At 40.2% G+C, this 127496-nt stretch overlaps 2 protein-coding genes across 14 annotated transcripts; one reads left to right on the top strand and one right to left on the bottom strand.

The window, feature by feature from the left end:
• Positions 1-984: 984 nt before the first annotated feature.
• Positions 985-34037, top strand: RALBP1 (ralA binding protein 1). 4 transcript variants are annotated; one of them, XM_065629380.1, is made up of 12 exons: positions 985-1160; positions 4433-4526; positions 5029-5267; positions 18211-18504; positions 25839-26297; positions 28341-28690; positions 30107-30268; positions 30746-30877; positions 31400-31507; positions 32271-32392; positions 32808-32931; positions 33196-34037. In XM_065629380.1, the coding sequence occupies exons 4-12, from the start codon at positions 18261-18263 to the stop codon at positions 33457-33459; spliced, it is 1965 nt and encodes a 654-aa protein (XP_065485452.1). In that variant the 5' UTR covers positions 985-1160; positions 4433-4526; positions 5029-5267; positions 18211-18260; the 3' UTR covers positions 33460-34037. The 4 variants fall into 4 exon arrangements, with proteins under 4 accessions (XP_065485452.1, XP_065485451.1, XP_065485454.1 ...); XM_065629379.1 differs by lacking the exons at positions 4433-4526; positions 5029-5267; XM_065629382.1 differs by lacking the exons at positions 985-1160; positions 4433-4526; positions 5029-5267; positions 18211-18504 and adding exons at positions 25153-25207; positions 25466-25560.
• A 7970-nt stretch (positions 34038-42007) lies between these two features.
• PPP4R1 (protein phosphatase 4 regulatory subunit 1) lies at positions 42008-110182 on the bottom strand. 10 transcript variants are annotated; one of them, XM_065629029.1, is made up of 20 exons: positions 110028-110182; positions 109681-109725; positions 94124-94259; positions 85457-85563; positions 74687-74829; positions 73030-73176; positions 71386-71493; positions 70629-70694; positions 68208-68366; positions 67154-67284; positions 65097-65614; positions 57479-57654; positions 53143-53238; positions 51693-51878; positions 49660-49821; positions 48966-49066; positions 46217-46337; positions 45987-46121; positions 44834-44975; positions 42008-43050 (listed from the first exon to the last, which is right to left on the bottom strand). In XM_065629029.1, the coding sequence occupies exons 1-20, from the start codon at positions 110032-110034 to the stop codon at positions 42887-42889; spliced, it is 2850 nt and encodes a 949-aa protein (XP_065485101.1). In that variant the 5' UTR covers positions 110035-110182; the 3' UTR covers positions 42008-42886. The 10 variants fall into 10 exon arrangements, with proteins under 10 accessions (XP_065485101.1, XP_065485100.1, XP_065485102.1 ...); XM_065629031.1 differs by having other exon boundaries at positions 42009-43050; positions 94124-94208; XM_065629028.1 differs by lacking the exons at positions 109681-109725; positions 110028-110182 and adding an exon at positions 109457-109549.
• Positions 110183-127496: the final 17314 nt, after the last annotated feature.

Genomic DNA, 127496 nt, shown 5'->3' with positions numbered 1-127496 from the left:
CAAATTATGCAGGTGCTTAACAGAACAGAAACTTGCATTGTAAGAGACAAAGAACATAAAATTCCTTTTAACATCACTGTAAACAGGATGCATGTTGAGATAGAGATGTGTTTCTTGGCACGGGTGCCTGAAGTCACATCCAGAGCATTTCTCCGTTTTCTGGTATTCCAGAGAGTGGCAAACGGGTAACGGATTCAAGGTCAAATTCGCTATGCAAGATGAAGCCAAAGTCGATGGCTGCTCCTTTGTGAGCTGTAAACGTAGAAGTCAGTAGCAACACGTCATTGGGAAAGCAGGCCAGATGCAAAGGCCTAGAGAGCTGCCTCAGCTCTTGTATTAAGGGCTTTTGATGTTTGCTGACTTCCCACTGCTACAAATTGTATCTCACAACAGGCTTAGTCGTTCACTGCTTTAATTAATCCTAACGCTTACATTTCCTTGTAGATCTGCCCAGAAGAGCAATCGGGTCGCTGCCCGTCAGCAGCTTCGGGAAACTTTACGAAGTTATTTTACCAGTTTGTCCCCGCCGGGAGGTCACTCACTGGAGCAGGGGGGACGCGGGGCGCCCTACGCCGGGGTCCCCCCAGGCAACCCCTCGCTGCCCGCAGCCGGGCCCAGCTCTCCTCACTCCCGGCCTCCGGCTACGGGAGCCCGCCACCCCTACCCCGGGCCCTGGGGGCTTCAGCATCGCGGGGTGAAGGAACAAGCGACCAACGGCTGCGACCAACGACTCCGGCCACCCCCGCTCCCCCTTGCGGCGCGCCCGTCGCTGGGAGTTGTAGTCCGGCGGCGGAGGCCGGCCAGCTGCGGCTACCGTGGGGCGTTCCCAAGGGAACTACAGTGCCCGTCATGCCCTGCGAGCGGGAACCGTCTCCCCCCCACCGTCACGGTACTGCGCTTGCGCAGAGCGCATCTTATGGGGGGGGGGTGGGATGTCTGTTGGCGCACGCGCCTCCCGCCCTACCAGGCCGCTACCCACCCCCCCCCCCACCGGCCGCCTCGAGCCGCGGAGCGAGGCGGCGGCGCGTGCGCGGTGGGCAGCTCGCGCCGCTCCCCGGCCGTCCCTCCTCGCGAAGCCGGGCGGCGGAATGGGGCGCGAGGCGGGGCCCCGCGCGTGAGGCCGAGGCGGGGCCGCTGCGACGGCGAGCGCGGCGCCGGCGGTGAGTGCCCGCGGGCCGGGGTGCCCGGGCCGGCCCCGCCGGGGGGCGCGGGAGCCGCTTCCGGGCTGGCGCGGGGGGAGGGGTGGGGTGGGTTAACGGTCGAGTGGAGAGTCACCCCCGCTCCCCCGCCCCCCCCCCCCCCATGCGCGGCTGCCGGGGGGGGGGGCGCGGCCCGGGCTGCCCGGAGGCTGGGGGAGGGGCCTGGGGGACCCTGCCCTCTTTCCCCCTCCCCCGGCCCGGAGCTGCTGGCGGTGCCGGCTCGGCGGGCCCGGAGCGCTGCCCTTCCCCTCGGGGGTCGGCCCTCTTCGGCGGCGGGGCGGCCCGGCCTGCTCGCTTCGGCGGGGGTACCGGGCTGTGCGTCCCAGCGGTGGCTTCTTCGGGGACTGCTCAGGAGGGGACCCGGCCCGTGTGCTTCACTTACTGGCCTGGTTGTCCCTCCTGTCCTCAGGGGGATGCGCTGCTTGTGCACCCTCTTTGCTTAAGCGTTTATGCGCTTTGAGCCGTGTAGGGTTCACCGTAGCTCAGGCTCCCATTAGAGGTGTGCTGGGCTATGGGCTTTTTGTGGCTCTTTTTTTTTTTTGTGAATGAGAGATCAGGTTTTTTTAATTCATTTACCTTCGCCTAGAGGTCACATCTTAACAACCAGAAAACTACCATTATTGTCATTTTTCTGCGTCTAGTATGTTTAACAAGTTCTAAGGGTGCGGTGTTTTCCACCTAATAATGTTGTTAGCATGTTGCCATACATCATATGTCAGTCTGTGATATATGAGTAAATAAGCAGATCTTACTTTTAAGTGCTTATATATGTTAAAACAAACCACAAAGAAAATGCAACCCACACAGAGAATTTTAAAGTATCTGTTGGTGAGAATGGTATGGTTTGGATTTCCACCCCTCCTGTCCTGGTGTCACTGATGTTAATGATCATCCTTGATGAGGAATAATAATAAAACCTAATAGACTAAGGCCTTTTTACCAGTTGCATAAACCAGATGGATTTGTGTGAGTTGTTTTTTCCAGCACAGCAAAACAGCCATAATTGCATTCTTATACCTATTTCTCACCTGGAAAGCACTTGAAGCACTTGTCATGTGTGTTTGCATTGCTATAATGCACCCATTCATGGATGATGTTAAGGCTCTGTTGGATGTGATGCACGATTGTCATGCATGTGAATTTATTAGCAAGCTTAAAGAGAAATGGGAGAGAGATCCCTTAGATTTGGGGTTTGATGTCATTTGAGGTGTTGCATACGGCTGCTGATGAATGATGCTGTACAGCTTCTTCCATTCGTTTTAGTACAGTCCCTAGCTATTACAGTACAGTTGTGCAGTCAGTGTGACACATACCCTTGAGGGGCTCTTTTCAATGGAGAAATAAAGTAGAATTTAAAAAAAGCTCACAAGCGGTTGTGGTTTTGACTTTTTACTACTTTTTACTACTTCTAAGTGTTTTGACTAAACTCCCTGCTGTAATGTTCTAGGTAGCGAGGTCAAAAATAGGGTGTTTATTATGGAGGAGCAGGGAAGTTTATGTTCCCTGTTCTAGGGTTCTCATTTCTAACATTGAGAAAATAAGTTGTGTTCTTTAGTCTTCTCACATCTGAAATAAAAGATAGGAATAGCTGCCTGAAAATTTTAATATTTTAGGTGCATCTCTGTCATTACTTTGTCTTTGTTAAAGTGTATTCAGGGGTGGGAGGGCAATTTTGTGGTTTGTTTCCCAAAAGTAAGAATTTCACTGAAAGACCCCTGGTGTGATTGTAGTTATACAGGGAAAAAGTTTTTTCTGTAGGGTAGCTTATTTCCATTTCTATATGTGCATGTCTATACTGGACTGTGTTGCCTTGGTATTGCAATAACTGCATTCTTGCTTCAGAGATGCATGGCTTAATTTTGTACATATAGTTACAGCAAAACTGATGTGCACATGCACTAGATCCAACACTTTGGGGTTCGGATCTCAGTTGTGCCCTTTAGGCACTTCCCTGATACGTTTTAGCTGTATTTTTTACAGAAAATATGCAAATAACACTGCTGTTTCTTACAGCAGGTTTTGGATTAATATGGAAGATGCTGCTGCTTAGCAATAAATACCAGCAAATGCAAATCTGCTTTCCTTCTGTAAAGCTTGGTGTCATGTAGCTGGCCTCAAAATGCCAAAATATAGTATGACAATTCTCTTCAGTTTATTGTATGTCTAGTATAATCCAAGCTTTCCTCCGAACTAATGCATCTTACTATTTTGAATTAGTGAATGATTCATTACCCTTAAAACTAGTCACGGCTTGCCATGTGCCTGCTTCAGATTTCCACCTAAAGAATTAATCAGCTCTTTCTACTTTTCACCTGAGCCTCATGACCATAGTTTTCAACATGTTTCTCAAAAAGAATACATATATATATATATATATATATATATATATATAAATAAAATGAGCCCATAGCTGGGCTGGAAGTAGCTCATGGGAGGCTTGCGCTTAGGCTGCATCTACAGACGTGGTGGTGTTGAGAAGTGATTGCTGTCCAAATAACAATTACGTCTTTTGCCTGCCACTGCCAAAACCAGAAAGGCAAGGATGCAGGTTGATTTTAGGAAACGGAAGGGTACGACTCCTTTCCTGTCTGTACTTATCCTTCCCATCCCAGCCATCCCTCAGCCTTTTGGGCTTTACATCAGCGAATACAAACTTGGTTGAAGCTGTGAAGGTACAGTAGGGTGAAAGAGTCTTTGATGTTGGTGGCAGCCACAGCCAGCCTTCCTCTCTGAAGCTGAGTAACAGCAGGGATGCTGTGTTCCCTCTTCCCATTTCTCTGCAGGCTGCAGGAGGAAACGGGGCTGATTGTTTACTGGGGCAGCTGCTGGGAGGTGCCATGGAGAGGGATGTATGGAATTGCATGAGTAAGGAGTGGTGATCCAGCCAGGATCACCCAGCTCAAATATCTCCAAAGAGATTATAGGTTATTTGGCCCTGTTACTAGAAGATAGTGCACTAGGAAAAATTATTATATTTAGGTTTCGTCGATAAAGTGCTGTGATAGTTTTGAACTAGTAGGGAAGAATTTGTGCAAAAGATAAATACAGTTGCTTCGGTGGATAAGGTAATTTATTAAGAAGGTAAAAAGTAAAGCTAATGCCTAAACAAAGTGTGTCTGACTGAAAAGATTTGGGAAATTTAACTGGGGTTCTTAGTGTCATTTATTACTATTATTAGTGTATTGAAAATGCAGAAGGCATCTTTTTTTCTTGTCTAATCTGTGAATTCCAAGTATGCATAGGAAACTGAGATCTACCAATTTGAAAACATGAGATCACAATGTTTAAGAGCAATCAATTCACTGCCTACAAGCAGTATTTCCTTTGGTAAGTAAATAAGATGTATTTAAATAGAGAACATAGTTTGTTTTTTTTTTTCCTTGTATAGCTTCTGTAATACTAAGTAAACAAAAGTGCAGATAATTAACATTTCCCGGTTTCTTCCAGTAGCAGTGTGGCATAACATCCTGACTAAAAAATAACAACTGATTGTTTAATAAACACAGAATTTTATAATAATAAATAAATATATATATTTTTTAAAGTGCTCACCAGTTGCTAAAACAATAATAATGTAAATCTGAATAAGTATAGTGAGATGTTTAATAGCATGAATTAATGTGGTATGTAGCCCAGATTAAAAAAATGAGTAGAAAAAAATGTTGTGTTTAGTTTTACATAATCAAATTTAGTATTGTTTCTATGTGCAGAATTAAATTACCTGGTTGTTCTGATGTAATAGTAATAGAAGGGTGTGATGCAAGTTGCCTCATCCTTATTGGTCTGGCCTTAATTGTTAATAGTTTTTTCTCTCTCCATTTGTTTTGAGTGCTGGGAAGATTCGTAGAAATGTAAACCTTAAGCAATCAATGCAACTATAAAATTTCTTCAAAAGAAGGTTTCCAATCCTCGATGCTACAGAGTAATTTATGGCATGACCTTGTAGACAATCCCTGTCTTGCTTCCATCTGGGCTATTGTCTTTCCTGGAGGAAGCAGGGAAAGGCTAAATGATTCTTGCCAGCTACAGCCCAACACGAAGCACAGTGCTGGGGAGCACCTTGCACAGGTGTGCAGAAATGCACTATTTTGTCTTCCGGGGGATATACACTTTTCATAGGAGTAAGTGCTGCCCTCTACTTCAGAGCAATGGAAGGAGTAGCTTTGCAACTGACAGGAACAGATTTCTCTTTTGCACACTGCCGCCTTTATTCTTTTTCTTGCTCAGAAGGAACTGAGCTTTTTTTAGACTGGCTATTTTGTTCTCTGGAGGCACACAAGGAAAGCAAGGGATGGGTGATGGCTGCTGGTGACAGGTGGGAAGGGGCCAGATGGCTGCTGTAGAGGAAGAGTGAGGAGCAAGCGCTTGGTTGTAAGGTTTGACATTCCAAATCGGAGTGCAAGTTTGGACCAAACAGAAAATGATTTCAAGGAAAATAAATTTAGTTTCAGATTGGTTGTTTTGTACATTTGCTAGTAGTGAATTAACTCTTCACTGGAGTCAACTCATATGGTTATGTATAGATAAAATGTATTTTTATTTCATTTTTGTCCTCTCTAGGATGAAAACTTCACATGCTGCTATGATCTAACTTAAGTTAGGACATGAAGTTTAGTTCCTGTTTTACAGTTTCAGTAGGATACCTGGGCTTCTATATTACAAGTAACTGAGCTTTGTGCTAGAAGACAGACATCTGGCAGGAAGGAACTCTTGGGACTGAACATCGATCTCTGGTACCACCAGAGCTTGAGCTGGATACGTGGTTTTTGAAAACACAGTGTATCGTGATAACACCATTAATCTGACACTTGTGGGAAGAGAGCTATCAGTGATAAAAATTGCAACTTCTCTCTTTCACAAAAAAATAGTAAGAATTCTGCAGGGATATCACTTCTCTTTAAAACTATATCTAACTTCTAAAAATAAAGTTACACTTAAGAGTGCAAAGCTATAATTTTAATGGTTTTTTTCTATAATAACTTTTGTGAAATTTAACATTTAACTTACCCTGGCAGTTAGGCTTATTGCTACTTTAAGATTTCTAGCCTGTCCAGGTGTGTGTTTTAAATATGAATGTCACCAGTCAAGGTGCAGAATTTTTTTGGATGTTATAATTAAATTTTCACTGATTTTTGTTAGCATGAGTTACATTGAATGCTATATCTAAATTGTAATGCTAAACATGCCAACAATGAAACTCTCTCATTTCATTGTATTAGTAGTGCTTTTCCATCGTGTTACTATGTAAGTCCATAATTCTTGGTTATTGCTTTTCCCTGTCCAATACACTGCTTTCACATACTTACTATTGAGTGTATAAATTTAATATTGCCTGCTGTAAGATAATTAAATTTGCAGATATTTTACTATATTTTTAATAATCTAACTCCAGTAGATTTTAATATTGTGAGCTAAATGCTACATAAAAGCATAACACTAAATCTGTAGAAGAACTAAAATACTTTTTTTAAAAAAAATTGAATTAGAAGAAAAGTATCATCTGACACTCTCCTCTTTTAATTTTTCAATTGTGGTGGCTTCAAAGGAGATGCTGTTCTTTTAAGATAGCCTGAAGAGCTTTTCATATTTGATGGGATTTTTTTAAATTGATTGAATGGACTAAAAATGAAAGAGCTTGGGAGAAGACCAAAAAAGAAAAAACAAACAAACAAAACCCCAACCAAGTAAAAAAACCCCAAATAAACAAAAAAACCCCCACAAAAACAACAACAACAAAAACCCACACCAAAACACCTGATTGAATAGATTTACCCAGAAGATCCTTGGATTATTTCAGTCCAGTGGTTTTAGCTTTTCTTGTTCTTTAGATGTTTTAATCTTTACAAATTCTGTAAGCTTTCTTTGTGCTGGCCACTTGCAAGCTAATCTTAAATGCAGAGTTCTTTCACAGGGCATGCTTCTGAAGTTTGAATCCTGAAATTTGGGGTTGCAGTTCTCCAAAATGTATACAAATCGTAGCACTGGTGATCAGGTGTGTTTTCATCAGTCATGTTTTGAAAAGGATTTTAAAAGTTGTTGGAGGAAATGAAATGCAACTTTCCAGCTGAAAGAGGGAATGATTAATATATGGAGTTCTGACTTTGTTGTCTAGATGGTTCAGTAAATTAATGTGACTGACATACTAAGATGTAGATTCAACTCTGAGTTCTTTGACATAGACGATTAAGAGGAACTAATTTTCTGGCAATGACTGTCACAGATGTATCTCACAATATGCATAAACCTGTATAGTCTATCAAAAAAACAATGGACAAGTTACCCTGCTTGTTACCTGCAGCACTCTTTTTGTGTGCTACAATTCTATGGTATTTTATTTATTTTATGATAAAACCGCCTTAGAGTTTTCTATTGTGGTTTGGCTTAGTTTGGTTGCTAGTTCTTTATAAATCCTTCTTTTGTAAGCAAGTTTTTAATATGCTATTTCAGTCAGACTTTGAAGACATCTAGAAGATACCCAAACATCTGTCGTGGAAGTTTGCAGTTAATGTGTATCATTAGAACAGTCAGTTACAGACGCATATTTTTGACGGGTAATTATATTTGGTGGTTTTTACTACTTAAGAGCAAGGATTTCACCACTCTTAAAAATGCCTTATACCAATAGAGGCAGTTTATTTTCTTTTTGGGGTTGGGGTGAGGACAATGGCACTATTTTGTCTTATGTATAGTAGGGCTTCCATTAAACTATCTCCACTAATTTTAGTTAAAGCAGCATGATTTTTCTTTTGTAGACAAGGCTACACAAGAGATTTGGGAATGGCAACCAGAACTTGTTTGGTCCTGTGCTCCCAAATACTGAACTTTTTTTGCCAGCTGTAAAGCAAGCATATTTTTAATGTCTATTTGTGTTACTATTCAGTTCATTTTTATTATATTTAGCAAGTAAATTGAAACCAGCAATCATGCTTTATTTCTTCAGGTATGTTTTTTATGATACTCTGAAGCCATAGGATTGCTGAAAAGTACTGCATCAAGTGCTACAGACTGAACTGGAGCTTGTTTTAGAAAATATATGTCAATTTAATTTTAAATTCTAAGGATGCTTATACATTTTTCTGGAAAGCTGGTGTTTCATGTAAGTTTTCTTGTGAGGCTGTTTGAATGTGTAAATTGGCACAGAAAACAAGTGTTGTGAACTTGTGGGTCCTGCTGCTGTTTCAGTAATCGGTCATTTAACTGATCAGCCTTCCCCATAGCTGCCTCTGAAGAAGCCTTTGCTGGCTGTGGAGGCAGATTCCTCCCGCCCAGCTGTTCCCTGCTGGGAGGAACCGTGGAGACCAGTTGCTGCCCCAAGCTGGCTGGTGCCGCACCTTGCCTTGAACGTGTTTGTGAATGTTTGCGGTGTTCACGTGCATGACATTTTGCAACATCTCAGCCCTGGAGGTGGTGATGTTAATCGTAATTAATAATCTACTGAGCTTATAAATATTTAAGTTGGCTTTCCCCTTGGGTGTTGAGTGAATCTGGGGCAGAGGTGGAAAACAGAAATTGTTAATACCAACTCTACAAATGGTACTAAAAAAATAACTAAAAATTTAGAAATTTACAGAAAAGTTAAATACTTCATGTGGTCTTGATGAAGAGTTGTCATTTGCATTGATGGGAATATGTCTGAAAAAAGGATATGATATAGTCCTCTTCTTCTGTAGAAATTTACATACCATGGGTAAAAAAAAAAAACAAAACCAACATAATTTTCTTTTACATATTACTGGAGTTTGACAAATATCACACAGAATCACAGAATCAGTATCTATTCCAGCAGTTTGCTATAGACATAACATGGATCAATAAAACTATTATTTTGTTGGCATGGCTCAAAACATCTACAAATAAAATGAGCTACACCAGAAAAAAAATATTTTGGTGGGTAAAATTGCATCTACAAGACTGCTAAAAACTGCTGTGCTGGGAGCATGGAAACATTATGCTCTTATCCATTATAGTTAAGTTGGGAAAATGTCTGCGTGTAACTCAGTGTCCAGTTGATTTTACTCAATATGGTCCTAATAACACAAGCAGTGAAGACAGAAAGGGAGACTTTCCTTTTACTTTGGTTTCCAGGTCAATAATCACTGATGTTAGCTTGATAATATACAGGACTCTTTATGCCAAAAACAAAGGTGCTCCAGATAGACATATTTATCAAATAATCACTAAAATAATCAGCAGATAGATATAGTTATTAAATAATCCCTAAAAATAATCAGAGCAGCTGTCATATAAACAGTTTTTCTAGATCAAAGTCTTCTTTTTTTTCTGCTGTTACAGTGGAATGGGTTTTATCTCAAACACCGTAGTTCTGTTTTAGTATTCGCTAAAAGTTGGATATGATTCACCTGAGTTACATTTGAATATGCAGAGTTTTAAACAAGAAAAAAAAGTCATATATGGAAACTGATCATCTGTGTCGTGTATCACACTATGAAAAGATCCAAGCAAAGCTGTTCTTAGTTTCTCCTTATGTTATAGAGTTGTCAGTTCAAGTGACAGCCTGTAATTTATGGATCTCTTCATCTGTATTCAATACACGGTAGCAAAAACTCAATGTAAAGCGCAAGAAACCTAATTTTCCTAGTTTTAACCCTGAAGGTTTGTGTGTCAATATTCTTTCAGAAAATGCTTATTTCTGGGAATGATAAGGCCTTAGATTTGAATAATCTTTGTATTTGGTAAAGTAAACTAGCCTATTCATACTGATCTCTCAGTTAAAGGATTATGAAGTGACTTCTGTAAAATTAACTTAATGCTCTTTCAAAATTTTATTAATAAAATAATGATCACAGTTCATGCAATTCAGTAAAGAAGAATGGTACTTCTAATTGATTTTTCTACATCCAGTCTACAAAATAATGTCTCAATAATGGATTAAAAAGCTACACTGTCTGGATTCAGCATGCAGGACTTCATGCAGTATGTGCGCTTGTTGTCGTTTCCTCTACGTATTAAGCTTACACAGTTGACAAAGTGTAGCTGGGCTTCGTCTGTGCTAAACTTGGTGTGTTAGTGGGTGGTAGCAAGTGGCTTTTCAAGGACAAACCAGCAGGTACGAGTTAGGCAAAGGTGTTTGCAGGGGGACATACCCCTTCTGGTTTGGTCGTAATTGGCTTGGATAAGAAAGATGGTGATAATGCAGCGGCGTTGGCATCTGCCTGTACCTGTCAGCAGATTATATTCCCAAAATTTCCACAGAGCTTGAACTCTACCTGCTGGCAGGAGCCTCACGATGTGTTACTGTGCCTCTGCTGCTGCTGTTGCTTTTGCCAGGTGAATTATTGCTGTTATAGAAATGCTAGTGTGTTACGTTATGCATTTCTGGTGTCTAGGCATGTCCCAACTTTGTTACCAGTGTTAAATCCAAAGCAAAGTGTCTCTAACGTTTGTTTTTTACCCTTGTCGTTTCTAGAATTTCAGCATGCCTTAGCTAATGCACTCTTAAAACAAAAACAAACCCAAAACTACGCTATGTATAGCCTTAGATTTTTTTTTTTTTTTTTTTTTAAATTTGGCAGTAGAACTGATTGTGCAGAGCTCTGGCCTCTCTCAAAAACTAGATTCTGTTCTCTGTTGTGTGATCTGTCATGGTCAATCTGTAAATGCTCTTGAAAGAATAGCAGAAATGCTTAAAACTCCAGTTAAATATTTGATGCCAAATCCATGGACTTCTTGTCTGCCTTTTTTTTTTTTTTCCCCCCCTCACTCTGGTGATTAGCACTTGCTTTTTAAACAGCATTTATGGTACATTCAGCTCAACTGGTCAGACTTTTGTGGTCTTTTTTATTTTTAACTGACTCCACTAAATGGACAGCTGTTCTCAAATGTCTGAATTCAGATACTGAAGTGTGACTGAATGGTGCTGTAGCTGAAATCTCCGATAAGGGGAATTTCTCATTAAGTAAACTCAGCCCAGGAACTGACAGAAGTATAAAAATTAGTCTTAATTCTCTAGATCGATTGAGGTACGACTTGCTGCAGACCTTTGGTGACTAGGGATTAGACAACTCCTCAAAAGACTTGTCAGAAAACATGGAACTTGTACATAGTCCTGAGGGCAAACAAAACCTGAAGTGATACTATGTTTGTAGCGATTGTTAGTGAACTGCACACCTTTTATTACATTTTCCTCCATTTTTTTTTTTAAGTGGTAAAAGTAAAACTTTCTGTTCTGTTTTACAGGCATTAGTGGTGGCACTAGTGGGAATTTGGAGAGGTGGACAGGAGAAAAAGGACAGGGTTGTCACACTAGGAATAATTTTAGGGCCAATCTAAGCAATAATGGCTATTATAAATGTGGTACAATGTTGGTTTTTTCAGAAGTATAGGAGGGTTTGATGCATTTGCAGGGCAGTGTGTACTATTTAATTTAGCTCTGTCATGGTTTAACCCGAACCAGCCACAAGCACCACACTCACTCACTTTCCCCGGCTCCCAGCAGGACAGGAGGAAGAGAATTGGAAGGGTAAAAGTGAGAAAACTCACGGTTTGAGATAAGAGCAGTTTAATAATTGCAATAAAATAATAATAATAATTGTAATGAAAAGGAATATAACAAAGAAAGAGAAATAAAACCCAAGAATGACAAGTGATGCAAATGAAAGCAATTGCTTACCACGACCTGACCATGCCCAGCCATTAGCTCAACCCCAGCCAAAACCAACACAAGGTCTCAATAGTTTAGCCCTTATTGAAAGTTACCGCCTTTTTATTTGGGCTGAAAATTGCTTGGTTGGGTTTCTTAGGCTGGTATTTTAAAAATTTTTTAAAAATGCTCCAGCCAAATTCTTTCAAACTATTTCTTAGAAGTAAACTAGCAGGAGAGAAAATCTCTTTAATGTAATTAAAAGTATTTTGGTAATCAGGCAAACCTTCTTAATGCTATTTGTATTTTAGAGGGGAAACCTAAATTTGACTGGAGATGGCCTCCCAACTTTCCTTGCTTATGTGTGGACTGTGATTTTCAGAAGCCTTAATTAGAACTGAATGTGAGAGAAATGGAAGGTGGCAAGCGAAAACCTGGGAAATGGTGAGCAGCCAAAGGGAGAGCTTAGATGAGGCACTGGGTGTGGAGAAGTGGTGAAACTGAAATTGCATGGGTCTAGGTGCTGAACACCTGCGTGGTGAGGAGGAGGTTGTGAGAGAGAAGAGGTACAGTCCTGACGGTGGAGGAACTGCAGGGGAAAGGAATGAAGAACCTAATGGAGAGGGACTGAGCCTAGGAAGCAGAGGGACTAGACCACAGAATGGGAAACTAGTCTGCTGAGCTTGAGGATGATTGGGGGAGGAACTGGTACTGGGCTGCTTTGTGGTGATAAGACCATGGGGGCCAGGAGCTGGATTCACAGTGGCTAAGACTAGAGAATCCTGAACAGTGGACCAGCACTTTCCCGAGGAGAATGAAGAATGAGAAGCGATTCTCTGGGTGGGCAGTAGCAGTTGTAATGCAGGTCACTCATATAGTCAAGATGCTTCTGCAAAAGTCTGGTCTGGTTACAGTGTTCAACTGCCTCACAGCGCAGCGTCCAGACCTTCTGCTTCTTACTTCAGAAATATGCAATGTAAAGCATTTAAACAGCAGTCTTTCCAGTTGTTAGCTGGCCGTTTATTTCCAAGAATGCCTTATGCATATGTGGTTGTGATCATAATATAATGCACCACTTTGAAGCTGCTTCCATGGCAGTTGATTCAACTGGGGAACAACATGTGGCAGGGCTTGCTGAGAGATGGGAACAAACAAGGGAGCCACACGTGACACAGTTTGTGTAACCTCTGTATACGGCTTTGGTTGTTACCCTGTAAAGATCTGTTCCTAGGCTTTTCTCCTAGACTGTCTGCTTTAGGTTGCTCTGGAGCAGACAGTTGGATGTGAACCATCACAGTGTGCCTCACCGGGGAAGTGGGACGTTACAGGAAAACAGGCAGTGTGAGGTGGGGAGGCAGAGTTATTGAACAGGGGCTTTTCATATGCGGTTATGGTTGGTCTCTTTTCAGGTGCACTCCCTCTAGAGCAAAGAGCACTTAACTCTCTCCAGGGAGTTCAAGGTTTTTTTCCCCCAAGATGTCTGATGGAAACAGCCTGTGAATTGCATCCTGATGGAGCTCTAGAGAATTTGTAGGCTAGAGGCTGTTTTTTCTGAAGTGAACCAAACCAGAAAGTTACCTGGAGAATTTATCATCATGTGATTGTGAGCCTTTATCATAATGTGATCAGAAGCCTGGTTTCTGATATTTTAAAAATATATGGGATATTATTAAATTATTTTTTAAGGGTCTCTCTACTGAACAGATTAATGAAGAGCTGGAATACCCTCGATAAAAGGGAATAACCTGGCTAGTACAAGATATTCTGAATGTGAGCTGGCTCCTGCAACAGTCTGCTCAAATATGGATGTGGTCTGTAGCTCTCTGATTGTGAGAGCTAAGTAGTTTTGTGTATTTGTATATCACTACAGCTGAGCTGGTATGGACTCTCAGAACAAAACTTGAAATACTTTGGATAGTACCGTAATTCCAACAGACTTTATCCACCTACAGGTAAATAAGAGAACATGCAGACCTCTTTATGTTACTTTTAGAGCTGATCTGATGATGGCATTTTTTTCGAAAAATGTACAGCTTGCTCCTATGTGACTTGTGTGATTACACACTCTCCTTTCAAGTAAATTTTCTAACATTCTCATAGCATCACATATCATGTAAAGCAGGGGTGTCAAGCTCCTTTTCACCAGGCACCACATCAGCCTCGCAATTGCCTTCAAAGGGCCAAATGAAATTTCAGGACTGTATAAAAGTAGGATTAGTTACATTTTATTCAGTCCTAAAATTACATTCGGCCCTTTGAAGGCAACTGCGAGGCTGATGTGGCCCCTGGTGAAAAGGAATTTGACACCCCTGCTGTGAAGTAAACTTTGGTTTAGGAGCTAAATGCTGATGTGCAGTTTGTATTTTATTCTCTTTATCCAAAAAAATCTTGTGAAGGCCCTTCTTGAGGCTTTAATTATTGCCAGTTGTGAAGACTGCATGACTCACAAGGGAGTTACTTAATGCTCTGTTTATGTGATTCCTGGTGACTTGTGAAATTTTAAACCTGCTTTACCTGCCTACATGAAGCGCTCCCCTTTTCTTTCTCCTTTTCATGGCCATGTTGCCTTATTAAAGAAAGGAAAAGACGGTGTTTGTGTACCTGGGTGCTGCTTGTTAAATAAAATAGGTGGCCTCTGATGTCATTTTGCTATTTGGCTGCATGGCAACATTTCAGTCTAAGAAATATTTGAGTGAAAGCTGCGTTTTCTTTCAAGTTTTTCAGTATGTTGTAAAATTTGCATGTTTTTATGTCCAAGTGCAGCTTAAACTGTAGTGGTTTATTGCAGTAATAAAAACTCGGAACAATTTGAGTAAAACTTAAATGATTTATCAGCTTTAAGGTAGTAAAAGCTTTCCTCTTTGCCTAAGCTGTTGTGGTAGCTGACATCCATTGGTAATTACAAGATGATTAATTTGAGGCATACTTAACAATGTCCTCTACTCTTGGAAGGACCATGGTTTTAATGTCCTCACACACTTTGAGCTAGTCTGTTGAAGATGCAGAACTTAGATGTGTCTCTGACATTGTATAGTCTTGGTAAATAACTTACTTCTGTTTTCTCATCTCCAAGTCAACTTTTTCAGCCATCTCAGCAATTGTATGAGTACCACTCATAAACTTCTGAAGTGCTTTGACCACCAGTGATAGATTTTATTCTTTTCTCTGTGGTTCGTTACTTTCCAAAATGGAGCTATGCTTATTACTAGAATAATTTTTGTCCAAAAGCAGTGTGCCTCGTTCTTTGAGTAATGTAAGTTTCTTTGCATATGTGCAGATCTTTTGGACTGAAGACCTGTGATGATGAGGCACTGCTGTGTTCTGGGTCTTGCTTTTGGAAACTTACAATAGAGCAGGTTCTGGTAGCTGAGGGAGTGTTCGCACTCTGCCTCCATCCTTTGATTACCGACTTCTTGGGACTGTTCTCAATGTAACACCCATGGCGTTCGTGGCAAAATGGGGATGACCTGGGGACACCCACCGTGCTTCAGATGTGGTCTTGCATAATGCTTGCTGCAGAAAAATTTCCCATGTCCTTCATTCCGCCCAACAGCTTTACAAAATAACATCTGTGCATGCAATCACCTGCTCTAATTTGCTTCTGCTGTTGCAAGTGCTTACAAGGCACAAAGTCACGACACAGACTCAGCGCAAAACAGAATTAATGGAGCCTTCTGTACTGAATGAGAGCTGGGAGTCTGGTCTTTCAAACTGTGCCTCTTTTTAATGTGTTCATGCCAACTTAGACAACACACTGTAGTAAGTGTAATAAGAGATGTATTAAAGTTTGCTGTCCTGTCTCTGTCAGCCTGTTCCACTGCTTCACAACCCTTTCCATGAAGAAATTTTTCCTAATATCCAGTCTGAACCTTCCCCTGGCGCAACTTGAGGCCATTTCCTCTTGTCCTATCACTTGCTACTTGGGAGAAGAGACCAACACCCTCCACGCTACAACCTCCTTTCAGGTAGCTGTAGACAGCGATAAGGTCTCCCCTCAGCCTCCTTTTCTCCAGGCTGAACAGCCCCAGTTCCCTCAGCTGCTCCTCATCAGACTTGTGCTCCAGGCCCCTCACCAGCTTTGTTGTCCTTCTCTGAACGCTCTGCAGCACCTCAATGTCTTTCTTGTAGTGAGGGGCCCAAAACTGAACACAGGATTCGAGGTGGGGTCTCACCAGTGCTGAGTACAGGGGGTCAATCACTTCCTTAGTCCTGCTGGCCACACTATTCCTGATATAAGCCAGGATGCTGTTGGCCTTTTGGCCACCTGGGCACACTGCTGGCTCATGTTCAGCTGCCTGTCAACCAACACCCCCAGATCCCTCTCTCCCAGGCAGCTTTCCAGCCACTCTTCCCCAAGCCTGAAGCGCTGCCTGGGGTTGTTGTGACCCAGGTGCAGGACCCAGCACTTGGCCTTGTTAAACCTTATACAATCGGCCTCAGCCCGACAATCCAGCTGGTCCAGATCTCTCTGTATGGCCTTCCTACCCTCCAGCAGATCAACACTCCCACACAACTTGGTGTCATCTGCAAACTTACTGAGGGTGCACTCAATCCCCTCATCCAAATCATTGATAAAGAGATTAAACAGAACTGGCCCCAATGCTGAGCCCTGGGGAACACCACTCATGACTGGCCTCCAACTGGATCTGGCTCCGTTCACCACAACTCTTTGGGCCCGGCCATCCAAGCCAGTTCTTTATCCATTGCAGAGTACACGCATCCAGGCCATGAGCTGCCAGCTTCTCCAGGAGAATGCTGTGGGATATGGTGTCAAAGGCCTTACTGAAATCTAAGTACACAACATCCACAGGCTTTCCCTCATCTACTAGGTGGGTCATGTTGTCGTAGAAGGAGACCAGGTTGGTCAAGCAGGACCTGCCTTTCATAAACCCATGTCGACTGGGCCTGATCGCTTGGTTGTCTTGTATGTGCCAGGTGATGTGACTCAGGGTGATCTGCTCCATGACCTTCCCCGGCACTGAGGTCAGACTGACAGGCCTGTAATTCCCCAGATCTTCATTCCGGCCCTTCTTGCAGATGGGCGTCGCATTAGCCAACTTCCAGTCGGCTGGGACCTCCCGGGTTAGCCAGGAGTGCTGATAGATAATGGAAAGTAGCCTGGTGAGCGCCTCCACAAGCTCCCTCAGAGCCCATGGGTGGATCCCATCTGGCCCCATAGCCTTGTGAGTGTCCAGGCGGTGTAGCAGTTCACTAACCATTTCCCCCTGGATTATTTGGGCTTCATTCTGCTCCCCATCCCTGTTTTCTTGCTCAGGGGTCTGGGTACCTGGAGCACAACTGGTCTTACTGTGAAAGACTGAGGTGAAGAAGGCATTTAGTACCTCAGCCTTGCCCTCATTCTCTGTCACTGTGTTTCCCCTTGCATTCACCAGAGGGTGAAGATTCTCCTTAGCCCTTCTTTCGTTCTTGCCCTGACACTTGGGGCAATGGGGGTAGCAAATAACTTTTACTTTTTCTGGGCTTTGCTCTAGTTCTGTTTTCCTTTCATCCCTTGAAAGAAGGGCTCATATCTGAGAGTGATGATTTAGACACAGAGGGCCAAATTCAGCAAAGCAGCCTCCAGAGGTATGATGTCCCATACGGCTTATCTGTTCTGTGGAATTTCTCAAATTTTGTTCTCGGAATAATTTTTTTGCTTACAGTTTCCATTGCTGAGAATTTATGTATTGGCTTCCTTCAGCAATTTTCATCTTGTCTTTTATTTGGCCATAACTCTCAAGCAAACAATGTATCAGCATCTGGGTGCAGATGACCTGATATAGCCTCTTCAAATGTGAAGTTGTTGTATACCAGAAAAACTTAATCATTCTTTTTCTACATTATTTAATTTGCATTAGCATAATTAGAAGATGGATTTGACTTTAGGATTTTTTTTCCTTATTGCAACAGACCAGGCAAGCTCTTATTTGCATCTGTAAAATATGCTTGGGAAAGATGAAAATGATCTTTGCCTTAAGTGCAGTGCTCACAAACACTCTGATGTTCCAGACGAATCTGTTTTATGTACAGAATTTAAAGTTAGGTAACTATTAATGAATGTTACCAGTTGGTATGCAAGCTGCCTATACATTTTGTAAGAATTATTTCAAGCGTTAAAATAGTCCAGTAGTTAATATATAATGTTTTATACAGGGTAAAGTAGAGATGGCTAAAATAGCAACTTAGCAACTCTTTTATTATGTTAATATGGTTTAGGAGTTAATGGAGAGATTCTGCAAACACTGAACTTAGGACCTGATGTTGTGTTACTGTGTCTTGACATAAGTTGAAGCATTCATTGCAGAAGGTATTGCTGTTTGTTGTGTTTTCAGGATAAAGCTCTAAGTAAGGTATTCTGACACCCGGTGCTTAAAATTGTGTGGGGTTTCTTTTTGCTTTCCCCTGCTGCAGGTGTGATGGACAGGTAGCAGAAGATTTCGCTTGGATATCAGGGAATCAGAATGACTGAGTGCTTCCTGCCTCCCACTAGCAGCCCCAGTGAACACCGTCGGGTAGAACACAGCGGGGGTCTTGCTCGTACTCCCAGCTCTGAAGAAATCAGTCCTACAAAATTCCCTGGGTTGTACCGCACCAGTGAGCCTTCACCACCTCATGACAGCTTGCACGAGCCTCCAGATATAGTATCTGATGATGAAAAGGAGCATGGGAAGAAGAAAGGAAAATTTAAGAAGAAAGAAAAAAGAAGTGAGTAGGCAACTTCTCTTATTTCGTGCTTATAATTTATCTTTCTTCCTTCCTCTCAAAATTGCTTAATATTCCCAATGGAACTTGTGTAGGTGTGCAGGAAATTAACTTGTACGAACAGGATTTGTGCAATACTTGCTTCTCTTCCAAAAAACCACAAACTTTAACCAAAAATAGGATTTTTTTTTTCTCTGATACAGGTGCCAAGCATGTGCCCAGAATTACTAATAAACGTGTTTATCTAAAACCTTTAACAATGCATTGGTAATTGCCTGGCATGGGGTTCTTCTAATCTCATTATCTATTCACATTCTAAGTGGAAGTTTCCAAGTGTATTTCTAAATAGATGCTTTTCGAAATTGTAGCTGAGGTGGTAGCTATTATAAAATAAAACTGTGTGTTTTTCCTGAATTTTGGAAGAGTCAGTTTCAACAACTTTGACCCTTTTCCCTTAGGTCTCCTGTATCAGGTTTGCTGCTGTGTACCATCTCAAGTTTTCATGTGCACACTGCACCATTATTTGAAGTGTAATAATAGCTGTGTCCTTTTTTTCTCTGGCTTCTCATTTTAGTCTGATCATGCAGTTTCCTCCAGCGGTGCCTAAGTATTATTGCAGAGTTCAAAAATGTGCATGCCAGCTTTGGGATCTGAGTTTACTAGAGCTGACAGAGTAGAAATTATAAGAAAGTAAAGCTTTGACTATAGAATCGATTCTTTGTCAGTGTATCAGTGTCCAGAATGGAAGTTTTTATTTAAAAAACGGGCTCCTGCAAAATAACAGAGATCTTATTTCCCACCTTTAGAGTTGTGCAGAAAATTTTGGAAACATGAAATAGTTTTTATTCAGTAGCATTTTTCTATGTATTCTGAAAGAACAAAGAACTTGGAAATTTTAAGCCAATACTGAGCACTCTCATTACCAGAAAAATCCTTACTGTCGAAGTCTCTGAAACCTAAATTATCACAGCCCAGATGTTAGTACTTTTTAAATTGGCATTCATTTTAGCAAGATTTCAAAATAGTGTTCTTCTTGTACGATGCCTGTATCTCTGAGGCCTGGCAGTTCTGGGTGCCAGTGTACCTTGACACTTCTCATTTGTGAAATTCGGAAGATCAAAGATAATGAAACAGCACACAGTATTCTGGCATGTTAGGGTGAATATGGTGACTATTTTTAATATGCATGCGCACATTTAAATAATTACTCTTTAAAAATTTGCTGCCACTGCCCTGCTTTTAATCAAACCAGTTTCCAAGAATGCAGGATTTGTTTCTGGCAGAGTTTAGGAGGACTGTTGTTATTAACTAAAGACTGTGTGCATAAAGGATACTGTAACTCAAGAATATATTATCCTCCAGTTAAAACCAACAGTTTAAATTCCTGCAGGTTTTAAGAAAACTGATTCTTTAGTTTTTTTCGCAATATAAACGTATTAACCTAATACAGGATATTGGATTGGTGATGAAAATTCAGTATTGATTGGATGGGTTTAAATTCAAGCTATTAGAAGCTGGTTTTTTCTTCTTTGCAAATCAGCTTTCTGTTATAACTCCGGATTAGACACCTCCAAATTTAGAATTGTTAGGGGTCAGCATTATACATAGTGTGGATTTCTTTGTGGTGTAATTCTGCATGTCTCATGGTGATGGTCTAACTGAAGGCCGAAGAGGAAAAAGGCTTCTTCAGCAAATACGTGCGGGTCTGTGCACATTAGCACTGTAACGGCTTTATTCCACAAGTGATTACAGCACGCTTTAGAGCTGATGGAGGGCAATTTTTGTTGCTTAAAAGAAGCTTTAAGGGTATGAAAAATTCTCAAAAACACAAAAATGCAAAATGTAGGAGGAATCAAATTCCGTCTTGCAGCTACAATGTGAAAGGCATTCAGCATTTCTTAGCCCTAATGTAAGTATGTCATATAATTGCCAGTCAGGTATAAGAGTAAGTCACATACAAAGCTTTCAGTATCTCTCGTACAGTCCAAAAAATGGTCATTATTGTAAATATACCCTGAACAGACATTTCACGTATGTAAATGACAAAGGCTTTTTACAGCTGCTTAACATGGCTGATTTCAAGAGTTCCCCTTCCAGCCTTGCCTGTTGTTATTCCTTCCATACTTTTGATTCTTCAGGTTCTTCCACCTTTTAAATTCTATTGCATGTGTTCAGATTGTTTCTTTTCACTTCTCTGGACACCTGTTTTGATTTTTGGGTAGCGCACAATCTGTTACGATCATGTCATTTGGGGCTTAAACAAGTATAATTGAACATTTCAATGAGAAAAAGAAAAGTGTTGATATTAAATTATGACAGAGTTCTGTTGAACTTAAAATACTAGTGAATTAATGACAAAGTCATCCAAACTCCTGAAACTGTATGTAACTTTAATCCTACAAAGATTTGGGATATTTTAATAATACTCTGAATGTAAACTTCAGGAATGCTTGAAGAGCAAGAGCTTATATGGAAAGGGAAGGATAAATACCCCGTTTTAGTTTTTCAGGTAAATCCTTTTTGCTGGAGAAATATACTCTTATCTTCAGTATTTTATATAATAGTAAGGGATCTTCTTTCCTATGTAGATAATAAAATAATTTTATATTTTTCATGTTAATGGCAATAATCTAATAATACACAGCGATTATCCTAGGGGAAAAGTTATAATTTTTTTTTGGCGGTGATAGAAAATTAAATGGAATATTGGGTTTTTTTGTGTGGAATGACGACTGCTGGAAAAAGGTTTCAGCCACTGATTTCTTACTCTGCTTCTCCCTTACATCCTGTTGGTTAGCTGTAGAGTGAGTTAGATTAGGGGACTTCTTAAGGGTTGAAATGATTTTTTTTACTGGGATAGTTTTAACACCAATCTGTTTCCTGACTCAGAACAGCCTTTGCCTGTGGAAGAACTTGTGCTGTGGCAGCGTGCGAGCAAAAACCGATGGTTGTTTTGCAGCAGTGGTGGTTTATATGAGACAGGGATCAGCGTAATTGATTTTTTTTTTTTTTTAATGGTTAACTTTCTGTCAGTAATCACACCATAAAATATGCAGTTCCTTGCAAACGAAAAAGTTTATAAGTAATACTTAAAAAGAAAAAGCTATTCTACCCATTATAATTTCTGCAGATAGTCTGTATGTAGTACATCTTACTCTGCTTATTCGTTTTACTTCTGAGATTGATACCATTGGACAGGATAGGTTCAATATGTAGCTAGGATTTTTTGTTTAGAATAATTTTCATTTTCTTTATATCATTTGTGGGGAAATGGAGAATTTGTTGAATTGTAAACTAAACTATCTTGTGAAAAGACAGTAGTATCATTGATATGAACTCTTCTGAAATTTTCAGGAAATATTTTTGAAGACCAAATCTCTAATGTGTTGGGCAAGAGGTCATATATGGGTTTTTTTGAGATGTAGAGGAGGGCTGAAATATTCCTACTGTTAACTTGGGGACCCGCTCTGAACAATCCTGTCTCCAATTGGTGTCAACCTTTATCTTCTTCCCCTGAGTTGCTCGCTGAGTTGAGATTCTAGCGATCTGCCACTCTGTGCTGGGTACCACCAGCTGGAAGATGCCAGCCTAGTCTCGTCTGTCATCGTAAGGGATTTTTCTCCAAAGTAATTTCTGCTGGACATCCAGCAACCATACAAAAGCTCCAGTAGCATTCCCAGCTGTTCCAGGTAAAGCAATGACTTGATAAGTTGCATCCGTGCTCATGATCCTTCATTTCTGTGGAGAAATATCACATGTCTATAGGGGGAGGCCTGTTAAACATTTTAAGGAAGCCGTTGTCATCCTACAAAATAACCAAATAGCTCCCATTACAAACAAAACATTGTTTTTACTGATGAGGTGTGTGGAAAAGCTCTGAGTACAGTTTCCAGATCTACAGAATAAGAAGTTACTAGAATTTTCTACCCATGATAAACATTAGAGACTCTTCATATCAAAGTTTATCTTTGCGTTGCTATATCCCATCTACTGACAAATTACTATGTGTATCTGTATAGCACTGTGTGTTTATTTAGCAAGTACTACATGCAAATAGTTTAAAATCTTGCCTTTTAGTGCCAGTAATTATTTATATCAAAATAAGGCAAATTTAGTATTTCAAGTTAATTTGCTCTCCTTGCATAGCACTGCACAATAACCCGAATGCAGAATTTGTTTGAGAGTGCTGTGCTCAGGTCAGTGAGTTGAATGTGTATTACAAGCAAACAGATCTAATTGAAAGTTGGATAGTAAGTGTTGGTAATGGCTGTAAGTTTTAAGTTTCTATTAATAATAACAACACATCTTGTGGGTTAGGAGAGGAAATAGAAGCCATCTATGCCAGCTCATTCTGTATCCATGGATGTCTTACTCTTTTATTTAGAAGTGGCATACAAGTTGATGGCAATCCCTCTGATAAATTGAAATTAGATGATAACTAATGCTAGTGTTGCACATGGGTCTGCATAGTCATAGCTGACCTACTAAGTCTTCCATATGTAAAAGCAATCCATGTTTTCTCTTAGTGAGTTAATTACAGGTGCATGCAAATTTCCCCGGGGAGCCAACATCAGATGTAGAGGTATAAATGACTTAAAAACTCATCAGAAACCTGATGGCGCAAAATGTATCATGTGGTAGGCTTGATAAGTGGCCGTTCTACACAATGCAACCCTTTGTGTCAACCGTAAATGCTATAGCAGGAATTTATAGCTGCATTGTAAGAGTGCAGGACAAGTATTCCCAAGTAAGGAGACTGATAGAAACAGTGGGCTCGCTGCGTGACAAAGGTTTTAAGCCTGTAAATTAGATTTTTCCAAAGTAACACTGGAATATTTTTTATTATTATTTTTCAAAGTGGTTTTCATAATATTCACTAAGGTAAGAGCTGTACTTGCAGCATCACGTTTAAAATAACTGCAGTGAAGGCATGATTGTGGCAAAGCACGAGGAAGGAAGTGGCAGAGTCCAGTCGTTATGCTGGTGAAATTTGAGAATTCATTAAATTAATACTGGCTTCATACAGGTGGAAGAAAATTGGTGCACATTAGAGTGATGGGAAAATGCAGACTAGAAGTCTTGAGAAAACAGTGAACAGATATACCAGTTTACTAACAGTGGGTAATACTTCTTTCCACATTTAAAATTACCTGATTTGTCAAGTGCTTTCGATGATTTTTCTTCTGTGTAAATTTAAGTTGTTTATATTTCAATATATTGTATCACTGGTGAAAGGTAAACAGCAATTTTATTACCAGAAGTACGGTAAAAACATTGGGTTACCTGAGAGACATACAAAATCCCCTCTTGGTATGGGTTGGAGATTCTCTGTGAATCTGTCATTAGCATGTATTTCTAAACTTTGACTTATGTTACTGAGACAAATTAAAATAGGCTGGTTTTGTATTTAACTTGTTCTTTCATGTCTTCTCACGAAGTCAAGAATTACCAGTTCCAGTCATGTGCTGTTGCTGGTGTTGCGTTACCACAGCTCTAGAAAAGCACCAAGGTCTGTGTTGCAACACGGAGTGTTGAGACATGCAAGGCAAGGGCTGTGTTTGGTGGTGAAAACACCCTCGGGTCCCCTGTCCTGGCCCAGGGGATGCGCTGGTGCTGTTCCCAGTGCGCGTGGGGGGACTGGGGGCTGTCACAGCCACCCAGCAGGAAGGGTTGAGGGTGGATTGTTCTGAGCTCTGCGGAAGATCTGGCTGAATCCTTTGTTTATGCACTGCAGGTTTCCTTACCCATTTCTGGGTTTAGTTTACCAAAAGAGGGAATGATGGATTAGCCACTAAACGGGAAGAGTAAGACCTGGTTGCCAGTTGTCCTCCAGTTAACATTTGCATTTTTATATTAAAATTCCCTTGGACGGGAGCAGTGCTGCAGCCTTTCTACATCTATGACAGTGCATGTTTGGGATGAGTCCAGGATGGGACGGGTGAGCTGGTCAAACAGCTGTAATTATTTTATGGCAGTTCCATGCTTTAAGAGATTTCTTATATTTATTTGACTATTAAAAGATACCTTCTACAGAGCAGCCAAAGAGGCTTCAAAATACAGACAGCTGCTTGGATGTGCTGAAAAACTCTGAGCTTTAATATAGTTTAGAATTTGAAGAATAAAAGACTGAATGCCCCCTGGTTCTTTTGCACAATATCTTTCACCTGTAAAAATTACAGGCTATGATCTTGTCTGTGATGCTCGCTCTTATAATCGAAGGGGGTAATTTTCCACCACCCAAAACTAGTGTTGATGTGGTCCCTCACTTGGGCAGAGGCGCTGCCTGTGGGTAGTGGAAGAGCCTCAGAGGGTCTGTGTGGTGGGGGCTTCACCTTGAAGGCAGTGCTGGCTGCCCGCTGCCCCGGGGACCCGGCTGCTGCAGGTGCCATGTGAAATGTCCTCTTTGTTGGCCAGGCTTTAGGCTTACTTTTCTTTTAATGGGGTACAATCACAATCAGTTGACTTGGAAGTTGTGTTGGTTTGATTGTGGGTTGGTTTGGTTGGTTTTGGTTTTGTTTTGTAATCTGCCTTTAAAGCTCTCCTTGCTCTTGCCTGCAGGATGGGCAGGGCTAGCTGCAGAGGCGTAGTTAGTAAAAGCACAGGTGTACCTTTTAGAGGGCAATTGGTGTTTTGCTGCTGAAACAGCATATGCCACCCAGGGACTTGTTTGATGCTTTTTAAGGCAAATACGCAGCTTCACTGACAGGTATTGTGCTAGTGTTACTGGAGTTGCTTTATTCGTCTAATAGAAAAGTAAGTGTGCTTGGGCTTTTTTGTTTGTTTGGTATTTTATTGGAGGCTGAAACTATGTTAACATCATACTTATCTTAAAATTCGTAATATTCTGGAAATGAATTGGGGAGTTAAGTGGCTGAAATTTAGTTTGTTCATAGCAGAAGTTTGTTAGAATTACATGTATGTAGTAGATGATCCTTAACAGTGACTCTTATACTGTTGATTACAGGAACATAGAGAAGGTGCCAGACAGTTGTTTTTATTTTGCATTTCCTTGACTGTTAGATGGGAAACTAGCCCATAAGATGGACATTGCCATTATGAGTAAGTACATGAAGTATTAATTGTTTAGATCGTTCAGGAGCTGTGTGGCTTATCTTTGATGTGATTATGCAACCTTGATTTAATCCTTGTCCACTTAATGTGTAAAAACTCAAGAAAACCTTCTGAAGAGTCAGGCAGGGGCTGCATTTTAATTCATGCATCTTCTTCTCTCTCCTCCTTACATATTTGCTTCTTGTTCTCTCCCTGTTATAATGTGCTATCTAGAAACTAAACAGACTCACAGCTGTCCTCTTGCCTTCTCCTCCTTTGCCTAATAGCGGAAGGTTATGCTGCATTTCAAGAGGACAGTTCTGGTGATGAAGCTGAAAGTCCTTCAAAGTTGAAGCGGTCCAAGGGAATACATGTCTTCAAGAAACCCAGCTTTTCAAAAAAAAAGGAAAAGGATTTTAAAATAAAAGAGAAGCCCAAAGATGAGAAACACAAGGAAGACAAGCATAAGGAAGACAAGCATAAAGAGAAGAAGTCAAAAGACTTAACTGCAGCAGATGTTGTAAAACAGTGGAAAGAGAAGAAGAAAAAGAAAAAGCCAATTCAGGAGACAGAGATACCTCAAGTGGATGTTCCGAGTCACAGGCCCGTGTTTGGCATTCCTTTGTCTGACGCGGTAGACAGGACCATGCTGTATGATGGCATCCGCCTGCCAGCGGTTTTCCGTGAATGTATAGATTACGTAGAGAAGTACGGCATGAAATGTGAAGGCATCTACAGAGTTTCAGGTACTCTGGGCACACTGACGTGCAGGTTCCTAAGGCCTTTACATGCAATTTTCTTATTATTTTACCATCTTCAACACCTAGAGACTCCGTTTATAGCTGAATTAATTTTAATTATCCAAAAGATAATCAGGTAGCTAAAGTTAAGCATAGCTGTAGGTCTGAAGTACCAGAAAAGTTGCTAGTATGGTGAGGCTGCATAATGGCAGTAAAAATACGCTTGTTTTGGCCTTTTGTGATAGGATATTAACAATGCATAAAATGTGTTAGTATAGCCAGCTTGTATTTTTTTCACTTCTGCATTAGAAATACAATGCTAGTTGATTGCAGAAGCAAAGATGAGATATAACTGTTTTATTACTTAAGCTTCCCACTAAGTTGCTTTTTCCAGTTACTTCCATTGTGTTATTTTTTTTCTTAAAACTTCTTTGCTTTGGGCAAATATGCTAATAAGCAGAAAATGCAAGTTTCACTACTTAAACTTAGCAACAGCAGGCCAATTAACCATGGTAGTTAAGTAACACCAGCTTGCATAAATGAAACATCAGTTTTAGTCACATTCAGCAAAACAATCCCTTTGTTTGTGAACTGCGTTTGCATATAACTTTTGTAAGTACTTCTGTGGGTATGGTTAAGGGAGCAAGAACAAGTGAGAAAAGGAATTTGAGGAAAAGTATTTGGAACAAGTTGCCTAGCACTGTAAAACAGTAAGCAAACGATTGGAAAGGCTTCGTTAAGCTGTCTTCACGCTGTTGATCTGCATGGTATTTGGTAGGCATGCATGAATACCGCAGCAGCTTCAGCAGTTTCTTCGTCTTGCCCATTGGAACATTCGGTTTGTGTGGGTTTTTTTCAACACATGATGTGTTGGGAATTTTCACACAAGGTGTGTTTTCTGTAAAACATTTGTGATATGTGTACTTTCTAGGTGTAAACCAGTGCAACAGCACCCTCTTGTGTGTGTAAGGTTGTTTAAATGGAGAGCTCAGGGAGAGGATTGCAGTGATTTAACAACCTACCAGCTGTTGCGATGACTAAACTCCTTGGACATGAAACTGGGCCTATTTTACCTGGCATTGACCATGGGCTGAGTGCACCCAGTTTTGCTTGCTGTGTATGAGCCAAGCCATGGCAGCACATTGAGTTGATGTAACTCAAGTGGGTGTTAGAGCTTTAAGAATGAAATTTCCCCGAGTTTGAGGAGATTGGAATGCCACTGAGTTATAAAAACACTTTAGAGAAAGTCTTGGCTGGGTTGAATAATTGTGTAAGCACACTTTTATTCATGCAGTGCCTCAAATCAAGAATCCTGTGTGAGATTCCTCCACTGAGAAGGGCCAGCTGGAAATCTGGAAACGAAAAAGTGTGGGGTTTGTTTTGACAGAGGAAAGCTGTTATAGGTAGAACTTGTTGCACAATATTTGAGTTGATAACATATTTGCTGCTTGGCTTAAGGCCGTGTAATTGAACAGCCAGAAAGATGCTGAATGCAAATACACAATTGATCTTATGTTTCCCTACCCTTCATCACCCTATTTTGTGTTCCTTGATGCGAGGGAATGCTGGCACCAGTTCTAATTCAGAACTTTGGCACCATTGTGTTTTGCTTCATAGTAGTAGTCAGTCTTTTAAAAGCAGCAAACACATAATTTTGAGTAATGATTTTAACTTTTTTATATATTAGGAAAAAGTTCTTCACGGAGAGGGTGGTGAAGCACTGGAACAGGCTGCCCAGGGAAGTGGTGGAGTCACCATCCCTGGAGGGGTTTAAAAGGCGTTTAGATGAGGTTCTTGGGGACATGGTTTAGTGCTAGAGTTAGATTATGGTCGGACTTGATGATCTTGAGGGTCTCTTCCAACTGATACGATTCTATGGTTCTATGAATTTTGTTACATGTGGATAACCTTTAAAAGGCCTTCCTCAATTAGCGTAAATCATAAGGAGAGGTGAAACAATTTCATCCCCCCCCCTAAAAAAGTTTAAATATAACTATTATACATTTACAGTTGAAGATTTCTCTTAATTCTTGCTCTAAATGTTTTAAGGAATAAAATCAAAAGTTGATGAGCTAAAAGCAGCCTATGATCGAGAAGAATCTCCCAACCTGGAAGAATACGAGCCCAATACAGTAGCCAGCTTGCTGAAACAGTACCTACGAGAACTGCCTGAAAATTTGCTTACCAAAGAGCTAATGCCTCGCTTTGAAGATGCTTGTGGGAAGAGCACAGAAGCTGAGAAAGTTCAGGAGTGCCAGAGGTTACTGAAGGAGTTGCCAGAGTGTAACCATCTCCTGATTTCTTGGCTGATTGTGCACATGGACCATGTTATCGCAAAGGAACTGGAAACAAAAATGAACATCCAGAATATTTCTATAGTGCTCAGCCCTACTGTCCAGGTATGTGTACCACACAGCAAGTGTTAGAGCAGAACTTCAGCCCAAGGCAGACTTTGTAGGAATTCTCTTGCGGGTGGGAATTGGGTATTGTCTGATACAGTAAAGCTAAATTACAGCTTCTCTTTATACCTCAGGAACCTAAAATGCTGGGAAAGGGGAACAAAAGCCGTTCTCAATGTGAGCTTGCATACTGTGGGTCTGATACTTGTGTTCTTAGGAGAGTGTTACAAAGATGCTGTCAGGGTTTTAGTTCTGTCATAAACAGAAGTAATTTAATGTTGAATTTGCCTGATAATTCATGCAGATACACAAGTTCTGTGAGCTTTATATTCAGTGATAACTTAGTAAAGACTATATTGTTGCTTAATTTTAACATCAAGCCAATGAACCCCGTCCTGCAAATAGATCTTCCAGGTGCAGCAGTGGCTTTGGTACAACGGCTTTGGTGGCTGCAGTCAAATGGCTGGGGAAAAACAACTGACTTAGTTTTCCAGTAAGATTTTATGGTTTCTGGATTGATTAATTCCTTAATAAACATCTTGGAAATATTTAAATACAGCTCAGAACTAGTCCTGTGCATAATGGAAACGTGGTGTTACTGGTTGCGGGTCTTCTAGAAGAAAACACACGCTTTAGAAAAGCTTGGCTTTATAATTAAAGAGTCTAGGTGGAGACTTAGTAGCAAAAGGGCTGCATATTCCTGGCTATTTTGCTGTGCCAGGCACTTCCTAGCTAACGAAAGAAGGAACAATTACCATAAAACAATGCAGGCCCCATCATGTTTTGTTGTCAAGTAGATTTTAGCAATTAAAATGCAGGTAGTAACAAAATTCTCATCTTTCAGAGTAAATTTTTGAATTTTAATGGAAGATGTATCAAAATAAATACTTGCTTCTGTCTCGTATTAAAACAAGAAGTACAGTAACAGCTTCTTTCCAACTACTTTTTCTACTATGTTAAATCATCTGAGAGTTGCAGAAAATAGTTACAGGTTGGGGGAGGAGAGAGAACGTACCAGCAAGCAGCCGTAGGACAGTATGGTTGGTGTTCCCTCTTACCTGTTGATGTCACTAACAACCTTTACATGCGTAAAGATGTAATACATTTCTGTATCTATCGGTGATGAAAATAATTGTGGTAGGTTAAGATGTGTGAAAATTCTGAGTTTAGCATAAAAATGCCTCAGATACACAGGTAAGAGAGATAGTGAAGTCATTCCTTGAGGTCAGCACTGGGTCATTTAAAGTACCAGTTTTAATTCGGATTTTCATCTCTTGGGGCAAACTAACAGGACTACGACTCATCAAAAGCCATACTAAACGCTGCCTGTTTCTGGAGAAAGATACTGTGCATCGCAGATAAAGATGATATGAATGAATCAGCTTAACCAATATTTTGTCTGCCCTTTCTTTGCAGATCAGCAACCGTGTCCTGTATGTATTTTTTACACATGTTCAGGAGTTCTTTGGGAATGTGACCCTGAAGCAGGTGACAAAACCCCTTCGCTGGTCAAATATGGCAACAATGCCAGCGCTTCCAGAAACACAAGAAAGCATCAAAGAAGAAATCAGGCGGCAGGTTGGCATTTACTTTACTGTTTTCCTGTTTATCTTTGCCCTGACTTCTGTACATTCAGTAGCAAATTCTCATAAGCTTGTGACATACTCTTTAATTCCATCGCAATCATCCTGTCAGTGGACACCACGGGACAGAGACTGGGGATATTCCTGCCCATTTCATGTGTGGAAAGTTTTTATGGTCTTGTGATGATTATAACTGCGCCTTTCATGGATTGCTTTGCTATGATCTTCGATACTTTCATCATGGGAGAAAGGTTAGGAGAACATGTTAAAAAGTGTGGATTCTTTAGTATTGCTCTTCAGCTAGTTCTAGGTCACGCACTCAATGTAAGTTAACACTTGATGTTTGTTGACATGTCAGGCATTGAAAACCAAAACACCAAGCCAGTTGCCACAAAACCAAAAAGTTTTTTCTTTTTCAGTCTGCCCTGCTATGATATGTTAAAGACACTAATTTCTTTGGCAATATTTCTAGGAGTTCCTGCTGAACTGTTTACACAGGGACTTGCAGGCAGGGATAAAAGACTTATCCAAAGAAGAGAGACTCTGGGAGGTGCAAAGAATTTTAACGGCTCTTAAGAGGAAACTAAGAGAAGCTAAGAGACAGGTGGGTAACTTTGCTATTTATTGGCCGAACATCTAAATCACACATCCCTAATTTCTGACAGTGCAGAGACACACAGATCAAACCATGTTTTGTTCTTTTTACTGCAGATTTTTTTGTCTTAACTTTAAACGGCTGCCAAGCAATTACATTTTCTGGTTAGCTGGCTCTCCCTAGGGACAGCAAGATCTTTGCACTCCTTTGCACTCACTTTACAAAAAAAAAAAAGTATTATTAAAAACATAAGTGTTTGATAGAGCATGTATTCATTATATGCTTAAAACAATGTGTCCTGGAGTACCAAGAGGAATTACTGGAAGACTCAAGGTTAACAAACTTCAGAAGCGTGTTTTTTAAAGTGTTGTGTGTCCCAGAGAAGAGACAGACCTTGCTGAAAACTTTCAAGACAACTGAGATGGTGATTCTAAATTTGGAAAATAACATGTTCCAAAAAGTCTTTTTTTTACAGTAAATAGAATGACTGGAAAAGCTGTCCTTTTAAAAGTTGTTCTCTTTCTCTGGCAGGAGTGTGAAACAAAGATTGCACAAGAAATTGCCAGCCTTTCCAAGGAGGATGTCTCCAAAGAAGAAATGAATGAGAATGAAGAAGTTATAAATATTCTGCTTGCACAGGTGGGTGGCAGGCACTTACCTGGTTGTCTGCTGCTATTTTCTTGTTCCATATCTTTCAGAAATATTAAACACACTTTGGTTCTTTCTAATGCAGTGGGAGGTTGAAGGCTTAAAGGGGTCTCTCAGTCCATTAAAATACAGGGCTTTGTTTTAATTGTAAATAAAGTAGGGAAACAACACTGACTGCAGGAGTGAACCCAACACTGAGTAGGCCCTTGTTAACAGCAGAAAGGAGACACCATTTAACAATAAAGGCTACTTTTTTTTTTAAATGTACTTGGAAAGCACTTCCAAATCTAACCAGTTCTAATGCCTTTAACTACTCTGCTGCTGATCAAAGGAAGTAAAGCAACTATTTTGGTTTTTTTGCCCTCTTTTGCTTCCCTCGGTAACTTTGATCTTCTCTCCACTGTACTTTGCTCCTTGAACATTCTTCTTCAAAGACATATTTTATAGTTCAGTTTTTCTAGTTATTTTACTGGTCAGCCAGAGCTTTTCCCTGTGATTTAAGGAAACAGGCAGCCAAATGTGCCAGAATTTGGTGCATCATCTCCACAGCTATTCAGTACAGTGATTGTCTTGAGGATTCAAGAACAGACATTGGTTTTGAACTTAGATTTGCTTTGAGGTCTTGATGAATCAAGGCAGGCATGTTAACCACTTCTTCTGAAAGTATTTCAGAGAACAGCATCATCTGATACTGCTCATGTGTTCCTGTAGAACATAAAGTCAAAGCTTTAAGTGAGCTCATTGATCATTGCAGGAGAACGAGATTTTAACAGAACAAGAAGAACTACTGGCCATGGAGCAGTTTCTGCGGAGACAGATTGCCTCGGAAAAGGAAGAAATAGATCGCCTCCGGGCAGAAATAGCTGAAATACAAAGGTAAAAGCAACACCGCTCACATCAGAGCCCCCGCCAGGCGAGCACTCTTTGCTTAAAAGTACATATATGCTCTTCTGAAACAATACTCTAAATTACACTTAAAAGCTCACCCGACGAACAGCACATTTGAAATCTGCCTTTTTTATTTGAAATCTTAGCAACTTTGGACCTCTTGGGATAAATTCTAAGTATAACAATGGAATTATCATCTAAAGGAAACTAGATCCTGTGCACTAAAAAAAATCCCCCCTAGGAAATCACTGGTTTACTAAATTAAGCTTTGAAAAGAAATTCTGATTTTGTTTTTAAAACCACTACAGATTATTCAGTGGCAGTAAGGTGACTCTTTTATACTGCTATAGTTCTGGCAGACACGAGGAAGCGTTTAAATCAGAGTTTGTCATTGGTCTTTCAGTCGCCAGCAGCACGGCCGAAGTGAAACCGAGGAATATTCTTCCGAGAGTGAAAGTGAGAGTGAAGATGAGGAGGAACTGCAGGTCATCCTGGAAGATTTGCAGAGGCAGAACGAGGAACTGGAGGTAAGATTTGCATCTTCACATTAATTGGTGCTCTTCTCCTTAGTGGTTCCTTGATTTAGTCAGTGCAGAGACATTTGCACATGTGCAGACTGGTAGTTTCACATCCATTTCACGTAGGCATAAAACCCACGTGCTCTGTTTTAAAATCACTGTCGTGTGCTGCCTGGGTTAACAGCAAAGCTTCACTGTGCAGGGCTAAGTGGCCGCCCTCGCTACAGCAGTTTGTCAGAAGGAGCCCTGACATTTGTTTTCCTTACTTAAAAGATAAAGAACAACCACCTGAACCAAGCGATTCACGAGGAGCGAGAGGCCATCATCGAACTGCGGGTACAGCTTCGGCTGCTGCAGCGAGCAAAATCGGAGCAGCAGGTGCAGGAAGAAGAGGAGCCAGAAAAACGCGGGGGTGTTCCTCAGCAGCAAAGAGACACTGTCCTGGAGACAAAAGCAGCCAAAGAGCAGCCAAAAGCAAGCAAGGAGCAGCAAGTCAAGCCATCGCCAAGTAAAGACAGGAAAGAAACTCCAATTTGATCAGGCTCCTTGGATATGCATAAAATCAACTGAACGGTGCGAATTACTGTAATTTGAGTCAAACTGCACAAATTTTTGCTGGCTGTGTACATTCTGTAAAGAAACTTTTCTTTTAAGGCCTGGAGACTTTTGTCTCTAATACTTGTGGCTTCTACTCATCAGACTCAGGTTTGTTTGGAGAGGCCAGAAGAGTTTTCCAGTTAGTATCAGATTATTTCAAGACTGGTTACCTTCAGGTGATTTAAAATAATTCAGTAACAGTTTTATTTTAAACCAAAATCATTATTTGCATTCATTGGAGCAGAATTTTCAGTAAATAAACAAAAACTCACCCACACTTACTAATTATTTGCCTTGTGAATCTATTCATCCTCATTCACCATTATTTCTGCTTATTAACCTAGTCACTTCTTGCTTGTGCCTTTGATACCTTTCTGATGCAGAATATATACAAGGGAGCTTTAAATTTATTCTGGGTTCGCTGAAAAGTTGGGAGACTGTGGGGTATTGCGTTTACCTAACATGCCCTTAAGCTTCATTTTTGTTCTGAGATGTACTGAATAAATGTAAAAACTTGAGAGATGTTATTTATGTCCCTGTATGATGGACACGTTCATCAAGAGCTGTTCATGTCTTTTAGTGACACAGGTAACCCATTTGCTAGTTCATAAACCACCATCATCATACCTGTTTATGAAAGGCTGCGTTCACACTGCTGCCAGATAAGCCACCAGCTTTTTCTTCAGCCGTTTTAAATGTTTCGGTCCCTCGGAGAAAGCCACTGACAGATGCTTTAGGCAGGGATGGGGATGGGTTACGTCGCTTAAGATCGAGCTGCCTGACCAAGCAATACAGCATTTCCCTCTGCAGAAATGCAAGTCACTTGTGCTTTCCAAATAAGCCTGAAGAACAATGCCAATGGGAGGCACCTAATCTAACGAACAGCAATAGCCTCTTTTTTGTTGTTGTTTAAAAAGAAACAACCACCACCTGGGATTTGCTTTTGGTTTGGCTGGTTTACTGCTTCTACCCATCAAAAGCATTTAAGGGCCATTTAATGTTTCAGATGCTCACCCGTGGATTCATACATAGGCAGCAAACTCCACAGCGTGCAGATAGGCTATCTTATTTTTTAATCTGGATATTTATTTTCAGCACCTGTTGGATGTGGTTATATTCTTTAATCTATTGCACTGTTGTGAATCATTGGCCATGATTTGATTTTTGTACAAATAATGCTTTGATATGTTATAGAAAACAGCATAGTATTTTTTTAAAATTTGGGAAAAAAAAGTTTATAAACACAGAAAAATGTGGTCAGATGACAAATGTAAACTAAAGCATTCTCCCTTGCCTTCATTACATACATTTTATATTTGCTGGCAATATTTAAACTTTTTTGTTGTTGTTGTTTGATTCACACTAATTCCTATTGAATTGTCGTGGATTTTTCTAATGTTCTTCAGACAAATCTCTTAATATTGGTTAACTTTTATTTTGTTAGGATCATATTTATCAAGCAAATAAATTCAACAGCCATTTGAAAGCAGTTTCTAATTTATCTACTTCATAATGTATAGTATCTTTTTCTAATGCAAACAATAGTTATTCTTCTTGGACAGCTACTTGCAGTTTGAGAAGTTTATATGAAAAATAAATTTAAGCTTTCTAAACAGCTCTCCTCTGAAAGAACACTCTCTGCAATTGAGTGTCATAGAAAGCTTCCGTAACTCAGCTGAAGATCAAGTTTAGCTTGATCAAATTAAAGATTTTGAGACTTTTCTTCTCTGTTACTACTAGAGATTTCAGCTGCAAAGGTAAAAAACATCTTATTTATTCACATCATTACTTCTAACACATGATCACTTCTTTCTCCTGCAACCTGACAATGCAGTTGAAGTGTGGCACCACTGATGTCTGAAATGGAGGTGTGATTGCTGCTTCTGCAGTAGTCCAGCAACTGTAACCAGAAATCGATTTCAAAACACCTGAAAGATGTTTCTTTGAAATTTTCTTTCACAGTCTTTCAAATGATACGTCCAATGATAAACACAGTTATTGATAAGACTCCTGCAGTTTAAATTGTATGAGTCAATGCTGGTCAAATCAGACCCATGCCGAGGACGGCCCCTTGTCAGAGAATGGGGGAGGCCAAGCCTCAGCCCCCTGCCCTGTCCAGGGGCCGGGGCACAGCCGCTGCTCTTCCTGCCCCCCTAACCTCTGCCAAGGGGTTTGGCTGCCCCCAAGTTCCCCAGCACCAGCATTACCCCAACTTTAGGGGTGCTCCTGGTGAAAAAGCCTCGCTAGCAGCAGTGATTTCAAAGGCTGCATGCAGCAGTTGCAAATAATTAGCTGGAAAAGCCAGAGCTAATCTCAAAGTTGTGAATAATTGCAAGACAATAATCTGAGCATGTTGTTCAGATCACTTCATAAACTGCCTTATGCAGCCCAAGTGCCCTACAGTGAAATCTGTGAGATGCAGCGCTCACGCCATTGCCCCCCATGGCACCAACAATGCCCGCACAGCAGGCCGCCTTTGTGGAGTCCATACACATCCTGAATAACCAAGTTATCTAAATTAAAGTGTCATTTAAATTAACTTAAAATAAGACTTTTTCCAACAACCTGCAGCTTTTATGTGCAGAGTGCAGCACCGGACCCTCCAACAGACTCTTTGGACAAAACACCAGACTGACTTACCTTTACTGAAATGAAGAAACAGGCCTGCAGTGTTCATTCTAGTGTGCTGGACTTCACAAAACTTTTGTGACAGTTTGATGTGGCCCATCTGGCTTCCTCTTGTAAATACTGCAGAGCATTACTCCAGAGAAAGGAGGGGGAATGGTGGGACAGGGGACAACTACATTCCTCACTTGTTCTTATAGTCCTTTTCAACACAAGCCTGGAACAGATTTTGTCAGATCAGTCAGTCAGAAACCCAAAGGAGTAAGCAGCACCATATAAACAAGTCACCGGACTCTAGAGCCAATCTAAATCAGGACACAAAAGTGGTTTTCACCAGCAACAGGTTACTTTCATCTAACTGGAAACATGACAGCTTTTATATGCATAGCTTGCTCAAATACAACAGTACAATGAGCCAACTTCAGCCATCTGGCATACCAAGCAGTTTGGTTTTTTTTCTTCCCAACAAAGTCTTTTTACTCTGAAAAAAAGCAGCCTGAAGCAAACTGTTACTGCCTGAACAGGGTGGAGGTCTTTTTATTTCATTTATTGCAAGATAAGAAAAAAACCAAAACAATGAGCAGTACTCCTCTCAGATCACATCCCTGCTACAAGTCTAAAAACATCGGCTTGTGTCCCAACACCTTGCAGGATTCCAGGCAGCCTTCCAGGTTTCCTGGGCTCTGCGTTGCCCACACCAGGTTTCAAAGGCTGGCTCAGCTTCGTTCTCACGGCAGCAGAAGGTGCCTGTTCTGATTCTGACAGGTTTCCTCTCCAGTGCAGTGAGGTACTTTGAAAGCTCTATCATGGAGCAGGGTCCTACAGGGAACCATCGGGGGTTCCAGAAATTCACCATCCTTTATGATGAAGATAAAAGACTACTGCACAGGAAGCTTCCATCTCCATTCACTGATTCCAATACTAGCACTGGAGGGATTAATTTTTACCTCTGTGTCCCATAAGATTAATGAGCTAAACCTAATTTTTAAAGTTGATGCACTGACGCCAATAATTTTACAACTGACCATGTAAGGCTATTCTCTTTCAATTAAAAAAAAAAAAAAAAAGCCCATCAACCTCAATCTCTGCCAAAAAGAGGTTTCACCAGGCTTAATCTGTCAAGGTTTTAATTTTTCAGTATGCACCTCTGACTCATAGTGCTTCATCTGCAGAGGGGAAAATGCCTCATCCAGACCAAATATGGCTTATATTAAAACAGCACAAGTTCTCTATGGTGTTCTTTACAACACACTCTGAGAGCAGAAGCCAGCGGCACCACACACAGTACCAGAGAATGGGTGTCAGTCCTTCCTGCCCCAGGGAAACGAGGCGCAGCCTCACTCTGAGAGCCGCGGGCCAAGCCCCTGGCTGCTCCTCCATCCCGTCACAGATGTGGATACCCAAAGTGACGCCCGTCAGACCTAACCCGGGGCTGCTCCGTGCCCTCAGCCCAGTGCTGGCACTTACACTTGGACTGATACGGGTTTACAACTGGAGTTTCTTGTGCTGCTGACTATCTTAACAACCCAACAAGGAGGTCTGCCAGCGTTCAAAGGATTATGTTGCAAAGCATATGATTTTAACCGGATAACCCCAACTCCCACGCACTGGAAAAATTCCCCCATCTGAACTGCAAAAACACAACAGTTCTCAGTACAGTGACGGCTCAGGGCAGTGAGAGCAGCCCTTGTTGCCCGAGACCAGCCCTTGGCCGTACCTTCCGACTGCTGAGCCATAACAGTAGCTGACAGCCCTTCTGCAACTTCTACTAACTGTATCTAAAAGGGAGGCCTGTGGGGAATAGGGGAGGACAGATATCAGGAAAAAGGCCAAGACCAAAGGTCGCTGCATCCTAAAACCTGTAAGGCTGTTCCTTACGTCGTTTTGACTTCTCAGCTGATTCCTCCCTGCATACTCCTCAATGCTCCTGCACAGTCTCCCCTGTCAGGGCTGCTCCATCCTCCAAAGCAGGAACACACAGAGCCCACTGGAGAAAGACCAAGCCACTGTGAACCGGGGCTCACCAGTGTGGGCCTTCCCCTCCCTGTATTGGGTTTGCATGGCAAGGTTTTGGTAGCAGGGGGGCTACATGGGTGGCTTCTGTGAGAAGCTGCTAGAAGCTTCCCCAGTGTCCAACAGAGCCAATGCCAGCCGGCTCCAAGACTGACCTTCCTTACACAGGAAACCTGGATTGACTGAAAAAAAGAACCAAAATTTCTTTTGAAGTTCAAACAGTGCATCTCTCCTCCTCTCACTATCCTTGTTAAATCCACGCAGAGAAGTGCACTCAGTACCTTCACTTTTCAGAGTCATGATTCAAAACCCCCTGCAGGTAACCCTTTTGAAACATTCCCCATGCAGAAACATGACTACATCTCTGCAGAAATGGGTCACAGTATTTCAAGCAGACCATGATCGGAGGGCTGGAAGATGTTTAAAAATCTGTTTACTTATCTTTGGTAAGTCACAGTGTATTTTAATCACCTAGATGTAGTCCAGCCTCAACAGCAATTGACCCCTAAAGCATTCCCATTATCTTGAGCTCTTTATTTGTTTTTCTGATTTAAGTAGAAAGTAAAGTAAAATTAAAAGGCAGAGTCTGAAAGCATTCGGGTGGGGAGGGGGGAGATAATGCATATTTTAAATGAGCTTTCCTGTCATAGTCTTACCTTTTTAAGGCAGTCTGTCAGTATGTCCTAACTCTGCATATAAAGACAAGTTTAATCACTTTATCACTAAATCACTAAATCACTTTCCCTGTTGTGCAAATGCCCACCTTTCCTCTGACATGGCAGGGAAAAGGGGGAAAGCATCAACAAGCCTGTAACAACAAACTCAGGGGGCACAAGCCATCAATAGAACATGAAAACCACCACAGCCAGAGCTACACCTGCATGAGGTGGTTGTCTCTCTGGTTGCCGAGGTTGCCAAGCCAGGCAAACATTTATTTCAGTTGGGCTGAAGTGAGCTTGCTCTTCTGCAATCCTAATGAATGCAGGATCCTGTCCACAGGGCCTAGGATTTGTGCAGCCGCCATCTGGGATGCTCAAAAACAGCAAAAAAACCCCAATTTCCAAGTGTCAGTCGTGTCTGGGTGAAAAACAGACCGCCCTCTACAGGGTTCCATGCATTTGCCAGTTTTATTGGCGTGAAATCAGCAACATAGCATGGTGAGGAAATGGCCCTGCCAAATCCAGACACTCTCTGGGGAGGAACAACTGAAGACAGAGAACCTGCTGTGAAAAACAGCAAGCAGGAGAAAGGCAGACAGTGCTATAACAAGGATGTGGGGAAAAAAGGGAGGTTCCCATGAAGAAACTCCAAGATGAGCGAGCCAAGAGATTAAATGGACAACAAGGAAAACTGCTTGTGAAGGAATGATTTGGTATTCTACCAAGAAGGTGGGGTAGAGCTATGATAGTGCTTTTCGGAAACCATGGACCAAGAGATGATGATTCAGGAGCCACCTTACCTGTTGCTCAAGAAATCTTGACCAATAGAGAAATGAATCGAGGTTGTTATACAAAGCTCAAATCTTTCTTCAGGGGAGACACACGGGAATTCACCAAGATCTTTGGGAGCACTCCCAGACACTGTCCCACAGAAAAAAACAGCTCCTTTTTTCACCACTCAGAACCGAGATGCACATTTTGCCAAACCCCATGTCCTTAGGGACAAGCTGAAGCTTGAATTACTGACATTGCTAATGCTGCCAGCACGACAAAATTCCCTATCAGAGCTCAGCAACAGAAACTACATCCCTCAGGCTGCAGATCAAATGCTTTTGGGCAATGCTGAGAATAAAGCAAGTCTTTACTTTCATTTCTTGGGAATCACCAAATGAAGCAAAAAAAGAGGCAGACAGATCCATGACATGTTGTGTGAAGAAAAAAAAAAAAAAAGAGAAAGACAGCTATTTGTCCTCTTCCCTGAGAACGACTTTTGTTTGTTACATGTCAGGGGAATTCAGACACTCTGCAATGGAAAACCCTCAGCCTTCCTTAGGAAAAGTCCCAAATTACCCCCCAAATTCACAGGCCTGCACCAGTACTGAAGAAATACAGAACAGATGAGAAATAAAGCACCTGGAAGATCTGTCTCATTTTTCAACTTAAAGGTGTCTTACCCTTAAATAACTAGAAAATACCCAAAGGGGTCAGATAAAATGCTTTATTTTACTGGACTAGTGGAACAGCACCCCAGAGAGGTTGTGGAGTCTCCTTCCCTGGAGACATTCAAAACCCGCCTGGACACATTCCTGTGCGATCTGCTCTGGGTGAACCTGCTTCAGCAGGTGGGTTGGACTAGATGATCTACAGACATCCTTTAAAACCCCAACCATTCTGTGATTCTGTGAATACTACATTAGTACAATCATGGAATTAAGTTGGGACATGTTCATTTGGGACTCCAAACACCACGATTTCTTTTAAGTCCCAATACTTCTCCAGTGAATCTTCTAACTTAATTCACAGTTAGAAGCTGACCTGAGACACACTCTGGTCTGAACAAAGAACTGATCTCATTCAGCTCAGAAATCACACACGTGGCCTAACAACAATTCAACTGTCATTACACTGAGGCAAAAAAAAAAAGACAAAGGGATTTATGTACCCTGAACAAAATGTAGAAATCAACCAGACCTCAATGCGCATTTCAAGACTGGGAGAGGACAAGTTACTTTTAGTTTTCTCCATATGGCAGCAGGGAGAGCTCAGAAATCCTCTTACATGAAGAGCTTGCTGCTTTCTGACAATCTGCTGTCACCCAGATGCACTGCTGTCACACTGCCTAGTCCTCTAGGGATTTTCCTGTGACTTCTGAACAATTATCAGAGAACACGAGGAACAGAAAACCTGGTGAGAATATTGCCTATACCACAAGAACTTCTGACCTGGGCATATAGTTGCCTTTTCAAATTTTAAGCCAGTTTTGAAAAGAGATAAGCAAAGAAAAAAACCTAAGAAAAACCCCAACAAAAACCAAACAAACAAAAATTCAAACATAAAAAAACCACCCACACGAACAACCAAAACAATTTAAAAAACCCCAAAACAAAACCAAAACCCAACAACACACAAAACAAACAAACCAACCCAACAACATCACACAAACCTACAAAGCTTCAAGGCAGACAGAGATGACTGTATCTTAACCACCTCCATAGCCATGCTCAGGAGCAGAAACACAGGCCTTTGGGGAATAAATAGCAACTTTCTGTTCTCTAGAGAAGAAACTGCAAAAGAATCTGTTTTCCCAAGAAAATTGGGGAGTGGGGAGAAGAGACACCTGCCTGAGGCTGAACTGCCAGAGTATCAGGCACCTAACTGACAAATGAAAACGTTCTGCTAAAACATAGCAGAGATAAGATTCCATAGCCATTTCTACCTCCTCAGGAAAATAAGCTTCACAAACATCAGGTTCAGCAAGCTGGAAGAAAGGTGATTTAAGCAAGCTGCCCCTGGAAGACACAGAAGGAGATATGGTATCAGTCATCTTAAACAAGAGGAAACGAAAGCAGTCAATGAATTGAAGGTAGATTAAGAGCAGTCTGAGCTCACGGTTTCTTGTAAATCTGGACTGAGCTGGATATTCAGACTCACTTCAAAGATGCCATTTCATGCTGGAGTGACAAGTTCCCAAGCACAAGAGGGATGCTTGAAAGAGAATCTAGCAAAACCTCAATTACATGGCCAAGTACACCTGTGCTGTTGCACATCCCATCTCAAAACGAAAAATTCTTCACAATCCTCAGGCAAGCCACATCCCCCTGCAATAGCCATCAAAGTGTAAAGAAGCAGAAGAAAAAAGGCCACTTAAATTTCAAACTTATTCTTTTAATGTCTTAAAAAGGTCACAAGATTGCTTTCAATCTTATTAATAAATTTTATTTGGACAAGTAGAGAACAACTTGTATCACAACAGCTTTAAACAACATGATTAAAGACTGCAGCACTCCAAGAAGGCTGACAGATATGTACAGTATACGAAGAAAAAAGTTGCACCTCAGAGCCGATCATGATCAAGTTAAAAATACCTGACTTAAAGTACATGTGCTAATAAATTTCCTTTAGGTCATGACCAGCATGAAAATAATTAGGACACAGGTACTCAGGAAAATTTTCTGCTAATGGGTACAGCAATATGCTGCATTTAAGGATTAAAATCAAATTCTACTTTAGTGTTAGCACTGAGCCCTTAAGAGAAATCCAAATTTCTACTTTTCCCCATTTACAAACATCGAAGTTATTCCCACTTAAGGATGTGCCCAGCTGCACACAAATCAAGTCTTTCAATGATAAAAACTTTTAGCACTAATACTGGAGGTCTTATATCCCGGTATAAATTTGCCTTTCTGGCCATTTTATCTATCAGTTGCTACAGAAAATACTTGCTAAGTTAACTCCTCAGGAGAAACAATGCAGGTCTCTGGAAATCACATCCTTTCTACAATGAAAATGATCTGCCAATTCAAGTTTCATTTGTTCAGGAAGACAGAAGATTTAAGGCTTCGGTGGCAAAAATAATCCTCTGAGCAGTGTTTTTCTAAAGTCAAGCTGACACAAGTATGTTCACTTTTTCTTGACTTAAAATTCCTGGTATCAGTTTTAGATAACATCCACCTGTTAAGTCTGGCAAGAAATCTCTCCTTCCAAAGAGGTTGTCTTAGATCAACCATTTTAGAAGCATTTGAGGATAGTTCGTTTAAAATTTTTTTAATTATAGCAACATTCAGAACTTTTTAATAAGTTGATGAAGCAGTACTCATGGCATCATCTGCAATTTTGGTACTGGCAGGGTGTATGCTTGCAAAATATTTGACATCACTGTCATCATCCATTTGAAGCGCCATAATTGTTTGCTCCACGGCTTCTTGATGAGAGTTGGCAGAATTTAGAAAATATTCTGTAAGAGAAAATGCACAAGACTTATAGGAGTAAAGGACAGCAGATACTTCAATGCAAACCTCAGCACACTATCATGAGGTTCAAAATGTCAGGAGACAGTGCACATGTATAGTCAAATTGGAATATCTGAGCAGGCACACAATAGACTTCTAAATACACATTCCTCTTAAAAAAAACCACAAACAAACAAAACAAACAAAAACCAAAAGAAAACACAAAACCAGGAAAAACAAACAAAAAAACAACCACAAAACCAAACGAACACCCACACCACAACATTCCATATTTTGGAGGACAGTTGCTCTAACAGTGCTATTAGAGTACAGGATTTCTGTGGTCCTTCAGTATAAATATATGTGTGACAGAATCCATGACGAAAGAGGAAGAAAAAACCTGCAAGAGACTCAAGAGGAGTGTGCTCGCATTTGTGATGGAGGGAGGGTATCACAAATCCATGGCCCATGGCCACGTCACTCCATTTCACTGGCAAGCTTGCCAAATAATCACCAAACAATAAAACTAAGATAATAGGAGTGGAAGTAGTACCAACATCTTGACAGTTTTCACAAACTACACAACACAAGTTGCATAAAAGCAGCATTAACTACAAACAGTTCACAGGAAGAACAATTTACATCTGAGGTTTAAAAACTTCCGAACTTCTCCTTCAGATCTGCCTTTCACAATCTATCCACCGCTCCTAATCATACACACATCTTTGAGACAGGGGCTGCCTGTATTATAAGCTTATATAGCAGCAATGGAGAATAGAGATGTGCCATCGAGGTGGGGAACACAAAAAATAACGAAGACAACAACAAAAATAGCAATACTATATGATGACAGGAAGAACAGTGACAGCCTTGGCACAGTTAACAGTAAATCACTGCCCATCATCTGATCCATCTTCCCTGTCTCCATATGCTTACTCAGAGTCTCCAGCATGCACAAGACAGCCAGCAATAGCCTGGTTCTCCCTGTGTTGGCATCTTTTGTATTGTCCAGCATTTTGAACATTTTACATTTTTCTTCACACTGTCTACACTAGAAACAGCGGTCCTCAAGCCAGTGTATGGTTTTGAGAAAGAAAGCAACCAGAACTGGATGAAGTATTCCAAGTGTGGACACTCCGCCGTTTTACAAAATGGCATGATATTTCTAATGCTATTTTCCTTTACAGTGCTTTGGACTCTGAGCACGGCTGACTTTTCTGGCATCCACCATGTACTGGGGATGCTTTCCTAAGCAAAGTCTCCAATTTGAAAGTTGCATGTCTAATTTACTTAAAGAGACTCCAGAGAAACTTTCTTCCCACTGCTACCATAAAATATAAAAAAAAGAAACAGCAGTCTCCTCTTCTCCCCCAGTGAGGAAACAGGTGGTGGATTTGTATGGATGGATTTTTTGTTTTTATCCTCATTACACAGAACATCAACAGGTTTTTTTTAACCAAGTAAGAGGCTCTGCTCAACAACTCCACAGTTGCTAGTTGTTCGTTCATGCTTTCTGTGCCCTGGTGACACCTCTACAAATATTCAGGGAAAATGGTATAGAAAGAAGAGGCTGGCAGATGAGCAAGAACCCTAATTTTCCCAGCGTTACACAACAGTGGCTCTCATGCCACAATGAGGTTCATGGTTTTATCTCAGCCAAGGTAACATTCTATACCAAGGAGACTCTAAAAGCAAGATCTGATGTTGTTTCTTCCTTCCCAGCTAATCAAAGGAAAGTAGAGGGACAAAAAGATACACAGCCCATTGCAACTCCCTCTCACCACTAACCTTTCTCTAAAAGAGTTTGCTTTAACGTTTTTGCAAGCAGGACTCGAACATTTGGAACCCTGTCAGATGCCAAGTGTAACAAGTGTGGCAACAGATGCACAGCAAACTGGTCCATGGGCAGGCAGTCATCTTCGCTGATAGTCTGGCAAGAAGACAGAAGCAATTTCATTAGATTTCAGCACAGTGAGAATAAAATCCCAACACATAATCAGAGCTGACAGATTTTATTACCTTCATAGTATGAATACACTAGGTAGTATCCACAAAATTTTAAAATGTGGTACAATACTTTCTAGCACAAAGCTGTACACAATAAAGCAAGTTAGGCCTGAGGAAATTCAGGCTCAGCTGGAAGCTCACTTTATTTTGTATGGAGTCTGGCAACTTCCTTCATCTTTTTTTTTTTTTTTTTTTTTTTTAAATCACAGTATCATTTGAAAACAAGGAAGAAAAGTAAAATATCTTCCCAATTCTTTTTAAGATTGATTTAGTCTTTGTTTTAACTACGCACTATATTAAGACAAGAACGGTCCATCTAAATAAACATCTGTTGTACTCAAACATGTTTCTCTAAATAAGCTCAAGTTCACATTTCTCCAAATACTTTTAAACTGTCCCACTTCGGCAGGAGTCACGCGGGCTCCCAGCCTGCACCTCTGCTACAGCCTCCAAATGTGACCGTTTCCTTGGGACCCTAGCTAGGTGCAACTCTTCTACTTATTTTGCTGAGAATACATTGGTTTTGACCAAGCTGCACTAGTTGGGTAAGGAGGTACAGGCAACTCCTAGCACTTGATTTCTAAAGGGTAACCCAAAAAAGCGGTGGGCTGCTGCAGCATATTATAAAAATCATGCTGAGTAACAAAGCAGCTTCCCAATTCAGGGATTACTTTGCTATGTGTTTGTTTCACATTCAACATAAGATTTCACAACCTGATGTTAACATGCTAAGCTGAAGATGCATTCACACTCATCTATGGAGCAACCTGTAAGAAAGCGGCTATGAAACCTATTTCCTTGAAAACAAAGTTCTCACATATTCATTAAAATAGTGTCAACAGATAACTAAAGAGTTCCGGCTGCTTATCCTCACCTTTATTCTTACCACCCCCACCCCAACAAAACCAAAAAGATGAACAAAAAGGCATTTTACCTGGCAAATAAAGACAAAAGTTTGCCGACCAGACCATTTGCGGCATTTACAGAACTTTTCAACAAGTTCATTCATGAGGTTTACCACAAAGGTTGATGTTGAAGCCATGTACAGCTTTTTAACCATTTCACTAACCTTGAAGAAATGAGAAGAAAAAAAATAATACCAAATTACTTCTGAGCACCAACCCTCAGAAATTTGAAATCTGCAATTTACTTAGATTGCTTTACCAGCTTGTAAGAAATCCAACGGACAGAAGACACTTTGTCTGCACAGAGGCTGAAAGCTATAGGTCGCAAGTAGTCATAAATGTCTCTGGCACTGTACAGATCTAGAAGCAAGATCAGTTGCCTACAAGACAGAAGAAGACCCAAACAGAGCACATTATAATAAGAAGAAAGATAGCTTTAACTGTGAACATGATAATTTCTATGACAACACCTGCCAAATATGCAATATAGCCATAAAGTTCTTGAAAAGTGAAATCTTCTATTTTTCAACGACATCTGTTTGAGTACAAGTCACTTGCAAATTTTAAATTGCCACTTATTCACAATAGTGGCAAAGTGCTGCATGAGCTGCACGAATGCAAAGCTAGGGGAGAGGCGAGGGAACCAAGGTTGCATTCACAAGGCAGGAATCCTGATACCGGCTACAGTGTACATGCAGCACAGTGATCCAGATATGGATGACACTGCAGTGTGCACATATATTTGAATACCTGATAAAGACATCTCACAAATATAACATATGTACAGCTACAAAGCAACTACTCCAACTTAATTTGATAAGTATCCTTGGTCACTTAAGTACACTGATTTAGCAAATCATTAAACAACTCTAGTTCAGAGTATACTGACAACTAGAGAAATTATCAGTCATCTTCGATTTGTAATGAGTTGATTGAGATTTCAGCAGGTTGCAGACACAAGTATATGTCATGAATGGTAGAAAGCATACCAAAAGAAGTGGCATGACATGTTACAAGCAGCTGATTGAACATCTCCACACCAGGAGTAATAGGTAAATGACTTGTAGTTACTAAATCAAAACAATACTTAAATGTAGCAAAAACATTATATCCTGATCAGATGTTAAACTAGATCTCTTAAATTTAATTCAAAAGATGCACTGTAGTTAGTCATTACAACATGCTCATTTCATCATTCCGCTAAAGGAGCCCTGGTCCCACCATCTCTCCTCACATGGCACATGCTGCAGCCTTGATCATCCTGGTGGCCCTCTGCTGAATCTGTTCAGGTTTATCAGCATCTTTCCTGTATTGGTACAGATGCATTACTCCAGATGAGATCTAATCAGTGCTGATTAGAGGAGGGTAATTGATTCCCTCGACGCTCTGACTTTGCTCCTCTTGATACAGCCCAGGGTTCTGCTGCCAGGACACACTGCTGGCTCATGTTCAGCTCGCTGTCTTCCATAATACCCTGGGCCTTTTCAGCAGAGCTGTTCCCAGGGCAGGCAGTCCTCAGTCTGTCTCACCATCAGAGGCTTTTCCCTCCCAGGCACAGGACTTGGCATCTGTCCCCTGTTGAATTTCCTGAGGCTCCTGTTAGCCCCTTCCTTCAGCCTGTCTAGGCCCATCTGCATGGCAGCCCTCCCTTCAAGCACATCGACTGATCATCCCATTCTGGTGTCACCAGCAACCCTGATGAGACTACCCTTTGTCACCCCCTCCAGATCATTGACAAAGACATTAAAGAGGAAAGGTCCCAGAATGCACTCCTGCAACAACTATAGCTACACTCCAGGTAGAGTATAATTTATTTCCCACAACCTCCTAAATCCAATCAACCTATAACTTCTACTCATTCAGCCTCCGCCCATCCAGATCATTATGTCCTAACCTGGCTACAAGAATATTGTGAGACTTGGCATTAACAGCCTTGCTAAAGCAGAGGTAAATGACATTTACCACCCTCTCCTCATCCACAGATTCAGTTATTTAATCACAGAAAGCAGGTTCTTCAGACATGATTTACTCTTGGAAATTCATGGTGACTGTTTTCATGAAGGATTCCTCCTTCACATGCCCCGAAATGGTTTCCAAGAGGACCTGCTCCATGATTCCCAGAGGCTGATGTGAGGCTGACAAAATTTTAACTCCCCTGATACTATCTTCTAGAAGGCCAAAAGCACATCATCTGCCTTTCTCTAGTTCCTGGTGACCTGCTTTTATCTTCACAGCCTTTCAAAGGTGATGACTAATAGCCTCACTATGACATGGGCCAGCTCTGTTAGCACCCTCAGTTGCAGCCTGTCTGTCTGATGGATATACAGGAGTTGAGTTCTCAAGTAATCCCCCAGTTGATCTTCAACCACCACTGAAATCTACTCTAAGCATGGAGGCCTAGGAAATCTTGTCAGTGAGTATCTTGTCAGTACCTCAGCTTTTCTTCTCTAAATCATCCACCCTATTTAGCAATGGTCTCCTATTATTCAGGTGTTCGTGAACAAACAGGAAAAGTTATGGGACCATTGCTGCCTCCCATAGGAGCCCAAGTACCAGTTTCACGAAAAAGCCAAAGTCTGCTCACATGAAGTCCAAGGTCACTACTCTGCTACTTGCTTTCTTTACTCCCTTCAAGATCTTGATCTCTTCCCTTTCATGGTCACAAATTCAATCAACTCACCAGACACAGCAACTTGAAGACAAATTGCTAGAACACTTCTATTAACTTTGATAGCAAGTAGATGTGATCTTCTCTTTTGGCAGCTTCTTTTTCATGCAACGGTAATGTTTTCAACATACAGTGATGAGAAAGTCATTCAAGTTCCAACTTGAACACTTAAAAACGATGAAGAACTACTTGGAATTTTCAAGCAAGGGGAACAAGTGGAGGAGGATAAGGACTATCCACTAATTAAAAATTAAATTAAGAATGTCACTGTAAGACATTTATGATTTAACATTTTTAAATATCCACAACAATAAAAACAAGCATCCAGAAAACTACGTACTCAGCCAGCTCTGCACGGAAACGCCAGTTCCTGCTGTTATCAGTCACTAGGAATTCCTGGAGCTGATAAAGATACTCTCGTCTTTTGTCAAGATGAAGAAGCTGTAACAGTAAATATACATCAAGAAATGTAGGCTACCATCAGCAGATAGAAGAAGAACTTTAAAATACAACCAATGAAACACTTCTATTAAAAATAATATTTAGCAGTAGTGTTGCTTTTGTAGGCTAAACCCTACCATGCTTAAGTCTACAGAATCGCATGGAGCATTACTAAAAGCAAAATCTGACCTAGTATCTGCTTTTACCCTAGCAAACAAAAAGGGCAAGCAAGAAATACAGTATTGATTTACAAGGTTTTATAATTTGTGTCTTTCAGCTCCAAAAACGAGGCAGTTACAGAAAAACTCCTAAAGAAATTTGAGAAGTTGTGCAGAGAGGTTAGAGACATCAAAAATTGTAATACCATCCACTGGTACCTGTTTATTGAATGAACATGCACAAACCAGGCTCTTCAGAGAAAATAAAGTATCAGCAACACAGATGTCCTGCGAAATATACTCCAGTATTCAGACAGACATCTGGATTCTGTCCACATTTGTATGGATTCCCACAGAGTGGGAATTGCCACCAGTGTTATGTTAAAAACAAAGAAACAAAGCAAAATACATTATGTCACTTGAACACAGACATACCTTCAGAAAATCATGCAAGTGTTTAAGCACACCTATCCTGACTTCATCTAGATCTTTTAAAAAGCCATTGAAGACAGGAACTAAATCTCCAGCTGTAAGCTGGTCTCCAAGGATGACAGCAAGTTCATGTATAGAAAACGCTAGTGTCCGCCGAACCTTCCACTGTAAAATAAATGGATTTTATTGATATGTCATCTGAAGAATTCTATTTTAACTTGAGGGTCAGTATCCAAGCTGGACTCCCAGCAAGCTACAGTACTTACAAAAGCATTCAACATTGTCTCATGTAACAATTGAGGAGGAAATTGGAAATTTAAAAGAAAAAAAAAAGGGGGGGAAAAGGAAAGAGGACAAATGATGAGGTTTCATTTCTTTCACCTGAATATGAAGGAACTAGGCAAATGGAAATAATGAAAATATTTTCATTTTCCAGGTGTTGGGAAGGAATATAGTATTCCTGACATGAGTACTCTTCCACACATTACTCTTTGCTTTAAATTCTTTTGGGTAAATTAGTTCCATACTACTACTCTCTCACCCATTTAATTTATAAACCAGAACAAGATACATATCCTACAATATTTGAGCTGGCATATTTTAGCTTCCATTATTATTAGGTCCCATTAACTTCCATTATTAGGTCTCATCCTCTGTGAGATCTCAAGGATGGATGTCAAGAAGATGGGATCAGACTCTTTTCAGTGGTGCCCAATGATAGGATGAGGATCAACAGGCACAGATTGAAGCACAGGAGGTTCCATCTGAATATGGGGAAAAACTTTTTTACTTTGAGGGTGCCAGAGCCCTGGAACAGGCTGCCCAGAGAGGTTATGGAGTCTCCTTCTCTGGAGACATTCAAAACCCGCCTGGACACATTCGTGTGCGATCTGCTCCAGGTGACCCTGCTTCAGCAGGTGGGTTGGACTAGATGATCTCCAGAGGTCCCTTCCGACCCCAACCATTCTGTGATTGTAAGTAAATTTTCACCCAAACTGAGTGTCCAGTAGTCCAAGGACCAGCAGAGCTTTTTTACTCACCCTAAAGCAAGGGGGCACTGTTTTATTGGAGTAATTATTTCAAGTGAGTATTTTCAAAAGTAAAATAGCATATATTCTTTAACCAGCACTTTGCAACCAGCAAGGGTACTGCTCTTTTGCCCTGATCTGGCAGTTCAGTCTTTACTCATATTAGAGTGGCGATAAACTCCAGACAGTTTTTGAACACAGGGTAATTTGTTTTTACTTGTGTTTTAAATTTATTAGCGGATTGTTTTTAATGGCTGCAAAAGAGTTTGGAAATTATGAGCAATAGCCACGTATAAAATTACTCACTATATATCACTGACATCGCAAGCAGCAAGTTCAAGAGAGGTGAAGTAGTCTGAGAATGTTAAAAAAAATAAAAAGAGCATCTCCAAAAAAGGAAAAAAGGGAGGACTGAGAAACAACTGTAAACCAGCAGTAAAATGCACAAAGCCACCTCCTTACCACCTGACAAGAAGGAAAATGCTGCTATTTACAGTATTTGTTTTTAAAAGAGCAATGCTGCATGGTAATAATGGATGTTATTCCCTTATGACTAACTGGATGCAGCACCTAAAGGCCACCAAAAGGCCTGGGCATGAGGCTGACTCACTGAGCTCCAGACATGCCTGCAGGGGCACGTGTCTGCTCATGCACAGCAGCACAGCCTGAATTCTCATACCCATGAGAATCCTGAGCACTGCCATAAGATCTCAAGAAAGCAAAGGAAATCAGAGACCTCTCTTTACATTCCCACCATGGATCCACCTCCCACTCAACCCGCCCCATTTCCTTACTACCTGAGCACCACACATACCCACCCTCCTCAGAGACAGCAGTTACGCTTTCATTACTCATATGAATAACCAGTATCAGCAATGGAAAGCTCCACATAAGAAGTAGAGCAACCGAACACCCAGTGAACAAGAGAAATCATCACACAAGTTCAGATTATTCACTGTCACATCATAAAAGTTCAGATCATTCACTGTCAGAGCTTCTTGAGCTTACCTGCATGTCAGATGCCAGCGTCTCATAGGTGTCTTTCAAACAGTGCCAATTCTGTCTGCCTAATGTAAGTGCCACACCTGGCAGGCTGTAGGCACAGTGTTTGGCAATCTCAGTATCAACCGTTTGTGCACGAGATGGATCAGTCATTGATAAATACTGATCCAGCAAGGCTTGAGGTACAACATCCTACAGCAAGAAAAGAGTAGAGTGTTTACACCATTTTCAATAAATGCTCATAAGGCTTACTAAAATTCAAGGGCACACTGTCAGAAGAACATTTTTCCCCTCACAACTATAGATTATTATTTAATTACGATCTCTTTAAAAGAATGCAAAGGTTTTGTATTTCATAAGTACCAAAGAAATGATGACATGACTGGGGGCTATTTGAAAATGTACAGACCAATGTAATAAATGAGTAGGTGGATCGCTGTCTACTTAGACCAGGAAATTAAGAGACTACATTCTACCTTTCTACAAACATTCAGGCTCACAGCCTGTGCAAATTGGCCATTTTAACTCAGCCATAAAACCAGGAACAGCAGAAAATGACAAGACTTGCTCAAAAGTAATTTTCCTATTCCTCAAAATCTTGGGGAGGTAGGGAGAAGAAAAGTAAGTTAAAACGCTTTGAGGACAGAGAGAAGGTGGTAGAGTGTACTCAATATCACTACCAAACTCCCTAAATAGTCAGCAGGAAGGAAAAGGCTTCTCCAGAGACAAAGAGATCCTTCTCTCCACTGAGAAGTTAAGGTATCTGAAGTAAAACTTTGCAAAAACCTCTTTGTGTTGACTTGAACACTTGTCTTTGCTTCAGCTGTTGTCAGTTTACCCCAGGCACTGACTCAACCCAAGGGGGTACGCGAGAGGATTTCCCCAACACAGCTGCCAAATAGCTCAGCTCACATAAGCAACAAGAGAGTTTGAGGTTCCCACTCAAGGAACCACACTGGTGCAGGGTGACACGCTTAATACTGAACTATGTAACAAACAAACATTTGATTCCTTTTGGGAAAAAATAACAAAGAGACAGTTCAAGCTAAATAAAACACTTTCACAATTTTTCTGCAAAAAGCTGCCATGGATTGGAGTGGTTCCACTCACAACATTTAACAAAAAATCTTGTTTCCTCAGTAACTTAATTTCCATTACAGGATAGTTTCCATAGAAAATGAAACCAAATGAAACCAGAGCCGGGAAGTCTATGACAACCATCACCTCATGTCAAAAAATACCGTCATCTCCTATACATAACTAAAACAGAAGCAACTGCTGAATTAAGCCATTCTCCTGGAAAAAAGGAATATTTTAAAACCACTTATTTAAAAGGTTTGCCATATTTAATAAGAACTATGTTATTGAATGAAATGCATAAAAGAAAACCCCATATATGTAAAAAAACTTCACTTATCTGATACACGTAGAAAAAACAGAAGTCACTGTATTTTACCTGTACTTTGGATTTTCTTTCTTCTTCAGGGCTGAAACTACTGTTGGTGCTTAAATCTGAATCATTATGAATATAGTGAAGTGTAGAATCCATATTCTACAAAAAAAGGAAAAGGAAAAAAAAAAAGAGAAGAGAGGTCACACAAAATACGCTCAAGGATTAAACAGAAGACAAATGTCAACACTAAGAAGTGCTGTCCTCACGTCAGGGTCTTTTTCTTAGATTAAAGGAATACAAATTTTAATATCAAATGCAATTTTGCTACAGCTCGAAATCAAAAGGTCTGTAAGATAAATCTTTCTGCTTTCAATTTCAAACACAGGCTCCTCTTAATTCTGCTTCATTTTGATTCTTAGCGAGTGAAAAATCACAGGAGATGAGTACCTTTGAGACTGCATTAAGGAAAACCTAACTAACATATAGGTCACATTGCTTCTCCCCTGAAGGGAAAATGAGAAAACACCTGTAGTGGATTTTGCTGGATTTGTTGCTTTGGATTTGTTCTAGAAAAAGGTCAAAATAAAGCCACCCTCCTACTTAAGAGTAGAAACTGTTAAGACTTATGCTGTTGCTCTTTTCCTAGAGGTGATTATTCTGTAATCTTCTCTACAGACAAGCTTCACCTTATAATATAGAGTCCTAGTGGACCATAGCTGCTGACCTTAGTCATTGCTCCTCTCAGTAGTTCTATTAAAATAATTTCTAGCAGTGATTCAAGTATCCTGGCTACACATCTGGGCCTTGAAGATAAAGACTGAGACTATGTTTTAGAATTCTATGGAGCAGCAGAGGCTTGATATGCTATGATAAACTCTGCTGCTGAGGGGATGCACTGTCACTTTCTATACCAATGCAGTTCCCTAAATGCAATGGACTTTGCATAATCAGACATGAATTCCAAGTAGTATAATACATGATGAATATTTGAAAAGTAGATCAGGCTGCTGTCTGGTAGAATAGGACAAAGACATTTTTGCTAGTTATGAGCCAAGGTATCTATTCACAGATGCCACAGGGTGAGCTCTCAGGGTCAACACAAGCACCAAGAATATGCATACTCTACCAGTTGTTCAGATCAGTTTGACAATAATAATTTTCAAGCAAGCTATAAACTTCTTCAAAAAAGCCTCCAGGACACCACCTGTCTTCCTTGGTTTGACTTCAGACAGTTCCTTTTTTCCTCTTCCATGATTTGCTTTCATCTAAGCATTGGGTTGTGATTTTAGTCATTGAGGTATAATTACAGGTAATAAAGAACAGGCAGAGCTGTGAGGCAGTTGTGTATCACTTGCACAGCAGCCCAAGTCACCTGTCAGGCTTATCAAGCAGCAGCAAGAAGGTGTCAAAGAGCCAAGGAAAGAACAGATTTACAAGTGATGCCATAACTGTGTCCAGCAGCATACAACTCCAATTATAAAACCTCCAGAGGTTCTGAAAATCATCTGTGCAGGGTTTTAGTTTGCCAGTCAATCTCCACTTTTTTTTTTCTTCTCCCAGAAAAAAAAGATAATTTCCAGCATTGTCAGAAAGTCATTGGCTTTGACCTCTTTCAAATCAAGAAATTATGAGGCAGCCAGTACAACCTAGCCACAGTGTTTCCCATGAGTTGCCCGGGCGCACAGGACCAGAGGCTAGGCATCCATTCTGCTACAATAAAAATGAAAATATCTCAGTCTCTGTTACCCCAGCTCTAAAAAGCTAAGTTTAAAAAAATATATATATACACGTACATATATATATATATACACACACACACATATATATATGCATACACATACACTGAAGGGTGTCACAGATGGGAAAATTTTTACCCAGCCACTTTTAACATCAAATATCAAATATGCATTCCAGAAAGGAAAAGCTTCAGTAGAGAAGAACCACAGTATTAGTTGGTATTTAAGTCAACACAGTATCTCTATTCCTGCAGATGAAGTTCTATCTGTACTTTTCCCATGTAACATGCACACACTGAATTGAGCATTGCAGAGAGCCAGGACACAAAAATTCAGCAGGGTTTAGCCTGAAAGCTTCTTGCATACCGAAGTGGTGAACCACCACTTCCTAGATGCAAAATCTTTGCCATGGCCTTACAAACCTCTTACATGAGGTTTCCTTTAGCTGCAGCATAACAAGAGCTCCATGGTGGTGCTCCACAGACCCCCGCTCGGTGCCATGGCTTGCACACAAAGCCCACAGCACCAGGACACGTGGTGCTGGTGTTTGCTGACAGGGCAGCTGGCCCAAACACAGAGAGACGAGGCCAGTCTCAGGGTTCCACTCTCTTCCTGCCATGCTCCCTCTCCTTAAAAACAGTTACTTGTGCCAAAAAGGACTCCCACACTCATCCACTGGAAGTACAACTTGGGAGCTTTCTTGAGGCTCACATTTATTTATCGAACCTTATAAAGAACATACGGCCTAGAGAAAATAAAATTGCTGGCTCTTGAGGAAAATTAAGCAGCTACCCTCATCCTCAACAAACAAGATTCATTTATGTCCCAAAAACTTATCTGTTCATTCTGTTACAACATCCATTTTCATTTGAATACAGTCTCTCTTTAACACATAGCATTAACTCTTACAGAAGCCAATACACCTGCAGAAGGACAAGCAAAGCGTGATTTTGCTTTGTGATATGTGTACAGAACTGTGAAGGCTGTTTTCAAATATAAAATTATGTAGCTTGATTTTTCTAAAGTGCCCAGTATCCTCTGTTGACACACTGCTATGCTGAGACTTAAAAAAAAAAAACCCAAACAATACACACAAAAAACCCCAAACAAACGAACAAACAACCACACACAAAAATCCCCCCGAAAAACAGGAAAAAAACCACACTGCAAGAAAAACACCTGTGAAAAATCAGAGCTCTCTTCACTGCTGGGGGCAGAAGTCCACTTGCTCAACAGATCACAGCTTGATTCCCAAATTCTAGGTGACCTCTATAATATCCTTTCACTTGTAAAATGAGGACTTGATTCAGTGCCAGTTACAAACAAGGAACTGACAGATTAAGAGCATCTTGTTAAAGAGTAAAACTGAAACATGCAAAACCAATACATATCAGCAATGTGACAAGTTCTTAAGGTACTGTCAGCATCATACTCTGTAAAGAAATCAAATGCAGGACAAGTCCCTTTGAACAAACACCACCCTTATCATCCCCAAAAATTGGAAGGACGGAGGATACATTTACGCTGACATTTTACAGGTTAGCTTTAGAAATACATTACTATACCAGATCCTATGATAAAAAAAACCATATTGAGTCTGACATCAGGAACAGGGGGCAGGTTGTTTTTTTGAGATAAACAAACCCAGCAACCACATTTTTAGTGTTAAATTACGATTGTGTATAAACAGCAGTATCCAACTAATTGTCACATTCCTCCACTCTCCAAATGTTTTCGGGCTACACGGTAGTCCAACAGCTTAGGTGAAAAGTTAAATTAAATGTCATTTAGAAGCACTGCTCTAATTAAAGAAGGTTGAAAATGTTTGCACTGGACTGATGTCTACTCCTAGACTTTTCAAAGACATTTATCAAAATTTCATCTGAAAATCCCATTTAGGCAATATAATTCAACAAATCACTTGCTGTGCTTTTATGGAGCATATTTTGGAACCATTGCTTTCTACATAGCTACAGCTTTTCATACCAGCAGAGCTTGTGGCACTATATGCAGTGAACACGATGGGTTTGGTCTAATACACAGTACAGAACATAAAATAGTATGAAATGCCACAGACTTCAATTGGGCAGGGGGCAGCAGTGGGATGCTGAAGAAGTGCAAAAAACTTTAAAATGTTACTGACTGCTAGAATCCACTTTCTCTTTCAGCAGTCCACACAATATCGTAGATTGCAGGTCCTGAACTTCTCTTATGCAGGCCAGTAAACTACTACAAAACACTCTGATAGGGAAGTCAGGGAACAAGGTACCTCTTTCTCCAGACTGGGGGGCGTGTACTGGAGAAGGGGATTCATGTATTATCAGTAGGGCTCTGTTTTAAGGAAGGCAATTTCACAGTAATAAACTGCAGTAGCATTAAAACATCTTAAAAGGTAACAGTCACCACAGAGATATTAATGGAAACAATTTCAATAATTTACTTGGACAAACACAGAACTGGCAAAAACAAAGGCACCCAACACAATTCATTTTATTTTACTAGCTAGTGCTTCAATACCAGCCAACGAAACTGAATGCCACACCAGCCAAAAGTAGGAGGCATCTGGCTGCAATTACGGCACAAACACAAAATACAGCTCTATTACTGGAGTCCTGGAAATCCTAATAAGAAAAAATAAACAGAGTACAAAACTTGCTTCTTACCTCCACAGTGTCACCAATTAAAGGCACAATATCACCCAGTATAGGTTTAAAATTTTGTTGGTCACTGATGGTTAGTTCAGTCTGTGAGTCTGTTCCCTTGCCAACACTGGCCATTGTCTCTTCTTGAGGATCCAAACTGGATGCTCTGAGTGCAGCAGACAACACTTCCACTTGTGCTGCAGCATGTAAAAGAGAAATACATGAGAGACCGAACTGCAATACACTTTTAGCAAGTCCACATATCAACTAATTGACTGAAGGGATGACAGAAGAACTACAGGAGAGGTACAAATTTGAGATTACTGACTTTTAGTAAACCCCAAACTGGAGACAATTAGTGTAAAATGCAAGGCAGATTAACACTCCACTCTTTTCCTAGGGTGCTCAATCACATTGCAGTTCAGTGAAATTTGTGTTCAAAGAAAAGAAAAACAAAACCCAAAAACCACAATGCACAAACAAAAAAACCCCACAAACAACTAAAAAATCCAATCAAAACACCACAGGATTAAGAGACTACTATTAGGGCAGGATCAGTTCCTTAAGGATCTTGATATGTATCAATGGTACAAATAGTCTTTGAGTCTTTGGGGCAGAACAGCACATGAATACTAACTCACTGACTGGATCTTTTGTGGGAGATGGGAATAAGAGAAAGAAGGGAAAGGTAACTCACATGAAGGTTAAGAACAGGCTTATTCCTACAGAAAAGACTGCAGTTTTGAGAGGCTGTGTCTCTCTTTACATATGGCTATTAAATTCTTATGTTTTTTATAGAAACTCTAAAGCAAGAACTATACACGAAGATGCTAAACCCCAGTAACTCTTTTCTGGACAGGATACTTTAGCCTCCTTGCATCCTCCAAACAAATAATGAAAGTTGCACTGTTTGATGTCCTCTTACTCATCAAAAGAAAGCATTAGCACTTCACACTCTGCCATCCACTCTTTTGAAAAAGATCCAGCAGTTGTGAGACTGCCCTGCTTACTGCTAATTTAAAAAAGCTTTGTTGAGCAATGTTCCTTGGATACGGCCTGACCTAAGCAGATCGGGTATCAGAGGCAATCAACCAAAACTGACACAGAATTCAGTGTAGACTGATCTACCCTTCCTCTCTCCTCTGCTTCTTTCCAACAAGGTAGGAAGGAATAATCTCCCGACTCATTAAATTTACCCAGAAGCTCTGTTCCTCACAGACTCTGGCTTTTTCAAGGTTTCTTAAATGCTTGTTGTGAAATTAAATGACAAACTACATGCTTGTTTTTAATCTCATGTTGCCCTACTAAGTTACAGAATGTAAATTTCTCCCTCTAGCTTTTTCATAGGGTTATTAACAAGAATTGAACAAAGAAAGTTGGGCTCATTTGTGGACAGAAGAAACATATGCAATACATCTGTTACAAGAAGCAAAATTACAGCTCAGCACAGTATTAGCTACCAGGAATTGGAAAACGCACTACAGGTTCACTGGTTTCTAGGTGCGGTCTGATGAGCAAGAGAAAAAAAATAATTTTTTACAATATGCAATGCTAACTCCATAACTCTGTCAAATTTCTGATAGAATAACCAAAATATATTCTTACTGTATCACTGCAGTTCGCCTCAACAGGAAAAACCACAACAAGCTAGAAACTTAAAAACTAAAACCAAAATATCATACTAATACTATAAAACTATAAAACACATTATATTATAAAATACACTTTGAATATATATCTATAATACATACTATAATTTATATATAAATATATAAAAAATAGGAATTTTACCATTTGTAAGATTAACAAAAGCTTGCTATGACTTCACTCTTCAAGTGTTAGTTCACTGACAATAAACCTCAATTTTAAAGTCCCATGAGAATAAACAAGATCAAGGTTCGTAAATTCCCCCAAAACTTAAAACTTATATAAATCACCCCAAACCCATGCAAAATAGGCAGTCATTCAGAGCACCTGCTAGGGCAAGAAATGCCTGTCTCATTACCAGTTTATTCTCATTTAGATAAATCAGACAAGAAAATTAAAAATAATTATATTCTGCTGCACATCAAGGACACATTTTTTCATGAAGACTTTTTTCATGAAGGACAACTTCATGAGAAATGTAAACTCCTCTCATTTTCACTTAAAAGTCAAGAAAGCATACCCTAACCAGGTAACACATACTGCTTCAACACTGAAAATGTATTTAATGAAAAATCCTGAGAGTTCCACAGATTATTTCTAGTAACAAGAGTGAAGGTGTTTACAGCAGTATTTGGAAATTTTCCCATATTCCCCACCAATGCCCCACTGTCAGCCTGCATGCCTGGACCACCCTTGCTTAAGGGCTTAAGAGGACAGAGACCACACATATCCCGATTTCCTCTGCCTGCCCTAGAGGAGATATGACACAAACATGCATCTCCTCAGCTTCATGTCAATTCTACAATCCCAAGACATGGGGCTGAAGGACAGGAGAGGCCAAACTCCCAAGGATTTTATTGACTGGCATGTGCCTTCTTTGAGTGCTTCTCCATAGGTCCTGTCACCAAGGGTGACTCCAGTGCTGTCATTCACTGAAGGGTGAATGACCTGAAATCCATGAACACCTTAAGGTCCTAGCCAAAAAAAAAGACCCAAGCACAGTCACTATGGAAGATTCCAGAATGGTGGGCCACTTAGTAAAGGAGGAAGAGAAAAAAGAATGCATGTGTGAGTATGCATGTATATATGCAGAGCTCTAGGTGGTTGCCTTAAGATAATGAAACTTGAGACAACACCCTACTGAGTTGTCTTCACCACTCCAGGCTCAAGTGCCAGGGTATATATACCCTTGTAATCCTGTCACACACAGTCCAAGATCGGTGCTGACACCCTCCTGACTGAGGTGGCTACTGCTCCTCTGCATTTCTCACAAAGATCTTTCCTACAGCCATAACACATGCAATGTTTTCCAGAAAACCATCAAAAGTACAAGCAAAGGATAAGGCACCCCCCTCATGCATGACACGGAGAAATGTCTCAGAGCTCTAGGAAAGCAAGGCTCTGGGAGAAAGACTGGAAGGGAATGTGCTGGCTAACTAGCTTTCAGAACTACCTTCAGTAAAAATTGTAGTGTAAAGGTCAGTTTCGTGCATAACGCAGAACTCACGTATTGCATTGGTATGATAAAGCCAGTGTTCACTGAATCTTAAACCATCTGCTAATTAACTCTTTCTTCCTTTGACTTTTGCTTCAGGTGAGAAGTATTTTTTAGCAGGGAATTATTTACTCCTGGCTACTGTACCTGCATCCAAAAATAACCGGCACAACCTTTGAATTCAAAACCACATTTTACCTGGCCTTATTAAATTTCTTTGTCCTCAGGAATTTCTGTCCTTTCAATATGCTTTATTGTTGTTTTCTGTTTCTCTTGATGTTTCACTAGAAGACATTGATATTTTTAAGTGACACGCTCCCTTCTTTTTTCTGAAGGATCTGCATTCCTTACCCTCACTTCTTATTCAGAGGGAAAAGCTATGGGCTGCATTAATGGGTACAGAGATAAAAGTAAGGAGTTTCTTCTCCACTTCCTCCTCACCTATTGTTACATTAACAATATATATTTTAGACTTTGACTGCAGGCAGCACTAGTAGCTTAACTTATAAACACAATTTTTACATGGGAATGGCATCAACTGACCCCACAGCTGGGCTGGTTTATCCATATTGTATCTCCATCTGGTAAAGCGGCCTGTAACCAGCATAAGCCAGAGTTAGCCCCAGTAACCAGCAAGTCAGGCTTTTTCTCTTCCTCCAAGTAATATTAAGAAAAGCCGACATTACGTGATTTAGCACTTTCTATGCAGAACGTAAGGAGATAAATAAAACTGAAGAAAGTGTCCCTGGAAAGAAAAATAAAGAAGTAAAAACATCTGGGGAAAGAAAAGCAACCTCTGAAGTAAGTGAAGACAGCAGCAGCCTCAGGGAGCTGGAAAAAGGTGACCTGAATAAAGACTGTGATAATTTTAAAGGAGCTGGCATACTTCAGAGAAATGTGCAGGTTTCCATCTCACAGTTTGAGACCCTCAGGATGTCTGGCCAGGGGATTAGAGAGGTTTTATTAACAGGGATTACACACCACTGCTTAACTCCGCATAGATTGCGTAGCTCTGCTAGGCAGTAGAGCTTGTCTGTGAGCAGACAGACTGTCTTTATCTTGGTTGCCGACTGCTCAACTACCTACTAGTCAAATTTATCACTTTGGTAACAAGCTAATTCTGGAAAGAAAGCCTCAGGGTAAAGATTTTTGGGAGAGTCAGTTAAAGCAGTTCACTCCCTTCTGAAAATGAGATTATGGGGAAAAAAAAAAAAGTTCTATGATGGTTGCTGGTCAATGTTAAAAAGTTGTATTTGCTAGAGACCTCAGTCTCCATGCCTTGGAGCAAGGATTTGAAGTTTGCAATGGAAACTGCTGTGATGATAGGGAAGTGCACCACTGAAACACAGAAAACAGTGTCAAGTTACAAACCTAAAACCTCCACAAACAAACAAACAAAGCCACCTAAAAACCCCACACAACCACATACAGCTTGTGCTGTATGTATGTAAACAGTAACCTACCAGTGCTTGGCAGCCAAGACATCTGGAAGATTGGGGTATGCACTAAACATACTGCACTCTGGGCTGCACAAGCTGGATGCATATACAGTGGAAAGAAAAAGAAAAAAAAAGCTGTACTCCTCTGACTCAGAAAGAATCATTGCTGGTTGAACTTCAGTACCAAATCTCCACACCTGCTTCAGCTGTCAGGGACTGGCCTCTGCTCATTGTACCATGAAGAACATCACCTTATTACCATCACCAGTTATTATGCAGAGTCGAATAATAAAAATGCAGCGTGATCACAAGAACCTTCAAAAACTCTGTGCCAGTGATCCTGGCCAATACAGTTCCACACAACAGGTATTAATTTTCTTCTTTAAGTTTAGAAAATATTCTCCAAAATAAAACATGTTAAGAGCAGGATGCTGAAGTTGCACAGTCAAGCTCTGAGATGCTAGGTACAGCCAGAGTTAAGGTCATCTGAACAACTTAACCTTATAGACACATGTGCATCGTCATACACTACAGTCTCATTCCCAAACTACACTTTTGCTAACTCATCTCCACTTCATCTCATGGTGTCTCTAGGATGCTTGTCTTATTTGCTGCAGAAACCAGAAGATGTGTACCAAGGGGAGCTCTCCAGTATGGCAGGCCTGCGCTTACCCACCACAGAGAACACAGCATCTTCCGCTTCCATCCCTTGGCAGGGAATGCAGTGATAAAGACGAGAGCACAGCGTGGAAGCAGGAATCCAGGACTTGGGTGACAGCAAACCAATGAAGAAAATACGTGCAAGAAAAAGGGCACAGAGATTTAAAAAGAAAGAGAGAGAGGAAAAAAAAAATCCTAGCTTGCTCAGTCTGTCAAGAACCAGCTCATTCACAGTACAAGACTCATAAAAATGTAACGGCTAGTCTTGTGGGGATGGCGGGGCAGGGAAAGACCCTGAGGACCACTTGGGACCAGGGCTGTTTGATAAACACTTGTAAGCCATGTATAACTAGAGACAAAATTATCTGTGAAATTAAGATTAAGAAGTTACATAAAATTTCTATAAAAATAACCAGACAACCTCTGGGCTGAATATTTATACCATCAGTTTGTAATAACAGTTTTAGATGATAAAGATGGAAGGATTATTCCTGGTATTGCCATGAGCAAAGAGGCAGTCAGGGCTCTGATCTTCTGGATTACCCCCAAAGGGAGTCTACCTCCCTCTTGTCACAATTTATGGAGTGTAAGGTTGAAAGCATAGGCATTAAATCAGCTACTCAGAGACTAAAGTCTGGATACCTACAACTTTATGTGTGCTTTAGTGTTCGAGACAAGCGTGCAAAATGAATACTATTCTATCAGTTTTTGGCTCAATTTCCTTATACCGCAAGGCATTTATGTAAAATTAAAATAACATTACCAAATCAAAACAGGCATGTTGTTAAATTCCAATATCTGAAGTATTTAGACCGAATAATGAGAGTACAGGCAAGAGGAAAAAAATAGTACAAGGTTTAGAAGCTGTTTCATAGGGCTTAACTACACAGCCTTGACCAAGTCACAGGTACTGAACAAAATACAACCACCCACCCGAAATTAGAATAAACGGTACTGGTAACCCTAATTCAAATCTTTCCTAACTTGTGGGCACTGGGAACCTATGTTGTGGACAACCTAGTGAGAGTTTTCTCCTCCTGAAATGCACAAGTGTTAGTGAACAGAAAACCTCTCGATATCCACTCAATTGAGTTAGAAAAAAAAATCCTGCTCTGAAACAAGACATGAACAAGATACATAACAGAAACAACCCTGTAACCCAGGACAATTCTGGATGTATGAATATATACCTACATAAATCTTCATTAAAAGTGCTTAAGATATATTCTGTAACTGGACAGAACAAGGTTTTATAAAACAAATCTAAACAGCTAGGCAAGTTTTAACAGTGGGCTTCAAAGATGGGTTATGTGACGACTGAGATCACTAGCAAGGATGAAATTTTTTTCTTATCTCTCTCCTTAGAGAGAGAGTGCCCAAAGCACCCTTAAAGCAACAAAGTCTCAGCTGCTGACTTCACAATAGATTAAATAGAAGCAGTTCAAAATGGATTTAAGTAGTTATTAGTATGTCATCCTACTAACAACAAAAAGAAGCTGAAAGCAGTATCAGTTTATTCTAAAGTGTTTTTTCTACTCCCAACTTGACCTTCTTTTTCCCTCCTACTTTTTCTGGTATAAAAGCATGCTTTCCCCTAGAGATTCTTCAGCTCCAGAATAACATGGCTTCTTCTTTAGTGGTACCTCTAGACTTTCTGACTGAAACGCTCAAGGTTGATGTGCCTTGGAATTTATTCAGTATACGAATACCAAAAGAAACATATTTCCAGTAGGTGTGAAATAGCCAAGTCATTTTAGCCCAGAAGGTATTTCTGAGGTGCTACTCCATCAGCTGGTCACAGTTAGGAAACCCTTCTGCCCTCTTCAAGAGCCTTTAAAATGGAAGATGTGCATTCACATCAAGAATTCAGTTTGGATCAATTCTCAGTTTGACCTAACAAACTTGGCACACTTATGTCAACAACATGAGACCGCAATAATAAAGACCTTGCACAAAAATGGAGAAGACTAAGTCATTAAAAACCAAATAGATAATGCATAAAATGAAAACCATTATCACACTTCAATATCTAAAAAACAAAATAAAAAAATCTTAATCTGCCTTCTTATTTTGCATGTATGCTAATTACAAATTAATTTCCTGATCAACAGCTTATGCTATTGAACCATCTATTTGGTTATACTGTCAAAACAGGCAGTTGGAAGTTTATACTGCTAACTGTATGCATATTCAGTTTATGGAAGGAATCGTATTACCTTTAAATATCTTCACACAAATGCAAGTTCCCTTCTATTTCATAATCAATTTTCACAATTAAATCAAAATAGTTACAATCTCTTTGAGGAACAAGAGAAAGCAGTACTTCCAACTTTTAAAACAACTGAAAGGTTAAAGCGTATCCCTAAACACTTACAATGCTTCAGTATCTTTACTATACCTTTAACATCTGGATCGTCTATATGGGGTTCCAAATTTTCTATCATTTCTTCCAATTCTTTCCTTCTTGCCATAGGAATGTTTGGGGATACTGGCATAGTGAGTTCCTGAATTTCTCTATCAAGTATTATCTCAGAAGTCTGCTGAAGCTCGAAGTCAATATCTATTTCAGGAAGTGGAGTCCTCCAGAAATTGAAAGAGTTGTACAGTTCCTGCTCTGGAAGAGAGGTTTCCTGTGAATTCAGCCCAGCCTCCCGTAGACCTGCTGTACAGCAATGAGAACTTTGCTCATTCTCATCAGCCATTTCCCCACAAGATTCTGAAGACAAAGTGCAATGGAAGGATGACTCAGTCTGGAAATCACTTTCCCTCTGGGAGTTATTTGACACTGTATTTTGATCTTCCATGGCATTTTCAAGTTTTGTTGCAAAATCATCATTATCAACATGTGAAGACAGATCCTCTGTCCTGTTGTGCTCATCCTCTGTTGTGACATCTTCTGTAGTCCTGACATTTTGACTGTTGAGTGCCAAAGCAAATGAACATTTAAAAAACAAAACATACTTTTGCAAACAGATCCTCTTGAAAATTCACACACATCTTATCAGCTTGCTATTTACCAAATAAGATTTACTTACAGCATAGCAAAATAAATCATACGATCACAGAATGGTTGAGGTTGGAAAGGGACCTCTGGAGGTTGTCTTCTCCAACCTCCCTGCTCCAGCAGGGACGCCCAGGACCGTGTCCAGACAGCTTTTGAATATTCCAGAGGATGGAGAATCCAGTCTCCCTGAAGAACCTGTGCCAGTGCTTGGTCACCCTCACAGTAAAAAAAAAGGGTTTCCTGATGTTCAGATGGAATCTCCTGTGTTTCAGGTTGTGGCCATTGCCTCTGGCCCTGTCACTGGGCACCACTGAAAAGAGCCTGGCTCCATCCTCCTTGCACCCTCCCCTTGGGTATTTGTATACATTGATAAGTTCCCCCCTGAGCCTTCTCTTCTCCAGGATGAACAGTCACAGGTCTCCCAGCCCCTCCTCATAGGAGAGATGCCCCAGCTTCTTCACTGTATTTGTGGCCCTTCATTGGACTCTCTCCAGTATGTCCATGTCTTTCATATAAGGGAAAGCCCAGAATTGGACCCAACACTCCAGCTGTGGCCTCACCAGTGCTGAGCAGATGGGAAGGATCACCTCCCTCAACCTGCTGCCAAAGCTCCTCCTAATGCAGCCCAGGATAGCACTGGCCTCCTTTGCTGCAAGGGCACATTGCTGGCTCATGGTCAACCTGGTGTTCATCATGACCTTTTGAGACTTTTCTGCAAAGCTGTTCTCCAGCCAGCCAGACTCTAGCCTGTACTGGTGCCTGGGGTTATACTTCCCCAGGTGCAGGACTCTGCACTTCTCCTCGATGAACTTCAAGAAGTTCCTGTCAGCCCATTTCTCCAGCCTATTGAGGTCTCTCTGGATGGCAGCATGACCCTCTGGCACATCAGCCACTCTTCCCACTTCTGTGTCATCAGCAAACTTGCCACGGGTACACCCTGCACCACCATCCATGTCTTTAATGAAGATTTTAAACAGGACTGGACCCAATATTGACCCCTGAGATACATGACCAGTTACTAGCCTCCAACTATGTGTCACTGATCAGGACCCCTCTGGTCCTGGCCATTCAGCCACCTGTCAATCTACCTCACTGTCTCCTTGTTCAGCCCATACCTCATCAGCTTCTCTATGAGGATCTTATGGGAGACTGTGTCAAAGGCCTTACTGAAATCTAGGCAGACTATATCCACTGCTCTCCCTTGTCTATTAACTCAGTCATTTCATCACAGAAGGTGTATCCCAAAGTATCCTAAGTTAATGAAGAGTCATGTATTTTCAGTAAAAAACTGAAAAATCTGGTAGTCTATGAAGTAAGATGAGAAGTTCCAGATCTTTCCATTTATGAAGATTAATACTCAATTTATACAGGAAAGGAAATTTTCTTAACGTGCAATTCATACAGAATTAAAACAAGGAAAAAATAATTTGTAGATTTAGCAAATTCTTTACCTGTTCTCCTGTGCAGAACCACAATCTTCTGGGTTTTTACCATCTTCTTCTTTAAAGTACTGGCCACTGCTGGATGGATTAGCAAAAGTTGATATAAAAGGCCCCAGTGACTGAAAAGCAGCTTGGCGGACCTAGTAGAAAGGGTCCAAGGTGAAAAAAAATTATATCTATATAAAGCTTGCTGTCCTACAAAACACAGCTGGTACTAGGAATTGGAAGGGTCATAAGCCTACTGAGGAAAGAAACAGCAGAGGCTCTTGTCTAGAAAGAGTTATCCAGCTGTATCCATAAAAGCGCTAGGTAAAAAAGTTAAGAAAAAGCTAGGTAAACACAGTTAAACTTGCATGACTTTCCAGAATCCGAGAGCTCATGTTCCTATGAAAAAGATCTACTTTTAGCTCTTGGAAGTAGTCTGCTCAATAACAAACGTCACAAGGTTTGGAAAGTAGATCTTCAAGACCAAAAAAACCAAACAACCAAACCAAACAAACAAAACCAACACACCCCCTTGCAAAAAAAAACCCAAAAAACAACAAAAAAAACCCCCCACAAACCCCAAAAGACACCAACAACACACACAAAAACAAAAAACAAATACCCCCCCCCCCAAAAAAAGAGAGACCAAAAAACCAACAAACCCCACACCACAGCAAACAAAAACCAAACTGCCTAAACCAAACAAACCACAAACACCACCACCCCATTCCACTGGCCCACTCCCCCCAATAAAAGCAGGTGGTGGTAGGGAACATGAAAAAATACAAATAAACCACATCTCATTTTCTAGTTTTGTTACTGATTTTCAGCAAAGTCATAGGCAGTTCTGTAGCTAAGAAAAGCTATCCCACTGACACAGTTGTTCTTACATGCTGGAGTGAAAATGCGAGAGACTATCTACACCCATTGACAAACTAAGCAGTCTAAGAAGAATTTTGCTTGAGGAACATCAAACAATTACTATTATCCACATCTAAGGGAAGAGGTTCTATATGGAGTATTGCAATAAAATCCTTGAAATATTACAGCTATTCAAGAAATAAAAAGCAATTCTTACCCATCGTGAAGGATCACTAATCAAATTAATAAAAAGGGTTGATAATTTTGTCCTCCGGACTTCCTGTGATGTTGCACAAGAAACTGCCATGAAGCATTCAGCACAAGCTTTCCTAACTCCCCACACATTATCAGAGCAGAGCTGGAAAAACCTCGGCAGCTGTTAGGAACATAGTGAGTAAGTTTGCAAGTCTTAACAGGCAGTATGTGTCCCAAAGAAAGTTCTTTCCTCACATACATTTCCCTCATCTGGTTCTCTGCCCTCATACTCTGATGCATTAGTTTAACATTTGCAAGACAAATGCTACTTATGGATATAGATAAGGAAAATTCACCTAGCTGAAGAACAGCAAGAAAGTACTAACCCTCTAAACTGATTTATATCCAAAAAAGATCCCCAAAAAACCCAACTCCAAAAATATCCCCAAGCCCAGAAAAACTATCGTAAGACAAAACTTCATCTCTACACCATTCTTGCCAAGCAGATAACATTGCAAGGAACAAAAATATAAAGAATACTGGTGCATTAAGATTTTACCCATCAGAGATCACTTCAGATTTTTGTAAAGTTCTCACTGATATGCAAAGAAAGAGCATCTTCAGAAAGAAAGAAAACCTTTCTTTTCCATCTAAACTTCTCATTGTGAGATTTACCAGTCTCTGTCACCACCTGCCCTATGAAGCCGGACCTGAACTGCACACAGGAACAGGGGAACAAGAGAAACACTGCATTTGGTGCAAGAGAAAACAGGTTTGAACAGAGCAGTGGTTTTACTAATAAAACCGAAGCACTTAGAAGTTGATCAGGTGATGAGGTTTTTTTGGAAAGAGTAATAGTAAGGATGAAATGGTGGACAGAGTGTAGGAGAGGCAGTCAAAGACATGCAGGTCATCACATGGCTGCCTTCACTTGCAACAGGCAGACCGGTAAGATGCAAGCAATACAATGACTGTTGCTACAGCTCTGATCTCAGTTATTGATGTTCAGCTATTCCCACTGTCTGCAGCAAAGTCTTCTGGACTTTGCTCCTTATTTTTAAAAGTATTTATGTTACAAAACAAAGTTTTATCTAAAGCCATACAGCTTTTTGCCTTTTTTTTCCCATAATCAAAAAAGCACAGAAAATGGTATTTTTTGTTATGGAAAGAGATCCCAAATCATCCACCCACATGTTACTGCTTTCACATAAAATAAACAACACTTTTTTTTCATAGTCTAATTGCACCTCCTACAAAGTTTTAATCCAAATTCATTACATGTATCACTAAGAGGGCACTTGTGTGAGAGAAATCAATTTACATCCCAAATCAAGAAACATATGGGATATAAATCTGCACAATGATACTTCATTATCAAATGGCTCGAATCACACAGTACCTAGGGAAAAAAGCAGCAAATGCTTTAGGAATGTAAGAAATGCCCTGAGGGTCACACTGGGTACACCTGTTCTAGTACCATATCTGCAACAGGCTGCAGAGCCTCTTATTGAAGTCATGCCTGCATTTACACTCTCTCCTTTTTAAGCTCCTCGCTAATTCATGACACTGATTCATCAACCTCCTCTGGCCCTCAACAAGCTCACTGTCCACATCCCCAAAAGGAGAAAGCTTGAAGAAGGATCCTAGAGACTGCGAGACTGATTTCTGCTCCCTAGCCCTGTCGTGTCTCCAAGACCAGCAACATCCACCAGCCCTTTGGTCCTGCCAGGGGAATGGGGGGCACTGTAAAGGATCCTCTGCTCACTGCTCCATCCACTTCCCTGCTTTTCCATTTTGAATTTACATCTCTTCCCTTTACTACATTTGTTATTGCCCAGATTCATTTATTTTCTCTGCCTTTCCTTTTCTTTCACTCCTCCCTAGGAAGGCTGTGAGGCTTTGTTCGAGTAAGGAAAACAGACTTTAAAAGATTAAATCAATGAATGGCAGCTTAAGTGATGCTGTTTAAAGAGACAACATAAATCTTGCCACTTCTAGCAGTCTATACTGTCTGTGCTCCTCCTGTATCTGCAATCTCTCATTGCATTTCTGGATATTGATTCTATGATGCACTTCTGCCCACCTCTAGCCTAATGTATTTTTGAACTTGGAAATACTCTCTGCCTCCACAGTCTGAGGTATTTTCTTCAGTTTGGTTTGAACCCTACTCCCAGCTTTAGAATTGAGTACCCCTTAGATCCAGACTGTGTGACTTGGCAATTAAGAGTTCTGTATTCACAGTAACTGTCTTCAAGATTTTGTAAACATCAATCATAACCTCACACCAGCAAAACTGAAGAGTCACAGCTTTTTCACTCTCTCCTTCCTAAGGGAAAGTAATTGTACACAATTGCCTAATAATTTTAACTACCCTTCTCCGCACCTTGTATAACTCCACTACTGACTTGTATTAAAAAGAAAAATCCGTTAAGAAATGGATTACCAGCATTTCTTCAGTGGCTTGCTGCCCAACCACACTGCAGATATCTCCAAAATTGGCTGCACATACCTACCAGACAAAAAGCAAGAAATAACTACTAAGAACATAGCTTTAATACAGCAAATAAAGGAAAAATGTAAACAGCTTTTAAAACCATAAAAACAGCTTTCAGTGCAAACTCAATATCAGCCACTTCCTCATTCCATCAGTTCCCATGGTTTTTTTTTAAAAAAAAAAATTTTTTTCTTTATTTCAAGCTTAATCAGCATTTTTTAATCACAAAGGAACCACTCCAGAACTTAAGTGAAAGGGAAGGAGGATAAAACGCATTCAAAGTGCTGTCAAATGAAAGAATACAAGCAGGGTGAAACCAAAACACAGCCACAGCACCTAAATACCATGATGGAGTACTGGTTTATTTCATCTTAATGTGCATCTCTAATTCCATCAGAGAGATATGAGCTCAGGTGGCTGATGCTGTATCAGTTACAGTTGGTTCACATTTTTGTGGCTACCTACACAATCATAAGGACAAGCAGATTCTTTCTTTGTTTCTGATAATAAAGGTAGGAACTCTGGAAAAAACTCAGCGTCAAATATAAACTCTGCGGAAATGCAAGCTACAAAAGAAACTCCATAGCTTTCATTCATACACGTCCCAGATGAAATCTAGCAGGAAACAGTCATTTAGATAAATCAAGTTCCAAGCTGATGACATTCCTTTCACAGATAATCCAGATCAGATGTTGATAATTCATACCTTACGAACATGAAACATTCTGCAGTCACAGCACATCTCACAAAACCTGGGAAGAACAAGTCTTTCCGTGATGTCCTTTCCCACCATGGAGGCCATTTTGCACATTATCTAATGGCAACACAGACACTAATCAGGGATGCTTGCACAACACACAATTCCCTGTCAGTTGAGCACAGGCATTTTACACTATTAATTCTGATGCACACGATTTTATCGAAAACTGTGAAATAGATTGAAAAAAAGCATTTTTTTTCGTTTTACTTTCTTCCAGTCATGATGTTACACAGCTGTAGAAGACATTGGTCTGTCACCAAACTAAATAAAATTCCTAACTAATGGAGATAACTGAACTCTAAGGAAATCACTCTCGTATCTTACCAAACAAGATTTAAGAAAAATTTTTTTAAAAAGAGATTCTTTCGCTATTCCAATACTTAATGAATATATTTACAATTAACAGAAAATTGACAATTAATACGCTTAAGTGACTTCTACAACTTCTGTATGACTTAGAATTTAATCACAACACTCTATATTGCACATATGCAACTCCCTGACATAAAATTACTAAAAAAGCTTATCATACCAAAGAAAGTGACGGTTTTTCCCTCTAACTGCTCTTTCATTCCAATTTTTACAACTCTTAAAGAAAAAAAGTAATCTAAAAGAATTTTTTGTTTAACTTTCCTTATCACGTCAGTAGAGCTACTTAAATTCATTTTCTTATAATAACAATTATTATTTTTCTAACCCCTAGGGGCTCAGTGACCTACAGAAATCTCTCTCATATTTAAAATCTTCAAAACAATGAAGATGGATAGAATAATTCTGCTTTAAATTTTATTTTCTAAGGTATTTGTAAGCTTCTTCAAGTACATACTAGAAATTTTGTGTCAAATACAATAATGTCCAGCCTGCTTACTGTTTACGAGTCCAGCCACATTATGAAAGTAAAATATTAATGAGGACTCTATCAACCAAAAAGAAGAAATAAAAAATCTGCCAGCAAAAGCATCAACACAAATTGCAAAAAAATCAAGGGAAATATAAGGACATACATCTCCTGCCATTTCTTGTTCATAATTGAACCTATTAATTTGCTTACTATTTTAATTTGACACATAATAATTTTAATTATTAAGGCTGTGTCTAATAAAAAAACCCCACACCAACCAACCATGAGTTAATCAACTCAAACACTTATTTCATCCAATAAAACAAACCAAAAATCAATAAAGAGAATAGCAAAGACCATCAGAATTCAAGAGTTAGAGATTTTCCACTGATGGAAATTTTCCACATATGCAATTTAAACTTCCATAAAACAAACCAACCTGAAAATATTAAAAAGCCAACAGTAGCAGGTGCTTTAGGAGTCAATAAAATTAATCACACGTGCTGTCTTGGGACAGCTTGTCCAGTTGGGTTTTTCTTTACAGCATATATAAGCTACTGAATTTAAATCTAATCTTGACTCGAGTGTAACACAGAATGGAAAAAGTTACAGATTAGTTATGGATAGCAATAGAGTTTTTTCTCTTTAATACCACATGGATGTGTATCTTGGAAACACACTACCATCACTACAACATCAAGCATTCGAGCAAGCTTTATACTATGTGATTTGGCATTGCTGTTACTTACAGCCACTGCTTCTGTCTTCACATCGTCATTGCTGTCTGGAGCTGTCAGATCTATCAGAACAGGGCATACTTTGGTCTCCACATCATATCTCTCTATAAGTTCTTGCTCCAACAGAACTAACAATGCTGCCTGGCTTGTTTTTCTTACCTATTATAAAAAGACAAAAAACTGAACCAAGAAACTCGAAGACAGTTTTTTCTTCGTTTGTTTAAATATATGTTCTGTATTTTGGAAGCTGTACCTCTATACTGCCACACACCCATACCAATTGCACTCAGCAAGAGGACAAGTGCTCCAAAACCACTTTTGCAAATGCTTCATGTTTGAACTAAACTATGTTTGAACTCAAGAACCTGCATATTGTAAACTAAGGCAATGCTATTACAAAAGCGTCCTCCTACATACTTCCCAAAACACAGTACAGCAATGTCAAAAAAGTAGTCATGGCAAAGCTCATGCAAGAAAAGCAGAACAACTAATTGGGAGCAAAGTCCTAAATAAAGTGAATTTTAATAAACAAATCCTCTTTTTCTGAGATGAACAATTTTGGCTAATAATGAATAACAGCATTTATTTTGAGTCTATTTTAAATTCTGAGAGATGGTACGAAAATAAGATAACCATTAGTAACTGACTTCATATGTGGCTAAGCCCTGACTCTCAGAAAGTTTTTCAGAAAACATTACATAAAACAAGAGAATATATATTGAAATGCAGTAATTTTGAAAACATCTCTGAGATCTTTGTTTCAGAGCAAATCAGCCAAATGAGTTATCAAGTATCAACAGAGGTTAAGATAATGAACAGAATCACTGATTTGCTAGCAAGAAAATATCAAGCAGAAGCATGGTTGTTGTATTAGAAACAAAATTAGCAAACCAACTATTACGAAAAATAGGTTTGGGTACCTATTTTTAATTATGGAAAATCTGGAAAGTGCAAGGCAAAAAAGTGTGACAAACTCAGAGGTCTAAAATACTTAAAATACTGTATCACCTAGGATTAGTTTAGTCTGAAAGGACATGGAAAAGCCTAGACAAAGCTTTAGACAAGCTAACTCATACGTGTAGAGAAACAAACCATACAAATCCAACCCAAAAGTTTTATTGGATCAATTTATAAATAAATGGTTATGAAGGTTCATAATGATGTTTAAAAAAAAAACCACACCATACCATACTACTGTTCCATTATGCCAGAATTTAAGTTATGTAAGCTTATCGAAAGGACTGTTTGATTTTGTCCATAAGAATACAATACCAGGTAAAAGGCCCCAAATCAGAACAGATCATGTTAGGTCAGGAGTGGCAAACTCATTTTCACCAGGGGCCACATCAGCCTTGCGGTTGCCTTCAAAGGGTCAAATGTAATTTTAGGACTGTATAAATGTAGGAGTAGTTACATTTACGTTCAACCTTTTGAAGGCAACCGCAAGGCTGATGTGGTCCCCATGAAAATGAGTTTGCCACCTCTGCATTAGATGAAAAAAGTTGGAAATTTTCTTTAATTAAAGTTCAGAGTGCCATGCATTTCATGTCATTCAAAACCTTTCTACCCGAAAATAATACACACTTGTATGATGCTAAATTATTTAAATTGAAAAACCTCACACCAAGTATATTCAACAAGCTAATAAACTATTTGTAAAGACACTTACCTGGTTATTCTGGTCTGCAAGGTATCGTACCACAATAGGCAGTAAGTATTTGGAAAAAGCATATGGAATTGAAGGTCTGTTTTCTTGACAGAACATAGCAATATGAGGCACCTGTTCCATCAGTTCTGCCCGCACTGTTGGCTCTGTTAGGGTCAAAATAAAACCAAACAAGGCACAATAAATGTTTACAAGCATACTGCCAGAATAAGCTTTTTACAGTCCTGTACATAGAAACTGTGTTCCCAAATGTTCAGGGCAGCATCTTTACATCAAGCTTCATTTTGACAAGCATCACCTTTTTGCAAAACCATGTCCAAGTACACCCTGTACTGCTAAACTGAAAAGACAGGTTCCACATTCTCGGTAAAAAAACAGGTACAGGCATAAGGAGAGCAAGCCACCAAACATTACGAGTATCAGAATCTGTCTGAACTCCCTACAAGCATTACCTACTTCCAAGAAATCTGCTAAGCAGAAGTCAACCCAACACTTGCACCAGTTTGAGGGTGCTCCTGGCCACAGCCTCTCATGCAGGAAAGATCCTGCTGCGCAGGACAACCAGCCGCAACCACCAATGCTTTTTTTCATTCTTTGGTTTTTAAGGTTACTGATATTTTTGTCAGATGGAAAAGATCCTGCATCTTTCTGGTTGCTTCTGTTAAACCTTTCAGGTATGTTTTTCAAAGTTGGTGACTATTTAAAAAAAAATTAATTCACCTTTTAAAATTCAGAAAACCGAGCATGCTTTGAGATGGAGAAAGCAATCACCACTGCAGACAGACTGTAAACAGCCCCTCTCCCAGAAGCAACTCTTTTGAAAAGGCTGCAGATGGGAAACAGAGCAGATTGAGGAACCATCAGGCTAGGCAAGGAGGGACAGAGGGCTGAGAGGTGAGTGATAAGGAGATAAGACTAGCAACTAAAGGGAAGGGAGACTGGAACTTGCTGGACAAGAAACTGGAACCAGGGCCCAGTGCCAGGGCTAGAGGGACTCACTCCCACCTTTCCCATAAGGCTGCTATTTCGAGACATGCCCAAGACATGATGTAAGGGTACAAGAGGCTTGTGTCACAATACTTATCACTAGGATCTCATTCTCACTTCTCTAGGACTCCTGCCTCATTTCTTGCAGCAGACAGAAGATGACTTGGGAGGAGGGACGTGCAGAGGGCAGGGGGAGTGAGGAAGAAAAATTTGGCTGAGGCTGCATATTCAGCACTAGTGTATCCCAAATTGTTTCCAAATTTGCCTCAGGCAGTTCCCACCCTCCCAAACCCAAAACTTGTGGATTCTATCATGCCGATACAACTGTTTGTGCAGCCAGACAACAAACTATATCAAAGAACTGATCTGGCTGAGGCAGCTTTTGCCCCACCACAGCAGCATGATTAAACAGCAAGAACTGGCACTTAGATTGGTTTCTCTGTGCAATCACACATTTCCCTCAAGTAGCAGAACCATCTGATGACGGAAGTGAGCAAGTGATGGTAAGAGAGCATGCTGGGACTGCTTATTGCGATATTACCATCAAAACAGAGGGAAAGAAACAAAATGCCAACAAACCCAATTCATTCCTTTGGCTAGTATGAAGCTGTGCAAAATCCTCAAGCCAGAACCTTCAGTGTAACTGTATGCTACTCATCTGATTGCAGTCCAAACTCTGTGTCTTCACTGCTGAAGAAATACCACTGCTACAATCAAAGCCAATAAGAGCTCTGCATTAGGCGTATCAAGAGCTATGTATAAAGCTTTGGACGCTAGGCACTCAAAATGTGCAGACTCTTTTGACTTTGATACCTCTACAGTTTGCCCACCCACTGGTGAAGTAACAGCAACACCCTCTTTCCCCAAATTGTCTAGGTTTGCTGTGAAACTGAATTCATAGATTTCTTCACAAAGTACTCCAGCAAGAGAGCAATGACTACCAAAAACATAAGATCCTTTTTTCTTCAGAACAGGGTTCATCTATTATGCAGCACTTAAGAGAGTGACCACGCCGCCTGACACTATCGAAGAGCTGCTCATGCTCTTCTTCCTGAGCTACTAAGCAAGTTCTGGTTTTGTGGGGAACACAGATGAGACGATGCAATTAAAGATCTGAAAAATTCATGTCTAGGAATGAATTAGACCTGTAAAGTCACCTTAGTTCTTACATTCCCTAATTTTTAAGTACGTGGCTCTGCAATTTTAGTAAGGTCAATTAAAACCAACAAACAATCCAGCACTGTGTATGTAACTGGCTGTGTAATGCAATACCGTAATTCACTAGCAAAAAGACATTTGTGCTGTTCTGGGGAATTACTGTTGCTATGCAAGAACCTGAACCTTAAGCTTACCAATTTAGATAAGAGCTCAGTTCTTCCAAATGCTGAAGCATATGTTCCAATGTGTACTGAATAGAGCCTAATCTTACAGTTTGATGGGGTTACAGTAGAGGGTTTGTTTTTTTTTTTGCATTATGTTTCCTTAAGACCCAAGCAACAATGCTAAAAATTTCCACTAAAGATACTGCATTTTCTCATTCCTTTCATCCATTCCTCAGCTTTGTCTTGAATTTACATGGGTGGCAGCTCCAAATACAGATTCCAACAGGCTTCAATACACGACACTGTCTGCCATTTCAATTTAAACTTTTCTATGGTTTAGTCATCACCACAGTAAATGGAGCATGGCAGTATCAGTTAAAATTATTATACAAGGCTTCTGAAAGTGTAAGCTCATCCAGCTGGGGAATACATCTGCATTATATATTTTTTGCACTGTACAATACAGTCAGGACCAGGCTCTCACACGGCATAAACAAAATCTGGGTGGAGAATTTTACTTCACATCGAGACTGAAAGTTTCTATTTTAGGCACTCTGGAAAAATCACTGTGTACAATTAGGTTCTCCATAACGTTTGCTTGGAACAGTATTTTTCCATTTGCAGAGGAATTATTTTTAAATGCTGCTCTTTTGAAATGATCTTCTGAAGGTAGAAGTCTGTGCCTTAAAGTAGCAGGCTACTAGAAAAAAAACATAACCAAACAAAACCGAAAAAAACCAACCAAACAAAACCTGCAACTTGTCAAAACAAAAAAAAATAAAATAAAAATAAATATAAAAAATAGATCTCAGAAGCAAACTCATACTTGTTTTTCTCCTTCATAAGCACTCTATTTTATTCTATCAGATCTTGTATATTCTCTACATACAGAATTATACTGAATAGAGTTTTAGAAATCAAGCAAAACTAAAAGAATTATAGATAAAGTAAAAATACACTTCCATTTCTTCTGTTTGTAAATAACTTTGAAAATAAGTTGCCAGAATAAAATGACACAGTTGTATTTCTCTTGATTTCCAGACCACATGAAACCAGCAATACATTACATAGAATCACAGAATGGTTGGGGTTGGAAGGGACTTCCGGAGATCATCTAGTCCAAACCACCTGCTAAAGCAGGTTCTCCTAGACTAGATGGCACAGGAATGTGTCCAGACAGGTTTTGAATGTCTCCAGAGAAGGAGACTCCACAACCTCTCTGGGCAGCCTGTTCCAGTGCTCTGGCACCCTCAAAGTAAAGAAGTTTCTCCTCATATTCAGATGGAACCTCCTGTGCTTCACTCCATGCCCATTGCCCCTCATCCTGTCCTTGGGCACCACTGAAAGGAGTCTGGTCCCATCCTCTTGACATGCACCCTTGAGATATTTATAAACAGTGATGAGATCCCCTCTCAGCCTTCTTTCCTCCAGGCTGAACAGACCCAGCTCTCTCAGTCTCTCTTCATAAGAAAGGTGCTTTAGGCCTCTAATCATCTTCGTAGTCTGCCACTGGACTCCCTCCAGTAATTCCTTGTCCTTCTTGAACTGGGGAGCCCAGAACTGGACGCAGTACTGCAGATGTGGCCTCATCAGGGCAGAGTAGAGGGGGAGGAGAACCTCCCTCGACTTGCTGGTCACACTCTTCTTAATGCACCCCAGGATACAGTTGGCCTTCTTGGCCACAAAGGCACATTGCTGATTCATGGTCAACCTGTTGTCAACCAGAACTCCCAAGTCCTTCTCAGCAATGCTGCTTTCCAGCAGGTCCGCCCTTAACCTGTACTGGTACCTGGGGTTATTCCTCTCCAGGTGCAGGACCCTACACTTGCTCTTGTTGAACTTCATGAGGTTCTTCTCTGCCCAGTCCTCCAGCCCATCCAGGTCTCACTGAATGGCAGCACAGCCTTCTGGTGTGTCACTCCTTCCTCCCAGTTTGGTATCATCAAAAAACTTGCTGAGGGTGCACTCAGTCTCTTCATCCAGATCATTGATGAACAGGTTGAACAGGACTGGACCTAACACTGACTCCTGGGGAACCCCACTAACTACAGCCCTCAAACCAGACTCTGCACCATTGATCACAGCTCTCTGACCTCTGCCCTCCAACCAGTTCATGATCCATCTCACCGTGCATTCATCCAGCCCGCACTTCTTGAGGTTGCCTATGAGCAGGCTGTGACAGATGGTGTCAAAAGCCTTGCTGAAGTCAAGGTAGACAACGTCCACTGCTCTTCCCTCATCTACCCAGTCAGTCATACCATCATAGAAGGCTATCAGGTTGGTCAAACATGATTTTCCTTTGGTGAACCCATGCTGACTGCTCCTGATAACCTTATTTTCTTCCGCATGCTTGGAGATGACATCCAGAATAAGTTGTTCCATCACCTTTCCAGGGATGGAGGGGAGGCTGACTAGCCTGTAGTTTCCTGGGTTGTCCTTCTTGCCCTTTTTGAAGACTGGGGTGACATTGGCTTTCTTCTAGTCCTCAGGCACCTCTCCTGTTCTCCAAGACCTTTTAAAAATGATGGAGAGCGATTTAGCAATAACGTCTGCCAACTCTCTCAGCACTTGTGGGTACATCCCATCAGGGCCCGTGGATTTGTGGATGTCCAGTTTGTCTAAAAGAGCTCTCACATGGTTCTCCTCAACCAAGGGAAAGTCTTCCTTTCGCCAGACTTTCTCTCCTATCTCTAGGGTCTGGAATACCTGGGGGCCGGTCTTAGCAGTAAAGAGGGAAGCAAAGAAGGCATTCATTAACTCTGCCTCCTCTGTATCATCCGTCACCAGGGCACTCTCCCCATTCAGCAGCAGACCTACATTTTCCCTAACCTTCCTTTTGCTGCTGATGTACTTGAAGAAGTCCCTTCTTCTTGTCCTTGACATCCCTGGCCGGATTTGCTTCCAAGTGGAGCCTGAACTTCCTCACCGCATCCCTGCATATTCTAACAGCCTCCTTGTATTCCTTCCATGTGGTCTGTCTCTTTTTCCACATTACATAAACACTCTTCTTCCACCTGAGTTTTGACTGGAGTTCCTTACTCATCCATGCTGGCCTCCTACTCCCTTTACTTGATTTCTTCCTCATAGGGATGCAACCCTATTCCAATCAACATCTCCAAAACCTGGGCAGACTTTGATCTGCACACATCAACCTACAGTTTTAGCTATTTCACATATCACCATTTAAATGAACATCCCAAACTGACTCCAAAATCACAGAAGTAATTAATTGTTCCTGCCTCACCCATGGAAAAAAATCAAATTTCCCCCAGAACTTGACACCACCTCTCATGTAAGCAAAGTGCCAATATGCTCATCTTCCTACTCCTAGCATATACACTTAGCTTTCCTATATAAATGTGTACTGTTTATTTTATCCCTGCTGAGGCTTCAGTTCACTCTGTATTCCACCTCATCTATGAGGAGGTAAAGCACCACAGTTAGTTGTACACTGGAAATTAAAAGGGGATTGTTGCAGAGCTGCACAGTATAATATCAACTAATTGCTCCAGAACAGTTATTTGTAAATGAAATAATTATTCCAGACCCAGCTCACAACTAGATTTATATCACAATAGCTTATTCTGCAACAACGCACAGTATTAAGAAGAAATGCTGCAAAGCATTCATTATCCCAAAATGACCATTCTGAGATACAAGCAGCAGTCAATTTCCCCTACATTTGTGAGGGGCTGTAAGGCTTTTGTGTTGTAAAAGTGTATATGAAGAACTACTACGGCTGATGTTAACACTGCTTTGACTGACAATTTTGATGAATGTTTTAAGTACACCTGAATATTAATAATATTAATATTTGTTCTTATTAAAGGTTGTAAGAAATAAAGGTGTAAGTGCATAGCTTTCCACTTACACTTTCATTCTTTAAAAAAAAAAAAAACCACACCACCAGAAAACCTGGTGAAAGACAAAATGAAAATACCGGTTTATATGTGCTAGAGAGAAATCAGCACAGAAAACACCTTCATGCCCTTCCCCCTGTACAGATCTCTGTTTCTGTATTCAGCCTGAAATAAGGTCCACAGGATACTAAAATGCCAATCTGCCAACAGCATGGCAATAGTACTGGAATTGTGCACGTCAATTCCCAAACTGAGCATCATTTGCATGATCAAAGACAAAGTTTAAATAAAGTCTACAGTTTGACTCAAAGTTTATCTATCCTCTTCTTTCCCAAATACAACTTTCTCTTTTTCCTTCTAGTGTCACCCACATTTTCACTTTTGATTTCTCTCATTTTGTATTTTACCCTTCTCTTCAACTTTCCTACCTTTTCTTTTAAGACAAAAGAAAATCTAGATAAGTGAAAATACACTGTAACCAGAGACCATCCCCATTAGCTTAGGAGTCCGTCAGAAACTCTGATGTGTTGGATGGCTGATGCATATGGCTTCAGTAGTCAGGTTCTTTTATCTTACTAACCAGAAATGGAGTCAATTACTGACTGGCAGAGCAAGGACTGAAATACAGACTAATGAGAGAGGGTAGTCCCCATTTGTCTCTCCATGCATCTGCTGGATGACTGAAGAGGATCACATCAAGCAAAGGAAAACATTCTTAGTGTAGCAGGAGGCAGGAGAAAAGGTATGGAAAATCCTGAAACAGAAGATGTGGGAGGGAAGAAAACACAAGTGGAGCTATTGACAGCTGGGAAAGGCGAATATTAGCATTCCCATTAATATTGCTTACATATGAAGAGTTTGTTAAATGCTATAATATGTGCTATTCGACAGGTATGGTTGGCACCTCTTACTATACCGACAGCTGTAATTGAAATGGTCTTACTAACAGAGGTTAAGCACACTATTAAGTAATTAAGGTTGTGAGGCTGTCCACATTAAGCCTGATTATACAGCTTCAAAACTTAATGACCAATTAGTCTAATAACTGTTTTTTAAAATGTTTGTTTTGCAAAGTGTGTTCACAACTGATTCTATGCAGTAAAGTGACTACTTTTCATTCAGGAGAAAAAAATTCTAGTTGGTTATATTCAAGCAAATAAGCACCAGTCATCCAGGAAGTCACTTTCTTTTTCCTCCATCATCTCTTTAGAAAGATACCTATATGTATTTATTTCATAGTACACTGAAACACCACATATAATTTAGAAATTAAGATATAGACTCTGCCTCTAAAAGAACCTTCAGAAAATAAGATTTAAAGCTTCTGGTACCCCTTGCAAGCACACTGAGCAAAATGCCAATAATGCAATAATTCTGGCTGAGGCTAACTTTCAAAGCCAGTTAATTATACTTGTGCACACAGTGATGTATCATAAGCCATTCACAAGCTGGTACCAAAAAAAGTTTGACTGATACCAATTTACTCAAGTGAAAAAGACAGACATAAGGCTCTTGTTAAAGCTCACACAAGTCTGTGGCTAGTCTACATTTGAGAATGAAGAAGGCCCAGCTGTTTTAACACAAAGATAAGCATTTTATCTCTAACAAGGGCTTATGGGGGATAAAATAACATTTGCCAAGCACTGGGCTTCTGTGCCAAGCTGCTTCTTGGATTCTATAGGCTCAAAGACACCATAAAAACATCTAAGTGGGAATCCATATCTAACATCCCCAAAGAAACAGAGAAATTACAGATTCAAAAGCAATACAAGGTAGCCACTTCTTACCATAGCTGTAACTATTCTAGGGAGCTCACTACCAAAGGCAGTAGGGAAGTCCAGAGTTTAAAACGACTAAAAACCAACAAAACTACACAGCAAAATCACAGACTTAGCAGTAACACCCCAATACAGCAATGAAGACAAACACTGAAGAAAGTAAGCCTTCCAAACAACTGAGATTTGGAGAAAAAGTTACTTTGGCAAGCAAGGGGGTTGGAGGCACCAGATTATTCCCCAAGTGCCACTGATGGATTTCCTCCGCTGGAACAGCTATTCTGCGCTGCCTTTTACATACAGGGCATAATACCAAACACAGAAATGGCTCTGTCATTGTAGCACCAGTTTATTAAAAAAAAAAAACAAAACCAGAAAAACCCACACAACAAAACACACCACCACACCACAATACACAAACACACCAAACACAACGCCTAGGCGTGTTTCTTTTTCAAGCAAAGACCATGTTTCAAAAACATCAGCCCAACTACAGGACTTCTGAAGTTGCAAGGTATTAACAGGACAGAGAACTGCTTCGGCAGCTTTATGGCATTGGGTTTTTCCAGCTCATTGCTGTATCTATATTTTAGATAGCAGCAGTAGCACAAAGAAAGCATGGATATTGTGTACCCCGGGGTACATCCTTCAATTCAAACCAAATTATACCAACGACTGCCAAAAAAGTAAACTACCCTGCTTTCTGTGACTTGATTTGACAAGAGAAGACAAATACCTCCAAATGTTAAAAAACAGGCGTAAGACTAATGAGTATCACCTATTAGAAATGAGAAGTCCTGTACATAGTTTATTTTGACTTCCCAACAGTGTGGTTTTGGTTTTATTTATTTATGCATTTAAACACAAAGGCTTGACTCCAGGATGGCTCTAACCATACACACATGGGGCTCTAACCAAGCAAGACAAAACACGCAGATACTTTAATGATGTTTTCTTATTCCAAATTGAGTTGGGTTTTTTTGTTTTACAGAATCAGTTGAAAAAAATCGTAAACAGAAAAAAACATCAGATAAGAGAAAAATGAAAAAAAGTCTAGTAATAGTAACCTTGAAAAAAAAAAAAAAGGCACCTCAACACTGTGCTGCAGTTTGAATAATGGTCAAGCACATATATTAAGAAGACACAAAGCTGATCTAGTTCCGTAATGATTTTTCACATGGTTTAAGACACAAAGATATTCTCATTATCTGTCTTACGGAAACAGGACAAGTCCAATACTGCAACTGCTCGAGGTACGAAACTCACAGCTAAGTTTGCAGAAATTTAATTTGTGGGGCAGTTGCAGAATCCAGTGCTACTAGTTTGGCAGATCTGAGACAACTTCTACAACACAGGAAAAGCCTGAAATGCTGCTTTTACTGACGCTGAGAAAATATCAACCCTGACTAAAAACATACTCCACCCTTGTTGAAGGAAACAAATTGATTTGAGCTCAACTGTCAGCTTTCATTTCTACCTAAATAAACTCAATTTGACACGCTTATTTGGTCACCAATGAAAAGCCTGAGGCTACGAAGTTGCTGCACAAGGCCGTTTTCCCCGGACACATTTGTCCTATTTTCCAAACTTAGAGCTTCAGAAAGTTTCTCATGCTCAAAACTGTTAAAATGATCACACAAATAAGCACTGTATATACAGACTTCAAAGAGCTTTGCTAGGAAAGCACTCTAGAAACAGTAGGACGCCACTGTTCTCAACTAAAGACCCATTTAATCTTAGATTTTCCTAATCTTAAAACCTTTCCTCTTAACAAATCCTTGAAAAGGTGCCCGATACAATTATGTAATGCTTACAACAGGCTACTTTTCCTGGCTAAACAAGGACATTCCTGCAGAAAAATAAAACCGCACATTTTAAATGAAGACAGTAATGACAGAACAACAGAAATCAGCAGAATTATCTTTTTATCATCAGAAAGCATTATGTTCTGCAATTCTGGAAGAAGGGAGAAAAACTATCAGACACCTAGCAGAAGAAACATTTTCTTCTCATAAAAGATTTAATACAAGTTTCTCTCCATAGCACTCCTACAATGACAAACAAATGAACTTCAGATTTTCTCTGATGTTTTGTCACTAAAGTCTTCCTCCTTTCTTCCAGTGCTTCAACTGTATCAGCTGCGTTGAAATCAAGCCCTTAATTCTTTCTAGAGCATCTTCAACCTGGAATTTTGTTGCAGCTCTGTCCACACCATTTTTCCCTTTATCCACTCCCCCACTGCTTTTTAAGTACTCCTTTCTTTCACATTTGTTATTCGTTATTCTCCTTGCTTTTGCCAAACACATAGTAGTCTCAATATATTCACAAGCAAAAGCCCCTCTATATCTACAGAGCCCTCCTACTCATTCTTATGTGGGCATCTTGCTTGCCAATTCCTGCTGCCTCTCTTATCTTCACAACTGGTTGCCCAAAAGGGCACAAGGGAACAATTTCAGTATTTAAATTATATCAGAACTAATGGGAGTTTTGCACAGATGTCTTGCAAGATTCTTCTCAAGAAATTAATCTTTTCCTACAAATCTAAAATAATCATGTAGATCTGCTGAGTAGCCAAAGTACCTAATAAAAGTTATTAAAAAAATGTACTGATTTTGACGGGCTTAATTCTGTCCAGGAAAATAGTAAGGAAAAGAGTTATCATTAGGGAGATGATTTAGTGAAATGAAATTTTAGAGTATTTTATTGCATTTGCAGAAACCTAGTTTGAATATTGAATATAGGAAAGAACACACTGGTCCTGTGCTGAATACAGGTTCAGCAATTCTGACTTTCCCTCATTACCCCAGTAAAATGTTTAATGCTACCTACCTGAATCATCAGCTAATCTGCTGATTCTCTCCAACACAGCAATACAATCTCTCTCATCATCACTGACTTCCTTCAAAGTGTCCAGCAAACTTCGAGCCACCATTTGCCTAGTTTACAAGAAAGATTAAAAATTAGCATTACTTGTGTCCAGAAATACAGCCAAATCAAGAAGTTGTGCAATCATACAAGTTCCTTAAACCAAACAGTACAATTTTACATAGATTCACTTTTAACTTGGTAAATTCAGTCAGTCCTGCTTTGGGAATTCTTAATTCTGAATCATAAAGAACTGTTAACTTTAAATGTAACAATAAAAGTATCCCTTTGGTTTACAAGGATAAGAGAAACCAGCAACAAAGATAAAAACATAGTAATCATCTGCCAACTGGGCAAACAGGAGCTGAATGTTAGGAAGTCAGTGTCAGCCTTCCATCCTTACCTCTGAATTCCCTAACTTGTTCCATACAAAGCAAGACAACATCACTATTATCAGAACAGGTTTAAACAGAATTATGAACTTATTTCAAAAATGAAAGCATGAACACTCAAGCTGAAGATTTCCAATCTGATGGTTATGTCTAGAAGCTAAACCTCATTCAAATGCTATATGGAGTAATGGGTATATACTGTGAAAACAGCATGTACTAGCCAATGTGTGCCTGGGACATATATTAAGAAAATATGAAACAAGTCAGAATCAACTTGGTTACTACTTCTAATGCACAAGAAATTTTTCTAAGGTTTGTCAGTGACAGGATATAGCCAAATTTAGGTTTTTGGTCCTCCAAGGTTCTGTTGCAGCCCATGTTACGAGGTCATGCCCATCAGTTTCCTAGAAAGACCAGTACAGCTGACGATGTGTGGCAATCAAACTTTCTCCTTATCAACAGCCTGAAATGGCATAAGTTTGGGGTTTTTTTAACCCTTTTGGACAACGTGAACATCAGTTCAGAGAGCTAGCAGAATTATCCCAACAGCAGAATGGGCCAAGGACCAGTGTCCAACATGCTGCTAGCTCTTGTACTGCCCCAGAGCAATTAATCTAAATGCTGAAGCAGCAAGGGTCAAGTGTCAGGTATTTCCAGACTGACCGATGGAAACACTGTGAGGATGTAGCCTGGATACAACCACTGTTGGCAACCAGCAGTGCTGTAAACAAGAACAGAAGCATAGTTAAGCTTGATCATGTTCACCACAAAGGGTGAATGTGAGCCATGGCCATAAACTGGTAAGAAACAGATGGTTACATTCCTAGTGTACGAGGGAAGCTTGAGAACTTTACAGTTCCATGCAACCGAAGAAATGCAGTAGCTTTTCATAAATTCCCAAAGGTAAGCAGACATTTCCATTTTCCCAAACTGAAAATCAGTAATTTAAATGTTTCACACTGGTCATTTGCAAAACTATCTTAAACTGAACTGTTTTGACATACATACAAACAAAATCCTCTAAAAAACAAACTGCAAAAAAAATGTTTGCCTTTAACGAATTTCCTCCTCCTCACTCTTTTCAACTTGGTGAAAGTGCAACATCTCTCAGCAGAGATCTCAATACACAGTTGGAAGTTCAGCTATCAAAATCCTAATGGAGAGAAACAGACTATGTGACACACTAACCCAGAAGAAAAGTTGACTTGGTCTTTTAAAATGCTGGATACCTCTGAAAAGAGAAGAGGAACAGATGAAGAATATCTTATAAACCAGCCTGCCTGGATGCGTCTCCCACCTATTAAATGTAATCCTGGAAGGCAAGAGGCAAGTCAACTGCCCCACTGAGTTGGTGTCAGCAAGTAAGGAACCACAATAAACACCACTATGTCCCATCTGGCTCCTTGGGACTACAGAACGGCCCCACCTGCTGTGCTGGGAGTTTCAAGAAGACTCTCATCTCCTCATTGGGCTTTGTTAGCAGTATTCTGAACAGCAGTGGCTGGATCCCACAGTAAGTCTTTGATAGTTCCTGTGAGTTGGACAGATGGCTATGCAGAAGCAGCCACCGTGTAAGTTGAAGGCCACAAACCTTCTGCTCAAGAGGAAGACAGGAAAACATAAATCCTAATCTGAAGTAGATATGACATTTATTAAATCCCCTCAAAGCTAAGAAAGGACATTCAGTTGGGCTAAAGGTAGAAGATGACCCCCACCTGCATCCAGGTGTTATTTCCCTCTTTGGCTTGTAAAGGAATCAATGGATCTACATCTACATTTAACAGATTCTGGTAAAAAGCACGACAAAGAAGGCAACAGAGCAAGCTAAGCTCACTGCAGAAAACCTAACCGGGTAGGCAGCCAGAATGACAGGGTGATCTCTTAACTCCATCCATCCAGTGTTCTGGGAGATGATGTCCACTCATGTCCTCCAAACATTAAGGGCTCTGATCCGGTTCTGCGACTATCCTCAATCTGCCAAAATTCTTCTTGTCCCTCCGAGGCACAAACATAGGACAAAGAGCTAAACCAACCTCATATTTGCCACAGGCAGAGAGCTGGCATGTAGGCAACGAACATGGAACGACTTGAGCCCTGCAAGCTCACACTTTACCATGCTCTGCTTACTGGAGAGCAGAGAGTAAGCAAGGGTCCCTGGTGCCTTGTCTAGCAGTCTGATCTTCTTTCTCATACAAGCATTGGCAGTAGAGCTACAGAAAGCCTATAACAGAGGACTGCAATGAACTTACCAATGCATAGCAGCATAAGGCAAGCAGTAGCTTGCCCAGCAACTTGCCAGGTAAGTGTCAGGTGAGCATTTGTGAAACAGTAACAGAGCTCTGAAAGATGACCTGTCTGGTCTAGACACAAACAAAACAACAAAAATAGGCAGACAGGCTTCATGCTTAAGTGGCAAGGAGCTATCTCCTGTGACAGAGAAAAAGAAGGGGAGCAGGTTTTCTCTAGGGATGACGTCCACATAAACTGCATTCTAACAGGGAATCAGACTCCTTCGAGTACATGTGACAGAAATCACTCCACCAACATTAATGATGACAATGTAAGTGATTTCAATGGCCTATATTCTGTTACTATACGTTACTCCTGGTTATCAGGGCATGATTTAGGATTAGGATTAATGGTTTCTTGCCATTTCCCTCCTGCCACTGGCTTAGGTTTGTGCAGTGCTTGCCTCTAATGAGATACTAAGCTCCACTAACAACTACCTTTACATATTCTCAGTGCCAGCAGAGTTGTCTGCATTGTGACAACTAACAGATCGCATCTTCTTGCCCATTTGTTCAGATCTCATACCTGATTCCTCCAGGTCCAAAGTGACTTTTGCTAGCTGCTCTGGCAAATGAAGCTTCAAATCAATAACCCTACAGTTGTGAACTTTTAAAGAAAATTATTTATTCAGCATACATTTCTTTGGTATAGGACTGCCATCTAAGCAGCAATGTACCCATTTATCCATTAAACAGCTTAGAGGTCCAAGAAAGGGCAGAAGTCAAAGGCTGGAATGTAGCACGCAGTACAAATGCTTCAGCTATTACGTGCAGAAGTGGAGGATAATTAGCAAAGTTCAAGTTTTCGTGAGCATGCATGGGGAGAATTCATCCAATAGTAGAAAAACTGATAGGATATCTTGTAGGTACACTTCACTGCAATTAGCAGGGGGATAAAATGGAGATAGATTACAAACAGCCTGCTTTTATGTCCACATGCAGGGGGAACAAAAGACTCTGCATGCACAGATATAATTAGGATTTATGACTATATACTCCAAGAAGAGCTATAAATATCTCAGTTTGGCTCATTCAAACTCCTTTTATACACTCCTTTGACCTTATTTAGAATCAATACTAGGAGTTCTAAGTGGTGTAATTACTGTGTACCAACCATCATCATTAGCCCTTTAATAAACTTCTACTATATAATTTAAATTAGTTCATCTGCACAAAGAGTGCATTTGGCTAGTATGCATACATTAAAAGAAAAAGAGAAAGAAAATGGAAGAAGATAATTTTTTCTTTACCCATTTTTGTAGAACTTCTAAATCAAGATTTGATGACATCTCATGTTTAAGTGAATATCGGTAGTAGTATCTTAGTTTGGCCCTGTTTTCCCCAAGCAATCTCAGAAGATATTCAGAATAAATCCTCACTTTTGAAATCAACATCTTTGTAGCCTTCTTAATAAGAAAGGCTAAATATGCAGAGGTACGTTCAGTTATTGTTGAAGTAATTAAGACTTCTCTTAGTGCTTTGGGAAAATTCTGTCCTTTGATAGTTCAACTTACATTGTTTTAATGTACATTTAAAAGGTAAACTTTCTCAATCTATATTGTTAAACGTATTTCTTATGCATGTGTCTGCAAATTTGTGCACAATAAAAGTGTTTTGAGGTTTGTTTAATTTTTACTAAGTTTTAGTCTTTGACATACAGTGGGCTCAAAAAGACTGAAACATGAAAACAGAGGGAAAGAGAGACAAAGATTAGGAAAAGTAACCTGGTTTATCCTAAAATGGTAAGAAGTGTCCTAGTCAAAATGCATGCCACTTTAGTTTCACCTGCATAGCTTTGGTATGAGTTTGGCATTTCCTTATTGTCAGTACACAACAAATATCCCCAAAAGAGAGTTTACACTGGGCTACGCTGCACAGAGGGAAAGTGAGTGGGGAGATAGAAACTGCAGGTGTGGATAACAAAATTCTCAGTTAACTTGTTGGTTATAATCTGATCATACCTAAATGAAAATAAGGCAAGGTAATTTCTTCCACTTCAGGAAGGTCTTGATAAAGATTCCCAACATCCCAAACATGCAGTCTTAGAGAGGTTTTTGATACACATTACAGCACAGAGGGCCGAAACCAGCACTCTACTGTTTTAGTGGGGGTACTTTCTGCATGCAAGTCCTAGTTTTTAAATACACAGTAAAAATGAGTCTTGACTCCGCAAAAGGGACTGGAGAACTGGAAAGGCCTATGGTATAGCCCTGATATATCTAAAAATGTATTGTTACCCTTAATTCCTTGGAAAGGAATTGATTTCTTATTCCCTGAACCAGAATATATATTCTAAAAACTTCTAGACAATTTTCCAGAATCACAGACATGTATAAACAACATTTATATTGCAACTGCTGGAGTCAGGAATCAGATAACCATATTAAAAGAATTCATTGCCACACATGGTACAACCTCCTTTCTGATGCCAATCTCTTTTTCATCAGGAGCCTAGAAAGCAAGACTGCCTTCTACCAGCCATATCAGAAACCATGTCTGTGCCATGAATTTAGAGGAGCATATGTTTTTGCCAAAAATGACAAGTTACTCAGAATGCTTTAGGCCAAATCTTCACCTATACTGTATATAGCAAAAGTGCTACTGATAAACTGTAGGTGAGTACACGCACCTCTGCTTAATCCTTCTTTGAGATCTAATATATCCTCAGTTACTCCTGAGTGCTGCTCTAAGACTATTTTGAAGTTAAACTATTTCAGAAAAAACTATTCTAAAAGACATCAGGTATTCCCCTAAATGAAATGCAAAAGAAGTACTTCAGAACACAAAGCAGCACAGGAAGAAGACAGCTTAAAAATATGTACAGCTATATGTAAATATAGTCGATAGCCAAGACTGATCATATTGATGCCAAGATTTGCTTTTCTTTGACAAGAAAGGGCAAGAGCAATTCCTCATAAAGTAGGCTGATCAGAAGAAAGGGTCTGTTGTTCAGGAGCTACCTCACTATTTGAACAGATCTGTTGGTGAGTGTTGTATACTTCTAAGCCTTCTTAATGAGGAATGGAAGCAAGTTAATGACAATAAAGCTTAGAAAAATCCACAAAGGATTTTTAAAATGAGACAAAAGCTATGCTCCAATCTGCATCAACAACTGGTTTTTAAAGCAAATAGTAAAAGGGAATCCTCATCCATGAAAGAATTCACACAGACCAGCGCTATCAGACACAAGGTCTCCGTGTGTTTCAAGGTGATGGTCTTGGCTTTCTGCTCGGCACCTACTCTTGTTGCAATATGACATCAGATTACAAAGGCATATGCTAGAGATGCTTCTCAAATCTTGTCTGGAGGCTGCCTCTTCATTAAAAAAACCATAACCAGAGTCCCACTTGCCTTGGTTTCAGATACAAGAAGGGTCATTTATTGTTATATCTGTCAGGTTCCCCTCCATTCTCATAGACTAAGACAACATCCATGGTGCTGATCAGCAACACTTAAAACCGTGAGGATGTAGACCGTAACATGCTAAATATTGTGACACAGCAACCCCTTCCACCATTTGGGAAGCTGTTAAAGGATTCCCTGCCTCACACTTTTTTTTTTTTTTTTTTTAATACAGCTCATCCTGTCAAAAATCATACGTATTTAAATGAAGAAGCAATTCCTATTTGCGAGTTCCAAATCCTATCTGCTAAAATTTCTTAGGATGCAGACATAGATGCATTTGCATCCCAGAGCAAGTGGCTTTGCGCTTCAGACAACAGCTGAGAAATCATGAGTACTCAAGGAATCCACTCAAAGGGGACCAGGCTTTTGTAGTAATTGTTAAAAATTACTTCACTTTAATCATTCAATATAACCACACACTGCAAATATGATACATGTGTAGATGACTAACCAGACAGAAGATGATAATAAAAACAAATGCAAAGAGAAATAATATTTTAAATGAAATTTAAAGATTTTTTTTCCTAAAAACCACACTAAAAGCAAATTCATCCACTCGAAGAAAAAAAAAAAATCTTACTCTACTTTACCCAGGCTCAGTGATTATGTTACAACGATTTGGGCACCTATAATTTGAAGCTTCCACACAAATGCTGGTTCAAGGTCACATAAATAACTGAAACATTATTAACTCAGCCATAATATAATATTAAACTACACTTAAGTAATTGTACGAGATTATACCGCTCTAAGATACATGAATTAAATTAAGTTGTTTATTCTTATCTTTTCCCAATGAAATGCTCAGGTTCATCTGTCTAGAAAAAAAATCTCTGAGTAATGCTGAATCATCATAAACTGCCTGCAATAGTTACTCACTATCACTTACAGTGATATAACTGCTACTCACAGTTATACCACTAATGCCTACCATATGCTATTTCCTATATTTTCTTTAGGTAGCATAACACAGTAGGCCTACAAAGAGAGCAAGGATTAAACATGTTTATACCAGAAGAGAAAGAAAAAGGCACCCCCCACCACCACCACTCTCAAACAAGCAAACACAACAAAACCCCAGGGAAAACTACAGTTACTCCACCTATCTTCCCCTGCAGAAAAGCACGGAATGCATAAAGCTGGACAGCGTCATCAAAAAGATTTCAAGTTTATGCATGCCCCACACCCCATGCAATATATACTGAGAGACTCAAAAGAGAGGGTTTTTCTTGAATAGGCAAATAAAATATTAGAACCACTATTCTTGTTTAAAATTCAAGTCACACAACTTGAGTTTCTTAGTTTGTTCTCCTCCCTACTGGCTTTTATTACGTAATTGTCAGCTATAGCCTGAAGACTCCTCTCCCCTCCCATGAAAAGTCAAACACACAAAAACTGTTTCCTGGTTGACAAATTGCTGATTTCATCTCAAATTGTAAAATACCACAAACTCTGGACTTCACGAAAACAGAATGAAAACCTTACAAAAGGGGGATGATGTTCATACATGTCGTATGGAATTTTAAGTATACTTCACATGACTAAAGATAAGCACAGGGCTAAATCCTTACAGAACTCAGCCACAAACAACAAGAGAGGCTAACTTACAGAGTGGTTGATTACAGACTTATCCTCTGCATACTGCTAAATTAAGAATTCAACATAAAAGCAAACATGCTTTATTAAAGATTTACTTGGAGCCCTAACTAAACTATGTTAAAATAAAACGTCAGAAAACCTCAACCTTCACGTACTTTACACATTTCTGTGATCTTGTAACCGTTTACAGTTACAATTAAAATAAATGCTGGTTTTTAATTTCTCCATTCCATTGCACAGTGGCTGTTTGAAGCGAATGGGACCAGGGAGGGGGGGCATGTTTCTGCTTGATGTATACTACAATACCTATGCTTTTAAATGGAACAACTAGCTCAATGGCATTATAGAAATAAAAAGGGGAAATTGCAGACCACGGTATTAACTGGGCAAGATAAAACTTTATTTTCAGCAATTTTCCTTTTGCAATAACCAGAAACAGCTATACCCAAACTGTAAACAAAGGATGAGGACGATCCTGTAGAACTCTTCTGGGGTTCCTCTCCCAATCTACAGTGTTGTTCATTATACTTTCCTGACCCTTCATGAAGTTTTTTTTTTTTGAAGTCACTTTCCACACAGAATTATGGATACAGTTTACTATTATCTTCTAGTCCTGTGTCAACAGGAAAGTTAGCATCCAAAAAAAAAACCAAAACCAAAAGGATGTGGTCCAATTAATGAAAAAGTTCAAGTCCTGAACTATGGTTGCTTTAAACATAAGGAAATGGTTTTTTGCTATCATTAATATTTTGCTATCATTAATATTTTGCTCTCTATAAGTAGAAAGAGTACCAGCAAACAGAAGGAGGAGTGGAAACTGAAGAATTTTGTAAAGTTGTTAAGATGTTTTAAATTATTTGTATTTCATGCAGATTAACTTCAGTCAGATTTTAATCAGACGAATAGTTTACATACCATTAGCTGGACAGGACATTTAAAAAGCATACCTGTTAAATATGTTCTCACTTGCAGCGTACTTGTCCAGTCTTCCCAAAGGCGTCAACATTTCATCTTGTGAGACAAAGTCCAGGGCTGAAGGTATAATAATCACATCAGACTCTGAGCTGTAGTCATCCACACCAACTATCAGAGACATCAGAAATATTCCTTATAATCACAGTACTTTAACACTAAAATGATGTCTGTTGTTGGTCTGAAATGCAAAAATCTAGGCAAGGTTGCATTGACAATATATTTACTAGCTACACTACATCATTCCTCCTAGCTTTCCCCAACCCCCACAAATCCTTTTCTGTACAAGAGTGATTATGCATAAAATGCATTAAAGGGATTTTGAGTAATTTTCTCTAAATTCCCAAACATGATGTTTCACTGAACACCCAAGGTTCATGATATTTTTAGACAACAAACAGTATTTTTTTACGTTGTATTTTTATTAAGCAAATTACTTTTAGCTAATTCTAAAATCTGCTTTTTGAAGATGCACAGGCTAAAATCATAGCAGTAGTCAGCCCAGAGATAAAGAGTTAATACAACATAATCTAACAGAACAAAAATGAAGCTTTTTTTTTTAAAAAAAAAATCTTAATTAAGCATGTTTAAAAGTTCAGAGGTGTGTTGCTGTATCCAACCACCAATTAAAATAGGCATAATTCACCTACTGCAGTTACTAACCAGCACACCAACAGGGAATTTCATATAAACAGACACCTTTATCGACACGGAACCACAATGAAACGGAAAAGGGGTCATCCCTGCTCTGCAGAGCTACTTGACGAATTAGAATTTGAACTACCATCTTTTCTGGTTTCCACAAGCCCTCTAAACTGATCAAAAACTCAGTTCCATAAACACCTTAGCATACTAATGCAATAATTTCTTTGCTACTACCTCCAATGCGTTCACTTATTTGCAAGAACTATCACAGGTCACCTGCTTTACGCCTGAGAACACAACACTACAGTACACTACAACTATTCTTCAGTCTAGCCAGGTTTATCTGAAAAGCCTTTTTGAAAACTGGCAAATAGAGATGGACAGAAAACAAAGACAGATCTAGAAGTCCAACAATGATTTTTTTTTTTAATATATATGAACTCTATAGAGGAAAGAAAAAAATTGTTGTCCTATTACCTTCCATACAATTATACTATGTTACGTAAATTGATTATCATTGTATCTTCAATATTCAGAATACACAAGCAGCTACCACTTTCTCAATGTCTTTCCTTAACATATTTCAAATGTCAAAAGATTTAACACCAAACTCTCCTCAATAACAATATTTTTAGACCTAAACTGAGTTAATAGCATCCATTTACCAACAAACTAATTCTCCCATTTTCTAGGTAGAGAATCAATGGGCATTGTTTAACTGACCATAACTAAATCCCATCCCTGGAGGAAGGTCCAATTTCTGCAGTTGCTGATAGGACATGAAATCCTTGCCAGAAACCAAATGAAGTAGTGATGGGAAAATAGCCATGACATAAAAAGAATGTCAGAGATAGGAGCAAGGAAGAAAGTGTGCCAGGAGCTGCGAGATGAAGTAGATGGAAGATCAATTTGGGGAGAGGAACTAGTGCTCTTGGACACACCTAAGATGGAAGAAACAAACTGCAAGGGGAGGAAGGGAAAGCTCAAAAAAGGTCAGCTGCAGAAAGCTATTGCAGCACAAAGGGAAAGCACTTAGCAATATAGCAGGTTAACACAACTGTTTAAACCTTTTTGGTTTGGGTTTGTGGGTTTGGTGGGTTTTGTCTGGGTTTTTTTGTACCACTCCCCTCATCCCCAAGAATCAGCTTTATTTTCACAGGAAAGGTAGGGAAAAGTAAAAATGCACTCTTAATGCCAGTTAGGATTTTATGCCAGGTTAAGTTAACAAAGAACAGGTTACATCGATTGACAGGTTCATAGGCCTTTAATTCAACCCAGTGATCCAATGAAACCACAGGTTTTCCTATGTTTACAGTTAATGCCATGCACCTTTCTCACACAGGCTAGTCTTTCTAGAATAGAATAATTCAGTTGAAGGGACCTACAGTGATCATCTAGTCCAACTGCCTGACCAATTCAGGGCTGACCAAAAGTTACAGCATGTTATTAAGGCCATTGTCCAAATGCCTCTCAAACACTGACAGGGTTGGGGCATTGACCACATCTCTAGGAAGCCTATTCAGTGTTTGACCACCCTCTCAGTAAAGAAATGCTGCCTAATGTCCAGCCTAAACCTTCCCTGGTGCAGGTTTGAACCATTCCCACATGTCTTAGCACTGGATCCCAGGGAGAAGAGCTCAGCATCTCCCTCTCCATGTCCCCTCCTCAGCAAGCTGTAGACAGCAATGAGGTCAGCCCCAGCCTCCTTTTCTCCAAACCAGACGAGCCCAAAGTCTTCAGCTGCTCCTCACAGAACATTTTATTGTATGTGAGCTCCTATTTTCAGAGGGCTGACTCAAGATATACTTAGAAGCAACGTTCTGCAGCATCCACACATGAAATAAGTTACAGATACTCCTCATTCCAGTAAACGAACTGCATTTTTTAAAAATGTCATAATAATTGTGTCCTTCGCTAGGGAGCTAAACCATTGCACTCAGGTTGATTTCTAAACTACAGAACTGAAATCAATACAGTTAAGCTGTGACATAACCAACTGGGGAGAAGAAAACACCCCTCTAATATTCAGTGAAATTAATTCTATGACAGGGTCCTATTTTCCTATTTTAAACTCTGTTGATCACACTATAAATTTGAAAGCATAAATTGGAGAAACTATGCCAAAATACAAACATAATTATTGTCACCAATGTAATTACTTTTATTTAGCTACCAAAAGCAGGAATAAAAACAAATAATAAATGCTGACCACTCATTTTACTTACTCAATTTCTCTCATCTCAACCTCATGTTCCATGTTTTCCTCTTTTCCCTCTACACTTACTCTCCCCTAATACTCCTACAGTGAGTGGTCCAATGTAGATGCATCTTAGATGGTGCAGAACGTGGCAACTGCTCACTCTATATGTCTTAACACATAGACATGCACCTAAGTTGACTAGATGTCTGATGCGTTTGATTTATTGAACTGAATGTCCTGATAATTTCTGCCTTGTGAAACCAGTTAAGGCAACCAAACCGCTAAAACCACCCTACATCAGATGTAAATATCAACGATAAAAATATGAGCACCTGCTTACAATTTATCTGTTTGATGTCTCCTGCTAGTTTAAACAAAAAGTGAGGTGTGTGGATTTGATTCTGCTGTGTTTGTGTATTATAAAATTAAGTTTAGCACTACATCGGGCTTGATGTTCCTCTGCTAGTGATGCTGAGCAACATTTATTGTTTAAATAATTCCAGCATCCCAGCTTGTAGTCACAGAAATCATTCAAATGGCAGCACTCTGATAAACACAAGACTAATACCAATAGGGAAGACAGCGATGATAAAAATAAATAAATCAGTACATGAACAGTTAATAGTTCTTTTAAACTACTGTTACAGTTATCTAACATATTAATTTTAAATTTCAACATCAAGACACACATATTCAAGTCAAAAGAGTCATCAGCCCAGTAGAATTCCCATTTGAACAAAGGCCTTCAGGTGGATGTTTCCCCCAAATATGATTCACCAACAATCTAACCATTCCTCATCTAGAATGCATAAAGAGTATACTTTGCATTATTCAATAGACCAAGTCACATTGATATTCCCTAGACTTGGAAGGTTATTCCAAAAGCTATCAAAGAGACTGTTAACTGAATATTGTCTCGTCAGCCCTCCTATGCTTTCCACCCAACTTCGAGCACTTGCCCAAGTACCATAGGACCGTTTGTAAATTTTACAAATGGAAAAAAACAAAACAAAACAAACCACCACACACAAAAACATACACCACAACCCACCTTGAATACGAGTGTACTGTGTTTGGTTGGGAGTTAGAATTCTTCATAGTAGCTTATATGGAGCTACTTTGTGCACCTCCAGCCTACTGGCGGGCACGGCAGCACGAGGATTAGAAAAGGCTCTGAGGATGTGTGAGCACTGTTCAGCAGTAACTAAAACATCCCTGTGTTATCAACACTAGTTTCAGCACAAATCCAAACCATAGCACCATGCAAGCTACTGTGAAGGAATTTAACTCTGTCCCAGCCAAAGCCAGTATAACAAGGCTAGTTCAAATGCAGAACATCCAGATTCATTTCCACTTGAGAGAATGTAAACCAGGCAACAGGGACGCATGTGACTTTCTTCTCCAGCTGCAGAAAAACTACAGGTCACTTTTCTTGTTTTCTCCACTTTTTCAAACCAGGACAAGTATGACTGGACCAAATGCTCAGAAAGCATCTAAGCTACAAGACATCACTGAAAACTAATGCAAGTTCAGAGCCTAAGTACCTTTTAATCTGATCTTAGGCATTCACATCAACATGCAAAAGAAGCAGAGCTACAAAATTAGGAGTTTCTATGAAAACGCCCTATCCCAGCAGTTTAAAGTCACTAGTGGTGATGGAGGGAGGAACAATAATTGGACAACAGTGTGAAAAGCAATCACAGTGTTCCTATTTTCTGCCCACATAAGCACCAAAGCAAAACAAAAGGAATAAATGCATTAATTTATCTAGACTAAGTAGTTTGCAAACTTCAAAACTCTACACTACTACCACTAAACACAAGGCAGCATCACATAACAAGATAAGCACTGGATTTTGTTTCAATATCTATCACTAACCTGTTGTATGACACAAGCCAAGTAACTCCTCCTCTCTGTACCTTCCTTTTCCTGTCCAATCATTTGTTTGACTGTTTTTTGTAGAAGTTGTTCAGGCTTGTCATCTAACTTGCATCTGGTCCATACTGTATCAAGAAATATTAACACCCTCCAGTTCAAGTTCTCCTGTTTCCCTTACATTTTCCTGTGTTTTATGGCAAGGATACAACAATTACATGCCATAATTATTAACTAACATGGACCATACAGCAAGCTTGCTGAGACAGACTATGTTTAGAGGTGTTTAGTCAACCATTGACAACCTTGGTTGACCATAAAACAAAACAGAAGCCCATTTACAATTCAGTCCCCTATAAAATCGTAGTCTACAGGACAACTTTCAAGTAAGCTGATTTTTCTACTACATCTGTCATCTTCATAGTAACTGTCACAAATATATTGATCATACTGTCTTTTACAGACAGGTACACAAGTTCATGTTTGAAAAAATAATCACTATTTTTCTTGTATTTAATAATGCATTAACTCTTTGCCATACCATCCAGTAGCAAGGTCTACCTGTAATCTTTTTGTTCTGCATCTGTTCTGAGCTCCATGAAAGAAATATATCCTCCGTCATTTTGGCAAAGAAACTCAGTAACAAGATGACAGGTATTCCAAAATGAAGCAATTTTCATTTCTAAAACTGTTTGTTGCTCAGCTTTGAAAGATTCAAGATTTCCAACTAATATTACAGTTCCCTCATTTTATCTTCTGCACTCCCAAAGCACTCTCAAGATCTATTAAAAAGTCTCTATGGCAGTTGCTACAGATATATCTAGTAAAACAGACTAATTTTTATTCAACTGTAATACAGGCTATTTGCTGTGGTCTACATCAATTGTTACCACAAGCATGTTCAGGTTAATACAGCACTTTATGCAGAAAGGACTTCGTTCTGTTCTGCTGTTCAAGCAAGTAATTTTTCTGTTCAATTGTAAAGCAAAAATAGTAGTCCCACAAGCCCAAACATTTGATACCATAATCAGAAAATAACAGCGGCAAGTTTTGTTCTAAGTCACCATCCCTTATGCTATGAAAGAATAAATTCATCTTACATTCGGATTTCTGCAGAACACAAGTAGCGTTCTCAGCCCTTCAATATTGCAAATACATTCCTTTTCATCTCATTTTCTCTAAGTATCATTTTGCATCTTCATGTTCTGCAAAGAGAAATCCACCTCAGCATAAGCATGGAAGCAACACATCTATATCCGTTCATGTTTAGGAACTCATTACTCTTATCCTTTCGTAGTGCACTATATTCCAGCTCCAGTTCTGCAGTGACATCACAGACCAAAGCATCAGTCAGGCTATTTCAGCTTCATTTGCTACCACAAATTTACTGCACTGCTGCAGTAACATTAACCAAGAGCTATTGCGATGACAGTTGCACAAATATTACAAAATACGTTTGTAATGCTGAGTTCCACCATCTTGCCTGTCAGATTCAAGTATCATTCACTGGTGATGACAGATCCCACTGTCAGAAAGTGGGAGCTGATTTTTTCAAGAGACACTTAAAATATATCATCTCTGTTCTCCTGCTGTAGCCTCAGACTGAAAATGCAAATGAGATGACACAAGTTTACACTGATATTGCAAATGTTTTAAGAGAAAAATACAAGTTTGTGTGATTTTACTCAACCAAATTACAAAACAGGTGAAAAGTATAAAGGGGATCAGAAAGTGATAATCTTAGATTGCAGTCCACCCAACATATTAGCAGAAATAAGAACCACACTTCCCCTCCTCTGTCTCTCCCCAAAATTTACCCTTCAAACATAGAGATGTCCACCTTGAGCCTTTTATGAATGTGGTAAAGTCACCACATCTGCATGCATAGACTTTGTTGTCCGTACTCCAAGTTTGGTGGGATTGGGGGTGGGGGAGAAGGAGGAGAAAGGTAGGAACAAGGAAGAAGATAAGAAAGGGGAAATGCAGAGCAGTTCTGATGCAAAGATGCTGTGTTAAAACCAAGGCTTACCCCATTAACCCCTATGTAGCACTTTCACAGCAGAACTTGCTAACAGCTTGAAGCACGTACAGAGCAAGCCATTTAAAATAAAGCTTCAGTACAGGCTTGGTGGGGGGGACATTTAGCAGATGAAGGAAAGACACAGGAATCAAAATCAGCAGCTGTTTACACACAGAACTTATAGAAGTATGGCACAGCAAATTTAAAAGACTCACTAGACTAAACGTAACAGACTCAGAATATTTTCATTTAGCAAAGGCCTTCAGGAGGACAGTTATCAAGTATGCCAAAGGAGTTGCGTTTCTCATCAAGCATCAGAGGAAACAACAGGTGATAGAAAATTCTTTAAGAAACAAGGACATGTGCAGCTACAGACAGGTTTGTCCCTTCAAGGTGTACAAAAGCAGCACTGAAAATCCTGCTTTGCTCTGAAACAAAGGAGCAGTTCTATCTCATATTGCTCACTAGTAATTTATTTGCACAACAGCAGAATGTAACTTCTACCAGTTAACGGTTTGTCCTTCAACAAAAGCTGGTCCAGAGGAAACTGAAACAAAGAGAAGGACATTCAAGCTACCAGTTAAAACAATTGACAGTTTATATTTTGCCTGCCCATTTCCTGTTGAGAGCATAATGCACCCGTCACGATGATAGTCATGTCCCCTGCTACTTAAATCCCTATCATTTAGCCCTTCCAAACAACTGCATACAATTAAGGATCATGGAATGAGGTTGGAGTGAAGCAAAAGTTTGACAGTGTGAGCAGGAAGTTCCTCTAAGGTTCTTTTTTCTCCTCTACAAGCTTCTTACAGTCAAAGAAAGGCATCCACCCTCTCTGCAAAGCATTGCTGCTTGTAAGGTTTTTGATTGCCTCCATAACTGACTCAGAACTTTGTAGTACTGTGAAGGGAATTCCACTTCCATCTTCAATCAGGATGTTCTCTTTGGTCCTACCATGACAAGGACATATGCATTCACTGTGCTTGGGGCCATGATCAAGTTCTGCTCCTAACTGGGTATATGGTAAACTCAAAAACATCGAGTTCAAAGAACTTGTACTTCAACTGTGAACTAACTGGAATGAAGAGCACTATTGAGCAAGCAGTTGAGGCTTAAATGCTCCAAGGGCTTCTGCTAGCTTTGTGATGCTGATGTGACACCAAGAGTTATAACATATCAGCTACTAACCCAACTGCTCCACTTCAATCAAGTCTGGCTCCACTGGCTCAGTCACAGTAACTGAAATACACTTACTTAGGCTAAATGCTACAAAAAGGTAAGTTCTATAACTAGTATATTTATAATCTAAAAAACATGGCTTTTCAACATAAAACACATTGAACTTCCTAACTGTATTACTTATCCTCCCTCCACTTAAACCCCAGACAACGCTCGAGAGGTTGTTTGGCAGCATTCAAAACTCATGGTGGGATATGCCTTTGTATTTCCTGAGCACTCAGAGGTGGAAATTCTTTTTGCAGCTCTCCACACTCTTCTTCCTTCTGCAGCTCTCCACATTTTTCCTGTCTGTGCTCAGTATAAAGTATAAAACTGGTCTATGGGAGAAGATTGAGCAGTACAGAATGTAGTGGATTCACTCTTAGAAAAAGTAAGAACAGCCATGGGTGTTAACTTCAGTGTTGCTTAAAACTGAGTTTCCTCTAATAAAACATACATACAAGCAAATTTGCACAAGCAAGTATCCCTACAGACTAATCAACTTATTCCTCCTGCAAGCTAGAGAGGAAGGAAAAGGTGGCCTCTCTTCCATTCAAATATTTTGGAACTGTTCAGACACTATGGCAACAACACAAAAAAATATCTAAGCGGACTTGTTTATCAGAGAAAAACCACTCTAACAGTCTACATTAGCGCTCATATAAAATGTCACTTTTACACAGTCATATTTAGCTTTCACAGAAACAGTATCTCAGAATAATGCATATTTATTGTACTATTTACCTCTCATTTTTCTTTACCCTAAAAACAGTAAAAAAAAACCAACAACAACAAAACAAAAAACCAAAACAAACACAACAACAGACCAGTACTCTCAATTCTCAGTGCAGTTGTTCTGCTGTTGTGAATTAACACCCTTCACAGACATATTTTGACACTTCGTTCAACCTACACTGGACAGGATTTTAACACCCTATTGCCAGAAAGAACTGCAGCATCCCACCCAAACCAAGAAAAAGCCACACTAATTTTTCTTATGCTATACCTTCTAAAGCAGATACAGAAGCCCTCATGTTCGGGTTCCTTCAGGGGCTATCCCTGACTCCCTCTTCCAAAGTCAGAGTTGTTACTCCAGCTCTCAAAGCCGAAGCTATCCTTTCATCCACTTTTGCTACTGTTACAAGTCATCTCCTGCAGCTACTACTCTTACAATGAAAACTTCCTGCCCACACAGAGGGAAAGTCTTAGCAGCAAAAGACACATACAGGAAAGAGTTATTCTATCTTCACACTGGGGTCTGCCACCTCCACAATAGGTCAGCAGTCAGAAACAACTGCACGAACATCAAGGTTTCACTCTACCTTAAGATTTTAAAAATTTTCTTGTCTTTCATGACTCATTCACTCCTTCCCGTTTTTGGGTTTTTTTTTTCAGTCCGAGTGGGAAAGGGATAAGGATTATACCTGAAAGCACTAGGACATAAATCAGGAGACAAAGACAAAATTAAATTAAAATAAAAAAATAAAATAAAAAAAAAAAAAAAGAGGAGCTGGCAAACTTAATTGAGGATTCCTGCCAGAGACAGATACATAAAAAGTGGCTGGCGAAAAGCACATTTCCACATCAGAGGTGATGCTACTGGCCTTGGGAAGCTGAAAGACTAGAAAATTACCTCTTCTTCAATCCTCTGCTACATGCAATGGAGAAAATATGTGCAGCTGTATGAGAAATGTTTATTAGCCTATATCAAATCAAGTACAACCCTTTCCTCACATCATCATCATCTCTCAAGGATCCTAGGTTGCTCAGGAAAAAGAGACTAAGCATTACCCACCTGAGACCACTAAAACCAGAATTCTATAGGGACACAGCCATCCAACCTGAGTCTCCCAGTTTCTATGAAGGTAAATCACCACATTAAAAGACAAACAAATTAACTGAAGAGCCAGGAGAATTAAACCTGATCTCCAGGGGAAACAGACTTAACAAGTATGCTTCATTAGAACTAAAAATTGGTTATTAGATTCCCAACGGAACAGAACCTCGGTCACACCAGAGAAATAAAATAGGAAGTCTGCCATTAATTTCTGTTATTTTTTGCAACACAGACATTAAAGACTGCAGACTACTGAAATGTCAACTCAGTAACTCAAACTATCTCAGCACTCTTCCACCAGAGCTAAACCTCTGACAGGGCCAAAAGGTCAGTACTGCAAAACTGTATTTGAACATTATGTTGGAAATTTAGCTATAGTCAAAGCTGAAATTAAGTCTAAGAAGTGACCTGACTTGCAGTCCATACATAACAACTAACAGCAAAATAAAATTTGCCAATTCTTTTTCTGTGGTAAAGGAACAGAAGAACCACAATACAAAACTTCTGATATTACTATGTAAAGCTGTGGGAAAGCAAAGGTGAATTTCAATATACTGAATGCATGTTAACCCAGCATAATTAACTGCAAAGGAATAAGAACTACAAAACAGCATCAAGCTATGATTGTGATTTGACGCCACAGGAAAATACAGACAGATTTTATTAAGAGAAAACACAAAACAAAAAAACCAAACACAAACAAACTAACCCACAACTTTTGGCTTTAAGTATTATGAAAAAAGTAAAACAAAAAATTAAATTAAAATTAGCTTCTATTTGAGAAGAGACTTTTGTGCTACCCAAAGTATAACAGAATAATTGAATTCAAAGTATTCAATCAACACAAGCTCACCAGTAATGTTAGATTTGCTGGTCACCTGAAACAAGAACATATCAAAGATAAACCAGTTTTTGACACCTGCAGATGCAGAGAGTATTTCTTCAGCTCAAGTAAATAACTGGTTCACTCACAGCGGAGAAGCCTGCTGGGAGACAGGCTAGAAAGACCTGTCCTCCCCTTCTGATCAATGAAAAATAACTCAATACCAAAGCCAGAGGTATATTAGATTATAGCTACTGTATTTTTTTCTTACCTTTAAAAATGTTTAATCTATTAGTAAAATCAACTAGTAACACCAGATTTGCTAACTGTAAAAAAAATATTTATTGTTACATTTCAAATGTATCTTACCATTAAACTCTTATGCTACGGAAAACAAGTTTACACACAGGTGTATATTTGTATGTATCTATAAAAAAATCATTTAACAGCTCTAAACTACGCTCAGATATTAAAATACCATTTTCAGGATTTTTAGTTAAAACATCAGAACACAAAGTGTACAGAAAAAGGCAACTATCACTCACCATTTTTCAACATGATAAAAGATAAAGCTTCAGAATCTGAATGTTAAGCTACATAACCACTGAAGCATGTATACAGCACTTGCAACTATCAAAAGCCCAAAGTTATAAGTAAATGCAGCTACCAGCTATCAATAATAAACATTAAAACAAAGGCAAAACAGTATGAAAACCAGTTATTAGATCAAAATTTCTTTTCTCTCCTGATTTAAATCACAATTAAAATCCTGAGTTAAATAAAGATATCCTCCTTCACAGTCTGAATTCTAATTACAGATGGCTCTATTTTTCAGAATGCACATCCTGCACACATCAATGGACAGACTGAAAGAAGTCTCCATCACGGTACATTTGATTGCATCTATCTGTACTGATCGGTTCAATCTTCAGAAACATCCAGGGGGGAAAAAGGAGTGGAACACAAACCATCTAGCAAGAGTCGTAAAAACATTATTTATCATAAGAAATATATAATTCTACAACTTCCCGTATTTGCTTTTCAACCATTTTTTAAAATTATTTTCTTTTGTGTTCTATACTTCGGTTATACAGTTATGTTATTCTACTTTGGGTTTTGAATGCACAAAAAGATTTGAACAAAAGCCAAATTTTCAATAACATTTTCCATATACTGTGCAAGATTTTGGACAAAAGATCAAGGAAGTAAACAGTCCAAGTAGTGTTATGGGTAACTGTCCAGCTGACACTGAACCACTACCTTAATTTTGCTACCTTATAGTAGGCAGATAGGATGGGGAGTCTTCTGCAGGCTTTCACTTTGAATTTTCACCTTATTGACTTTACGGTGGGGTTTTTTTTGCCTTAGTGGATACCATGCAAGGATTCTTGTTAGGGTCACCTTCACAGAAATGAAATGCAATTATATGTTACCCAGTTGCGGGGTTAGAGTCAATGACAAAGTTGCCTTTCACAGTAAGAACTTACATTTTGGAATTTCTTTTATAACCTTCTGTATGTTCAGCCACGATACACTCAGGCTTTTTTTCCACTTCAAACTACCAAACAAGGAAAAGCCACTGGCTGAATATGGGAAAACGGGAAATTTTTTAGTTATTATCACTGCCTTTGACATCAGGAGCTACCTCTACAGAAGCAAAGTATTACCTAAAATTAAAGTACAGAAATACCACATGTCAAGCTATGTAACTACTTAAAGCAGTCATCTGTGTAATGTACCATCAGGTGAAAAGTATGCATTCACCTGGGAGGAAAAAAAAAAAAGAGAAAAAAAAAATAATCAGAGCTTTTCAGTGGTAACCAAGCAACCAAGAGCAGGAAATAATATGATGTTTTCAAAATAGAAATGCAAACCAAAGCTGAAATTAATTATTTAAAAGTCAATCCAGCTGGTTTATCAACCACTCTCTAAAAGCCTTTCTTATAAAAGCTCCTGTTTAATCTCTGACCTCTTAAACAAATAAACAAAAGGCAATTTTAAAATAAATGCCTTCCAGAGCATATATTCTGAAGGTCTCCCACTACTCCAAAAGCAGATTTACTACTCTCTTTTGAAATCTAGGAACGTTTCATGTAACCTAAATATTTGTCAAGTTCTCTTCGGGAAAAGGTAAACTTTCTTTTATAGGCAACTATTAAAACGGTACGCCAAAGATTTAATCATTTGCTGTTTTATATTTCAGTTTAATTACCATCCAATGAGTTGGCACAACTAATAAGGGGAGGCACAAATCATACAGTTGCACCAATTTGTTGATTAAACTCCAACTTTCTGGTAAAATATTTAATTCCAGAGACCTTAAAAACAATCATAAACCAGCTAGTTTTAACTCTGCACACCTAAAAAGATACAGTGCATTGTTTTTTGCTCGACTCCAGGACTTTCTCCTACTGCTTTGGAACATGACCAATAAAAGGTATCTATTAGCGACCTTAATGATTCTTTCAATTTCTTTTGTACATTCATTGTATTAGCTAATGGTTAATCACATTGTAAATTATCATTATAAAAATTAAAAAATCGATTTTGTGATTCAGAATCAAACCTGGACTCACTGATGAGCTACAAAGGAATGCCTAATCTAGTAAAATGTCCTAAGCCATATGCTTAATCAGAGATGGAGCTTCAGATGTCCAATCCAGATGTGTACACATGCACCTGCTTGTAATCACTCCTGGTTTCTCCAGCACATCTCATAGATATTTTGCTATTGCTTGATACCAGATCAGTTAAAAGCCCAAAGGTTTATTGAAAACTACATAGTTCACTTTTCAAAATAGCCAATCAATAGATCTCATCTCAGTCGTTTCCTACAGTTCATATTATTTTACATTTACCTAATTTCTCCTCCAAAATTACACCACCAGGACTACAGGTATGCCCGCACATCTTTTTCCTTGTTTGTCATTAACTATAGCTTAGCACATTTAATAGCAAGACCACAGCTGGCAGAATCACACATGCATAAAAGCTGCCAGCATTTTTGTGTTTTCTCACAATTGCATTCTACTACCTCAGGAATACACCTCTAAACCAGTGTCCAATTCCATGGCTCAGAAGAGCTGCAGATATTTGAAATACCTACAATAGAGAAGTAGCATAGGGTGGGGTTTAGGTTTGGCACAGACAGGCAAAAATTACAGCTTTTTGTCTTTTTTTTTTTTAAATTATTCATTTCATATGTGCAACCATGAAACATAATCCCAAATGATGCATCAGTTGGGAACTCTTTCATAAATTGCATAAACCTTATCTTCTGTGGGTACAAAACATGGCTATTTCAAGGAAATATCACTGCACAAGAAGCAGTGCATTTGACTAGATATGTACAGTCTCTCTGGTCTGTGCTATTTTTCCTCAGCTCAAACCTACCTCACATAAAATTTAGAACCATAAAAAACATCATGTGACAGAACTATGTCCAGACAGTACACATTGATTCACACAGATTCCTGTTTTTTTTCCCTTAAAATAATATGCATAAGCATTGAGCTATTCACTTTTATCTACTTCCATCAAAACCTCAGTAATTTTTAATGAGGCTTCAATTTTTAAATTTCTACGGCTCCTGCCTTCAGGATGCTCTCATCTGGACTGAGTCATATCTCCACGCATTTATTATTTTTTCATTTTTAAAGACAAGACCATAACATTCAAACCACCACCAGGAACCCACGGGTTCAGAATCATCTCTCCCATGACTATTCATAATTGCTTACTTCAGCTCCTGTTTCACAGTCAAGACAAATCATAAACTAAGTGGAAATTTAAGAAGGACTTTTCTTTTAAGTGTGTCACTCTGAGAAAGTCCTCCTGTAATCACAAAGTTTTCAAGCAGCTATGCTATCAATCCAAATGTGAAGCCATCAGAACTGAAAAAAAAAAAAAAGCCTCACAGAAAGGCTGCCTCTTTGTGCAAGGCAATGCACAATGAAAGCTTTCTAAACATCAGATGATAAAACTAAAAAAAGAAGATGTAGCAGGTAAATTCTAAAGAGTTAAAGTAACTCTCATCTAAAACTTCAAGCCATTAAATGAAAGGTTTTTCTCCTGCAATCTAGTCCCGGTGAGTGGATTGCTGTGCAGATCGCACATCAGACAAAATACCTCCTGACGGCAACAAGGTTCCACACGCCCACGGCAGACTGGGAGGCAGACGCCTGCTTTACCAGCCGCCTCCATTTTCACTTTCCGCCCAAAAATTTTATCCCCCTCTTGCTTCCAAGGAGCTCCCTCGGTACTGACATGACCAACAGACGCCTTCTCACCTGAGTTACGTTTTACAGCCTACCCAGCCAGGCTTCACAGCCCTGAGTTAGTGATTTTGCACCAGAGCCACACTGTGTGCAATTTGCACCCTGACATTAACTCTTTTCCACACATCTCTCCGGCAGGGTCAGGAAGAGGGGGCCTGGGGAGGGGGGAGGAGGGAGAGGAATAAATATATATACAGAGAGAGAGAGATGAAAAGAACGAGCAACCGACACGCTGCAGGCTCCGACCCCGCAGGTCTCTCCTCCCCGGAGCCGTCGCGCCGCGGCCAGGCCATGAGGGGCCGGCTCCCCTCGGCGGCCCGCAGGCTGCCACACCTCCCGGCGGGACGGCCTCCCGCCCTCCCCCAGCGGCCGTTAACGGCACCCCCGCGCGCCCTTCCCGCCGGCCAACGCACCCCGCTGCGCGCTGCTGCTGCCGCCGCCGCTCCCCCGCGGGAAAGCCCGGCGGAGCCCGGCCTGCCCCACGCGCGCCCGGCTGCGCGTCATGTACACGGGGAAGCGCGGAGCACGGCCTCCTCCTCCTTCCCCCCGCCTCCCACAATGCACCGTGGGCGCTCCCCTCTGAAGCCACTTCCTCGGCCGACAGCCGCCCCACGCCGCCGCCCCTCTACCCACTCACATCCGTCGATCTCCTCCTGCAGGTCCTCCTGGAGCAGCGACAGATCTGCGGGAGACACGCACCATGTGTCAGCGCCGCCCGGCCCGCTGCCCCCACGCCGCCCCGGCCACGCGTGACCCGGCTGGCCCGCCCGCGGGGCCGCCCCCCGCCGCAGACGCTTGCGGGCTCCGCAGGCTGCGCCCCGCTGCCCGCCCGACCCCACCCCGCAGCCCCCCGCACTCCGAGCCGGACAGCGGCGGGAAGCGCTTCCTAAGCCGGGGCGGGGGAGTGGAGGTGGGGGGAGAGGAGGGCTGGCGCCCCACCGGGGAGGCGGCGTGTGCGGAAAGGGGGAGGGGGGCGCTACCTACCCGCCATCTTGCTGCAGCCCCCGCGGGGCGCCGGGCTACATTTAACCCTCGGCCGAGCAGACGAAGGGGGCGGCGGTGCGGGCGGCAGGAGGGGGCAGGCCCCGTGCGGTCCAGGGCCCGGGACTAGACGGCGTCTCCCGGCGTCCCCGGGAAAGTCGCGGAGGGAGGGAGGGAAGGAAGGAGGAGGGAGCGGGCGGGCGGAGGAAGGCGGGAGGAGGGGTCTGAGCCGGACACGCTGCCCCCGCCTCCGCCCGGCGGAGCCGCGCTCGCTCACAGGGGCGGCCGCGCCTCTCCGCCCATCGCTCTGACTCACGCCCGGAGCCGCCCGGGCCTGCCCTGCCCTGCCCGCGGGCGGAGAGGCCGGCGACCGGCAGAGCACGGCCCGGGCCGCTCACCTGGCCTCGCCGCTCCCCGCCCCCCGCCGCCATCTCGGGGCTTGGGCTCCTCCTGCCGCCCGCCGAGGGGCGGGGAGGGCAGCGGGGCGGCATGAAGGCCCCGCCGCGCTGCCGGCTCGGCCCTGGGAGGCCCCCGGTTGAGCGCTGTGGGGTCACCCGGAGAGAAGGGTCCCCTGAGAGGTGGCCGGGCCACCCCCACGGGCACCCTCCTCCCGTGGGCTGCCGAATTTCAGCTGGGAACCCGTGTCTTGGAAAGACGGGATGCTCTCAGTGCTGCGCGTTCTGACTTTTGTTTTAAAAATGCGCAGTTCGGTGGTATGTATACGTGAAGGTACCCATCGCTTCCTGCTTCTCTTGGCTATACTTTACGGTCGGTGCTGGTGGTTATTGTCATTTTAACTGTTTTGATACATTTTCCACTGTAAATTGGAAGATTGAAAGTGTTGGATAAAACAAGTGCTCTAATTAATTGGTACCCAGAGCACTTGATAAAGAAAAGGGCCATTACTGGTACTGGTGCCACCTGGGAGCCTTATCTGAGCCTTCCACGGTCTTATTTTTACCTTGGCAATAATTAAAGTATTAATACATAGAAAAGCAAAGTAAGTTATTTTTGCCTTTTTTGTTTGTGGGGTTTTTTTCAAAAAAGGATGCAATTTCTGTAGCTCTGTTTTTAACTGGATGCTTGACATGTCTTGTAAGCTGCATTTGAACATCACACAGTTTTTATTCTGTAAGCTGGACAAGGAGTACATCTCTATAGTCAATACCATAGTGGCTGAAAATGTGTGATCTTTTAAAATGCATACATACCTTTCCTCACAATTCTATAGAAAAAGCTCTATCCCACTGCATACCCGTTCAATCTTTAGATGAGTCACCAGGGCCTACTGGATACTGATTATCCAACACCTGTTTTTATTCAGATATATAACCCCAAAACCTGAGTAAATCAAGTCAGTTTGCCATGACTAAGTTATGCTAACCATGCTATTCTCTGCCAGTGTCATTCAAGAGGACATTCAGATGAAATATTTGACGTCACAAATAGCTGGCAATGCTGGGTGTAATAGCGATAGGCTAGAGCAGGAAAGTAAAGCATAGTTGAAGGTTATGTTTTTATTATCTCTATTACCGCACATTATTTCCAGGAAGTTTTCTCTCCACTCCACATCCTTCACCACAATCAAAGCCCAGTTTTGCTTCCTCTGAATTCAACAGAAACAGCCTAAAATGTGATGTGCTTCGTTTTACTGAAAGAATCAAGGGGTTTGTTTCCTTTTTCTAACTCTTTACAAAGAGGCACTAATGCACGTTAACCATAGATTACTGTTGTCTGAGGGCATCAAAGTTACCTTGACCATTATTGTTATCGTCATGATGAGAAATGGAGCTTAATAAGATACGCCTACGACAACTGGGTTTATAATTTGCAGTGCACCGGAAGTCCTGCTCTTAAACTGTATTAATAGTGTTAATTATTGTCAATTAATTATTGCCTCATATGTAATGGTCTCTAGAGTATTTAGGACTTTTTTATTTCTATGTAGATATTTGTTTAAAGAGAGTATTTAAAGAGGAAGTACAATTTATGCAATAAAGTAAGGTAAAATGATGATTACAAGAGATCATACTTACCCTAAATTCATATAAATGAATTTGGGATTTTCCTGTGTGCATGTGACCTTCTTAAGTGGTGGTTAGTTCTTTCTCTGTAGGCAGGACTGTGGTATTTAAGTAGCTCAGATAACAAGGATCACTGTGATTTAGCCTTTGAAGACCAATTATAATTGCTAGGAATTGCGATTTTCTTTTGCTACATGTTACCCATAGAACATTAGACTGTATTCCTCAGGCACATTTGGTCCCATCACTATCAGCCATCAGGAAAGGTCTCATCCTCTGTGAGTAGAAACTCTGTAGCAAAACTTTTGGCTTGTACAGTGACACACATGGAGGGGGAAAAGAAAAAAAAAAAGGGTTTTTTTGCTTAATGCCAATACACAATGCAAAATCCTACTTAATGAGTAAGTCACCAGATATTTTTAAACTTCTCAGCCTCATTAAATCCCCAGGTAATCCCTAAGGGCCTGATTCAAATTTCAAGTTGACGGTAAGATTCCCTGCCACTGGTCGCAAGCAAGGCAGACAGAGAACCTGTACGTGTAGGACAGATGCTGACTCCTTCAGACAGCATGATGGACTGCCATTCTAAAATAACACGCCTAATTATGAAAGAAAATTTTCTTAACAGACTTGTTTTATTAGATGAGACATGTTAAGGAGTCAGCAATATAGCAGCTGCCAAAACATTCTGGCAGATTTGGTGCTGGAGTTCTAATAGCCAATTTGAGTACCCTTACAGGCACTGGGGAGTAAAAAACTTAGATAGTGTGTGACCGTGAGTTTATCTCATGGAAAAACACACTCCGAAGGGTGGAAGGCAAGGCTATGGATGGAAGGATACAAACTGAAGACTCCTTGGCGAGATCCTTTGCATGTGACAAAAGACACCTGTATTGTTATCTATGTGATATATCTCCAAAAAGTTCATAGCAATCAGCAAGGCATTTTAGTATTTACATAAAGTACTGCAAAAATCCTTTCTAACCTACACAAATGACCAAGTTAGACACAAGATGCCCAACATCCATCTAGACATATTTGCAACGTGTTATTTTGTGGCTTGATTAGTGACATTTCTTCAATCAAAACTGCTCCAGGTATAAGGACCTCAGGCTCAAAAACCCTGCAGCCCCAAGAACTCACCTATATTATTATATTATTATCTAGCATATTATTATTTATTTTTCCTCATTTGCTCTGAAGAAGCAAGTGTGACCAAACAACAATGCCAGCTTTCAATGTCTGCATATTGACTAGCTTTGCATTTCTCGCAGGCTACCCTTCATGTGTGGGAGGAACTTCCCATAAATATCTGCGCAGCCATCTCGCTATCCTCCTTCGGATTCCTCGGCAAAACCCTCTTTTCCTGTAAAGACTACCAAAAAATGTATCAGGGTTAGACTGCTGGTGCACCAAGGCAACTGCTTATCCTCTTGAGTAATACTCATAGTTTTCTTGTCCACCCCCAGGATTCTGTCTGCACGCATATGTTGTGCCGTATGCTTAAACTATACACTCTTTACAGGCCATCTTTTTGTTCTTTATAGGGTGCTTAAGCAAAACTGGCCCATAACTAAATATACGGATTAAGATACATATACACACATATACATATATATATATATATACATATACATATACAGGGGTACCTATAATACATATGGATACACATGAAAACCTGATGGCTGAAGCCTTGGACACAGTCAATTTGAATTTGAAAATGTATCTCATATTGAAGGACTTCTGCTACAAAGAGGTGTTTGTCATGAAGCCTTTCTTTTTTTCTTATGCTTGCTTCTGTCCTTCTCTTCTCCTTCCCTATTCCTGTTCTTCTTCTCTCTCTCCAATAAAAGGGTTTTTTTGATACATCTCTTGTGGACAGGAAAGTTTTTGTGCACCACAGTTTTAATTTTCCCTGTTGCCTGGCTAAGAGCTTGAGCTGGTGATGACCTGCAAAGCTTAACATCTGAGTCCACCTGCTGCTGCCTCACAGAAGGATTATAAACACATTAATATGCCAACCATGAATAAATTAACACCTACATTTGCTGACAAAGAGCTTAGTTAATACAAAGCAAAGTTTGCCTTGTGGGTGAGTGAATGTCTATGTCTGTATCTGATCCTATAGGTGCTCAAGCTCACTGTGAAAGAGGACAAAGAATTAATCTATCAGAGGCGGTTTCAGGGAGCTGGGTCTCAGTGTCAGAATGCAGTGTATGTACAGGATTCCTTGTTCAGTAGCACTCACCTGGAATCACGTCATGCACATGTACGCTGCGGGAAGACTGAATCACTGATCAAACACGGCAGAGTTCAGGTTGGACTGATGTAGCTTAACTCTGGATTTCCTGGTTCTCAGAGGTTTGTGTCTCACTGACATACAGGAAGGAAACAAGACTGGGCAACCAGAAACTAAATCTTTTCCTCACTGAATTGCCTGTTGATTTTTTTTTTCTCCTAAGTGGGGGTGGGGGTGGGGAAAGGCTATTTTGTGAAATTACAGCAACCACATATATGCACAGCTGGGGTACTATTGTAGTAGATACCGATATCCACCAATTCTTCATGCTAGATCTCAAAATCATTTTGGAAGGAAATAAATGTCATTATTCTCAACTTACAGGTAAAGAAACAGAGCAAAAGAAGCAACATGATGTGCCTGATACTGGATATCATGCCTGAGATGGAAATAGTTAATAAAATAAAACACACACCAAAAAATCTTATGTGCTACTTTTTGCTGTCTGATGAGATTATGTATATGACAGGTAGCAATCTAACGCGTGGTTGCTAATGTGCCAGATCTGAGTTGTATGCCAGGCCAGACCCTGCCTCCTTGTTAGACTTGCCCATGAGTCAGCCAGGCTTTCCAGCCTTTCCTCAGCCCACACAGTATCCCTTCCCCATCCAACCAGTCCCTACCTGGAAATACCTAACCTGATTTTCTGATTAATATATTTGCATTTATTCACTCCTTCATTTCCTGGACTACTGAGTCTAAATTGGCATCTCTCTAGGTCTGCTTAGATATTGGCTCATGCAATCAGCTCACGCTCTTCTTTCAAATCAGAGATGAGTTATTCAGTTCCAAGAACACATCTCAGAGGGACAAATGAGACTGAATTACCACTACTAGCAAACTTGCTATTCCTTTTGGTGATTGTCCTCCAGCATCAGGTTCACACCATTCCACGCAGTCCCTTCCAATGATCCTTTCTCTTCTTACTACAGCACCAGCTTTCCCCACTCTCTTGCTCCTCCATCCTGAAATCTTCTCAGCAAGCTGCTATGTACAGCACTTTAAATTCTGTTTTGATTGGCAGTTTTTGAACCTTCTTACTGGTTTCTTATACTCACATTGCATTTCTTTAAAGTGAAATAGAAACAAAACCCAAGCCCTCGTAGAAGTGGAGTCTGGCAACCTGTCCACAGACCTTTTTCATATTTGAACTGGGCTTAGGCCAGATTCAAGAGTGACACTGTTTCACATCCGATGTCAATACTGGCTTGGCCACCCTATTCAGCCAACAACAGTGCAATCAATTTAGTCAGGGAGAATTAGGTATGCACCTAAGCAGGTAGCTAAGCTCTTTTTTTGCTGATCTGAAGGGTAGTAGGTGCCAGTGGGATGCATGTCAGGAGAAAGATTGCTTAAGGACATGGCTCGTTATCCTGGTGTGTGTGATTGCTAGGATCTGTCAATCCTAAAAAATGCGAGGGGTGGAGAAGTCAAGGGGTTGCATCCTAAGAACTCTTTGTTTAGATAACCCTAGCTCTTGTAGGAAGCACGCTGAATTTCAGGGTCAGTTACACACATGTATTTTAGATGTCTGGAGGAGCCAGTCTTTAGGTGTGTGTATTTGTACAGTCTTTTGAGGGCAAACGGGAACCCATTGTGCTTGTGCTCCAACTCTATCAGCAACTGTGTAATTACAGTTCATGAAGCACTGAGCCCAGACAGAGGTATGGACAGACAGTGAGTGGCACATTTGGAAACCAGTAAAATATATGCAAAATATAGCAGAGGTCCATTCCCTGAAGAAATGATTGAAATTGAAATTCTTGTTCCTCTGAAAGTGAAGGCTGAGAATTTTCTTATTTACAGCGTTAGAAAATTATCTACAGACTATGAGCAAGGATCATATAACAGAGGAAACAACCACCAAAAAGCTACCCAAAATAAGGAGGACAACTGAATTATGGTTCTTGACATGTGCCAATTTCTACACAGAAATTTTTAGCTATTGATCTGGGAGGGAATCCAAAGAACTAAATGTTTTATCTGAAATAAATGTACACCAAAAAACCTAGAGGAGATACAAATAGACATAAAACCCCACATATAATCTCTGAGGAAGATGGTGATACAGTATGAGTTATGAAATCTGACAATATACAGGGCCAGATGGTTTGTAATAACAAGTATGAAAAATTTAACAAGCTGTCTGGTCCAAAAATAGTTTATTTGTTTAATTAAAGTGCCTAATATATGAAAGAGCAATTACAGTCCCAAGGCAACTCCTGGCTAGGCTCATTGTATCAATAATTTCTAAATCAACTTTACTCACTCGATATATAAATGACCATTTCCTTTATTTTTACCACCATATAAGGTTCGAACCACTGGGTGCCTGGTTGTGGTACAAATGGAAGCTCTAATGTTTTTTAACTGTGGGAACAGTTAAAGCGTGTCAGCTATATTAAGAAGCTATACATTACTGCATTTTGACTTCTTGGATATGAGCACTGGCAACATTTCAGGTTCAAAGGTTTTTGTTTAAAATGAGATTTAATGTATGTAGACTGTAGTATTGCCAATAATATTTTGAACTGGGTGTGTTTTATTGGGTGATTCATAAAGAAAGTCAGACAAAGTATGCACAGTGGTATTGGAATGTGGGTGGGATCAAAGCAATGATTTAGTGGAATATGCTTGTCAAGCACAGCATACAGGAAATCTTCTTTCAGAATAAAGATGAATTTAGCCCATGAGAACCTCAGTATATTTCCAAGTGTCATTTATTCCAGCGAACCCCAGTGAAAATATCAAAGTAAAATAAGAAAGCTGCAGCATTCACCCTCAGATATTCCACTGGCAATGAGACTACAGTCAAACTCGTTGGGACTAAAGGGCAGGAAAACGAAGAAAATTAATAAAAATAACATTGATTTAAAGGGACACTGCCTGCAGTTCCAACACACAAGAAAATTCTACCTGTTCTCTAACAGAGTGGCTGCAGCATTTTTATTTAAATACGACGTTGCTAGTTTTTGAGCATCCATAAGCCTGCTCAGCTGGGTTTGTCATGATTGTACATTTGCATGCAAATACCTCACTCTCTCTGCACTCTTCCTGTTCACATTTCTTTCCAGGCAGCGTTTTGAAAACCACAGCACTGATTTTGTTGCTGAGACTAAGGAGCCACTCATCTTGAGAACAAGGAGCTCTAACACTGGGAAACTGAATCCTACTTAGAGGCTTTCATACTGATATGAGTGATAATGTTGTCCTGAGTTCAATTATTAAAAAGCAAGCTGTTACATTTATAAAACATCTGTTGAAATATATTATGTTTAATTTCTCTTTGGCTCCTGATCAAGAATTATGTCGTCTTTTTTTTTTTTGTCAGCTTACTAAATAGTAGGGACAGAGCAGTCCACCCTTATCCCTGCTCGCTCCATTTTGATGCACAAAAGGAACTGTCCTGCTAACAGGAGATAAAAGAAAGACTCTAACTCTGACCCTAGCGCTGGAAAGGATTCCATGTAGGAAACAGTGTAGATACAATGTTTTCAGATGGCTTTCTACCTTTGACTTTGAAAGGCAGTCTGCTGTTTTCCAAGACCTGTGTAAAGAAAGTTAATATTCCACAGATGCTATTTAGTTCTCAAAATTTCCTATCTGTGGTGGGTTTTTAAGAGTATGAAAGCTATTAACCCATAGGTTAAAGCATCATCTTTAAATAATGTATTACATACTTTCACTCAAATGTACTTTAAGATTTAAATTAGATTAAATATACAGGTAAGATTTTAGTTTGTAATTTTCCTTAGTGAGAAAGAAATGAAAATATAAGGCTGCACTTGCTGTGATGTCCTTCACCTACTCATTAAAAGTTAATCTGTACAGTTCTCAAAATTGTCAGGGAACAGAACCTCAGGACACTAGGAACTTGAGAATAAAGGAAAAAAGTTCTTTCTGTTGGAAAGCTCTAGTGTATATCCATTAATTATCTCATGATACCTTTTGGTAAGCAAACAGAAAAACATGCAGTGTACAGCATGCCAGCGCAAGTTAGAGGAGAGGCAGTGAAAATTTGGCTTAACTTGAAAAAACCAAGCTGTTAAAGCGATTTTGTTTCTTTGATCCAGAGAGCGAGCTTTCATAGAGATGGGGCTGGGAGCATCATGCCTTGCTTTAAGACAGGCTTTATGTGTTCTTTATCCTCAAAAATCTCTGCATCCTTTTTTCTTCCACATTTATGTCCTTAAGTGCCACCAACACAGCATGTGGACATTGAGCCTGATTACTTGCCTATTTTACTTCTTCCCTTGGGCTAGATAAGAAAAACAACCAGCCTTCAATTTGAGTTTATTTTTGGGTGACCAGTCCAAGAATAGGTGTAGAATAGGTGCCCCCTCAAAGGGGTGCTTATGTCTTTACTCCTGTGTTGGAATAAATAAGACGTTATGAACTTGCTATTGCTATGGGATAACACACACAGGCAGCTCTGCATTTGGATAAAGTCTTTGACTCACAGGGTGTCATTTACCTCACCTTCCTGCGGGATAAAGCCAGCTGGGGGTTCAGTCTTGCCCCATCCTCTGTGCAAATCGTTTGGGACCCAGCTCCCCAAATCCTCTGCTGTCTCCGGAGCTCTGGTTTCCTTGCTCTCCAGGTTGCTGTTTGCTCGGCAGCCACAAGTCAGCGCTACCACCCAGGTCACCCAGATGCCCAAGTGCTCCCATTCTCTGGGTAGCAGCCATAGGGGATATTTACACCGAGGTGCAGCTCATCCGTGCTTTTTTGGGAGGGGGATTACAATCGAGGCACACGCCCAGAAGCTCAGTGAATGATAGTAGCTCAAATAAAGTCTGAATTGTTTACGGACTAAGCTACTTCCTTTCTGGAAACTGCACGAACATCTGGACCAGACGGCTGGTGACCACATCTCCACGCCAGCCACTTGTCTTACTGAAAGGATTTGGCTTCAGTAGGACTATCTCAAACTCAAACTTCAACCAAGAATTGAAGAGTTCAACCAAGATATTTTTTTTTAACATGTCCTAACACTAACGAGAGACTTTTGATTCACTCTGGGTTTTGACAGAATATTTTGTCTCCATCATAGTGTCAGATTTAATTATTTTCTAATCCATTTTCTCACGTTCCTCGTATCATTAGAAAGATTATGACTGTGGCAGGTTCTCACTAAGGTTGTCCTGCACATAGATCTTCACTTTGCTGACTCCATTACTGCAGATAACTAGTGCTGGTTCTCTTTAAACTACACCTTCACAACTGACCTTTCCAATTACTGCTCTAATATTTTTATTCTCATCAGTTCATAAAGCTTTTCTAACTGTGAGAGTGAGAGAGATGACTTTGTGATCTACCTGCTACTTTGTGAAGGTATGTCCGCGTACCCTTAGAATGCAGGCTTAGTATAAAACTTTGCTTGGCATTTAACTGCCCTAAAAATAACATCTACAGCCTTCTAGTGTATTGTAGAACCTTTAGACCTGATACACCCATCACCACTCAATCATTTTTAAAGAAATCATGAAGAATGATTGAAGGAGAGGGTAAAAAATCTGGACTGATAAAATACATTGCATTGTGCATATTTCCAATTTCTGCTCTTCAAGATTGTCTCTTAGATATTTGTTATGTCAGGGTAATCAGCATCTGTTGGTGCACTTAAGACCCTGACAAGTTATTGCTTATTTGAAGAGATTACTTTATTATTATTCCTCGTTAAAAAAACAAAGCTGTTGATCAAGTAGTGCATTCTCTTCCCCCTCATAAAATATTTTATTAATAAATACTCAAAACCCTACAAAGCACACAGACTTCTAATTTATTTTCAGGTTTGAACAAACTCAGATTATCTATCTTGGAGGCAAATTCTGAAGTCCATAAACAGGCAGTACTACCACTGATGTACATGGAGATGGGAATAAATATTGAACAAGGACTTAACCTGAAAATAAAAATACTGACATCACAACAGTAATAATTATAATTTCTGTGGTCAAAACTTTGCAGAACTGCAGGTTTCTTTTAAGGGTTAATTTGTCCTCATGAAGGACATAGACTCAAAAGGGGATTTGGAATTTACATCAAACATCCTCTGCATTTCAGGACTGTTTAGGTGGGCAGTGGGAAGAGGAGAGGTCACACTCCCAAACTCAGACTTAAACTCATTCAAACACACAAAAGATTTATTTATAGCAGAAACAGAAAAAGAAAAAAAGTAGGAACTCTGTCTCTTGTGCTCTAGCAGGTATTTTGGATTGATGAGAATTTTTTGATCAGATTTTTCTCCCTCTGAGATTTCTTTCTCAGATTGTTTTCATATTTACTATTTGGACTGCAAAGAAACCTCTCACTGTTAAGTCTAAACAAATGAATCACATTCAGTCCATAAGATAAGCTTTCTCGGTCACCACCTGCCTTACAACTGAATTTCAATTTCTCCTTTTCAGCTGCCTCATGTTTATAATGAACACCCAGTTCCCCTGATGCAGACAAAAAGATAGAAGTGACACCACAAGCTGCTACAGCACCCCACTTACCACCTAAACTAGTGTAAGGCCAGGATGGATAGATGCATTTTCATTTGAAAATTTTCATTTGAGCTTTGTTTGGAAGATCCCTGTTTGGGTTTTCTGTAACCAGAGGAAGCACCTATCAATGTGCATTCACTGTCTGAGGATTTAATAAGAATAATCAATGTGAAGTTCAAACCTTCCGTGGCTGGCAGTACACACACCCTGGGCATGTTTTAGACAAACCTGATGCCCACTTGGCAGGACAAATTTCTGACAGTATAAAAGCCCTGTTATCTCTCTTTGGCAATAGGCACAATAGGAGCCTGCTTGCTTGATTATAAAACATTTGCCTTAATACAATACCCTTTTCATAGTTTCCAAGGCTAAGCTTAATTAAAAGGAGAATTGTGGATGGTGTTCTTTCATTTGGTAGTAAACAGAGGCTCCTTCATCGCACACAAAGCTAACGGTGGTAAACTGGGCAAAGTTAACCACTAGATACTACTCTATTATGTATGAAGATAGTGTACTGTGGAATATACTGCCAGAAGGAAACAGCATTACTATTCAGTAAATCCAGTTGTACTTTATAACGAGCGCCTGCTCACTGGGCTGCTCCTGCAGTGAGCCGGAAAGCAAGAAGTTATCGCTGTCCTGCTACAAAGCCTCCCCGCATTTTGAAGTAGAGATCTCTCTCCGGTTATCACTCTAATCACACAAAGTCTAGTTGGGTGAAGCTGATCTTTACTTTCCCTTTTCAGGCAGCAACTAACAGGCATCAGCTATACCAGAAGCATGGAAGGAATGGAGCAAACCAATCCTGGCACCATCGAAAGTAAACTGAGACAGTTCATGTCACCTCCATGGACTCACTCATAATAATCATCACGCTGCCTTTGCAAACCGTTCTCAAAATTGACAGCCCAAGGACAGGACTTGCAAAACATAAGGTTACAATAGCTATGGACGCTGCTGAATTGCCACCTTGAATGCCCATAGTCAGTGAGGCCCCAGTTTTGAACTGCGCCTTGGTACATGAAATCACAACAACCTTTTGTTTAGGTTGCTGTTTACATTTGCGGGCATGTGCAATGCTCAGGCATATTTTTTATGGAATATAACATCAGAAAGGATTAATCCAGTATCATGGGCTCACATATGTATTTTTATAAGGTTCATATGAGAAAGGAGATTGATAATAAGATATGGAGCTTTCATCAGGAATTGGTTGTATGAATTCAACCTGTATAAGTAATATACAGGTTGAAGCAGCTGGATGGCTTTTGCTGGACTAAATGAAATACATTAGTGATTTCAATCTCAATAGAAAGAGCTCTAACTGGATTAATTTGTGATACATCAGCCCCAATGTCCAACCTGAATGGTTGGTTGTTGACTGGCAAATTTACTTAGCAATACAGAGAAATCGTTGATTGGACCACTGAATCTTGACTTGTCTTATTTCAGGTAATCTCAGAAATTTTTTATTACATACATCAATCTCTACCTTTAGGTTAGTTTCCTTTTCATTTGTTGCTCTGACAGCTGCTACTAGAAAAAATTTCCAAAGCCTTAGAAAACCCTACTCTTAACTTCCAGTTCAAATCCATCTAAGGCAGATTCGTGTCTGTTTTTCAATTGAGCTGATATTCTGCTTTCGCTAGTTTTTGTCCTTAGTGCTTAATTGCCTACAGTATTTGTAGCGTCCTCAAGTTGTACCTCAGCTTCTGTTTTCCAGATATAATAAAAAAAACCCCTACATTTTTAATTCTTTCCCCATCAAACAGTGTCAGTGGAAAAATGTAGTGCTGTCACCAACTTGGGGCTATAGTACATCATTTGCAAAGAATAAGAAAACTTGCATTACTTTACATTAGCATTCTCCTGCAATAGGAGATTGCCCTGGGGATTAACCAGAAACCAGTAAAGTAAATTCGACCCTCGTGACAAACATACATTTATACTGCAAAAAAATCTTTCTCAAGCACTTTAGGAACAGTGTATCTGTTTCAAGGTTTATCAAGCAGCATGCTGGTAAGCTTTATACAAACAACTCCCAGGTTTTTTTCAACAGCAATAATGCTGCTTTTCACAGTACTCGGCAGTGAAGCTGCAAGTAGGATCTTGCAGAGGTTTACTCCTCTCTAACGTTTACCAGTGGATTTTCTCTTCAGGAGAGAATGACTGGACCATATAAATGCCACAAACAAGAGATGTTAAAACATGAAGCAACACTACTATAAAATGAAGTAACAGGCAGCTGCAGATTCTCCTGGCATTAATGTTGAAACCAGTGGGCTATGAAGGGCCTAACTCACTTTTGGCAAGTGACATGAAGTAGAATAACCCTACTGAAGTTAAAAAATTGCAGTATTTTAAGACCTATGTGACTGAAATCGGAATCAGGCTCTCAATCTCCACCAGATCATTCCAGTACTTCTCCAGTTTCCATGTCTTGAGAGTCTCATGACTCCTTCCCAGGGCAGCCCTTTTCTAATCTTTGTGGTGACTAATCATAGAGTCAATCACAGAATCATAGAATGGTTTGGGTTGAAAGGGACCTTAAAGATCATCTAGTCCAACCCCTCTGCTTTGGTCAGGGACACCTTCCCCTAGACCAGGTTGCTCAAAGCCCCATCCAGCCTGGACTTGAACACTCCCAGGGATGGGGCATCGACACCTCCTCTGGATAACCCATTTCAGTTCTCACCACCCTCACAGTAAATCATTTCTTCCTAATATCTAATCTAAATCTACCCTCTTTCAGTTCGAGACCATTACCCCTCATCCTATCACTACACTCCATGATGAAGAGACCCTCCCCATCTTCCCTGTAGGCCCCCTTTAAGTACTGGAAGCTGCTGTAAGGTCTCCCAGGAGTCTCCTAAGTAAACAAACGAACAAAAAATAGCATCTTCCAGACTTTTAGCCATTTCGTAACCACCGGATTTTGCATGGAATCTAGGGTCTGAGCTGGAAGCTGCTCCTCCTGCTCAAAGAACTGCTTGCTCAGCAGCAGCTGCTTTACTTTTAAGAGATTTTGGCAGTTCCTTGGGCAGGCACTGGCGAAATTTCTGTGGTGGGAGTCATTACTGTACTGCACATTTGTGTCATACGTGGGACGCAGAGGCACTTCTCCCCGGGCAGTGTGGAGTTAACTCGCCTCCTGCTCTGTGCCTTGGGAATAAGAGCTGGGATGGCAGCCCATAGTAGGAGGGCCTGGCTTCCATTCGCCAGTGAAGAGGAGGGATAACATTTTTGTGTGAGGAAGATGCTTGCCAAGAAATTGAAAGGGAAAGCAGCAGTGGGAGAAAGGAAGTAACTCACCAGGTGCTTGGGACAGACAACAGCCGTTTTGGGAACTGGGTACACATCAGGGGCTCGGAGGGATCTTTCTCTGCATAGGTCACTCATCAGAGAGAGAAAGCAGGAGGAGGAAGGCAGATGCCTTCATAAGCCTGGGAACATTGCCAGCACCTCCCAAGCACCCAGTTTCCTACCAATACAGACTAGATAAATACCACTGCACCACTTCTAGAGAGGAATTGACTGATGCTGTAGAAAACTTTTATATGTAGGACTAGTTTCCTACCAGCACAACTCACAGAGGGGCAGAAACATGTGGGTAGGGGCAAAGAGGAGGGCAGCAGCAGTACCAGCTACCATTGTTCCAGGCTGCTGGAGGACCACACCCTGGGACAGAGGGCTGTTTGGTACCCAGCCCCAGGTCCCACAGCAAGGCAATGCTGCGGGCAGGAGAATAACCCACTCTTCCCATATCCTGGTCTTGTGCCTCTAAGCAAGAGGCTGCCTTCCTTCCTCGCTTTGATGAGTCTATTCCAATGAAATAGTGGTGTTACACTGAAAAAACGAGGGTGAATGATGGGATAGTCCTGCTTTAGCTGTCTAAGAAAAAAAAAAGTGAAGGATGAATCAATTCTACTCTCCCAAGGCAACTAGTACTACCTGAAATTTCCAGATTGAGACAGGCCTGAACAAACTTTCCAATTATCACACTCAGAACTACCTTAAGCCAGATCCCATCTTGCTGGCTTAAGCCCAGTTCTGAGGACCGAATTCTCTCACACTAAGGAGTAATTAATTTGAAATCAGTGCAATTGCATTGTTATAGAATAAGAACAGACTAAAGGACAGTGTGGTTCCTCCAGTTTCTGCAAACAGAAGGAAATTATTTCTAAAGAGAGAATGGCTTACTTGAAACGCTAAGGGAAGGCTGCTGAAAAACAAAGCCACTTGGCTTTTTATTTCCCAAAAGCAAAATACAGTTGGTTAGAAAGAAGTGAGGTAAATCATTGCTTCAAAACTAATAACTATTCATTAAATTAGATGCTATAAAAAGGAAAAAACGAAAACCTTTAGGATACGAAGACTTGTTTTCCTTTGCTTTTAACCAGCCATTTGAAAACACTGCAACATGACCAATTCCTCAAAAATGTTTTCCTGACCACAGCGTCTTGCATGCAGACAAACACATGGATTATGCCAGTTCCTGGAAGAATTAACGTCATTAGCTTTTTTTTAAATGGTGGAGCACGTGTCTGTTTGTATTGTTATTTTTCTCTTTTCTTATCTCCCTTATTTTGGGGGATATTTTTTCGTTTTGTTTGTTTCTGTACTCTTTGTTTAAAAGAATACATCTCTTTTTTTCCTCTGGTTGTTCTTTATTTGTTTGTCTCTTCAGACGTTTTGCCTGTGCAAGTAAAATTGCCCTTCCTTAACACTCTCTTTCCTGCTGGTTCAGCCTGAACAGCTTCCACTGAGTCACCTTCGTGCTACTGTTTTAAACAAATTGCTTGTTGTATGTAGCTAATTAGTTATTGGCTATCTTCAGAAGTAAGCTTTTGAGGTCTAGGCTTTAACCTTTTTTTAGTGAGGGTTTCTGTTTCACCACTGTGTATTTGAGAAGTTGTTTTCTCAGATAAGGAGAAAGATGGGAATATGACTTCCTTTCCTGGGCAGATTTCTCAGGCACGGTTTTGTGTTACGGTGGTACTGAGTCAAGACAGTAATTAGGCAGGTACTTACATGCCTTTGAACTCAGTGGGACATATTACTGTCTCGAAAATGGACTGGCTTAAGCAAGTACTCTCCCAAACTGGAACTTTATTTATTGTACTCAAGTGCATGCCTGCATTGAGAGGTTTTGGAAAGTTAAGGTACCTTGGTTAAAGCTGCAGAGTCAATGTATGTATAGTAAAGTGCATTAAGCTGCTCTATGGATGCTCTCATTACATCATTGTAGCTCTATCTGAGTACATTTATAGACAAAGCCTCAAGCTGTGCTTGTGACACTGAACAGCTTTGAATGCAGTGTGCCACTTATCAATATTTCTGTAATCCATAATCTATCATAGATTACTTAGAATCTAATGTAATTCAAGTGTTTCTTGCTGAAATTGATTCAGTTGGTATAATGTTTCACATGTACAATAAGCAAAAATTCCCAAACTTCAAGGATTACAAAATCTCAATCAAAGAAAAGGGATAGATAACCAAAGGGATAAATGAAAGACAGAAATGCTTAAAGATGTGACAAAAAAAAATAAAAAAGAGAAGAATTTATGGAAAGGTGATCCTGAACCATAACACTGTCTGTGAATCTCAGTCCCTCAACAGTGGAAAAGTCTAAATCAAAGGTAGAGAAGCAACATTTAATTCAGACTTGAAAGAAAGGATGGAGTGAGATGGTGTAAAATCTTACAAAGTCGTATCTCCTGCCGATTTGTAAAATTAATTACTGGCTGAAAGGTCAGGTGTGGTGCTATGAGTGCAAACTGTAATTGTTCTATGTTAGTGACTGTATTTCATTTACTTATTGAAAGACTTTATTGTATAATGCATTCTTGCGGAAGGACAATGAGCAGACAGAATCCTAGCAATATTCTGTGTTGGTTGCCTGAAAACCTGCTGTGCTTCATTACTATTTGCAAAATTCTCCTAAAAAAAAAAAAAGATAAAAGCTTCATTAAACCAGAAGCATCTCTCTGATGAGCATCTCCTTTGATATCTCTCTTTTGATAGTCTCTCTCCTGACAGGCTGTTATACTCCACTAGAAATACTTTGTGTTTTCCTCCTTGGCGATAACAACTGCTTTGTTCCAAGCATTTCCTTGGCCTAGGATTTGGGAGCTCAGCAAGAGTGCAAACTATCAGTGCCAGTGTTGGATCCAACGTGGAACTAATTAGTGACATAATGAACAACACAGCAGTTTATTACCAGGAAGCTCCTAATGACGTGGCAGTAATCTCACAATGACTAATCAAGCTTTTTTTAATTTTCCTTTAGCAATTCTATCTGATAAATTGGTGAAAAAAATGAAAATAAAAGAGTAAGTGGAACAGAGGCTATGACTAAAAATACTCAACAGACAATGTTTTTCTGCTTTTCCGGAGTTATAGCATGCACCTTTTCTCCATAAATCCTAGGACTCCGGCTACCGAAAGCAGAGCGCTTATGAACCTCTCTCATTGATTTTGGTAGACGAGTCCTTACATCAGCTGCAATGTAGCATTTAGCACAGCTTTTGGATGTGTGGGGTGCGGCCCTACTATCAACCTGAGGTTGACTGTTTTAATCAAACACAGGTATTTATTACCAGGATTGTGTAAAAGCAGAGTTACTCTTCTAAATGTTTTCTGCATGTAGTAAGTA

Source organism: Caloenas nicobarica, chromosome 2 (genome assembly GCF_036013445.1).
Source record: "Caloenas nicobarica isolate bCalNic1 chromosome 2, bCalNic1.hap1, whole genome shotgun sequence".
Classification (NCBI taxonomy): Eukaryota; Metazoa; Chordata; class Aves; order Columbiformes; family Columbidae; genus Caloenas; species Caloenas nicobarica.
The sequence above is the reverse complement of the archived record's forward strand: the minus strand, read 5'-3'. Positions and strand labels throughout refer to the sequence as shown.

What these genes read in the sequence shown, in the direction of transcription:
- RALBP1 (XM_065629379.1), top strand. Translation starts at nt 18,261, where the DNA reads ATGACTGAGTGCTTCCTGCCTCCCACTAGCAGCCCCAGTGAACACCGT. An exon ending in AAGAAGAAATCAGGCGGCAG is followed by an intron (nt 30,269 to 30,745) that starts GTTGGCATTTAC and finishes CAATATTTCTAG; the next exon opens with GAGTTCCTGCTGAACTGTTT. An exon ending in TAAATATTCTGCTTGCACAG is followed by an intron (nt 31,508 to 32,270) that starts GTGGGTGGCAGG and finishes TGATCATTGCAG; the next exon opens with GAGAACGAGATTTTAACAGA.
- PPP4R1 (XM_065629028.1), bottom strand. Translation starts at nt 109,547, where the DNA reads ATGACGCGCAGCCGGGCGCGCGTGGGGCAGGCCGGGCTCCGCCGGGCT. An exon ending in TGAAGACAGAAGCAGTGGCT is followed by an intron (nt 71,494 to 73,029) that starts GTAAGTAACAGC and finishes TGTTGCCATTAG; the next exon opens with ATAATGTGCAAAATGGCCTC. An exon ending in AAGCCACTGAAGAAATGCTG is followed by an intron (nt 68,367 to 70,628) that starts GTAATCCATTTC and finishes TGTTCCTAACAG; the next exon opens with CTGCCGAGGTTTTTCCAGCT.